The 144,179-nt window shown below is 42.4% G+C and overlaps 1 protein-coding gene across 4 annotated transcripts; it reads left to right on the top strand.

Annotated features, from left to right (window-relative positions):
- The first annotated feature begins 1,256 nt into the window (after positions 1-1,256).
- Positions 1,257-54,484, top strand: LOC140212125 (very long chain fatty acid elongase 5-like). 4 transcript variants are annotated; one of them, XM_072282709.1, is made up of 4 exons: positions 1,257-1,424; positions 22,968-23,018; positions 26,445-26,615; positions 53,573-54,484. In XM_072282709.1, the coding sequence occupies exons 3-4, from the start codon at positions 26,454-26,456 to the stop codon at positions 54,125-54,127; spliced, it is 717 nt and encodes a 238-aa protein (XP_072138810.1). In that variant the 5' UTR covers positions 1,257-1,424; positions 22,968-23,018; positions 26,445-26,453; the 3' UTR covers positions 54,128-54,484. The 4 variants fall into 4 exon arrangements, with proteins under 4 accessions (XP_072138810.1, XP_072138808.1, XP_072138807.1 ...); XM_072282707.1 differs by lacking the exon at positions 1,257-1,424 and adding an exon at positions 7,503-7,669; XM_072282706.1 differs by lacking the exon at positions 1,257-1,424 and adding an exon at positions 7,504-7,614.
- The last annotated feature ends 89,695 nt before the right edge of the window (positions 54,485-144,179 follow it).

The following is a 144,179-nucleotide window of genomic DNA, read 5'->3' on the forward strand; positions in this document are numbered from 1 at the left end:
TATAGAAAGCTGGGAAACAGTGACACACACTCCCTCTCCTCTCCCTGAAATATATTGAGGGATATATTCTCAAAGCCACATATTGAAGCCTCCCCACCACTGAGGACATCTTCAAAATGCAATGTCTTAAGATAGGATCCATCATTAAGGGCCTTATCATCCGAGACGTCCTCTCCTGTCATTACTGTTGTAGCGTGGATGAAGTTACCAGAGAGACAGAGTCACTGGTAGATACAAAGCAGCTTATGGAGACGCTTTCCGTAGAAAGGTCCGCTAGCTCAATGTGGGCTCGATATTTATATGCTAAACACAAAGGCAATCGCTACTTAAAAAGTTATAGACCATGCATAGACAATGCTTCCTATTGAAGCTACATACAAAATATCACACCATCCTTTCCTCCCAACGCCAACATGTCTGTGTTGGTATCCACAGCCTTTAGAAATGCAAGTTAAGTCTACGATACATTTATTTGGCATTTCCCATGCTAACATAGAAGACAATTAATATTTGTAATGTATAGGTGACACTGCCTTCGAAACTACAGCATCAGGTCAAACTATGGCACCGGGAACACCTGGTATTCACACCCTTTTAGGAAGCGCATTGTTGTGGACTCAATCCACAGTCCTTTGTCAAACAGTTAAAATAGAAGTCTGGTGGCCAAAGTCATTTAAGTGTAAACAAATCATCTACCCAAAAGAAATCCACTCCAACAATTACTACCATCAGGGAGGAGTTACAGGAACTCGAATACCCACGCTCATTATATTTTAGGCACAGCTTCTCTTCTGCCATCAGATTTCTGAATGGACAATGAACTGATGAATACTATCTCACTATCCCTCATTTGCGCTGTTTATTCTTCTCATTTGTTATGCCTATATTGTACTGATGCTGCAGAACAACAAACTTCATAACTTTTGTCAGGATGATAAACCTGGTTTTGATTCTCCATATGTCCCTCCAAAAGTTTAAGTTAAAATCCCTGACTGTGCCTGTACTGTTGTTCTGTGTTATTAGAAGCTGTGGTGAAGTGGTAGTGGTATCTTGCTCTAGATAAGGGGTTCCCAACCCTTTTAATACCTTAGACCAATAACATTAAGCATGGGGTTCTATGGACACCTGTTTGGGAACCCCCGGTATAGAATGAGCTGGAGAATCTGCAGCTGAGTTGTTAACTTGGTCCAAAATTTAATTTCTTCTCTTTTAGTGTCTCCTTTTTCCCTTTGCAAGGTGGCTGGGTCCTGTTGGAGTCCGTGATCTACAGCTGCACTCAAACTGCAGTTCTTCACAGTGGTGGGTTCTCGCTCTCAGAACTCACCATGCGGCCATGCGATTTCGATGTCTCCAGGCGTGGCCTGGAAGATGTGCATCTTTGGGTTGCGGCTCCGTGGATGACACAATTACTCACCAGTGTCAACGTAAGTGCCATGGGACATTGAAACATCATGACAGCAGTCTATGCCGCTGTCGAAAGAAAATCCTCGAGTGAGTGGTCTCTCTCTCTCTCTTTTGAATGAATGTTATGTTTGTACTGACCGAAATAAATCTCATTCATTCATTCATTCTCTCTCTCGTGATGGTAAGTAAGAGTCTGCTGGCCCTCGAGTTGGGGGGGACTTGAGTAAGCGATGTTGCAGGTCGTAACGTCGAAACAGCGAGCTGTTGGTCTCCCTCTCGTCTGTTGTACGAGCGCTATCTCTCTCTCCCTCACCAGTGAAAGAGAGAGACCTTGTCTGACAGTAGTTTTTGATGGACTCTAGATTATGGCCTCCAGGGTGGGGGGGCTTTGCTATTGCTGCTGCTTATGCATGGGAGGGGGTCTTTGGGGTGCTAACATTTTTCTGTCATTCATTCTTCGGGTTCTTTTCCGTTTCGTGGATGTCTAGGAAGAGTAAAGATTTCAGGTTGTATACTGTACACATTCGCTGATTGAACCACAGAAAAGAACAAACGGCTGGGGTAACTCAGTGGGTCAGGCAAAATCGACGGAAGGAAACAGACAGTCAATGTTTTGAGTCAAAAGCAATGAATCACAAGGAGGACCTGCCAGTCTGTTTACTTCCTCAGAAGATTGTAGGATCATCACCAAACACTCAACTTCAACAGATATACTGTTGAATGTATCCTGACTGGTTGCACCATGGTCTGGTACAACAATTCAAATACAGACAAATTTAAGAAGAGCAGCGGACTCAGTTCAATACATCATGGCCCCACATCTCTCCTTACCATTAAAAATGCATAGGACGCTGCCCCAAGATGGCAACACCTGTCATCATAAATCTCCACCATCCAGTCCATGACATCTTCTTGCAGTTACCATTAGGCTGGAGATACTGAAGCCAAAGTCCCACACCACCAGTTTCAAGCACAGCTCCTTCCCTTCAACCCTTTGGTTCGTGAAGCAATCTGCACAACCCTAACTGCTACCTCAGTACGGCAATACAATGCCCACTTAACATCACAGTGTGCATTTTTCTCATTCTAATTGTGTTCTTGGTTAATTTTAAGTTTTTTTTTCTTGTGAATGTCGTGTGTCTGATGCCATGTGTCTGTAATGTTGCTACAAGTAACCTTTTCATTGTACCTGTCCATATGTGTTCTTGCACATATTAGAAATATGGAAAACCTACAGCACAATACAGGCCCTTCAGCCCACAAAATTGTGCTGAACATGTCCCTACCTTAGAAATTACTAGGCTTACCTATAGCCCTCTATTTTTCTAAGCTCCATGTACCTATCCAAAAGTCTCTTAAAAGACCCTATCATATCCGCCTCCACCACCATTGCCGGCCGCCCATTCTACGTACTCAGCACTCTCTGAGTAAAAAACTTACCCCTGACATCTCCTCTGTACCTACTCCCCAGCACCTGGTAGCAGCACAGATACAGAGGAGCAGATTGGGAGGCAGATTTTGGAAAGGTGCAAAAATAACAGGGTTGTTATCATGGGTGACTTTAACTTCCCTAACATTGATTGGCACCTGATTAGTTCCAATGGTTTAGATGGGGCATAGTTTGTTAAGTGTGCCCAGGACAGATTCCTGTCACAGTACGTGGACAGGCCAACTAGGGGGAATGCCATACTAGATCTAGTACTAGGTAATAAACCGGGTCAGGTCACAGATCTCTCAGTGGGTGAGCATCTGGGGCACAGTGACCACCGCTCCCTGGTCTTTAGCATTATCATGGAAAAGGATAGAATCAGAGGGGGCAGGAAAATTTTTAATTGGGGAAGGGCAAATTATGAGGCTATAAGGCTAGAACTTGCAGGTGTGAATTGGGATGATGTTTTTGCAGGGAATGTACTATGGACATGAGGTCAATATTTAGAGATCTCTTGCAGGATGTTAGGGATAAATTTGTGCTGGTGAGGAAGATAAAGAATGGTAGGGTGAAGGAACCATGGGTGACAAGTGAGGTGGAAAATCTAGTCAGGTGGAAGAAGGCAGCATACATGAGGTTTAGGAAGCAAGGATCAGATGGGTCTATTGAGGAATATAGGGAAGCAAGAAAGGAGCTTAAGAAGGGGCTGAGAAGAGCAAGAAGGAGGCATAAGAAGGCCTTGGCAAGTAGGGTAAAAGGAAACCCCAAGGCATTCTTCAATTATGTGAAGAACAAAAGGATGACAGGAGTGAAGGTAGGACCAATTAGAGATAAAGGTGGGAAGATGTGCCTGGGGGCTGTGGAAGTGACCGAGGTCCTCAATGAATACTTTTCTCAGGTATTCACCAATGAGAGGGAACTTGATGACGGTGAGGACAATATGAGTGAGGTTGATGTTCTGGAGCATGTTGATATTAAGGGAGAGGAGGTGTTGGAGTTGTTAAAATACATTAGGACGGATAAGTCCCCGGGGCCTGACGGAATATTCCCCAGGCTGCTCCATGAGGCGAGGGAAGAGATTGCTGAGCCTCTGGCTAGGATCTTTATGTCCTCATTGTCCACGGGAATGGTACAGGATGATTGGAGGGAGGCGAATGTTGTCCCCTTGTTCAAAAAAGGTAGTAGGGATAGTCCGGATAATTATAGACCAGTGAGCCTTACGTCTGTGGTGGGAAAGCTGTTGGAAAAGATTCTTAGAGATAGGATCTATGGCCATTTAGAGAATCATGGTCTGATCAGGGACAGTCAGCATGGCTTTGTGAAGGGCAGATCATGTCTAACAAGCCTGATAGAGTTCTTTGAGGAGGCGACCAGGCATATAGATGAGGGTAGTGCAGTGGATGTGATCTATATGGATTTTAGTAAGGCATTTGACAAGGTTCCACACGGTAGGGTTATTCAGAAAGTCAGAAGGCATGGGATCCAAGGAAGTTTGGCCAGGTGGATTCAGAATTGGCTTGCCTGCAGAAGGCAGAGGGTCGTGGTGGAGGGAGTACATTCAGATTGGAGAATTGTGACTAGTGGTGTCCCACAAGGATCTGTTCTGGGACCTCTACTTTTCGTGATTTTTATTAACAACCTGGATGTGGGAGTAGAGGGGTGGGTTGGCAAGTTTGCAGATGACACAAGGGTTGGTGGTGTTGTAGGTAGTACAGAGGATTGTCGAAGATTGCAGAGAGACATTGATAGGATGCAGAAGTGGGCTGAGAAGTGGCAGATGGAGTTCAACCCAGAGAAGTGTGAGGTGGTACACTTTGGAAGAACAAACTCTAAGGCAGAGTACAAAGTAAATGGCAGGATACTTGGTAGTGTGGAGGGATCTGGGGGTACATGTCCACAGATCCCTGAAAGTTGCCTCACAGGTAGATAGGGTAGTTAAGAAAGCTTATGGGGTGCTAGCTTTCATTAGTCGAGAGTTAGAGTTTAAGAGTCGCGATGTAATGATGCAGCTCTATAAAACTCTGGTTAGGCCACAACTGGAGTAGTGTCCAGTTCCGGTCGCCTCACTATAGGAAGGATATGGAAGCATTGGAAAGGGTACAGAGGAGACTGACCAGGATGCTGCCTGGTTCAGAGAGTATGGATTATGATCAGAGATTAAGGGAGCTAGGGCTTTACTCTTTGGAGAGAAGGAGGATGAGAGGAGACATGATAGAGGTGTACAAGAGAATAAGAGGAATAGATCGAGTGGATAGCCAGCGCCTCTTCCTATTCTATGTTCTATGTTAAACCTATGTCCTCTTGTGGCAACCATTTCAGCCCTGGGAAAAAGCCTCTGACTTTCCACATGATCAATGCCTCTCATCATCTTATACACCTCTATCAGGTCACCTCTCATCCTCCGTCGCTCCAAGGATAAAAGGCCGAGTTCAGTCAACCTTTTCTCATAAGGCATGCTCCCCAATCCAGGCAACATCCTTGTAAATCTCCTCTGCACCCTTTCTATGGCTTCCACATCCTTCCTATAGTGAGGCGACCAGAACTGAGCACAGTATTCCAAGTGGGGCCTGACCAGGGTCCTATATAGCTGCAACATTACCTCCCGGCTCCTAAATTCAATTCCATGATTGATGAAGGCCAATACATCGTACGGCTTCTTAACCACAGAGTCAACCTGCGCAGCTGCTTTGAGCGTCCTATGGACTCGGTCCCCAAGATCCCTCGAATCCTCTACACTGCCAAGAGTCTTACCATTAATACTATATTCTGCCATCATATTTGACCTACCAAAATGAACCACTTCACACTTATCTGGGTTGAACTCCATCTGCCACTTCTCAGCCCAGTTTTGCATCCTATCAATGTCCCTCTGTAACCTCTGACAGCCCTCCACACTATCCACAACACCTCCAACCTTTGTTTTCATCAGCAAACTTATTATCCCATCCCTCCACTTCCTCATCCAGGTCATTTATAAAAATCACAAAGAGTAGGGGTCCCAGAACAGATCCCTGAGGCACTCCACTGGTGACAGACCTCCATGCAGAATATGACCCGTCTACAACCACTCTTTGCCTTCTGTGGGCAAGCCAGTTCTGGATCCACAAAGCAATGTCCCCTTGGATCCCATGCCTCCTTACTTTCTCAATAAGCCTTGCATGGGGTACCCTATCAAATGCCTTGCTGAAATCCATATGCACTACATCTACTGCTCTTCCTTAATCAATGTGTTTAGTCACATCCTCAAAACATTCAATCAGGCTCATAAGGCATGACCTGCCCTTGACAAAGCCATGCTGACTATTCCTAATCATATTATACCTCTCCAAATGTTCATAAATCCTACCTCTCAGGATCTTCTCCATCAACTTACCAACCACTGAGGTAAGAGTCACTGGTCTATAATTTCCTGGGCTATCTCTTCTCCCTTTCTTGAATAAAGGAACAAAATCCACAACTCTCCAATCCTCCGGAACCTCTCCCATCCCCAATGATGAGCAATCTCCTCCCTCGCCTCCCACAAGAAAAACCTGCACAAAACCGCTGTAGGTGTCAGCATCGACAGTCACCAGTTTTTACTGTTAAAATAGTCAGTGACTGTGAACAACAAAACCAGACACAACTTAATTGTAAACAGCACACACAAAATGGTGGTGGAACGCAGCAGGCCAGGCAGCACCTATAGGAAGAAGTACAGTCGATGTTTCCGGTTGAGGCCCTTCATCAGGACTAACAGAAAAAAGAGATAGTAAGAGATTTGAAAGTGGGAGGGGGAGGGGGAGACCGGAAATGAAGCCAAGAGCTGGGAAGTTGATTGGTAAAATGGATAAAAGGCTGGAGAAGGGGGAGTATCATGGGACGGAAGGCCTTGGAAGAAAGAAAGGGGTAGGAGGGCACCAGGGGAAGATGGGGAACAGGCAAGGAGTTATTGTGAGAGGGGAAGAGAGAAAATAAATAAATAAATAAATTGGGGATGGGGTAAGAAGGGGAGGAGGGGCATTAATGGAAGTTAGAGAAATCAATGTTTATGTCATTAGGTTGGAGGCTACCCAGACGGAATATAAGGTGTTGTTCCTCCAACCTGAGTGTGGCTTGATCTCGACAATAGAGGAGGCCATGGATTGATGTATCAGAATGGGATTGGGATTGGGATGTGGAATTAAAATGTGTGGCCACTGCGAGATCCTGCTTCCTCTGGTGGACAGAGCGTAGGTGTTCAGCAAAGCGGTCTCCCAGTCTGCGTCGGGTCTCGCCAATATATAGAAGGCCGCACCGGGAGCACCGGACGCAGTTTATCACCCCAGCCGACTCACAGGTGAAGTGTTGCCTCACCTGGAAGGACTGTTTGGGGCCCTGAATGGTGGTAAGGGAGGAAGTGTAAGGGCATGTGTAGCACTTGTTCCGCTTACAAGGATAAGTGCCAGGAGGGAGATCAGTGGGGAGGGATGGGGGGGTGGGGGGATGAATGAACAAGGGAGTCGCGTAGTACAACTTAATTGTAGTTCCCGGTTAAATGTTCTCCACTTTACCACCGCACCAGTCTCCTTCCCTATAAACACGAGAAATTCTGCAGATGCTCGAAATCCCCTGTCCTCATATTGTTCAGGAGATTCTGGCGCTCTTTTGTAAATTTAATTCCGTTTCACATCTGATTGGTTCATTTCTGGAAAAACGACTGAACGTCACGGATTGCCGGAGAGATTTGTTCCGGGAATCATCAACAGATACGTGGTTATAGGAGGCCGCGAGAGACAGTCTCGGGCACAAAATCGTTTCTTATCGTAAGTTTTGCTCCGTTGCTTTGTGACTTCAGGAATGTTATCTCTTTTACAACAGGCAAGTACGTTTACTTTCTGTTCTTGGGCGTCGCTAGTTCACGCCTGGATCGCTCCCACACAAAGATCGCAAAATGATCTCACTGGGAACGCTACGCCGGACAAGCTTGCAAAATAAAGTTTGGAACGAGCTGGGAAATTTGGCACCGTTCAAACGTTTGCATGTTTGTCGAAAGGATTGTTGTGTTCTGTGCTAAAAGAATCTGCGGTTAAGTGTGCCTCACCTTCTGTGATCTGGTCTGGTAGGTCCTGGGTTTTGTTTTGTACTGATGAATCTGGGGGCTGGGCCAAATGAGCTGAATGAGTGCTGAGAAGCTATTCTACCTGCAGAGAAGTTCTCGCCTCTTTCCCATCCTACAAGACATTTCTGTCAATACTGTACACTTCTAGTGTCTATAATTTACACTCCCAGTACGCTTTGCCTAATTGATTCAACGTAAACGGACACCAGCTGTTTTATTTAAAACAAAACAAGTGCTCTGCTGAGCGTAAAAGCTCACTCGGTCGATCACCTTGGACACCTTCTCAGTTGCTAGGTTCTGAACCTCATGATATCCAGAATTATTTGATATAGATAAAAGTGGCGGATTTATCTCAAGGTCACACTCAGTGTAAACACGTTTAGTGAAACGAGATTATAGTTGAAGCAATAAAGCCAAGGTGCTTCCAAATGGTTCAGCCAAATCTAGCAAAAACTAGTCATTGGTAGCATGATAGGGTTGGATTTAGCTTAGTCAGGTTCTAGCCATGTAGATGAACAGGACGTTAAAGAGCTGGTTTGCAACTTTCATGTTGATGCGGGCGTGATGAAGGAATCTGCAGTGGGTAATATAAGCACCAGAGATTCTGCAGATGCTGGAAAGCTGGAGTAACATGCTAGAGGAACTCAGCAAGTCGGGCAGCATCTATGGAAAAGGCCAAGACCCTTCATCGGGAGTGGAAAGGAGAGGGAGAGGATAGCCAGGATAGTGGAGTGTTTAATATAAATACAGTTATCAATTAAATCCAATTGCACCCTAAAGTATGCAGCATAATCTTCTTATGTATCTGTACACTGAAATGGGCAACACACCAATTTGTGTAACTATGCTGCCAAGTTATATACATATATGGAGATTGTAAATATAGCTCTTTATCATAATCACACCTGAACGTGATAACATCTGTTAAAAGAGCATAATTTTAGCAACTATGTTTAATATGAATTTCCTAACCTGTAGCCTTTTAGTGGTAATGTATTTCCTTGAAGTGTCTGGGCAAAGGTATTACAGTGGATTCCATTTATTTGGACAAATCCAGGCCAGTACATTTTGGCCCAATTAAGCAGGTGCCCCAATTAGCAGAAGTTTCATGGAAATAGTTTAAAAGGTATAAAAATGACAAATTATCATTTAACAGAGTAACAAATCAGCACAGATTATTACTCGCCAACTGCCTGTGACAAAATCACTACTTTTGGAATTCAAACACACAAGTGACTCTATTTAAGAACTGTTTGCTCTAAGCTCGGAGTAGTGTCTAACGGTCATATGACTGACACTAGTTAGAAAATGTTCGGCAACAGTCTTCTGCCCCAGTTAAGCAGCATAGTGTTCCAAATAAATGAAGGGAATCTTGGCAATTTCGCTGACTAATTTTCTTTAAGCATTGTCTCAAATAAGCGTCTGTTAACCAATGACCCAATTAACTGGAATCCATTGATTTTTCCTTGTGATGCTCCACACAGAGAATCCATGTCCCTGAGGTTTATGACAGAATTTCTATAACAGAAGGGCACCTTCTGTTCCCAGTGTTGCAATAATTAAATTTGTTGAAGTAATACAATACCCACGATAAAAATGTTGCCCAATAGATTAAAATTCTAAACTAAGTTGCTTTTCTGAAATGATATTTAATGTTCATAATTTTTCAAGCCATAACAGGCATTTAAATCTTTTTAAGGTTCTCTGTGACCTAATCCTGTGCATGTCATAGTGTTATCTCTTGTATCAACAGTGGGCACATTGATGTTATCCTTGGCCACACTGACTGCAGATTACATAATTTTAAAAGCACCTCTTTTGAGTAACTGGAGTTCGTATAAAAGTTGTGTTAAATTGTTTGTATATTGTGAGCAGTTCTGGTCGCCCAACTGAAGGAAGATGTCATTAAGTTGGAAAAGGTGCGGAAAAGAGGATGTGTGTTAGCCTGGCAGTTAGTGTAATACTGTTACAGTGCTGGAGACCTAGGTTCAATTCCCACCGTAATTGCAAAGAGTTTGTATGTTCTCCCCATAACCGTGTGGGTTTCCTCCCACAGTTTGTATGTTCTCCCCATAACCGTGTGGGTTTCCTCCCACAGTTTGTATGTTCTCCCCATAACCGTGTGGGTTTCCTCCCACAGTTTGTATGTTCTCCCCATAACCGTGTGGGTTTCCTCCCACAGTTGGTCTGTTCTCCCCATAACCGCATAGGTTTCTTCCCACAGTTTGTCTGTTCTCCCCAGAACCGCGTGGGTTTCCTCCAAGCTCTCTGATTTCCTCCTACAGTCCGGTGACGTACAGGTTGGTAGATTAATTGGTCACATGGGACCGTGTGGGCTCATTGGGCCAGAGGGTCCTGTTACTATGTCGTATCTCTAAATAAATAAATGTATTTAAAAGTTCATGAGGATGTTACCAGGACTGGAGGACCTGAGAGCTTGGAGCATTTTTCCCTGGAGCGTAGGAGGCCGAGGGGTGACCTTGTAAAATCATGAAGGATGTAGTTAAGGTGAATGGACACAGTCTTTTTCCCAGAGTAAGGGAGTCTACAGGACACAGATTTAAGGTGAGAGCTGAACCAATCACTTCTTTCACATCCGCTTCCATGTTCTCGGACTCTTACCTCTCCTGATTATTTTTGCTTTTGCATTTCTTTTTGCAGAGCCTCGCAGCTTCTCACTTCCTCCTCCCTCCCTATGCACCTACCTTCTCCTTCAACTGGTCTTACCTATCACCTACCACTTCCAGTGCTCCCATCTTCTCATTCTGGCTCTGCCCCCTTCCTTTCCAATCCCGATGTAGAGTCTCAGCCCAAAATGTTGGCCATTTATTCCTCTCCATAGATGCTGCCTGATGTGCTGACTTCCTCCAGCATTTTGTGCCTGGTACTCTTTTTACACTGCTGGAGATTGCACTATACCCTTTGCACCATTCTGTTCTTTTGCAGTCATCTCTGTATTTATTGTTATATTTATTACTATAGGTGCACTGTTTAGTTTGTGAGCTGCACACCAGTGAGGAATTTCATTGTCCCCTGGCATATTTGACAATAAGCTGCTCTGAATCTGAAAGGTTTAAAAGGAATTTGAGGGACAGGTACTTCCACATAGGAGTTTGTGGATATATCAGTGGAGCTGCTAGAGGACCCTTTGAAGATGGGCCCAATTAAAGTGTTTAAAAGCCTTTTAGACTGGTATATGGATAGAACAAGTTTAGGGAAGAGGTTGCCAACCCTCTTTACGCCATGGATCAATATACCATGAAGCAAGGGATACATGGTCCCCAGATTGGGAACCCCTGGTTTACAGGAATATGGGCAAAACTTGGGCTAACAATTTGGTTAGCATGGACCAGTTGGGCTGAAGGGCCTGATTCTGAGCTCTGCGACTCGGTATTTTGAAATGAATGTTGTATTTTTCCCTAATATCCAATTGGATGTCATTGAAAAATATAAATAAGTTACTTTAATGAAAAAATTATGATGTTTCCCTCTATTATTTTGGTGTGCTACAACGTGCCTAGTGCAATTCCCAACATCATTAGGATAGCAGAGATACTGTGCAGTCTTTGCCACCAGTGATTATGGGAGATGTGTAGGAAACCTACGGGACGCCCTCCATGCCAGCTTCAGCAACTGGCTGCCCCGAGGGAAGTGAAGAGAAGAGGCGTGTCATCACTGCATCTTACCACACCCTCTCCCCATCCCCACATGTCCACCATCCTCCAGCTGTGTCCCGAAACACTGAGATGAGGTCACAATGCAGCAGTAACTTCTGCAGGGAGAAGTAGCTCCAGGCACTGATTCCCTATACCTAATCAATAATCTGTCAGGCAGGCAGGCAGCCAAGTACGGAAGTGCCACTGGGGATACACTAATTCATGCATGGGTGATGCTTGATTACAAGGACTGCTCCCTGTTTGACAGTGACTGAAGAACATTGGTTTTAAATTGTACAGTACATTTTGGTGCTAATTTCAGTTAGAGGTGAAGAAATAATTGCCACACGTAGTGATGATGGGACTTTAAATGGCCACTGTTGAAAGTAATTCAGGTCAGGCAGCATTCATGGAAAGAGAGCCAGTCAACATTTTGGGTCTGAAGTCCTTTGTTGGATCTTTGTGGAAGAAGGATACAAGTGAACTTTCAATAAGAGAGGGATCTGGCATATCTCACAACCTTAGCATTTACAACACACCACACAGACTAAGAAGCTTAAAGTGCCAGTAATGACTGCATTAAGCCATTTTGATGCATCCTATCACAGACATTGCCTTTATTCTGCACATTCCTCCTTCATCTTCTCTCCTACCAAAAACTAACCTGTAACTCTCTCTTTCCCATTACAAGAGTTGCTGATTATTTCCTTTTCTACAGATGCTGCTTGATCAGTTTAGATTTTTAGAGCATTTTCTGCTGTTGTTTCAGATTCCAGGATCAGCATTTTTAATCTTTTTCTTGGTTTTTATTTACTGATAATGTACACCCATTCTAGAGGGACTCGTTTGTAATCCAGTTTTCCAAAGGATTGACATTTGGCAGAAATGGGTGCAATTAAATTAAAACAGATACAATCTTCTCCAAGCATACCTTACACTCAAGAATTGGTTCAGTCAGGTGCAGTTTCTAATCAATCACATCCATTGGAGTACAAAGGCAAAGCCAGTGGTTGTTGAGCATGCACAACAAAACAGGTCAGAAGTACTTAAAGAGAAAGAAATAGAGTTAATGTTTCAGATTCATAACCATTGAGTTCAGGGAGAATATTGAAATGTCAGTTTTGTTTTTTTTTCTCCCAAGAAGTACTGTCAGACTTAATCATTTCCAGAATTTTCACCATGTCTATTTCATAGTACAAACTCAAAATGGAAAATAACATCATCCTAAAAGATGTGATTATGTTTCGGATTTAATGACAGAGGAAAGTGATTCTTGGAATAAAATAGATTTTTGGTAAATTACAAATGACTTATGGACACCCCTACATACAATTGAATTCCTATAATATTATAAATTCAAAGGTCTGATGTTCGTACATGGAAAAAAACTCAATATTCTGTTGAAAGATCATCATCTGAAATATTATGTCTGCTTCTCTCTCCACAGCAGCCGCCTGACCTGCTGACTAATCCTAGCATTCTTTGTTTTTAATATTTGATATTTATTCAGTGTTAAGCAACTATTCAGACCATCCACCTAAGTATAACCATCTGGGAAAAGTGCCATGTAAATTCCTTTAAAACTTAGCCATCAGTTTGATTTTCGCACTGCCCCAGACCATCAGATTTTACATAAGATGTGTATTCAGACAGTGTGTGGAAACAGGAATTTGACCATTTCTAGAGGGCCCATTTAAACAGTTGCATTACTTATTGATCATTGAGGAATACCAGTGCATAAACTACCTCACCAGACTCAAGGGCAGCTTCTATGCCACTGTTATAAGACGATAGAACAGTCCCTAGTATGATTAGATGGATTCTTGAACTCAAAATCCATGGTCTGAACTTAAAATTATGGTCTAGCACCTTATTGTTTTCCTGCTGTGCACTTCCTCTTGAACTATTAGAGTCATAGAAAAGTACAGCAGAGAAACAGGCCCTTCAGCCCATCTAGTCCATGCCAAAGCCATTTAAACCGCCTACTTGTATTGACCTGCACCGGGACCATAGGCCTCCACACCCCTACCATCCCAGTACCTGTCAAACTTCGCTTAAACTTTGAAATCAAGCTTACTTGCACCACTTGTGCTGGCAGCTCGTTCCACACTCTCACAGCCCTCGGCGTGCAGAAGTTTCCCCTTGTGTTCTCCTTTCTGCATTCTGTTATTGCTTTTCCTTTTGTACTACCTCGATACACTTGTGTTTGGAATTATCTGTCTGGATGGCACACAAACCAAAGTTTTTCACTGCACCTCAGGCTATGTGGCAATAATAAAACAATTTACTAATGTAATTTAATTTACCATCCCTGTATTGGTTTATTCATTTTTATTTTAGTAACAGTACACTTTTATTGCATTTTCACTTCCGTAACACAAACTACTTGACTACAAGGTGCTCTTTTTTCTTCATGCAATATCCATTTTCCTTTGCAAAGCAAAGTCACCTGAAGCAGGGACGACACACAAAGCCCTGGAGGGACTCTGCAGGTCAGGCAGTAGCAGGCGTCTCCTGCAACTAATAAAATAGCCACTGAGTGTAAGTTTATGCTCTTCAGCTACAGCCCATCCACTTCCCAAGGTTCAACATCCTGTGCATTCAGAGCACTCCGGCATTGTTGTGTGTGGTTACCTGAGTTGCTGTGGCCATCCTGTGAGCTTGAACCAGTCTTGTCATTCTCCTCTGACCTCTCTCATCAACAAGGCAGTTTGCTCATCAGAACTGCCACTTGCTGGATTCATTTTTGTTCTTCACACCATCCCCTGTAAATTCTAGAGGCTCTTGTGTGTGAAAACCCCAGGAGATCTACAGTTTCTGAGATACTCAAACCACCCCATCTGGCACCAGCAATCATTTTTTAGTCTAAGTCACTTAAATCATACTTCTAACCCCAGTCTGATATTTGCTCTGAAGAGCAAATGAACCTCTTCACCATGTCTGCATGCTTTTATGCCCTGAGATGCTGATTAGGTATTTGCATTGACGAGTAGGCGTACAAGTGTAGCTAATAAAGTGACCACTGTGTGTACTGTATATCCAGATGAAGGGTCTCAACCGCAAATGACAATTGTCCATCTCTCTCCATAGATGCTTCTTGACCCACTGCGTTTATCCAGAGCTTTTGTATGTTGCTCTGGATTACACTGTCTGCAGTCTTTTGTGTAACCTAAGACAGGATTTCTGTGTACATGTATAGATTAGGGTGTTACAGGCTGCAGCCTTGAAGTAAAGTGAGTGCTTGGAAATAGGAAATGAAACCTAATATGTCAAACTTTGCTATTACAGTAAAGTTGTTTTGTTTCTTCCTCATTGGACATCCGCTCCAAGTGTCCCAGATACTGGAAATACAATGTGTGAGGGAACACCTAAAGGCAGCTGCCTTTGACCCCATTACCCAATCTACCAGTTATACAGTCCATCACAGAGCAATCCTATCCACCCACTCAGTATTATTTAAGCAGTAAAAAAAAACTTAATCAAAATAATCTTATTTAAGATTCTAAAGACATTCTGGCCTGCAGGCAGCAAGAATTAGAGTGGGGCCCACTTTTACATCTGCACTGACTTGATGCGCTGAATGGGCGGGAAACCACGTTCTTCCTGTGCCTGGGATGTGTGTGAGGAGCTAGTCTGAGTGCAGGTCACCGCTCCCCTTGGCTGTCCTTTTCCATAAAAGATAAAATCCTAAAAGTGAAGTCCAACACAGACTTTATTAAACTTTTATTTACTTTATTTCGAGATACAGGCCCTTCTGACCCAATGAGCCCACACTGCCTAATTACACTCATGTGACCAATTAACCTGCTAACTCCCAGCAAACCCACGTCCTGACAGATAGCAGCGGAATTAAACCCGGGTGGTTGGCGCTGTAATAGTGTTATGCTAACCACTGCATTACCGTGCCCCTTTTTCTGTACCCCTTTCTGCTTAATGACAACCTCTTATAACCAGGTGACCAGAACAATACACCAAGAATCTATGAGTGAACCGTGCTCCCATGCCATCTCGAACAACCTTATGCAAGAAAACTTTCTGCACTGGATACAAAATAAGTAGTAGTAGTCATACTCTATTGAGGCCAGGATTCTTTGAGTGTAGATGTTTCTAAGTCCTGGAGGGCTAGAGGAAGCTAATGGTTGGGAGAGTGGAGAAGTTTGAGAGGCTTGAAAATGATGAGAATTCCTATTGACATTTCTTTTTGTTTTTACTTCTTACCATTCGTGTTTCCTGTGGTTCCTACTTCATACCTAATGGAAGCCTGGTTGTTCAGTTGTCAATGTAATCCTCCTCTTCTGGAACAGGATGAAACTGCGGCGTGAAATGTACGCTTAAACGCTATAAATGATGGCAACCATCAACTGGTTTTAATGTCAAAATTTTCTCAGATGGAAAGAGAGCCTTTTCTTGATTTTTATTTCTATTTCTATATAATTGGTTTATTGGTGTACGGTAAAAAACTTTGTTTTGCATGGCGTCCATACAGATCATTTCATTGAGGTTTAGTACACTGAAGTTGTACAAAGGGGAAAGCAGTAACAGAATAGAAAATATAGTGTTATAGTTACAGAGAAAGTACAGTGTAGGCAGACAGTAAGTTACAAGGAGCAGGAAGAGGTTTATCAATATACAGTATGAGGTCCTGAAGAGGGGCCATGACCCGAAATTGTTGAGTGTTCAATCCTCTCCATAGATGCGACCTGACTTGCTGAGTTCCTTCTGCATTTTGTGTGTGTATTGCTCTGGATTTTCAGCATCTGCAGACTTTCCTGTATTTTTAATATGAGGTTTGTTCAAGTCTTACAACAGAGGGATAGAAGAGAGAATGTTTGGGGTGGGAAGGGATCTTGGTTACGTTGGTTGCTTTCTTGAGGCAATGAGAAGAGGAGTTGGAATCTTGTTCAGCATGGACCAGTTGGACCAAAAAGGCTGGTTTCTATGCTATATGACCCCATGATTAAACTTATTCTTACCGGTCATGAATGGCTGATCCCCTCTTTTGGACTGTGATCCCTGCAGCTATTTTCCCTGTTAAACCCTCAGAGAATTTTATAAGTTTCAGTTAAATCCCCTCTTGTTCATGGAAAGTCAAGAGCCTTCAGGACTATTGAATGATTTGTCTTAAATTATGTGCTGAGGCAGGTCCTTGTTGACTTTTTTTAATAAAGCCTGTGACAAGGTGGCCACAAGATGTCAGGTGTGAGCCTGGAAAGTCTTAAACAACATTAAGTGAGTTGGAACGTAGCTGCACTAACAGGGATAAGAACACTGATAGTGCACACCTCTCCATGAGTTCAAGCTCCTAGTCTGACATTCATTGGAAGATTGATTGAAATTTTATCTTCAATAATTCATAACTTTGCATTAAGGAAAGGAATAGAACCCCTCCATCTGGTAATACTGAAACCATGGTTGGGTTGAGTTGTTCTCCGATGTTGGCTATTTACTTACAAACATTCGGTCACCAATCAATGAAATGCCATCAGTGTGCTGTTAGTTGTGTGTCCTCCAAATGTTTGGCCTTTATATATTTATCAATCAGTTGATTCAATATCATTTTGGAAACTGCCCACATCACAACTGAGTTTCTGAAATGACATTGAATCAGCTCATTGAAAAGTATATAAAGGCCAAACATTCAGAAGGCACATCACAATCAACAGCACACTGACGATGTCTTCTCATACGATGACGAAGTGTTTGCAAGTCAATATCCAAGATCGCGGAACAACTCAACCACCTGAGCTGAATTATTTCCGACTGAAGCAGTGTCATCCAGTTCACTCAGTGATAGAAAGGGGCTGCAAATACAAATACAGTAACAACAGAAGAAGTACAATTTTACTTTTAGATTCCAGATATTCTTTAGTAAAGGCATAAATGATTTTGACTTACTTAGCTATGTTTTAACTAAAGAAAAGTTCAAAGTACAATTTATTATCAGAGTACATACATGTCACCATGTACAGCCCTGAGATTCTCTTTCATTCTTAGCAATCTATAGAATAGTAACTAACCGTCAGGAACTATAAACTGTAAGCAAACTGTGCAAATGCAGGTATAAATAAATAACGAGCATGAAATAACAATGTAACAGAGTTCTTAAATGAGTGTAGTTATCCCCTTTTGTTCAAGAGCCTGATGGTTGAGGGGTAGTAACTGTTCTTGAAGCTGGTGGTGCGAATCCTCAGGCACCTGTGTCTTCTACCTAATGGCAGCAGTGAGAAAAGAGCATGGCTTGGGTGGTGACGATCTTTGATGATGGAAGCTGCTTTTCTATGACAATGTTTTATGTAGATATGCTCAATGATTGGGAGGATTTTATCCGTGATATACTGGGCCGAATCCACTACCTTTTGTATTATTTTCCACTCAAAGCCATTACTGTTCCCATACCAGGCTGTAATGCAGCCAGTCAGCACACTTTCCACCACACATCTATAGAAGTTTGCCAAGAGTTTTGATGACATGCTGAATCTCCGCAGACTCCTGTGGAAGTAGAGGTGCTGTTGTGCTTTCTTTGCAATAATATTTATATGATGGGCACAGGACAGGTCCTCTGGTACAGTGACAGTCAGGAGTTTAAAGTTACTGACCCTCTCCACCTCTGATCTGATGATTACTGGCTCATGGACCTCTGGTTTCCCTCTGCTAAAGTTTACTATCAGCTCCTTAGTCTTATTGACATCGAGTGAGAGATTGTTGTTATTACACCACTGAGCCAAGTTTTCAATCTCCCTCCTGTATGCTGATTCATCACCACCTCTAATACAGCCCATAGCAGTGGTGTCATCAGCAAACTTGTATATGGTATTGGAACTGTACAGTCAAAGTGTACTTTGGAACGGTCAAAGCTTGTCGCAAGTAGAAAAATAAGCAAACCAGAAGACTATGACATAAACATTAATGGCAGAATCTCAGATGGTGACAAGGAGACGTACTGGAGTGAGATTGATTGGCTGGTTGAGTGGTGTTACAACAACAATCTTGTACTCAAAGTCAGTAAGACCAAGGACTGATTGTGGACTTGAGGAAGGGGAAGGGCAGTTCCCGTGGAAGGGGTCATCAGTGAAAAGAGTAAACAGTTTCATGTTCCTGGGTGTCATCCTCTCTGATGATCTATCCTGGGTCCACATATTGATGCAGTCATGAAGAAGGCATGCCTGCAGCCATATTTCATTAGGAGGTTGAGGAGATTTGGTACATGTATCACCAAAGACTCGTGCAGATATTTACAGATGTACCATGGAGGGCATTGTGACTGGTTGTACCAGCAGCTGCTGTGGAGGCTCTAAAACACAGGGCTGGAAAAAGCTGCAGGTGGTTTTAAATTCAGCCAGCTCCATACTGGGTACTAGCCTCGCCAGAATTGAAGGCATCTTCAAAAGGCGGTATCCATTATTATCCTCACCCCTCAGGACATGCCCTCTTTTCATTGCTACCGTTAGGGAGGAGGTGCAGGAGACTGAAGACACACACTCAGGGTTTTACGGTAGCTTCTTCCTCCCTGCCATCAGATTTCTGAACAATTCATGAGCCAGTGAACATTACCTCACTATTTTGCTCTATGTTTGAACTATTTATTTCTTATATATTCTTTGTGTAATTTACAGTAACTTTCATGTACTGCTGCCACAAATCAGCATATTTCACGACCTTATGTCAGCGATAACAAAGCTGATTAAAATTGTGAGACTGGTGTTCAGTGAGACATGGGTGTCCTTCACTCGTCACCCGAAGGTTCAGCAAGCAACTAGCAAGGCAAATGAGGTTTTGTTTTATTGCAAGAGGATTTGAGAACAAGAAGAGAGACGTCTTGTTCCAGCTACAGATAAGGCCCTGATGAGACCGACACTGAAATGTTGTGTACTGGTCTGGTCTCTCTACCTAAAGAATGATACTGAACAGTAGTGTAGTGGAGATTCACCAGGTTTATAGCTGGGGGATGGTGGGTCGGGTCAAGTTTACTGCTTCAGTACATGTATGCACAGGTGCAATGAAAAACATACTTGCAATAGCATCACAGGCATGTAGTGTTCGGGCATATTCTGGAGTTTGGGTATATAGTAAATATTTACTTCAGCAGCAATCAATTTTCAGACATAAACATGGATTGTAGATCGAATTTAAAATGCAGCCCTAACAATAGGTTTCCCAGAGCTGTTGGCAAACCAGACAATCCTGATTAACATTCATTAGGGTGTCGGGAGTGTGGGTGCAAAGACGGAGGTGTGTGAAAACTACATGTAATTCAAAGGAAGCATTGTAGATAGATTGTAACTGTAGAATTGTCCTGCCGTTACCTTTGATCCTTAGCATATAAAAATGTCATGTAATATTGAGTTGGGAGGCCTCTTCCTCCAAGAGTGTCTCATTTTGTTGAATAAAAGTATCCACTAGATTCAGTGTCTCCTTAGTGACTTTGTTCACATTACAACAAGAGCAAGAAAAGCATAAATGAAACATTGTACACAAAAGTACACAATTAGGACAAAAAAAAAGTTCATTGTAGTGCGGAGTGGTCATAGTGTTGCTATACTGTGGTGACGATTAGGATTGTACAGGTTGTTTCAAGAACTTTATAGTTGAAGGGAAACAAATGTTCTTGAACCGGGTGGTGTGAAACTTCAGGCCTCTGTGCCTCCTGTCCGATAATTGCTGTGAGAAAAGGGCAAGAATCTTTGGTGATACACGTGATACACGTTGTCTTGTTGAGGCAGTGTCTCATGTGGATACTCTTGATGCGGGAGGGATGTCCTCTGGGGAGAGAGGACACCTAGAGACCAGAGAATTGAAGGGAATTGATTGAAGTGTGCAAAATTATGAGGCTTGACAGGGTAGATTGAGGGATGATGATTTCCCTGGCAATGGTGTCTAGAACCAGGGGCATTTTCTGTCAAAATAAGGGATTAACTATTCAGGGCTGAGACGAGTGATACTTCAGCCAGAGGGCTGGTGGTTTCTGCTCTTCAATGCCCACCTGGTGACTCACTTAGTATATTTAAGACAGAGGTTGGGTTAGTAGAGGAAAGTGAAGCCGACGTAAAAGAAGAGCTTTATCTTATGAAATGGTGGAACAGGAGCAACGGGGCTGAGTAGCATGTCACAACTGCAATTCCTAAGTTTAAAAAAGTGATCATCTTATGTATTTCTTTACCTATAACTTATGTGATCCAGTGACTTTCACTGGCATCTTATTATCAGCCTCATCAAAATTGCACAGCCCATGACTGTAATAAAAGGCTATGCACGGAAGCCTCTGGGAAAATCTTTGAAGAGCCATTATAATGTGCCAGTCCAGTGAGCTTAATTATCTTCCAATAATTCTTACATCTGTGCATGTCTAAAACTGAAATTAAATCACACAACTACTGTGTATTTTACTGGTATTTTATGTACTTAGCCAACCAAGTATTATCCTCAAACAGAAAACTTGTTAGCTAAACCCAGTCCATTAGTAATGGCCCGGTAACTGGAAATGGATGTGTTGTTTCAAGAACACAATGATTCAATGCTGCTGTACTCTCACCTAATACTGAGAGTCTCAGGAATCTGCCCCAGTGAAAATCTTCAGGAAAGGCAAGAGGAGGTAATATGCAGAAAAACTAACCAGTGCTGTATTTTTTTAACTGGACGCTTTATCGTGCAATGAGCTGGGAGGAGCTGATGAGACAAAAATGGTTTATATAGAAGACACGTACCAACTTCAAACTAGTTTACTGTACTACACAAAATTCACTTTCAAGGAGTCTACAACTCATGCTCTCAGTATTTCTTTATTTTTTAATATTTTGCATTTTGTCTTTAACACATGGTTGCTTGTTTGTAGTTTTGTGTGTAGTTTGTATGTTTTTTTTTGATTCCATTGTACTTTTTTGTTCTACTGTGAATGCTTGCAAGAAAATGAGTCTCGTGGTTGTATATGAATACATAAAATTACTTTAATAATAAACTTTGAACTTTGAAATGCTTTTGTTACAGTAAATCTCCAATGACATCTGATTATTTGGAAATCCTGGTGTTAAGGCATTTAGCTCACTGGACGGTGTTTCCAGTGGTCACACGTAAATTGTCGATCTCCTATTTCCCACACTCCCTTAATATCCCCTTGGGCCCTTTTGCATTCACTCCCAAGAAACTTAACTGAGTTCACTAGGAAAATTATTATAATATAGAATGCATGAAGAAAGTGATTTTAAAAGTATTAAATAGCTTCCAGACTGGCATCACCAATGTTCCAAGTCCGAGAGCACTATGGCACAAAACAGGCCCTTTGGCCCATCTGGTCCATGCTGAATAATTATTCTGCCTAGTCCCAATGTTCTGCACCTGGACTACAGCCTTCCATAATACCTACGTAAACTTCTCCAAAATGTTGAAATCAAGTGTGCAATTGTATTTGAAGAAATGGAATCTGAAACTTTGTTGGTAAACCAGTGTCTGGAATAGTCAGCAGGTCAGGCTGTATCTGTGGGAAGAGTAACAGTGTTATTATTTCTGATTGATGACCCTTCATCAAAATGGTTTAAATTGGACTTTAATAGGGCAGGGTTTAAATAAAGCTAATCATATCTAATAAACCAGATCACTGGCCAAAACATGAAAGGAATACGGGGATATTTCCAATTTCTTTTGAAATTCTGTTTATATATCATGCAGTTTGCTTTTCAATTATAAATCTTTATCAGTAATTATTTATTTATTGAGATGCGGCGCAGAACAGGCCCTTTCGGTCCTTCGAACTGCGCTGCCCAGCAATCCCCGATTTAATCCTAGCCTGATCAGGGGACAATTTACAATAACCAATTAACCTACCAACCCGAATGTCCTTGGACTATAAGAGGAAACCAGAACACCTGGAGGAAACCCACACGGTTATGGAGAGAACATACAAACTCCTTACAGGCAGCAGCGGAAATTAAAATCGAGTTGCCTGTATTGTAAGGCATTGTGCTAACCACTATACTATCATGCCAAACTGTAATTGTCCTTGGCCTGTAACCAATCCTCCTTGTTGGATGCCTTTTAACATTCAGGACTGAATATGATGAAATGTCCTAATGAGAAATCTCAGGCTGAAATGTTGACTGTTTAATCCTCTCCATAGATGTTGCCTGACCTGCTGTATACCTCTAGCATTTTTTGTGTGTTGCTCTGGATTTCCAGCATCTGCAGAATCACTTTGGAGTTTTTGTTTCTGTTGCACTCCTTACCTTATGCCTATATTCTTCTATAGATCTGACTAAAAGGCTTAGGGAGGAATTTTCAGATATTGGGGCTTATCAACATTATTAATTAAACCACAAGGATGGATTGAAGTAATAAAGTATGAAGAATGAAGAGTCTCTGTTGAGACAGATCTGGTGACTTTGTGAATTCTGATTAAACTTTTTTCTTACAGGCCCTTTCAAGAACTGGCAATTGAATGCAGTGAATATACAAGGATTACAAGGTAAATGCCATAATCCCATTTGATACTATCTTGATGTGTTATTAGAGGATACAATGAATGTTCAAACTCTGACCCAATCTTTTGTGTGAGTTCAGACAAGGCTGTGGGGAAGATTGGGATTTAGGCTGGAGGGTCTGAATTTAATCATTATTTCTTCCCGGGGAGATCAACCCAAAACTGCCATATCAACATTATTTATGAGAATTGTAATTGGTTTATTATTGTCACATGTATCAAGATACAGTGAAAAACTTTGTTCTGCATGCTATTCAGACAGCGCACTCTACACACAAATACATTGAGGTAGCGCAAAGGAAATTACCAGAATGCAGGACATACACTCAGTGGCCGGTTTATTAGGTACCACTGTATATCTGCTCATTAATACAAGTATTTAATCAGCCAATCATATGGCAGCTACTCAATGCATAACAGCATGCAGATATGGTTAAGAGGTTCAGTTGTTGTTCAGACCAAACATCAGAATGAGGAAGAAATGTGATCTAAGTGACTTTGACCATGGAATGATTGTTGGCGCCAGACGGGGTGGTTTGAGTATCTTCAAAACTGTTGATCTCCTGGGATTTTCAAACACAACAGAATCCAGAGTTTACAGAGAATGGTGTGAGAAACAAAAAAAAACATACAGTGAGTAGCAATTCTGTGGGTGAAAATACCTTGATAACGAGGGAGGTCAAAGGAGAATGACCAGACTGGTTGAAGCTGACAGGAAGGTGACAGTAACTCAAACTACCATGCGTTACAACATTGGTGTGCAGAAGAGCATCTCTGAATGCACAACACATCGAACCTTGAAGTGGATGGGCTATAGCAACAGCTACAAACATATACTCAGTGACCACTTTATGAGGTACAGTAGGTACCAAATAAAGGAGCCACTGAGAGTAGTGATACAGTTAGAGAGGAACTGCGGTGCAGGAGGACAAATAAGGTGCAAGGGCCATAATGAGATAGATTGGAAAATTAAGGGTTCAGCTTTATTGTGCAAGAGGCCTATACAAGACTCTTGTAAAAGCTGTCCTTGAGCCTGGTAGTACGTGTTTTCAATCTTTTGTATCTTCTGCCTGATGGGAAGGGGGGGGGGGAGAGAATGACAGGGTGGATTACAATCGCTGCTTTCCTGAGGCGTTTGGAAGTGTAGCGAAAGTCAGTGGCGGGGAGTCTGGTTTTCATGATAGACTGGGCTGTCTTCAATTGCTGTGAAATTTCTTGGGGTCTTGAGCAGGGTAGTTGCCGTAGCAATTTGTGATGCATTTGAATAAGAGGTTTTCGATGGTTCTCAGGAGGTGTCAGTGCATTGGGAACCATACATCAAAAATTATAAAGGGTTGCAGCAGGGACCATATTCAAGAGGAACCACTTAAATTTACAGTTAGACTTACACTGCAGGATTTATCTTCTAACCCTTGACGACGTGGCCAGGGGTCCTGAGACTAGCTGTGAAATGGAACTAATTGACAAGATGAATTTCCCCTGTCCGAAAGCTACTGTTAGTGTCGAATGATGAACGGTTGTCTTGCTGTCATGGTGACCTTGTAGCCAGACCACTTTCACATTTGATTCTCATGCTGTTGAACCCAATGCTGTTTTACACAGTAGCGGATAACAGATCATTATGGACTGTCTTCAGAAGAATAAACAACCAGGTGAATTTCTGGCAATTCTGTTGAACCGTATTGCAGAATGAGCCACCATATTTAGTAGAAACTGGGGGAGAAAAATTGGCCAAAACTTACCTTGTGTTTTCTTTTACATTAAATCACAGAACTGAGCTGTGATTGATTTGCCTCATTCTCATAGGAGCACAAGTTTGCTTATTTATTGATATACAGTGTGGAATGGGCCCTTCTGGCCCAGCAACCCACCTGTTTAACACTAGCCTAATCACAGGACAGTTTACAATGAACAACAAACCTGCCAACCACTACGTCTTTGGACTTTGGGAGGAAACCAGAGCAGCCGGAGGAAATCCATGTGATCGTGGGAGAACGTAGAAACTCCTTACAGACATTGGCGGGAATTGAACCTGGGTCACTAATACTGTAAAGCATTGTGCTGACCACTAAGCTACCGTGCAGTTTCTCTCCGCCCCCCCCCCCCCACCCCCCGAAGCCATTTGGCCATTGAATAGGCACCTCTGGCATTCACTTTAATTTAACAGGCCTCCAGATACAAGTCTAGAACAGGACACACACACACACACACACACACACACACACACACACACACAGTTGGAGGAGCACAGCAGGTCAGGCAGCATCTACGGAGGGAAATGAACAGTTTATTTTGCTTATTTATTTAGAGAGACAGAGACAGCTCGGTAAGAGGCCCTTCCAGCCCAGTGAGCCCTTGCCACCCAACTACACCCATTGGGTTCAACTCTGCTCAGTTCTGGTCACCTCTTTACTGGAAGCATATGGATACTAGACAGTGCAGAGGAGATTTACAAGGGTGTTGCCTGGATTGGAGAGCATGCCTTATGAGAATAGGTTGAGTGAACTTGGCCTTTTTCTCCTGATGAGAGGTGACCTGATAGAAGTGTACAAGAAGACGAGAGTCATTGATTGTGTGGATAGCCAGGGGCTTTTTCCCAAGGGCTGAAATGGTTAACATGAGGGGGCATTGTTTTAAGGTGCTTGGAAGTAGGTACAAGGGGGGTGTCAGAGATTTCACACAGAGTGGTGGGTGTGTGGAATGCATGGTGGTGGAAGCAGATACAACAGGGTCTTTTAAGAGCCTCGGATAGGTACATGGAGCTTAGAAAAATAGAGGGCTATGCTGTAAGGAAATTCTAGGCAGCCTGTAGGTAGGTTACATGGTCGGCACAACATTGTGGGCCGAAAGGCCTGTAATGTGCTGTAGATTTTCTATGGTCTATGTGCACCCATGTGACCAATTAACCTACTAACATAGATGTCCTTGGAATGTGAGGGGACTCGGAGGAAACCTACACAGTCACAGGGAGAACATACAAACTCCTTACAGACTGCGGCTGAATCGAACCTCCACAGTTGCAGAGAGAACATATAAACTCCTTACAGACTGCGGCTGAATCGAACCTGGTTTACCGGCGATGCTTTCTTCTACATCCTGAAGACATGGGTGGGTCGGTAGGCTGATTGACCACTGTAAATTGCTCCAAATGTATAGGTGGGTGGGAGAATATGGAGTGAGCTGATGGGAACTGGGGAGAATGGATTGAGTGCAAAACAAAGCCAGAGAATGCTGGAAATATTCAGCGCGTCAGGTCGTATCGATGAAACGAAATGCAGAGTCAAACTTTCAGTTGGAAAGTGGAATGATGGTAAATGACTGCTTGATGGTGGGTGGAGATGGTGTGCTGCCTGTTTCTGTACTGTGTTGTGTTATGACTCTGTAACTCAAACTTGGTGTGTTCATTTTCAGCATCTTGCCATGGAGAATGTGCAGCCTGTCAGTCCAAAGCCGACCAGCAGAGGGATCTTTTTAATTCGGCTCCTGAATCTGAAATCATTGCCACTGGCTTGCCTTTACTTGGCCATGATCTTCTTCTCTTCAACGTGGCAGAAGTACACCAAACCCCTGGAACTGCGGAAGGTGAGATTGCTGCTCGTTCGTTACCTGGCTTCCAGCAGTCATGTTTGGTTCACGGTGAACTGCGGTCACAGAGCTGGGAAGCAAGATAATGTAAACGGATTGATAGGCAGCATCGTATCTTGTAGTCTGGCATTTTGACAGAATAACTCAGGAATATGATATTCAAAAACAACTCTTTTTTCGTCAGTCACAGAAAACACTGACGAAATACAATTGCAGCTTGCAGCACTCTTCTTGATTGATACATAAACAGTACCCACACATGACACAAACTGTCTTTTCCAAAAGCTCCCTTCTGAAAAGCACTATTGGGCTATTAAAACAAAAACTTCACGCCTTCTTAAAAGTTTCTTCCCCAGGCAGCTAATCTGATCAATCACCCTAATTAGTTCCCCCACCACCCCCTCCCCGACTATGCATTAACCCCTCCCATCACTGCATTGCACTATAAATATTTTAAACTACTTTTTATGAGGCTGTTTATTGTAAATACATACTGGTATGCATAATTTATGCTAATTTTATTCCATATTGGTACTATAACTAACTTTAATTTTATATAATTCTTTATACTTTATAATTGTTGGATTTTTTTTTTGTATGTCACGCCCTGACCAACACATCACAGCAAATTCCAAACACATATAAATGTACATGGCAAATAAAGATGATAAAGTGAACATTGTTTTTGATTTTGGACTTCCCACTTTGCCTTTGTTCAGTCATCTTTTCATAGCGGTTTCAGAGTGCGATATACGGTACCCCCGAGGGGTGTGGTCTTGCTGGCGGACTCGTTCAATCTCCGGTATTGATCAAAAATATGAAGGTAGCCACAGTTCTGTGTCTATGCCGCAATGGTTTTCCTGCCACAGTTGTTTTAGAGTGGAGTAGATCAGTTCTCTAGTGATTCATTATGTCAGCAAGAAACAAACTGCTGGAGGATATCACTGAGTTACTCTGTATCTGCAGAGGCAACGGGATTATCGGTGTTTCGGGTCGAGACCCTGCATTGTTGACTATCATTTTTCCTCCACAGATGCTGATTGGCCCTAATCTCATTTCTCTTCCCATTACTATGGGTGGAGGTACAGGAGCCTGAAACATATGCTCAATATTGTAGCTACAGCTTCTTCCCCTCCACCAGCGGATTTATGAATGGACGATGAACCCATGAAGGCTGGCCAGTGGTGTAGTGGCATCTGCACCGGACTTCGAGGCGAGTGATCCTGGGTTTGAATCCCGCCAGCTTCTTGCATGCTTTCCATTTGTGCTGACTTGAGTGTTGAACTAGCAACTGGGCCTCGTTTAAAAAAAAACAGACAAAATGCTAAGGAAACAGCAAAGTTGCCGCCTGAGCCGCAGAGAGGAATGACAATGAACCACAACCGTTAGCTCACTATTTTTTGCTCTCTTTTTGCACTATTTAAATTTTATATACATATATATTTCTTAATAGAATTGACATCTTCATCATCAGGGCAGCATGGTAGCGTAAAGGTTAGCACAACACTGCAAGCAGCCGCTACTGCCTCTAAGGAGTTTGTATGTTCTCCCTGAGACCATGTAGGTTTCCTCCGGGTGCTCAGGTTTCCTCCCAAGTGTCCAAAGACATACCGGTTAGTAGGTTAATTGGTCATTTTTTACTGTCCTGTGATTAGGCTAGGGTTAAATCAGGGGTTGCTGATCAGCTGAAACTCAGTAACTACAGTAATTAGATAAAATCATCATGTGGTGTGTCATGTGACGTGGGCGATCATGGTCTTTCTATGACTATGATTGTTCTTCGCAAGTTTTTCAACAGAAGTGCTTTGCCATTGCCGCCTTCTGGGCAGTGTCTTTACAAACGAGAGAATCTGCAGATGCTGGAAATCCAAGCAACACAGACAGAATTTTGGAGGAACTCAGCAGGCCAGGTAGCATCATCAATAGAAAAGAGTGCAGTTGACTTTTTTCGGGCTGAGACCCTTCATCAGGACTGATGAAAGGTCTCGGCCCGAAAAGTTGACTGTACTCTTTTTCCATAGATGCTGCCTGCCCTGCTGAGTTCCTCCAAAATTCTGTCTGTGTTGCAGTGTCTTTAGAAGATGGGTGACCCCAGCCATTATCAATACACTTCAACTATTGTCTGCCTGGTGTCAGTGGTCGCATATCCAGGGATTGCGATATGCACCAGCTGTTCGTACAACCATCCATCACCTGCTCCCAGGGTTTCATGTGACCCTGATCGGGGGGGGGGTGGCGGGGGGCTAAGCAGGTGCTACACCTCATCCAAGGATGTTCTGTGGGCTAGCAGAGGGAAGGAGTGCCTTACGCCTCCTTTGGTAGAGATGTATCTCTACCCCACCACCCAATAGAGGTTGTGATGATAAACCCAATTCTAATTCTGATTCTCCCGCTGACGTCCTACAGAACTTTGTTAGCTTTTTGTTCCTTTCTGCAGTATCTGCCATCCCCCTTGTGATTCCAATCATTTCGCTAATCGGTTTCTGCCTTTGGGTACTGTCTTCAGCAATGGAAACCAAGTGTGTGGTTGGGGGTGAAATATGACCATGGATGAATATCACAGTGAAGCAATTGTTTTTGTTTAAAAAATGCCCAACCTAGCTACTGCCAAATCCACTGTAGCACCGGAACTGCAGTTATACTGTCTGCATGACCAACTGCACTGAGTAGATACTCAGCTGATACTCTCCACTACAGTAATGCAATATACTCTCCACTACACATCACATTACACATTAATGGGCGACACAGTAGTGTAGCAGTTAATGTAACGCTATTACATGCCAACAGCAGGAGTGTAGTAGTTAGTGTAACACTATTACATGCCAACAGCAGGAGTGTAGTGGTTAATGTAATGCTATTGCATGCCAACAGCAGTAGTGTAGTGGTTAATGTAACGCTATTACATGCCATCAGCAGTAGTGTAGTGGTTAATAGACAATAGGTATAGGAGTAGGCCATTTGGCCCTTCGAGCCAGCACCGCCATTCACTATGATCATGGCTGATCATCCACAATCAGTATCCAGTTCCTGCCTTATCCCCATAACCTTTGATTCCACTATCCTAAAGAGCTCTATCCATCTCTTTCTTGAAAGCATCCAGAGGCTTGGCCTCCACAGCCTTCTGGGGCAGAGCATTCTATATATCCACCACTCTCTGGGTGAAAAAGTTTTTCCTCAACTCCGTTCTAAATGGCCTACCCCTTATTCTTAAACTGTGGCCTCTGGTTCTGGACTCATCCGTCAGCGGGAACATGCTTCCTGCCTCCAGTGTGTCCAATCCCTTAATAATCTTATATGTTTCAATAAGATCCCCTCTCAGCTTTCTAAATTCCAGAGTATGCAAGCCCAGTCGCTCCAATCTTTCGACATATGACAGTCCCGCCATCTCGGGAATTAACCTTGTGAACCTTTGCTGCACTCCCTCAATAGCAAGAATGTCCTAATGCGTTAATGTAACACTATTACATGCCAACAGCAGTAGAGTAGTGGTTAATGTTACGCTATTACATGCCAACAGCAGTAGAGTAGTGGTTAATGTTACGCTATTACATGCCAACAGCAACACAGTTCTTCTGCACATCACTGTAGTAATACGTGGTTTACATGAGTTACTGTTGTCTTCCTGTCAGCTTGAACCAGTCTGGCTATTCTTCTCTGACCTCTCTCATTAACAAGGCATTTTCACCCACAGAACTGCCGCTGAATTGAAGTTTTTTTTTTGTTTAGCACATCATTCTCTGAAAACTAGAGACTGTTGTGTGTGAAAATCCCAGGAGATGAGCATTTCTGAGATGCTCAATCCAAACTACCCGGTACCAACAATCATTCCACCGTCAAAGTCACTTGTATCACATTCCTTCTCCATTCTGATGCTTGGTCTGAAAAACAACTGAATGAATCTCTTGGCCATATCTGCATGCTTTTATAGATTGAGTTGCTGCCATATGATTGGCCGATGAGTTATTTACATTAATGACCAGATGTGCAAATGTACCTAATAAAGTGGCCACTGAATGTAATTGTCACCATATACAACCTTGAGGTTTATTTTCTTTCAGTCATTTACAGAAAAATAAAAAATACAATAAAATTTACGAATATCTATACATGAAGAACAGCTGATAGACAGCCAGATCGAGTCAGTCAGTCACTGCCTTTTCCACTGGCTGTTTGTCAGTCTATAGATTCTGATGAAAATTGAATTTGGAAGATCAGTAGGTGATCTCTCTCCGTAACAGAACAGGGCTGAGAAAACCGGAATAGTTGCATTCTGGCCTGGTGATCTGTGCCGGCACAGAGGTTACTGTACAATAACTTGCTCAGATATCCTGGCTGCAGATGTATAGTTACCACCTATTGCTGTCCAAGTCCTTCCCACATACAAATAGTTGTGTGTGTGTGTGTGTATGTATGTGTGTCCGCGTGTCTGTCTGTTGTATAATTGTCTATCACTGTAACTGGATCACACTCAGCTGTGATGCATCCTCAAGCTGCATGTCTTCCAGAAAAATCCACCAGTAAAGGATTATGACTTGAGCGTCATACCCGGTGGTACCAGCTGTAGGTACAAACCCAAGGGAATCAGCACCATCATCAAAGGCAGAGGAGAGGGAGGCAAGGGCAGAAAGCAAGTGCTGTGAATGTATTTGTGGCTCGTTTATCTCTGGTATCTCATTATTCTCAGAGACTATTCTCTTCACCTTCTCATAGTGGAGAGGCTTGTGTGTTCCTGAGACCCTGTGAGCGATGTTGCCTGGACTTTAGCCACCCGGCTTTTCACTCAAGGTAGGGTCACCCTTGCCGGTGGGGTCAAGGGAGAGGTTCCAGACGGAAAGCGAACCAACGAAGACCTCAGAAGTGGAGTTGGCGGAAGATGATGACACGTCACAATGGCAGTGAAGACGGAGGAAGGCTAAAGCAGTGAGGGGTCCCCAGCCGTCTTGCATTCCATCCCACTAGACCCTGACCCCCATCTGTCAGGGACCATGTGATGCATCGGTCTCAGCACATTAAACAAAGTCACGCACAGCCGTTCTCCATTTATGGAATCCACCCTTACATCCCAGTTGTGTAGATCCCGGATTGGCCTCTACGGCCATTTAGCTCCTCGGAACCCACCAATAGACAACTCCTTATGATACTCGACTCGAATGGTGACACTGCTACTATTGTCAAAGACATTGAAGCAGGGATCTCAAGATCTGGTATTTTATTGACTACTGATTTTTTGAAAAAGAACTTATTTACCACACTTTTATTTATGATATTTTAAGGAAAAACATAGTCCTTTAAACAGAAATATCATCACTGTTTCTATTTTTTTCCTCTCTGAGCTCTTAAATCTACATAGTGTGGCTTCATGGGAAGCCACTGCTCTAGTTAACGAGAGTAGATACATTTTGAACTAATTCAATTATGATTTAAAATTTCTTCTCCCCCCCCCCCCCATGATTTGTTGAATTGTAGTTGAGACATCTAATTAGCAATGCTTTAACATGGGATACATCTGGTATTTTCAGGGGGTCTTCATTAAGGGTTTATAAACCACAGCCCATTTCACTTTTCACTCTGGCGGAAGATTGTCTGGCACTGTTATAATAAAAAAAAAAATCACAATTCTGGCTTGTATCTCTCAATTCACATACTTCATAAAATAAAATTATCTGGTCATTATCACATGACTGTTTGTAAGAACTTGCTGTGCGCAATTTGGTAGCAATGTTTCCTAATAACGTCGGTAACTGCACTTTAGAAGAATGTTATGGGCTGAGGGATTTCCTGAGAGTGTGTTTAATGTGCCATTTAGTGTGAAATCTTTTATCCTACATGGTAGGTGTTAGCTGTTTGCTTCCCTGTGTAAATACCGCTAATCTTCAGAGTTATTCATATCAAACTCTTAGCAAGTCTACTTTTTTTTTTGATATATTTAGCAGCGCTAAGTAAGATTTGTTACCACTGCATTATTTATCACAGCTGTGCCAGTGATTACTTTCAAACTTGACCTGTTCCTTATTAAACTTTATTTAAAAGTGTATTAAGATCAGCATTAGTTTTCGTGACTGAGTGTTTTTCTTTTAATTATTATTCCTGCTGTTATATTTGACAAAAAGCACTCCTGTATACTGTTTATATGCCTATTTGCTATTTTCCCACTTGGATAATAATGTACATGAATGATTCATGCCGAACATACATAATGCATAATTAAATCACAGTTTGATGGAGTGGAATTTATTAATTGTGAAGACACATGTGTTTCTGTAATACACTAATTTATTTCGATAGTTTTTATTGCTACGTTGCTCACTCAGCTGTAATCAGCTACTCTGAGTTACTAAGTAGCAGTTGCACATTGTTGTAACAAATTATCTACAGGAACATGCTAAACACAGACAGGGACTGTTAAAGATACAGATTGGAATAATACGTTTCTTAAGAAAACTTATCAAATTAATTACAGTAATGGTGGCAACTTGATCATTTATCCTTGGCTGTCAAAAGTAAATTTTGATGGATTAACGAGGCTGATAGATTGCAGATTGTGTATGGAATTCGTGTCAATTATAAATAATGGGTTGTGTTAACAATGCAAGCAGAACTGGAAACATTTATATCAATTAGCAACCTTCTTTTGCTTTTAGCCAGCTGATGAACAAGAAATGTATTTTAAATTTGGATTCTTCCACACTAAATGATGTGGCCACTGTTGGGATGCTTGAATGCGAGTGTGTGGCGTTTTTGTCAGATGTGGTTTCCTTTTGAGGTATCAAGTACTGAGGTGGAAATGTTCTGTATATCGTGTGTCTAAGATAATATTACTGGAAAGAAATGCTTGGAAGGGTGACGGCTTTAAAACAGTGCCCCCCAGTGGCTGTGTATAAAATTACCATCCATCGTACTCCAGACCAGAATGGTTGATGCTGAAGGTAGCTGGCCCCCACTGTGGTAACAGTAAGTGTGCTGCAATATTCCTCAAGAAAATTAAATAAATAGATATATGTGACTGGTACTTCCTGTACTTAATATAGTGGTCACTGAGTGTATGTCCACGGTCTTTTGCTGCTGTAGTCTATTCACTTCAAGGTTCAACATGCTGTGTGTTTGAAGATGCTGTTCTGCATGCTGCTGTTGCATTGTGTGGTTATATGAGACACTGTCACCTTTCTGTCAGTTTGAACCAGTCTGGCCATTCTCCTCTGACCTCTCTCATTAACAAGGCCATTTTCAGCCACAGAACTGCGGCTCACTGGATGCTTTTTGTTTTTCACACCATTCTCTGTAAACTCTAGAAACTGTTATGCATAAAAAAACACCCAGGAGATCAGCAGTTTCTGGCCTCAACAATCATTGCACAGTCAAATTCACTTAGATCACATTTCTTCCTAATTCTGGCATTTCAGGTGAACAACCACTAAACCTCTTGATTATGTCTGCATGCTTTTATGCATTGAGTTGCAGCCACACGATTGGCTGATTAATATTATTTCATTTGATTATATATATGTGCAGACAAATTTGACGACGATTGGATACGGTATTTGCATTAACGGGCAGGTGTGCCTAAAGAAGTGGCCACTCAGTGTATCTATATTCTGTTCTGGAATTTTATTAATGTTTCTTGAAAGTGACGCGAGGGTTAGAGATGACCACAATGCCCAACGATAGACCTGCTGACTTGAATGTAATGAACAGCAACCTGAGTGAGTTACCAAAGGAAGACTGGTGCCTGTGAACCGTTCCAGCAGAAGACTGCAAAGTCAGCAGCGGTAAAGCAGCAGCACCAACAAAAATCCCAGTTAAAGATCACAGTCCCATAAATTCTGAAATAAAGAATTTAGAGGTGAACTCTTCCAAGAACTGCTGCCCATGTCAGCTGGTAGAATATCCCTTAATACATTTTGAGTGCACATTCAGTTGAAAGTAAATAAATTTTACCTCAGAATTCAAAGTTCGAAGTAAATTTATTATCTGGTATGTACTGTATATGTCACCTGAGATTAATTTACTTGCAGGCATTCACAATAGAACTAAGAAATACAATAGGATCAATGAAAAACTACACACAAATGGACTGACAAAGAATTATACTAAAAGTAACCTGAACTATTATAAAACTACTCATAAAGCTTTCAAAGAATAGAATATGATATTTTATCCCATATGTTAGATTTGTATGGCAGATAAATTCAGCCACAGTACTTATTGATGGGTGTGCAATATTTAACAGCACTGCCTTCTTACATTGGAGCATTAAGCAATCAGATTCTGACAGTGGTATTAATGCCTCCAGTGATGGAGAGTTGGCCATTTCGAGGACTAGGTTCGTTATCAAATATTCAATCAGTAATTTGGTTTTTAATATTATAAAACTTTTCAATTCAGGTATTTTTATATGGAAGAAATATATTTGTTAGATGGAAACTTTGAATTGGACAAAGGTGAAAATTAATGCTTGATGTTGATTTGTTGTATTTTCTTTCTGTTAAGACTTTGGCATATATTTTAGTTTTTAACTAACCATGAGGGACCCAGATGCATCGTAAAGAAAAACGGAAATGCATTGTTCATAAAAAAAAAACTTTTAGCTTCATTTCACTCCCTACTATTTCATTCACTGTGTCAATTTCCCTCTCACCCTCTTTTCCCTCTCTCTTTTCTTTATATTTATATGGTTTTAGATGCTGAGTAATAATGCAGTAAATCTGGTGTCATTTCCTAGGCACAGACACTCCATGTTTATGAATGGCTGGCAGACACTCGTAAACCACACGTAGAGTGTTACACAGTCCGATAGAGAGATATAAACATTTGACATTGGCCATCTTGTCTAAATCTGTTTGATAAATTCAACCTTCTCCAGAAATCTTTTTCCTGAGGCTATTGATTTCAGAAGGATACCAGAATATGATACATTTACTGAGTTAGTATTGGACACACTGTTACATAGTTATATTGCTAACGGCTCCCTTGTTCCTCATACACTTAAAAAATAGTTTAATTTTAGACTTTAGTAATGTTGTGGCAATGTGTTTCTTTTGTTCCCTTTCTAAACAACAGTCACATTTGATTTATTCCTAATGTACTCTTTAGAATAATACCATCCATTTTATAGGCTTGAACTGCTGCTTGCATTGTGAGCATATTTTCCACTGTAATAAATGTTGTTTGAGAAAATTATAATGTTGAATATTACATGTGTAAAATAAGTAGATTTGAATAAAACACATGGATTTGATGTTTTTGGATTGCTTTTGAATAATTTGAAATTCAAATGCAGCCACAATATCCTAAAGTGCCATTGGACGTGTAATGAAGGTGAACGCCTCCAGGCCTCCAGCTGAATACTTACACTGAGATGAAGTAATTTTTCTCCCCTTGTACTGGGCTGCTGTTCTGAATCTTGCTGGACGGACAATCTGCTCCTAAAGGAGAGGGTCCGGAGGAGCTTTGTGAGAAAGATCCCAGGAATGAAAGGGTTAAGGTATGGGAGTGCTTGATGGCTCTGGGCCTGTACTCACTGGAGTTTAGAAGAATGGTGTGGGGGGGGGGGAATCTCATTGAAACCTATTGAATATTGAACAAGACAATGAATTTTCCATAGATTCAGCACCCTTTGGCTAAAGAAATTCCTCCTCCTCCTCCATTCTAAAGGAATGTCCTTCTATTCTGAGACTGTGTCCTCTGGTCCTAGACTGCCCCACTATAGGAAACATCCTCTCCACATCCACTCTATTAAGGCCTTTCAATAAAACAGAGAGCCCCTCATTTTGGGTAACTGTTTCATATTCCTTCCCACATCTCTGCATCCCTCTCTTGTTGTGTTTATCTTCTGCACTTGTCTCTTTGTGGCATCTGCCTTCTGTTTGACACGGATTTTGTTTTTTTTTAAAAAACCTTGGATGTAGAGTGGGGTGGTGGAGAGATATCTCTACCAAAGGAGATGTAAGGCACTCCTTCCCTCCGCTAGCCTGCAGGTCACCATTGGACAAGGCCCCACCCCCCCCAGTCAGGGTCATGTAAAGCCATGGGAGCAGATGATGCGTATCACAAGTCTTGTTTATGCGACCACTGACGCCAAGCCGACAATCTCTGAAGAGTGTTGATAATGCCAGGGGTCACCTGTCTTGTAAAGACACTGCCCAGAAGAAGGCAATGGCAAACCACTTCTGTAGAAAAATTTGCCAAGAACATTCATGGTCTTTGTACCATGATCACCCACGTCATAACGTTGATGGTGAAAGGGAAGGTTGGGCAGGCTGGGATGTTTTCCTTGGAGTGTAGGAGACTGAGAGGTGTAATCTTACAGAGGTGTATAAAATCATGAGGGGCACAGACAGGGTGAATGCACTTGGTCTTTTTCTCAAGGTTAGGGAATGAAGAACTAGAAGGCAGAGGTTAAAGGTGAGATGGGAAAGATTTTATAGGAATCCGAGGGGCAACTTTTTTTTTTACACAGTGCTTGGTATGTACGTGGAATGAGTTGCCAGAGGAAGTGGTTGGGGCAGGTTCAATTTCTGATGGATTCTGGTGTTAAAATCCACGGTTCTTTTAGAAGTCAGGAATGAGGCATAAAACATGTTGCTTCATGATGGTTTTATTAAAAATTGATAGAACAAAGGAAACAGGAGCAGAAGGCTTAAAGACAAGAGACTAAAAAGAGTAAAACAGCACTGTTTTGTGCTCAGCTATTTTATACCCAAAGGTAAGAAAAAATTCCATTCAAATTTAGATAAGTATTAGCCAGTTAGAAAGCACTTACTCAATACTGCAGTGCCAAGTTAACCAATGAGAAAACATTTAATCACTTAATGCAGAACAAAGAAGCTTCCTGAGTTTTCCAGAATTGTGCTTTGTATAAAAGTTAGAAGCACATTAAACTGTTATGTGCATGCTTTAGTCACTATAGTAAGCAGTTAATTGTATATAAATATTTATATAAAATACAAACATAATTATTTGTTAAGCTGCAATGACAAAAGCAATTAAACAATTTAATCTAAGATTTAAACAATCAGCTCCTGAATTCCTTGATGATTTCATCAGTGTATGTCTTGTTGATGTGGATGAGAGAGGAGGTGCAGGCAAGGAGAGTGCAATATGATGCAGCCTGTGAAGGGTGATTGAGGATAATGGTGTTGGGTAGATAGAGGCTTCCTCTGGAGTGCATAGTTAAAACCAAGGAACAAAGCCTGGAATATGGTGTGTTGTGGTGGGTGAGTGGCTGAGCTGGAGGGAAATGGGATTAGTGAAGAATTAGTGTAGATGGCTGTTTAATGGTTCACATGTGATTCATAGTTCATTGGGAAGACCAATGGCGGGGGAGCTGCATTGCTTCAGTTGTGGCCAGGACTAGGCCAAGGCTGAAGCTACAGGGTCAGCTGTGGCAGTCACATGGGGGAGGAGACGCTACTGTCTGGAGCTCATTTGGTGCTGCCCTCCAGTGTTCACTCAGTGGAAGAACAAGCTGGACCAGGACCGTTTACCAATCAATCTCGCCATGCCACACGGGGACTTGGGCAATATTATTATTATTTTTTCCTTTCTGTGACTGATTTTCTCTGAAATTATAACCATATGGGCTATTTGTGCAACGTGCATTGTGCTGTTGGTAATGTGTTTTGCACCTTGGCCCTGGAACACTTTCATTTCGCTATACATATATGGTGGAATGATAATTAAGCTTGAACATAAAGTTCATTATTCTTAGATTAAACTGTTTAATTGCTATTTTATTTGCAGTTTTAACAATTAATTATCTGTTTGTATGTTATAAAGGCATCCGTTAGTCTTGCGAGACCATGTATCTGCGCCTGGAAAGTCTTCACTCTCCAGGCCTGGGCAAGGTTGTATGGAAGACCAGCAGTTGCTCATGCTGCAAGTCTCCCCTCTCCACAACACCAATGTTGTCCAAGGGAAGGGCAATAGGACCCATACAGCTTGGCACCAGTGTCGTTGCAGAGCACTGTGTGATTAAGTGCCTACAACACGTTGCCTCCGCTGGGGCTCGAACTCACGACCTTCAGGTCGCTAGTCCAATGCCTTAACCACTTGTCCACGTGCCCACACATTGTATGTTATATAATTATTTATATACAAGTAACCAAAGATTCATTGATGATTCCTGATGAAGGGTCTCGGCTTGAAATGTCGACTATTTATTCCTTTCAGTAGATGCTGCTTGACCTGCTGAGTTCCTTCAGCTTTTTGTATGTGTTACAGTGAACCGACAGTTCTGTTTTCATGTTGCATGACGATGATGTACTGATAGGTGACATCATTTTGGTCTTCTGAGTGATTGCAGACCGAACTTAGAGAATACTGAGCAGTATCAGGTTTCACGTTGGAAAAATGGAGCCTGTTTCTTTCAAGAGGTCGGGGGCAAAGAGTGGTAAAAGTCATAGATCAACACATAAAGGCCATTCGGCCCACCACACCCATGCTCACCGTTTTGCCCAACTGCATCAATCCTGTTTGGCTGCATTATGACTGTATCCTTTCATACATTGCCTATTTAGATATCTATATAAATGCCTTGTAAACCGGGCAAATTGATCAGATTACACCATCTGCTCTGGCTTTGCTACTGGTATTGTTCTATTATTGTCACATGTACTGAGGTTCAGTGAAATTCTTAATTTTGCATCTATCCATACTGATCATTCCAACACATAACTACTTTGAGGTATTCCAAGGGAAAAACCAAAAAAATGCAGAATATGATGTTACTGTTACAGAGAAAATGTAGACCATAATAAGACAAAGGAGTAGAATTAGGCCATTTAGCCCATCGTGTCTGCTCCGCCATTTGATCATGGCCAAGTTATTTTTCCTTACAACCCCATTCTCCTGAGGTTATGTGAAGAAGGCAGGTGCCCTTACTAATCAAAAACCAGTCAACCTCTGCGTTAAATATACCCAATGAATTGGCCTTCACAGCCGTCTGTGAATTCCACAGATCCACCACCCTCTGGGCAAAGAAATTCCTTCTCATCCATTGTGAAGTGTAGACTGTAATGACAAGACTTCACTTTTAACATAGAGAGATCTGCTTAAGGATCTTATAACAGTAGGATGGAAGCTGTCCTTGGGGCCCCCGGTGTGTGTTTTTCTCTGATTTGTGTAAAGAAAACCTTACCCCTCAGATCCCCTTTAAAACTCCTTTCTCTCACCTTAAACCTACGCCCTCCTAATTTTGCAATAATCTCATTGGAAAGAGATGCTAATTAGAATACGATTAATTTTTATTGGCTGTTTCCATGATATGTTTCAGTTCATTCTCTCTCTCTCTGTCTCTGTCTCTGTCTCATTCACTCACTCACACCTCCTCCCTCCCCCCCCACCCCAAACCCGGAGAAGTATATCATGATATCATAGACAGGTGTGTGGATAGGAAAGGTTTAGAGGGATATGGCCCAAATGCAGGCAAAATGGGGCCAGCTCAGCTAAGCACCTTGGATCAGCAGGGATGAGTTGGGCCAAAGGGCCTGGTTCATTGCTTTATGACTCTGTAACTTTAACTGGCAACTGAGATGCATAGAGGCTTCATTGTCCAATTATTGTCTATCCTCTAATCCCACCTCATCGGAGGACTTTTGGCCATTAGCTGGTCTTAATGACTAAAGACAGGGACGGAAGTGTTGCTATTATTGATTTGGGATATACAGTACAGTTAGTGGCCATTTTATTAGCTAGCTCCTGTACCTGATAAAGTATATGTTTGTGGTCTTCTGCTGCTGTTGCCCATTCACTTCAAGGTTCGATGTGCTGTGTATTTAAAGATGCTCTTCTGCACGCGTGGTTATTTCAGTTACTGTCAACTTGAATCAGTCTGGCCATTCTCCTCTGACCTCTCTCATTAACAAGGCATTTTCGCCGGCGGAACTGATGCTCACTGGGTCTTTTTTTGTTTTTCGCACTGTTCTCTGTAAACTCTAGAGACTGTTGTGCATAAAAATCCCAGAAGATCAGCAGTTTCTGAGATACTCAAACTATTCCATCTGACACCCACAATCATTCCACTGTCAAAGTCACTAGGATCCATTTGTTCCCCCCTTGTGATATTTGCACTGATCAACCAAAACTCTTGACAATGTCTGCATGCTTTTATGTGCTTAGTTACTGCCACATGATCGGCTGATTAGATATTTGCATTAACAATCAGGTATACCTAATAAAGTGCCCACTGAGTGTATGTACTTTGCTCAAACAGGCTCCTAAGTGCACATACAAAGAAGGTGATGCCAGAGAGTACAAATGAAGAACATACAATTCCAGGCAATTACAGCTCCTCAGTTAAAAGCATAGCCAATATATTAGCCATTGAGGGATTAATAATTAATATCAAACCATTAATAATTTAATGTCAATTTCAAACATTAATTGCAGCTAAATTAGATACTATTAGCTTTAACAGCTTTGACTTGAATATATATTCCCACAAATTTTAATGTCCTCTGAACTCTGATTTTGAAGACAAATATCGGATTTTGGATTTTTAGTCTAAAAACAGATTGAATGTGCTGTTGTTTTTATCTATTTTAAGGTTTCAAGCAAATAGGTTAATGCCTCTGTTAAATGTTATGGAAGAGAGCGCTGCTCAAAAGTGTCAGGAATGTGTCAGCTGTGGCACCTCTGATTCCTGGAGAAATCTGGAGAATTGCATGTGATCTTACTTTCATCTAATTGCAATCTAGATTATGCCTCTACCCTCTGCTGTTAGATGGACACATGACTATACAGGGAGAGGAGGGATACAGATCACGTACAGCCAGAAGTGATTTGGTTTAGACCATAAGACACAGGAGCAAAATTAGGCCATTTGGCCCATGGAGTCTGCTCCACCATTCCAACATAATCCCTCTCAGCTCCATTCTCCTGCCTTCACCCTGTAACCTTTGACACCTTCACAACACGCTGGAGGAACTCAGCAGGTCGGGTGGCATCCGTGGAAAAAATTGGTCGATGTTCCGGCCCGAAACGTCGACTGATCTTTTCCATGGATGCTGCCTGACCTGCTGAGTTCCTCCAGCGTGTTGTGAGTGTTGCTTTGATCCCAGCATCTGCAGATTATTTTGTGTTAACCTTTGACACCTTTACTGATCAAGAACTTATCAACCTCTGCTTTAAATATATACTGTACAAAGATCTGACCTCCAGAGCAGTCTGTGGCAATGAATTCCACAGATTCACCACCCTCTGGCTGAAGAAGTTCTTCCTCATCTCCATTCTAAAGGGACATCCTCATTTTCTGAGACTGTGCCCTCTGGTCCTAGACTCCTGCACTGTAGGAAACAGCCTCTCCATGTTCACATTATCTAGGCCTTTCATTATTCAACAGGTTTCAATAAGATCCTCATTCTTCTAAACTTCAGCGAGTGCAAGACCAGAGTCATCAACCTGGCATCATGTTCAGCACCGACAGTGTGGGCGAGGAGCTTGTTCCTCTGCTGTAAAGCTCCATGTTCTGTGGTATGCAGGGAGGTATTACTAAATAGTTGACCCATAATTGCGCTATTTTTTCTCTGATTTTTGGAAGCTAGTAGTGGTTACAGTAACCTGAAGTACCCAGTCTTACTACTACTACTACGTTGACTCAGGCCTAGGGGGCTGGCGTCGGGCATGATGACGGACTCTCTGCTTCTCTCTCTCCCTCATCAGTGTGTTCAGTTCATCTACATTAGTCGTGCCGCTGTCTTCAAGGAGCATGTTGACCATAGTCTTGCGAGGGCGCCCAGGGTTCATCCTCCCTTGCTTGGGCTCCCATATGATGACTAGGCTGGCAGGTAGCTCAAGGTGGCGTAGACAGTGCCCCGCTAGTTGCAGTCTTCTCACCTCGATTTTAGTGGTGAGTGGTAGGTTGTTACAGAGCTCGACGTTCGTCATGAGCTGTTGTCAACACACGTCAAGAGCCACCCGGTCCTACCCAGTCTTAGTTGTTCCAAACTAGCATCATATTCGGATTTACTAATCACACATACATGGGAACATATAGAGAAATACATTTTTTTTTCCATTAACATTCAACACACCTACGGGCATGCTGAGGGTGACCTGCAAGTGTCGCCACCCATTCCCGCGCCAACATGGCTCAGCAGAACCACACAGAGCACAACAAGCAGCGAAACAAGGCCCTTTCCTCCCTCCCACCCCCACCCACACGCATGGACAGCCCTCCAACTCCAGGAGAGACGTGGATCGAACTTGTAAAAAGGCTGAATTTCAGTAGTGATTACAATAGCCTCCTTGCCTCCATTGGCACCCACGCACTACCTGGGGCAGAAGTAGCAAGGATCTGTGCACTACTGTAGCTGACAGTTTTAATTTGGAGGTGGGTGTTTTTGAACAAGGAGAGGTGCTGTGAGTCATGGTGGAAGCTTGTTTGATGGGACCTGATTATGACTTTGCAGATGAGTGCCCGGGAACTGTATTAATTTTGCATGCGAATTCTGTTCGTGCCAGGAAGAGTCCACGTAAATCCTTTCTGAGCTCGCGTCACAGGTTACAATATGTTAAAGTGTCCGGTACTGCTGTATATCTGCTGCCTTCTAGATTTTGCTTCCTGACAGTTGCTGCAACCTCCAGAGAGCCCTAATTTATTACCCCAATGCTTTCCTCCCCTGTAATGGATATGATATTACAGGAGATTACATTATTGTTATCTGGAGGTCACTGTGACTTTGTCCCATGGCAAGAAAATAATACAGTGATGCCTTCTCCACACTGAGTTCCCTGTAAGACCTGGGAAGGATGATACAAGCACAATTAATTGACTGGACTGACGTGTGCTCTTCTGTAACAATCTGTGGGGCAGAACAGTGCTGAAAAAACGGGCTGTGAGTTCATGTGTCCTGATGAAGGGTCTCGACCCGAAATGTCGACTGTTCGTCCCTTTCCTTAGACGCTGCCTGACCTGCAGAATTCCTGCAGCATTTTGTATGTGTTACCAGAGAGGTCATGTGGTGGCTAGTGCTGACGCCACACAGCTCCGGCGATCCAAGTTCGATCCTGACCTCGGGTACTGTTTAGCTGGAGTAACGCACACACAATGCTGCAGGAATTCAGCAGACCAGGCGGCATCTGTGGAGAGGAATAGACAGTCAACACGTTGGGCCGAGACCTTTCATCAGGACTCGGCCCGAAATATCAATTCTCTATTCCTCTACATAAATGCTGTCTCATCTGCTGAGTTCTTCCAGCATTTTGTGTGTGTTACTCTGGATTTCCAGCTTCTGCAGAATCTCTTGTGCTTATATTAGTAGGTTAATTGACCAGTGCAGATGTCGCTAAGTGCAGGTGAATTGAGGGTGATATTAAGGAGATACAGCGTAACAACAGGGCCCTCTGCCTATGACAACCATCATCCTCCCTTTTACACTAGTCTTCCATTTATGCATTATTGATTGTCCCTACATTTTCAACATCTGGTCTCAAACTCTACCACTCACCTGCACGTTTGGGCCACATTACAGTGGCCGGTTAACTACCAAACTGTACTTCCTTTGGGAGGATCCGTGGAGGGTTCAAATGACATTTTATTGTTGCAGTTTTTCTCGGAATCAGTCATGACATGCCACCGGATCAACAAACCTATTTCCTAAACAGGGAGAAATCCAAAAATCTGGAATGCAAAGGGACTAGGGAGTCCTTGTGCAGAACACCCTGAAGGTTAACTTGCAGGTCGAGTCTGTGGTGAGGAAGGCAAATGGCATGTTAGCATTGATTTCAAGATGTCTAGAATACAAGAGCAAGGATGTGATGCTGAGGCTTTATAAAGTGCTGGTGAGGCCTCACTTTGAGTATTGTGTACAGCTTTGGGCCCCTCATCTTAGAAAAGTTGTGCTGGCATTGGAGAAGGTCCAGAGTAGATTCACAAGTATGATTCCAGGATGAAAGGGTTATCAAACAAGGAACGTCTGATGGCTCTTGGTCTGTACTTGCTGGAATTCAGGAGGATGAAAGGGGATCTCATTGAATCCTTTTGAATATTGAAAGGCCTAGACAGGGTAGATGTGGAAAGGATGGTTCCCATGGTGGGAGAGTCAAGGACAAGAGGGCACAGCCTCAGGATAGAGGGGCACTCTTTCAAAACAGAGATGCGGAGAAATTTCTTTAGCCAAAGGGTGGTGAACTTGTGGAATTTGTTGCCATGTGCAGCTGTGAAGGCCAGGTCATTGGGTGTATTTAAGGCAGAGTTTGATAGGTTCTTGATTGGACATGGCATCAATAGTCATAGTCATAGTCATACTTTATTGATCCCAGGGAGAAATTGATTAAAGGTTACAAGGAGAAGGCCGGGAACTGGGGTTGAGGAGGAGATAGGAAAAAAAAGGATCAGCCATGATTGAATGACGGAGCAGACTCGATGGGCCAGATGCCCTAATTCTGCTCCCATGTCTATGGTCTTATGGACTATAAGACATAAGAGCAGAATTGGGCCATTCAGTGCATCGAGTCTGCTCTGCCATTCCATCATGGCTAATTTATTATCCCTCTCAACCCCATTCTCCTGCCTTCTCCCTGGAACTTTTGACACCCTTACTAATAAAGAACCTATCAACCTCTGTTTTAAATATAGCCAATGACTTGGCCTCCACAGCCGTCTGTAGCAATGAATTGCACAGATTCACCACCCTCTGGTTAAAGTAATTCCTCCTCATCTCTGTTCTAAAGGGAGGCCCTTGTATTCTAAGACCGTGCCCTCTAGTCTTAGACTCCCCCACTAGAGGATACGTACTCTCCTCGTACACTTTCCAGGTCTTTCAATATTTGATAAGTTTCAATAAGATCCTCGCTCATTCTACTAAACTCCAGCAAGTATAGATGATTAATTCAGTAACCTTGCTAATGTTCAGATGTCCCCTAAACCTTCCACGGGCTGACGAGCAGGGTCTAGAATCTGCTGAGTGTGAACTGCTGAGAGAGCTATCTCCATGAGCTCTGTCCTCCATGTGTGACCTGCTCTCCAGATCACCTCTATTATGTTTTATATCAATGCAGTGAATAAGACATTTGAAATTTCTGAATTTAACTAAAATAAAGAAATATGTGGATTGATAGATACTTTATTGATCTGAAGGAAAATTACAGTGTCACAGTAGCATATGATTGTGTGGCACAGTAGCGTAATGTTATTACAGTGCCAATGACCTTCAATTTCTGCCACTGTCTATAAGCACATGGGTTTTCTCCAAGTACGCCGATTTCCTCCTATATTCTAAAGATATACAGATTAGTAGATTAATTGGGTTAATTGGTCACATTGGTTGTAATTGCATGATGTGGGCTCTTTGGATCAGAAGAGACTTACTGCACCGTATCTCTAAAATAAAATGAATAAATAAATGACTGGGGCAACTTTTTAGAAAGCTTGCTAGTGCCTGTTACATCACTGGCATTTAGGACAGCAGTGAAGACACGCCATCTCTGGCATTGTTCAGGGCTTCTTTCATCACATCTGTAGCTCCGTTTTCACTACTGTCAGTCATGCAAGTCCCGGGTGGAGACTCAGGAATACCATTGTACAGATGTAGATTCTTCATTGCTGTTTCCATAACACATTTGCTTTACCTTTCAGGGTTGTTAGCCCTAAGCTGAACCCCCAAATTTGGAAGACCAGAGGATTACTCTCAGTCTGGCCTCTACCCTTTGACCTGTTTGGCATGGGTGACCCCACCAAGAGCCAAAGCATAAAGCCCGGACTCCATCCAATGGCTCTCTGGGTCATTGAGGCATGCAAGCCTCCAAACCCACGACAAGGTTGTGGTCCTTTTGGAGGTTTTTAGAATGCCAGTAGGGGTAAATATCTATAGCCAATGACAATGATGGTACATGTTGTTTTAGATTCATTCATAATGGTCTGAGTTCGCACTTGCTCATAGCTGCTTAGTCAGCTCTGCCCTACTTCCTGCTAGAAAGCTATTGCACTCCAATATATTGCTTATAGTTGGCAGAGTTCCCAGCCACCTCTTCCCCCCACTCTCACCCACTTTGGATTCTGCTTGTGCTTATTTTTCCATGGTTCGGCCCAACAGGTCTGTGCCATCAATCCCACCAGCCCCATTTCCCCACCGATTTCTCTGCAGCCCATTTGATCACTCATGACCCCATCACCACTAATTCTCCTACCTACCTACACCAGCTCACATGGCTTTAGATTGTGGGAGAAAACAGGGACGCTCACGAAGTTGCAAGATGGAACATGCAAACTCCGCCCAGACAGCACTGAAGGTGAGAATTGCATCTGAGTGGCTGGTGCTGCGAGGCTTCAGTTCTACTTGTGTGCCCCATAGTTTAATGTGAGACCATGATGAAGTATCTCTTGCTCTCCCCTCCCCTTTCAGCATTCCGAAGGGACCATTCCCTCCCTGATTCCCTTGTTTACTCTTCCACCTCCACCAGCACACTTTCTCCGACCACTCACTCTGCACTCACAGGAGATTCAATACCTGAGTATCTTACCTCTTCCCTTCCCACCATCCAGTGTCTGAAAGTTGCTTTCCAGGTGAAGTAGTGAATTGTTTGTACTGTTCAATCCAGTGCACTGCATTTAGTGCCCACAATGCGGTCTTTCTATATTGGGGAAATTAAATGCAGACTGTTTGATCGTTTTATGAAACTTTCCCCTTCAAGAGGGCATAACTTTAAGTTGATGGGAGGGAAGTACAGGAGGGGATCTCAGGGGTAGGTTTTTTACACTGAGAGTGGTGAGTTCATGGAATACCTTGCCAGGGGTGATGGTAGAGGCAGATACAACAGGAACATTTAAGAAACGCCTATGGATGATAGAAAAATGGAGGGCTATGAAGGAGGGAAAGGTTTGATCTTAGAGTAGGTTTAAAGGTTGGCACGACATTGTGTGCCAAAGGGCCTGTACTGTGACATATTGATCTACCTTCTATTAAACTAAACAGAGACTGGTTGAACGTTTGATGAAATCTTCTTCAATCAGCAAGGTTGACTCTGAACTTCCTGATGCCTATCCCTATGATTCTCCATCCCCTTCCACTGTGACCACATTACCTCCAAGCCCCTACACTGTCTCAGCAAAGGCCAACATTATCTCGAAGAACTTCCTTCACAGTTCTCAACCTGAATTCAGCAGCTTTGGTTACAACATTCCATCAGGTTTTGGCCAGTTCGAGCGAAAGGTTCTCAGCAGCGATGCTACCTCGTTTTTCTCTTTCCACAGAAGCTGTCTGACTTGCAGAGAATTTGCAACATTCAGTTTTATTTCAGATTTCCAGCAGCTGCAGCCTTTTATTTCTCACAGTTCCAGCATTTTCGTCTCTCTTCTGCTTTCATTCATTGACTATTTACAATGCCCCTAGGTAGATCAGCTCTGATTAGCAAGCCTTCACCTCTGTCTCTCAACCAGCCAACAACACTGCATCTTCTGTTGTAGAGAATCACATCCCATCTCTCTCTTCTCCTCAACTTAAAACGTGATTTCTGGTATTCCCCTCTGATGAAAGCTCACGAGCCTGAAATGTTAGCAGAAGAGACTCCGCAGATCTGGAGCAACAAATGGAGAAATTGGAGGGACTCAGCAGGTCGAGCAGCACCTGTGGAGGTAAATGAACAGTCAGCGTTTCATGTCATGACCCATGAAGAGTTTCAACCTGTTCTTTTCATCTCACAGATGCTGTCTGACCTACTGATTCCCTCCAACATCTTTTTTGTCACGTTAAAATGTTAACTGTTTCTCTCTCCAGTGGTGCTGTCTGACCTACTGGTTATTTCAAGCATTTTCTGTTCTTACATCAAATTTATGGCATGATATGGTAACATGATAGCGTAGCGCTTTATAGTGCCAGCAATCGTGGTTCAGTTCCCGCTGCTGTCTGTAAGGAGTTTACATGACCGGGTGAGGTCCTGCAGTTATCTCCCACAAAAAATAGGTCCTCAGGGGTTGGTAAGGGTTTGTAAAGTGTGGGCGTGCCGTGTTGCCACCTGGAGCATGGCGACACCTGTGGACTGCCCCCTAGCAAAAACCTCAGACTCTGTTGGTCGTTGACGCAAATGACTCACTTCACTGTATGTTCTGATGAACATGTGACAAATAAAGCTAATCTAATCTTTCCATCATGAAGTGATTTTTATTAGCACACATCAAAGTTGCTGGTGAACGCAGCAGGCCAGGCAGCATCTCTAGGAAGAGGTACAGTCGACGTTTCAGGCCGAGACCCTTCGTCAGGACTAACTGAAAGAAGAGTTAGTAAGAGATTTGAAAGGGGGAGGGGGAGATCCAAAATGATAGGAGAAGACAGGAGGGGGAGGGATGGAGCCAAGAGCTGGACAGGTGATTGGCAAAGGGGATATGAGAGGATCATGGGACAGGAGGCCCGGGGAGAAAGACGGGGGGGGGGAACCCAGAGGATGGGCAAGGGGTATAGTCAGAGGGACAGAGGGAGAAAAAGGAGAGTGAGAGAAAGAATGTGTGTATAAAAATAAATAACTGATGGGGTATGAGGGGGAGGTGGGGCATTAGTGGAAGTTAGAGAAGTCAATGTTCATGCCATCAGGTTGGAGGCTACCCAGACGGAATATAAGGTGTTGTTCCTCCAACCTGAGTGTGGCTTCATCTTTACAGTAGAGGAGGCCGTGGATAGACATGTCAGAATGGGAATGGGTTGTGGAATTAAAATGTGTGGCCACTGGGAGATCCTGCTTTCTCTGGCAGACAGAGCGTAGGTGTTCAGCAAAGCGGTCTCCCAGTCTGCGTTGGGTCTCGCCAATATATAAAAGGCCACATCGGGAGCACTGGACACAGTATATCACACCAGCCAACTCACAGGTGAAGTGTCGCCTCACCTGGAAGGACTGTTTGGGGCCCTGAATTGTTCTGTTTTGAATGCTGTCCACTTAGTTCTTTTCTCTTGCTCTTGGGTATTTAACTCATCTTTGAAAGCTTCCATTGAATATCTCTTCCATAACATAGGCTAGTGGTTGCCAAACTTTATAAGCCCAAGATCCCCTATCTCGGCAAGACTGACCTACTAAATTGTTTAGAGAAAAAACAGCTCAGATGGTACTTCCAACTTGAGGCCTTTTATTCGGGCTAATTGCATTTGAATTACATAAAATGCTTTTGTCAAACTTTCAAATTAATTCAACTAAGAAAACACTGTAACTAGCATATCAAACAGGCCATAGCTGTCTTTCTTTAAGAATATTACAATACTTCACACTTTTAATTCTAAGTTTCATTATTTAATTTTATTTCAACACAAAAAATAAATGAATAAAAATTGACTGTTGCACTCAGTGTGATGACTGGGGCTGAATACTTTCTGCTGGTTCCCTGAAATTTGGCTCATCACTACAGACAGCCAGTCTGAGACAGTCTGTGAGGTGTCTGTCAGTAAGACAGCTCCTATACTTAGATTTAATAATTTTCATCTGTGAAAATGCAGTTTCACACAGATAAGTTGACCCAAAGTAGGCAGTGACTTTTAGTTCACATGGGGTGAGATGAGGAAACTTCTCCCTGCTGACAAGCCCTCAAAAGTCACTGTCCTTTGATCTTGCTTTAAGCTCAATGTCATTTTGCAAATCAATTATTTCCATTTCAATATCACTTGGCACACCAAATACTTGCTGGAATTTGGCTGCTATCTGTTCTATATCGATCGGCAGAAATGGGTTTGAAATAAATGCAGCAGTACCTTTCATGATGTTTAACTCCCCAAAATGCTGATCGAACTCTTGCTGGTTTGTCTAGGTAAGCACAGTACTACTCGATGAAAAGCATTCTTTTCCTTGATGGCCTGTAACATTTTCTCCAAGTTGGGAAAGAGTGTCAGCCTCCCGTTCTTTAAATTTGAAATCCAAATGCCAAGCTTGGCCTTAAACACATTTACTGCACTTATCATGTGGGGCAGGTGTTGGTCTTTTCCCACGAGCTCGTTGTTAAGTACGTTTAATTTAGCCATTAGGTCTGCCAAGAACCCTAAATCCAGTAGCTGCGCATCATCTGACAGTTCCTCGTGCTCCTCGTTTCTTGTCGACAAAAAAGTCTTTACCTCAGGCAGCAAGTCAGCAAATGGTTGCAGCACTTTGCCGCGACTCAGCCACCGAACATCAGCATGAAGAGTTATATCTCCGTAAGCGGCATTGAGCTCATCCAATAACGCCTTGAATAAGCGGTGCTGGAGCGCTTTTGCTCGAATCAAATTTATCAGTTTGACCACCAGTGCCATTACATGAGAAAAGTCCACGACCTTCCCAGCCAAAGCCTGCTGATGAATCACACAGTGATAATTCAGGAAGTTGGGAAAATCAGGGTCATTACGGCACAGTGCTATAAAACCAACGCACACACTGCACATTGCTGGGGCCCCATCAGTAGTAATTGCCACCAGTTTATGAATGGGGATGTCATTTTCACGGACATATTTTTTAAACTCGTTATAAATATCCTCACCTCTCATTCTCGCCTTTAATTGCAAAAGAGTGAGGGAGACCTCCTTTGTTGTAAAATCCTGGAAAGCCATTCTGACAAATCCAACAAGCTGAGCTGTTTGCACTACATCCAAGGATTCATCAAACTGTAGTGAAAAATATTCACAGAGTGACAAGTCCTTTAACACTTGTCGATCCACGTCCTCTGACAGTGGCCCCACCCTCCTTGTCACTGTTGCAGGGCCAAGCTCTATATTGCGTATTGCGGTTTTGATGTCGTTTTTGTTTTTAAAGTCATTAAAAACAGTCTCTGCAGTAATGGCAATTGCTTTGTTGAATAAATCGGCATCTGTAAAAGGCTTCTTGTATTTAGCCGAAAGGTGACTTACGCGAAACGATGCTTCAATAGCAGCCTTATTTTGAGCAGCATGATTTGTGAAAAACGATAGCAATTTCTCTTCCCATTCTGGATGGAATTTGTACGTTTTTGCCTTCTTTTGTGGAGCCTCCGCCATGCTGGCGAGCTACCTTGTAGGATATCACCAGCGAGTGCCGTATATTGATGTTTGCGACAGTCTGTACTCTTTCTAATCTAATTGGTCACTTTGATGCAGCACAAGCTACGCTGAAAAAAATACAACAGCTAAATCAAAGGAGAGAGAGAGAGGCGCTAACTTTTCAGTAAAAGCTAAAATTCATGCTAATTACTAGCACACTATCCGAAATGCTAAACATGAATTCACGCTATCAAAGGCACAAAATTTCGAAAGAAAGAGCAGTATAACTGATCAAACTTTGGCATAACTGACGTAATATAAATAGCAGCATAATAGAGTCAAAACCGATTAAAGTTGACCAAAGTTTAGTTAAGTCATGGATGCATAAATGAGTTATTTTTACCCACACGTGCTGTTTTCTTTCGCCATTGGACAGTTTGCCCATTTGCTCGTTTATGTTTTAGATAATCAAAGCTCTCCTATGCTCCATGGAAATTTGACAGTGGCAATAGTCACATGATGCCAGCACACATGTGACGCACGACGCTGGGCAGTGGGAAAAGAGAAACACAATAACCAGGGAAAATAACTAAGTGTCGGTTAAAAACGACTCACATATGCGCTCTAGGGGTAAAATTTGCTCTTGCATCAAAAGGTTTATCAGGCATAATGTATTTGTGTATTTATTGGAAGAGGTACAGTCGACGTTTCGGGCTGAGACCCTTTGTCAGGACTAACTGACGAAGGGTCTCGGCCCGAAACGTCGACTGTACCTCTTCCTAGAGATGCTGCCTGACCTGCTGCGTTCACCAACAACTTTGATGTGTGTTGCTTGAATTTCCAGCATCTGTAGAATTCCTCGTGTTTACGTTGTGTATTTATTTTTCTTTTTTTTTCGGGATCTACTGGGGAAAGTCTCAAAGATCGACTGGTGGCGTCCACTAACATAAACAATATTCCTTTTTTCCATCCAAACATTGCCAATGTATCTTTGATATATCTTTTAATGCTTGTATTGAAATCCTCTAAAATGGTGAGTACCACACACAAAATACTAGAGGAGCTCAGTAGGTCAGGCAACATCTAAGGAAAGGAATAAACAGTCAATGTTTCAGACTGTGACCCTTCATCAGGACATTCAAAATGTGGAATGGCTCCATGAAATCCCTCCAAACCTTTTGCATTCTAGAGAGAAACTCCAAGGTTTTGCAATGCCATTTATTGTTTATTTTTAACCAAGTATAATCCAACTATTGAGTATTTACATTTTGCATGAGATATTGAAGTTGTGCAGAAACTTTAAAAACAGCCATCACAGGAAGAGAGAAATAAATGATTAAGTAAGCTTTTAGTCCACAGCCATTTTTTTGCCTGGATAATGCTGATTCTGTATGTAGCGTAACCCAGACACACATCTTTTTGATCACATCCCTGCCTTTTTATCCTGTTAAGTTAAAACTGTACCGAAGGTAAGTGAGCTGAGCCATGAAAGATATTTAATATTAAATATTTGCTTTATTTACCACATGTACATTGGAACATACAGTGAAGTGCCTCATTTGCATCAAACCTAATCAGAGAGGGTTGTGTTGGTCAGCCCACAGGTATCAGCTATGCTTCCAGCACCAACATAGCATGCCCCACAACTCACTGACCCTAACTGTACGTCTTCCGAAAAGTGGGAAGGAACTGAAACAGCCAGAAGAAATCCGTGTGGTCACAGGGAGAACATACAAACTCTTTACAGGCAGCGGACCAGCAGGAATTGAACCCTGGCTGGCAATGTAAAGCAAGGTATTGGCCACTGTGCTACCACGTCACCTTTTACTATGTTGGTGAAGTAACAGATTAAAAAATGTCTCTGGTTAAATAGTTTATAACTTTAAATCCAAAAGTCAACTTTGTCTTCAATCTTAAATGTTTTTTTTTCTAATTACGCTGCTGAGAGCGAAATGAATTCAGTTCTCTTGTCATTTTTTATGCTGCACAGAATGTGATTTGAATAGTTGCTGCTCACCAGTTCTTGTAACGGTCTATGTTTCTTAAATTCTACAGATCCTATTATTGTATAACATGGGCTGTAGCTTCATGAGCCTGTACACCTCCCTTCAGCTCCTGTACGGCCTCAGCGTCGCAACTTCCATCTTTCAGAAGGAGTTCTTCTCAGATCTGCAGCACGCTTACTTCATGTACTGGTTTGTTAAAAACGTGGAGCTGCTTGACACGGTCTTCATGATCTTGAGGCATCGAAGCCGTCAGATCTCCTTTCTTCATGTCTATCATCACTGCAGCATGTTGCTTCTGAGCGAGCTGACCTATCATTACTACCCATGGCCCGCCATTGCCCCGTTCATACTCGTCAATTCATTTATTCACATCATCTTGTATTTTTACTATGGTCAGAGTGCGATGAACCCAGCACAGCGACCCACGTGGAAAAAAAGAATGACGCAATTACAAATCGCTCAGTTTCTTATGGACTTGGTTCTTGCAACGTGGGGCTATCTGTTTCACGGATTCTGTATTTACGCGATTCTGTATGGTGTTACAATGCTTTGTCTTTTCTTAAATTTCTATTTCAAAGCTTTCAATTCCAAGAAAGCTACATAATTATGTATCTAAATCAGAAAATCTGAACTAAATATTTTCTTTTTGGTGAGCTGGTTTAATTGTTTAACACACTGGATTTTCAGTGTTCTCTATTAAGCAAGTCAACTTCAAATAGATTGCACCTTAATATTGTAACTACAGGTCAACCTTCACTAATCCGGCACCACTGGGAACTGAGGAGTGCCGGATTAGTGAAAACGCCGAATTACAGAAGGATCACATTAAGCAGAATCAGTGCCGGATTATCGAAGGAGCCGGATTACAGGTAGTCGGATTAGTAAAGGTCGACCTGTATTTAGAATAAATATATAATTTTAAAATGTAACATATATCTTAATAAAGATTTTACAATTCTTTCAAACGTAAATCTTCAGTGATGATGGATATTATTTTTTCATTTCAGAACCAAATTTAAAATTATCAATCAAGATTTTTAAAAATTTGTCCCTCCCCAGTAACCTGGCACTTATCCCTGAAAGCAGCACAAGTGTTAAACTTTCCCATTCACCTCCTCCCTCACCTCCATTCAGGGCCCCAAACAGTCCTTCCAGGCGAGGTAACGCCTCACCTGCTGGGGTTGTCTGTAGAGTTTGGCATTCCCAATGCAGCCTCATTGGTGAGACCTGTTGTAAATTGGGGGGGCTGCTTTGTCGAGCACCTCCACTTCACCTGAATTTCCCGGTGGCCAAACATTGTAATTCCCATTCCCATTCCGACATGTCGGTCCATAGCCTCCTGTTGTGCCGTTGTGCCAAGATGAGGTCACCTTCAGGGTGGAGGAGCAACACCTTATATTCCGTCTGGGTAACCTCCAACATGATGGCATGAACATCGATTTCTCCTTCCCGTAAAAAGTTTTTTCCCTCCCACTCCTGTCTTCTGTTCCCCACTGTGGCATTTTACCTCCCCTCTCTTGCCTATCACATCCCCCTGGATCCCCTCCTCCTTCTCTTTCTCCTATGCTTCTCCTCTCCTTTCTGAATCCTTCTCCAGCCCTTTCCCTTTCCGTCCCACCTGGCTTCACCTAACATTTTCTAGCTATCCTCTTTCCCCTCCTGCCACCTTTTTATTCTGGCATCTTCCCTCTCCCATTCAGTCCAGAAGAAGGGCCTCGGCCTGAGACGTTGACTGTTTATTCGTTTCTCTAGATGCTGCCTGACATGCTGATTTCCTCCAGCATTTTGTGTGTGTTGCTTTGGATTTTCAGCATCTGCAGACCTTCTTGTGTTTATATTTTTAAAAATTAGCCATATCCATCCCTAACACACTTAATGTACATAGAAAGAGCCAATCCTACTTTCCATTCAGTATAGAAGGCATGCAATGTAGTTTCATTTAAAATTATATATACTGTAATTGCATCTTACAAGTTTGAATAACACACACAAAATGCTAGATGAACTCAGCAGGTCAGGCAGCATCAACAGAAAGGAATAACAAGGTTGAGGGAAGGTTTCATGGAGGTATACATGATCACTGTGGGTTTAGAGGAGGTAAAATGAAGACTAAATTCTCATTATTTGAAGACAAGCCAACATAAAGTGTTGATTCAGGGGGATAGGAGCTGTAGCAAACTATCTGCTGGAGGAACTCAGTGAGTCAAACAGTTTCTGTGGAGTGCAAAAGAACTGTCGATGCTTCAAGTCAAAACCCTGCATCTGAACTGAGAAGGGAGAATGAAGAGGTCCAGTGTATAGAAGAGATGGAGAGTGGTGAGACAAGACTGTAAGGTGATTGGTGGACTGAGGAGGGGTGAAAGGTGAGAAGGAAGTTGCACCAGGTAAGGGAGAGGAGGGGGTGGAGCTTGTGAAACAATCCAAGCTTTCAGAAGAGAAATGGATAGGAAGTTAAGAACAAAGAACATTACAGCACAATGTAGGCCCTTTAGCCCACAACTTTGTGGCAGCCTTTTAACCTACTCTTAAGATCAATCTAACCCTTCCCTCCTATATAGCCCTCACTTTTGCTATCGTCCACGCGCCTATCTAAGAGACTCTCAAATCTTTCCAGTGTATCTGCCTCTGTCACCACCCCTAGCAGGCCGTTCCACACACTTACCATTCTGTGTAAAAGAACTTACCTCTGACATCCCCTTTATACTTCCCTCTAATCACCTTAAAATTATGCCCCCTTGTATTAACCAGTACCACCCTGGGTAAAAGTCTCTGGTTATCCACTCAATCTATGCCTCTTAACATCTTGAGGACAATAGATAAAGAACAGGGAATGGGATTTATGGGACTGCACGAGCTGGCTTTTTGGCAGTCTCCTTTGGTGTAATGTTTACTTAATGATAATTCATTTGATTCCTTAAGGGTAAAAGTGAGGATAAGCTCCAGCTATCTATTAAATTCTCCCAATAGTGTGCATCTCAATCAGCCTCTGACAACCAGTTCCAACTCCTGGCCTTCACATGTGGCCTAGCTACCAGGTCTGGCAGAACCATTTCTACGGACGGGAGGATGGGCAAAGGTGGTTTACTGGCGCCTTAAAACCAGTCATTTCAGGCAGATGGGGCTCGTCAGCAGTGGTTGGCAGCTCCTCCAGGAGATGTGAAACCTCCGCTGCCTTGCAGCTACACCCACTCAAGGAGAAGGCTTTGGGAATAAACCCCAAGGGAAAAATCCGGAGCTGGAGTCCCGAAGTTGAGTTCGATGCTGACTGGCAACTCCTGTGACACTGCTGACTCCAAACTGTATTCATTTCAACAATTCCTTCAGATTCGTCAGCTGCATGGTGAGGGACAGCCTGCTTCATGGGCAGTAGCTTGCCCTCTATTTTCGTACTGCCCTGGTTTGCCTATCACATAGAGAGCTGAGACACAACATCCATGGTCGACCTCGATGAACAGAGGGCCTCAATTCATTTGGTCTAATGCAGAAAAATACTAATTTGGCACAGTGGTTAAAAAAATGTCTTATTTTGGGTCTTCTCCCTGCACGTTGCTCCACCCATTTCCGATACCCCAGATCTGCCCATCTGTGCTCACTCTTGGAGGGCAAACAACTCCGGTATAGAGGAGCAGCTGGTCAATGGTAGTCAGAGATTACCCCTGAGGCTTGTAGCACTTTCACCTAGCAAACCACAATTTAAGAATCACTGCTCTAATATATTGTTAATGCTATTCATGCAATTCAGCAATTTATTTCAGAAATATACGTAGTTACAGTTATGATTTGGTGTAATTTCAACAAATAATATATGGATTTATGAAATATATAGTTTTAAATCTTGGTGTGAAGGTCCTGTTGCTAATTCGGGTCATTTGATTTGTCCGATTGCAATTACAATAAAACAAAGACATTATCACAACATCGATAAAATGATCAAACACAGCCAGCGGTGTTTCTTGAATGAGTGAGTTTGATGGCATCAGTGAGAACTGTGGCTCAGTGAGGGCTTTCCCCAAAGGTGCAGGAGGAACTTCTTATGCCTCTAAGCAACTGGTTCAGAGCCACAATAATCGGGAAGGACATAGACAGGAGCATGTGCACTGCCTCATTCTCTGAAGTCAATGACAAGCTGTTCTGTTTGGTTGATCTTTGAAGGTTTAATGATGCAGCGAATGGTCTCCGTCATTGACCATGGTCTGAAACTTGACCGAGTTCAGCAAGATTGGATGTAGCTGTTCTTGGGCAGTTGTCAGACCCCCAAATGACCAGCTCACTAGAGATGACATCACCGATTCATATAATAACATGTCACTGGATTCATCCTGATTCATAACAGGCTTTTTAGACCATCAAGTCCACACCAACCATCACACACCCAATTATGCTAACACTATTTTGTTCTATCCCTTTCCCATCAACTCCCCAATTCTACCACTCACCTGCACACTGGGGGTAATCTGCAACAGCCAATTAAGCTACCGACCCGCACTTTTTGAGGATGTAGGAAGAATCGCATGCAGTTTTAGGGAGAATGTGCAACCTTCACACAAGCAGGACCAGAGGTCAGGACTGAACCCAGGCTCCTGGAGCTGTGAGACAGTGGCTCTACCAGCTTAACACTGTGACATCCAAGGTGATGAGTCCAGAGATAGAAAGCCCGAAAAGTCAAAGAATGAAGTCAGGGAGTTTAGAGGTGGAGGCCCAGAGACAGAATCTGAGAGTCCTGGGCCAGGAACTAGATGTTGGAGGCCCAATATCCGAGAGTCTGGGGCCAAGGATTGGAGGCCTGACCTGGGGTTGGAGGCCTTTCTCTGTGTGTGAGTGGGAGGGTGGGAAAGGGGCTTGATTTGTTGTCTCATTTAGCTCTGCCTATGTTGTTCTGCTGAACACTGGGGGCATGCTATGTTGACGCTGGAATATGTGGCGACACTTGTGGGCTGCCCCCAGCGCATACTTGGGTGTGTTGATTTTTAACAGAAACAACACATTTCACGACGCAGATGTGCAGGTCTTGCAGAAAGAATCTGAGGTGCAAAAGTTGTCAGGTTAAGCTCTGGTTTCATTGGCTGCACAGGAAGAGGGTTATTAAGGTGAACTTGAGAAAGGAAGTTTAGATCTCAGGACAACGAGAAAGTCAGAGCTGGTGCTGTTCACATGAATGGTGGTGATCCCAGATTCCTTGTAGACAGGGCTGGGAACACTATGGGATGAATATAACACATTGAATGGAGGAAGAAGGAACAGAAAGAAAATGGATATATAAAAGATATACAGATTAAACTAGGGCAGAATCAGCTTAATTTGGCAGAGTTAGGGAAGAAATTATGTTTTTGATATATCCATGAGACTTCTTAACACAGGTTACAACATAGTGTTCAACTGGCATTAGTTATATTTTGGTCTTGTTCCTTAAAGTAAAGTGTACAACCTTTCTGTGATTTTAGCCTTGTAAGGTACTATAAAATATAGGAGTAAAATTGATCATGGTTGACTTATTTTCCCACTCAACCACATTCTCCTGCCTTCTTCCCATAGCCTTTGATACCCTGACTAATCATGAACCTATCAACCTGCGTGTTGTGTATTTAACATTTCAATAATATTTGAGCAATCGTGTATATATTGATTGATTGATTAAGCATTCTTTTTTGTTTAAAGAATTAATTATAGGTTATATGTAAAAATACCTTAATTGCATATGTCATTACACTACCATGTGATACGTGCGCACCTCACTTAAAGTAAATTAGAAGTTACACCTGTGTTTTCAAACTCCTGTATCTTCATTTGAATTAGTTGAATGTTTTGAAGTTACAAAATGTAAAATTGGCAATGAGGCTTTTTTAAAAATCAAACCCGAGACGGCTACAGACGTTCAAAATTTTTTAAAAATGCAGCGAGGAATGGCAGGTGATTATGCAGTCCACATGTTCAGCAAGATGGTCGAGTTTGAGAAAAGCAGTGCAGCACATATTCTTCAGAAGGGAAAACACAAACGGGTTTTAAAAAGAAAGTAAGAAAATGGAAGAATTCATTGTTTCATAAAGAGTGAGTATTGGATTATAATGTACGGCGCGTGGCCAAGTGGTTAGGGCATTGGACTAATGATCTGAAGGTTGTGGGTTCAAGTCTTAGCCGGGGCAGCGTGTGTGTCCTTGAGCAAGGCACTTAACCACATAATGCTCCAGTCTACCCAGCTGAGAATGGGTACCGTCAAAAATGCTGGAGGTGAACCTCGCGATAGGCTGGCGTCCTATCCAGGGTGAGGGGGAGTCTCGTGCTCTCAGTCGCTTCACACCACTGAAACCGGCATAAGCACTGGCCTGATGGGTCACAAAGGCTCGTGACAGACTTTAATTGGGTTATAATAATCATTAAAAAAAAAGCAGAAATTGCTGGAAACATTGGAAAGTTTGATGAGTTTGATTACACAATAGAAAATTGGCTCATGTATACTGAGCTAATTCAATAGTATTTTGAAGCAAATTAAATATCCAATGAGAAGTGAGTACCAATTAAGTATATTAGGTTTAAAGGCAAACAAGAGAATATCTGTACATGCTGGAAATCTAAACAGCGCATACAAAGTGCTTGAGGAACTCAGTAGGCCAGGTGGCATCTATGGAAAAATGTACAGTTGACATTTCGGGACGAGACCCTTCGGCAGGACTGGAGAAAAAAGCATACAATTTGCTTCGAAGTATGATTGCTCCAACCAAACCAGCAGAAATAAGCTTTGATGGTATTGTCAAAGTAATGCAGGAACATTTTGAACCAAAGCTATTGTTGAACACAATGCTTTAGGCTTCCTAAGTGGAATCAAAAGGAGAGTCCATGTCAGCATACGTGGCTGAATTTAAGAGATTGTCTGAGCACTGTCTGTTCGGTAATGGGCTGAATGGTACACTAAGTGTTCATTTAGTTTGTGGAATCTTGAAAAAAAGTATTCAAAAATGGCTGAAGCACAACCTACATTCAAAAGAGCAATTGAAATTGTTATTTTAATGGAAAGCGCAGACAGAGGTGCAATTGAATCAGGAATGAAAATGAGCATGAACATAACTTCAGCATCTAAACAGAAGCCAGCCTGGCCGAACAAGTTGTGTTACCATTGTGGCAGGGACTCACAAATGCGGATTTAAAGATGAAACTTGCAGAAAATGCTACAAAGTTGAACACATACAAAGAGTATATCAGGCAAACAAAAAGGACTGTACAGGGAAGAGAAAATGATAAAACATCAAGTTGCAGTTTCAAAAAGAGCATAAATCTGCAGGCTGTTAATGAAAAATCTGATAATGATAAGAGTGACACAGGACTGTGTAGCCTTGAGATTTAAAGTGTGAAATTTAATAATAAACAAGCAACATAGCTTACGCTAGAAGTGAACAGCAAGTTTTTAAAAATGGAATTAGGCACTGGTTCAGCTGCTTTAGTCATTCCACAAAATAAGTTTGAACAGTATTTCAAAGATACGAAACTGAAGCCTGCAGATATCCAACTAAGAACTTATACTGGAGAAAAGATCACTCCCGCGGGAATGACATCTATAACAGTGAAATTGAACAACCAACAAGCCACATTGAGCTTGTATGTGGTTAAAACAGGAAGACCAGCATTGGTGGGGCATCATTAGCTGAGACAACTACAATTTGATAGGAGATTCATCCACAATTTCAATGTAACGTCCCCTGCATTGAAGCCATATGAAAGCAAATTAAGAAATGTACTGGATGATGGCACAACTGCCTCCATGTTGAACACCATGAACCATTACACAAGCATGTGTTGGTGCCAACCTCTGTGCCTCTGGTTGGAAAGTATACAGACTAGGGAAGGACCATGCTGCTCAGAGGAATTGTGAAAGTGACAAAAGCAGAGTCCCACTACAACAGTTTTTGTAGCAACATATCTGTGAAAGCTTCTCATATGTCAATCAGGCAGGTGCTTGCGAAATGTGGCATGGTTTTAAGCTGGAAGAGAGTTCAACAAGCTTCAGGAAAGTTGCAAGGATTCAGCTTTTGTGAGTATAAAGAACCAGAATATACCCTGAGTACATTAAGGTTATTGTGTGAACTTCAAGTGGGAGACAAAAAGCTTCTTGTAAAATTACATGTTATAACGAAATCCCAGCTGGACCAATCAAAGGCCAAAAAGGAAGGAGTCAATGGAGATACAAAAACAGAGGATTAATCAGATGGTGTTGTGGATGAGGAAACCAAGAGGAGAGATCAGATCATAAAGGGAACAATAAAAAATTAATAAAAGAATGTGTCAGTGAACTAAATGCACCTTCCCAAGATCAAGATGCACAAACTAGAAGACAAAAAAGGAAGAAGAAAGATGGCTACCACTATCAGAACCATTTCCTACAGTCTCAGAGTCTACTCCTACAATCACCACACAGGAGACCCCAAAACCTGAGATTGTTTCAAGTCTCTCCTGTCAAGCAGAGTGATCCCTCTTGTCAGGAAAGATATTATACCATAAGAGTGAGAAATCCTGCACAGTGATTAAATCTTTAAATCTGAATGGGACAATTTGAAAACTTACTATGCTGTGGATGTCTTTATATAGTAGTTGTATATATACATAGTATTCGGTGTATATTCTTGATGCATTCTCTATTGAGTTGAATTTTATAGCTAAGCAAGGAGTGTTGTCTAGTTAATATTTCAATAATATTTGAGTAATCTTGTTTATATATCATTTGATTAAGTATTCTTGTTCATTTAAAGAATTGATTATGGTCATCTGTAAAAATACATTAATTGCTACCAAGTGATACATGCACTCCTCACTTAAACCTCATCCCTGTTCTAAGGGGATGTCCTTCTATTGTGAGGCTGTGCCCTCTGGTCCTAGACCCTGAACTACCTGAAACATCCTCTCCACATCTACTCTATCTAGGCCTTTAAATATTTGATAGGTTTCAATGAGAATGCTCTCTGATTCTTCTAAACTCCAGTGCGTACTGGCCCAGAGCCGTCCAATGCCCCATATACCTCTGGACCCTCTCCAATGCCAGCACATCCTTTCTTAAAGGTTCCAAAACTACTAACAATACTCAAAGTGTGGTCTGGCCAGTGACTTCTAAAGCCTTGGCATTCCATTGTTGCTTTTATATTCTAGTCCTCTCAAAATGAATGCTAACATTGCATTTGACTTCATGTACATTTTCTGTGCAAATGAAATTTCCTCAGAAACACCAAATTATTCATTTTTAAATTTCCTGTTTTGGAAATGGTTGATCAAAACAGACACAAGCCAGCATAAATGATATACTTCTAACTTCAGTTAAAATTGTATTGATTTAAGCACAAGAGAAGTTGGTCTGGAAACACGAGAATGCAGATGTTGGAATCCTGAGCAACAAACAAATGACTGGAGGAAATCAGTGGGTCAAACAGATTCTGTGGAAGGAAGGGAATTGTCGACATTTTGAGTTGAAACCTTGCATCAGGAATAGATGAACTGAAGTCTAGGACAGATGAGTAATGTTAGTTTGTTATCTAGGAACTATATTAATTAGGTGATAGCAGATATGGATTTTGCAGTCGATGACTGACATAATTACACTTTCCACTTTCATTATTAATAGACTTACTAAGCTCCAGGTTAATAAAAATCTGGTCCAATATCTAATTACTTTCACTGCCTGAATGTTCTGATCTGAGCATACGTTTAGGGATATTTACATCTCAACTCACATTCTGTGGGGAATAGAAGAGACAGACCAAAGAAGAAATATCTACAAAACCCATCACCTTTCCCTGGAGCCCCTTCTTCCCTTTCTCTCACGGTCTACTCTCATCTCCTATTAGATTCCTTCTCTTCAGCCCTTGACCTTGTCCACTATCACTTCCCAGCTGCTTATTTCATCCACCCTCCCCCAAACACCCACCTATCACCTGCCAACTTTTTCTCTACCCCTCCCTACCTTCTTCTTCTAGCCGTTGCCCCCTTCCTTCCCAATCCTGATGAAGGATTTTGGCTCGAAACATCGACTCTTTATTCTCCTCCGTAGATGCTGACTGACCTGCTGAGCTCCTCCAGCATTTTGTGTGTGTTGCTCTGGATTTCCAGTACCTGCAGAAACACTTATGTATAAGCAAAGATTAAGATGTTTAGCGATGAATTTAGTTTAATAACCCAAAGAATTCATTAGTTTTTACACTGAAATCAAAAAGCACAATTTATTGCACTTATATCAGAATGATGCAAACATTTTCACCAGTGGCAACTTTCATTAGGCACCTTGTGTAGCTAATAAATTGGCCACTGAATGTATGTCAGACTCAAAATCAAGTTTAATTTCACTGGCGTATATCATGCAATATGTTGCTTTGCTGCAGCAGTACAGTGCAATACACAATGATAAAAAAACTATAAATTATAGTAAGTATACATATATTAAAAGAATTAAATGAAATAAAAAGTGCAAAAAGAGAGGAAAATATGTAGTGAGATAGTGTTCCTGGATTCATGGTCCATTTAGAAATCTGATGGTGGGAGAGGAAGAAGTTGTTCCTGAAAAGTTAAATGCTCTTGTACCTCCTTGATGGCAGTAAAAAGAAGAGGGTATGTGCTGCTGATGGGGTCCTATGTTCTCGGTGCTGGGGAGGCTGGTGCCCATGATGGAGCTGACTGAGTTGGCAACGTTCTGCAGCTTTTTCTGACCTTGTGCAGTTCTCCCTCTGTACCAGACAGCGATGAAACCAGTTAGAATATTTCCACGGTACATCTGTAAAAAATTTGCGAGTGTCTTTGGTGACATAGCAAATCTCCTCGAGCTGCTAATGAAATATAACCTCTGTTGTACTTTCTTTGAAGTTGCATCAATATGTTGGGCCCTGGATAGATCTTCAGAGATGTTGACACCCAGAAACTTGAAACTGCTCACCTTTTCCACTGCTACTCCCTCAATCAGGACTGGTGTGTGTTCCCTTGACTTTCCCTTTCTGAAGTCCACATTCAATTCCTTGGTCTTACTGATGGTTGTTGCCGTGACACCACTCAACCAACTGATCTATCTCACTCCTGTACGCCTCCTCATCACCATCAGAAATTCTGCCGACAATAGTTGTGTCATCAGCAAATTTATAGTCGGTGTTTAAGCTGTGCCTAGCCACACAGACATGGGTGTAGAGAGAGTAGAGCAGTGGGCTAAGCACACATCCTTGACGTACTTGATGTCAGCAAGGAGGAGATGTTAATTTTGATCCACACAGATTGTGGTCTCCCAGTGAGGTAGTCAATGCAGAGGGAGTCACAAAGCCCAGGTTCTGGAGCTTGTTGATTAGCACTGATGGTATAATTGTGTTGCAAGATGAGCTGTAATCAATAAACAGAAGTCCGACATAGGTAAGAATATTGTCCAGGTGGCCTTGGAGAGTCAGTGAAATCGCATCCTCCATAGACCTATTGCAGTCAAGGGCAAATTGCAGTGGGTCCAGGTAAGTACTTAGGCAGGAGTTGATTCTAGCCATAACCAATCTCTCAAAGTACTTCATCACAGTAAATGTGAGTGCCATTGGGTGATAGTCATTGGACACTGGTATGGTTGTCACCCTTTTGAAGCAGGTGGGAAACTGACTACTGCAGTGAGACTTTAAAGATATCCCTGAACACTGCTGCCAGTTGGTTAGCACAAATTTTCAGAGCCCCACCAGGTACCAAATGTGGGCCTGACAGCTTGTGAGGGTACACCGTTTTGAAAGCTGTTCTGACGTCGGCCTTGTTCTGATGTTCTGACATTCCTGGTCTCCTGCTGCTGTAGCCCATCCACTTCAAGGTTCGATGTGATGTGCATTCAGAGATGCTCTTCTGCACACCATTGTTGTAATGCGTGGTTAATTGAGTTACTGTCGCCTTCCCGTCAGCTTGAGCCAGTCTGACTATTCTTCTCTGACCTCTCTCATGAAGAGGGCATTTTCATCCAAAGAACTGCTGCTCAATGGTTGTTCTTTGTTTTTCACACCATTCCCTGTAAACTCTAAAGACTGTTATGCATGAAAGTCCAAGGAGATCAGTGGTTTTAGAGATATTCATACCACCTTGTCTAGCACCAAAAATCTTCCACATTCGAAGTCATTTAGATCACATTTAGATTATTAGATTAGATTATGAGGACACGCAGTCCTCTTTTATTGTCATTTAGTAATGCATGCACTAAGAAATGATACAATGTTCTTCCAGTATGATATCACAGAAACACAAGACAAACCAAGACTAAAAAAACTGACAAAAACTACATAATTATAACATATAGTTACAACAGTGCGAAGCAATACCGTAATTTGATAAAGAACAGACTATGGGCATGGTAAAAAAAAGAAGTCTCAAAGTCTCTCGAAAGTCCCATCATCTCATACAGACAGTAGAAGGGAGAAACTCTCTTCCTGCCATGAACCTCCAGCACCGCAAACTTGCCGATGCAGCACCCTGGAAGCACCCGACCACAGCCGACTCTTGAGTCTGTCCGAAAACTTTGAGCCTCCGACCAGCCCTCTGACACCGAGCACCCAGCACCATCTCTGCCGAACGCTTCGACCCCGGCCCCGGCAGCAGGCAATAGGCAAAGCCGAGGATTTGGGGCCTTCCCCTCCAGAGATTCTCGATCGCGCAGTATCAATGGCAGTGAAGCAGGCATTTCAGAAGTTTCTCCAGATGTTCCTCCGTGCTTCTCACGTCTGTCTCCGTCAAATCAGGATTGTGCACGGTACCTACTTAACAAATACTGATATCATTTCGGAACGGCCACGTGTGCTGCGTCGCGCTGCCATCTTCCCCTCCCCTCCTTATTTCTTCCCCATTATGATGTTTGTTCTGAATAACAACTGAACCTCTTGACCTTGTATGCATGCTTTAATTCATTGAGTTTCTGCCATGTGATTGGCTGATTAGGTACAGTGCCTGTAAAGAGTATTCACCCCTCTATAAGACCATAAGACCAGAAGGCATAGGAGGAAAATTAGGCTATTCAGCCCATCAAGTCCTCTCCGCCATTCCATCATGGCTGATCCTGGATCCCACTCAACCCCATACATCTGTCTTCTTGCCATATCCTTTGATGCCCTGACCAATCTGGAAACGATCAAATTCCACCTTAAATGTACACATGGACTTGGCCTCCATCGCAGACTGTGGCAGAGAATTCCACATTTACTACCCTCTGGCTAAAAAATTTCTCCTTACCTCTGTTCTAAAGGGTTGCCCATTAGTTTTGAGGCTGTGCTGTCTAGTTCTGGATACCTCCACTACAGGAAACATCCTCTCCGCACCCACCCGATCTAGTCCGTTCAACATTCGGTAGGTCTCAATGAGATCCTCCCCACCATATTCATCTAAATTCCAGTAAGTAGAGGCCCAAAGCTGCCAAATGCTCCTCATATGTTAACTCCTTCATTCCTAGAAGCATCCTTGTGAGCCTCCTCTGGACCATCTCCAATGGTAATAAATCCTTTTTGAGATAAAGGCCCTTGGAAGTTTTATGCTTGGGGTTTATGCTTGTGGTCATTGTCTTGCTGGAAAACAAACCTTCTCCCAAATCGCAGTTCTCTTGCAGACTGCATCAGGTTTTCCTCCAGGATTTTACTGTATTTTGCTGCATTCATTTTACCCTCTACCTTCACAAACCTTCCAGGGCCTGCTGCAATGAAGTATCCCCACAGCATGATGCAACCCCTACCATGAAGGTAGTGTGTTTTTCATGATGTGTGGTTTAGTCTGATGGCCAAAAAGCTCAATTTTGGTTTCATCAGACCATAGAAGCTTCTTTCAGCTGAATTCAGAGTCTCTCACGTGCCTTCTGGCAAACTCTTGCTGAGATTTTATGTGAGTTTCTTTCAACAATGGCTTTCTCTTTGCCACTCTCCCATAAAGCTGTGACTGGTGAAGCACCCAGGCAACAGTTGTTGTATGCACAGTCTCTCCCAGCTCAGCCACTGAAGCTTGTAACTCTTCCAGAGCTGTCTGTCATAGGTCTCTTGGTGGCCTCCTTCACTAGTCCCCTTCTTGCACGGTCACTCAGTTTTTGAGGACAGCTGTTCTAGGCAGATTTACAGCTATGCCATATTTGTTATTAATTTAGATCACTTTGTAGAGAGCTGTTTTCACTTAGACAGAAAGAGTCTTTTTCTGGTGATCAGTGTCAAAAAATGCCAAATTAAATCCACTGTGAATCAATGTTGTAAAACAATAAAACATGAAATCTTCTGATGCAGGGGGGAGAGTGGAGTTGAATAATTTTTATAGGCATGGTGTTTGCATTAAGGAGCAGGTGTACAGGTGTACTGAATAAGATGACCTATTAAGGCATTTTTGCTCACAGAACTGCTGCTCTCTGGATGTGTTTTTTTTGTCTCTTGCACCATTCTCTGTAAACTCTAGAGACTGTTTTGTGTGAAAACTCCCGGGAGATCAGCAGTTTCTGAGATACTCAAGCCACCCCGTATGACACCAACAATGATTCCATGATGAAAGTCACTTAGATCACATTTCTTCCCCATTCTGATGTTTGGTCTGAACAACAACTGAACCTCTTGACCGTGTCTTCATGCTTTAATGCTTTGAGCAGCTGTCACATGATTGACTGCTTAGATATTTGCATTAATGAGCAGGTGTACAGGTGTACCTAATAAAGATGCCACTGAGTGTATAGAGTTGCTGGTGAACGCAGCAGGCCAGGCTGCATCTCTAGGAAGAGGTACAGTCGACATTTTGGGCCGAGACCCTTCGTCAGGACTCAAAGAGCCGAAGAAATTACAGATGGGGAGCAGTGAGAGATGGTTCACCGAACTCCCGTCGAAGAGAAGATTTAAACTTCTTCAGTGTAGGCATCACCGGAAGAGGCTTCGCAGTAGAGAATTTAAAAACGCAACCACCAGGAAATCTGCAGATGCTGGAATAAATCTTGAGTCCTGATGAAGGGTCTCGGCCCGAAACGTCGACTGTACCTCTTCCTAGAGATGCTGCCTGGCCTGCTGCGTTCACCAGCAACTTTTATGTGTGTTGCTTGAAATTCCAGCATCTGCAGATTTCCTCGTGTTTTAGTGTATAGAGTTGCATCATTACGTCATGGCTCTTGAACTTAATTCCCTACAGCAGAGGTTCCCAGCCTGGTGTTCACAAACCCCTCTGTTAATGGTAGGAGTCCATGGCATAGAAAGGTTAGAACCCCTGGCCTAGAGCATCCATAGCTAGTTTCAAATTGCTCTTAATAGACAACGTTTCATTGCTGGCACTCACTGTTTCTGGGTGCTAGATGTAATATTTGTCAAGGGTGATCCTGCTGCTTGAATTGAATGATCTTTATTGTCATTATACATAGGTACAATGAAACTATGTTTGGCTTCCTCTCAGGCAATTAAATAAAAACTTATTGACAAGAAAGAAGCCCTTCGAATGCCACAGTGTGCCCATCTGAGCAATTCCTGAAACAACATAAAATTTGGAAATTATGATTGGCAAAATTGCTGTAGAAAATTAATTTGTGGAAGTCATTTTAGAGCAAGAGCTCACAATACGATTTATTATCACTGACTCATATGACGCAAAATTTGTTTTCTTGCCCCACCAGTACAGTGCAAAGACATAAAAATGAGTATAAACGACAAAAAAATAATTAAAGAGCAGAGAAGAAAGAGGAATAATCAGGTAATGTTCATGGGTTCATAGACTGTTCAGAAACCTGATAGCAGCGGGGAGGAAGTTGTTCCTAAAACTCTTTGAGTGTGGAGCTGCAGTGTTTGGAAGACAAAAAGATGGGAAGTGACAGTTTGAGTGTATAATTAGTATTTTGATGTGGATCAAAACATAGTCATTTTAGTTGTTGCAACAAAAAATCTGCTGGAGGAATTCAGTGGGTTGAGAAGCGTCTGTAGATAATTGCCAATAATTCATGGATTATTGCCAATGTGGACATTCTCTGGTAATCCGTTTGTCAGTGTATCAGAGGCACCCAGAAGAGTCTTGGCACGATCAATCCCAATAAAATTAACCAGACTAACATCACTTTTCATCTAATGGTTATGTGTTATTTTTATTATTGTGATACTATGATCCACTGAGATGTGGAGAGCTCCCAACAACTGGCAAGTGATCTCAACACATCCATAAATATCAAACTGTGTCTGAAAAGCTGAGACAAAGCTTGAATCAGTTTTATAAATGATCAAGGAAAGTGTGGGAAGTTTAGTATTGTTTAATCCAGGGCATGCTCTCTACTTGCTGCTGCCATAGGGAAGGAGGTACAGGAGCCTTAATTCTCTCAATATCAGGTCGGCTCCTCAACCAGCATGGATAACTTCACTCACCTCAACTATGAACTGATCCAACAACCTGTGGACTCACTTTCAAGGACTCTACAATTCACGTTCTCGGTATTGTTGATGTATATATTTAATAATTTTTCTATTAACTAATTTAGTACTTTTTATTCACGCAAATTTTCTTTTGCACATTGGTTGTTCGTTAGCTTTTGTGTGTAGTTTTTCATTGATTCTTTTGTTTTCCTTTGTTCTACTGTGAATGCCTGCAAGAAAATGAATCTCAGGGTAGTATATGTTGACAAACACGTACCTTGATAATATATTTGCTTTGAACTTAATCTCAAGCTGCCCGAGGAGGGCCATCCAACATCAGTACCGGGGAAATGAGACTGACAGGTCAGTGGAAGTCAGGCAGTCAATGGTGCAGGTTCAAAGTTCGGGCATCAGACCTTCCACAGGTGTCACAAGCAATCTTCCCAGAGGGAGGCTGGAACCCATTTTGTTTTCTACCTCATCGGGGCTCCCTAGAGACCCTGCTGACCTGGAACCCAATAGCTCAATCATTCCATTTAATATCAGAGAAATGTAGACAATATACATCCTGAAATTCTTGTTCTTTGCAGAGAACCATGAAGACAGAAGACTGCTCCAAAGAACGAGTGACAATAAAAATGTTCGAACCCCAAAGCCCCCACTCATCCTTCCCCACTTACTTCTGCAAAAAAAGCATCAGCACCCTCCACCTTCCAAGCAAGCAACAGCAAAGCCACCAAGAAAGACCATGATCTGCAGTACACAAAAAATAATCGTTCACCCCGACAATTCGACATACCACAAGCTCTCTCTCTCTCTCTCTCCCCAATAAATGGACAGAGGTGTTACTGTTTCACAGCAACAGGGGCGACATAACAAAACAACTTGCTGATTTGTGACGTTAAAGTCTGCTGCATCGGCAGCAAACTCTCCCCCACCAATGAGAGAGGGAGTGAGAGAGAGCACGCAGTTTACTGAGTACAGAGCCCCCGACAGCCAACCCACCGTTTCGATGTTCCATTTTCTCCACAGTGATAAACTTCACACTGAGAAGTTAGCCACACTAATTCAGGAGCCTAATAACTACCTGATGGTGAGGCTCCTGTACCTCCTTCCCTATGGCTTCAGTCGGCAACACCTGCATAGAGTTAGTTTGCCCACAGGACCACAAAGCCTCAGAACCCCGAAGGCTCGCTTCCTCGGCCGCAGTCTTGTGATTTTGAAAAGTGGCCGATCGTGAGCCCCCGGGAGCAGGTCCCACCAGCACAAAGAACTGAGGTCTGAGTGTAACTCCAGGTCAGGGTCTTCGACAGAGGTAGAAATTAAGCTGTTTCTGCAGATGAGCTCAAAGGAGTCGCCCCCAAGTGCTGTTGTTGCTCTGCACTGGACGCATTTCTGTAGGTCGAGTGTGTCCAGGCTATTCCATCTGGTTGTCAGTGGGGAAGATTAGTGGTGAACTTCTCCGGGTGTACAGAGCTGATGTGAACAATAAAAGGTTATGGAGATACAAGAGGCTGCAGATGCAAGTGCCTGGAGCAACAAACAGACAAACAGGAGGCTGGGGGAGTTCCACCACCTGTGGAGGGAAATAGACAGTCAGCATTTCATGAGTGATAGGTGGATCAGGGTGAGGAGGAGTGATAGGGAGATGAAGGAGGGAAATGGACAATGTGGTTCATTTTATCCCTACTGACCATGGTGCCTGCCAGTGCTATTCTCATCTGCCTGCTTTAGACTTGTGTCCCTCTACTTCTTTCCCATACATGTATTTGTTCCAATACCTTTTAAAAGTTGTGATTTTATCTCATTCCCAATATTTACCCCCCTTTTTGTAAAAAATCTGCCCTTCAGACTCCTTTAAATTTCCCCCCTCTCACCTTGAATTTGTGCCCTCTCTTTCCGGAGTTCTCTTTCCCAATAAAAAGATTCGCATCAATCGTATTGATGCCCTTCATAATTTTATAAACCTCCATAAGGTCATCCCTCAGCTTCTCAGGGTCCAGTGGGGAAAACACAGGCTATCCAATCTTTACTTGTAAGTGAAGCTGGTGAATCTTTTCTGCACTCTCTCCATTACTACCTCATCCAGAGTGGTGTCCTGAGAGCTACACAGTACTCTAAGTGTGGTCTGTTCAATGTCTAATCACAACGTGACACTCCAAATCTTAAACTTAATGCCTTAGCTCTAAAGGCAAGCAAAACAAATGCCTTTTTCACTGGCCTGGTCAGTTCTGTACCTTATGAACTTGCACTCCCAGGTCTCCCTGCACTTCAATGCCTCTGGGGTCTTTTCCACTTATCCTATATATCCTACCAGAATTTGAGTTCCCAAAGTACATTACCTCATATTTGTCCAACGCAAGATCCATCTGTCACTGCACCACCCAACCTCCCATCTGATACTTTATTTTATTGTCGCCAAACAATTGATGCTAGAGCGTACAATCATCACAGCAATATTTGATTCTGCGCTCCGCGCTCCCTGGAGTACAAATCGATAGTAAATATTAAAAATTTAAATTATAAGTCATAAATAGAAAATAGAAAAGGGAAAGTAAGGTAGTGCAAAAAAAAACGAGAGGCAGGTCCGGATATTTGGAGGTCTGGGTCAGGATCTGTTCAGCAGTCTTATCACAGTTGGAAAGAAGCTGTTCCCAAATCTGGTCATCAAGTCTTCAAGCTCCTGAGCCTTCTCCCGGAGGGAAGAGGGATGAAAAGAGTGTTGGCTGGGTGGGTCGTGTCCTTGATTATCCTGGCAGCACTGCTCCGACAGAGTGTGGTGTAAAGTGAGTCCAAGGACGGAAGATTGGTTTGTGTGATGTGCTGGGCTGTGTTCACAATCTTCTGCAGCTTCTTCCGGTCTTGGACAGGACAACTTCTATACCAGGTTGTGATGCACCTTAGAAGAGTGCTTTCTACAGTGCATCTATAAAAATTAGTGAGGGTTTTAGGGGACAGGCCAAATTTCTTTAGCTTTCTCAGGAAGTAAAGGCACTAGTGGGCCTTCTTGGCAGTGGACTCTGCTTGGATGTCCAAGGATACGTGTCCCACTCTATCCTTGGACATCTTGAAACCAACTGAACTTGCCACCTGCATTCTTATCCATCAGTTATATATATTACAAGCACTTACACAGGATGGAACACTGGTGCAGCAGGTAGTTCTGATGTTGCACAGCTTCATTACTAGTGGGGTAATGAGAGTGATGGGATTGCTATGAGAGTAGGCATAGACTCGATGGGCAAAATGAGAAAGGATAAGAATATTTAAGTTATTTAATTGGCCTTGTGATTCAATAAAGCAACATTCACCATGTGCAGCCAACAACAATTTATTTTTGCCCAGGAGGAAGCTAAGATTCATAACATCAATATGATACAGAGATAAGATTGCATCATAAGAATATATAATTATTGCTTTTTACAAACGGATCTACATCTCTATTACAGCTGTAAATGTAACATAAACAGTTCTAAATTGGTTCACCTTTAGACTACACTATTGGTGTTAAATTGTGATTTTAAGTAAAAATGCTTCCCTTGCTATCTAACATCAGAATAATGAAACATTTTGAATTTTAGCATGAACTAGATTTTAAATTTAATACAGGTCATTGTTTTTGACATTTGTTGGAAGAGCAATTCTTCTTGTCATTGTGTCCCTAACACTAACATATACATTCAGTGGCCACTTTATTAGGTACATCTGCTCATTAATGCAAATAACTAATCAGCCAATCATGTGGCAACTCAATGAATAAAAGCATACAGACATGGTCAAAGTTAGATCAAACATCAGAATGGGGAAGAAATGGGACCTAAGTGACTTTGATCATGGAATCATTGTTGGTGTCAGATGGGGTGGTTTAAGTATCTCCGAAACTGCTCATCTCCTGGAAGAATGGTGTGAAAAACAAAAAAAGAACCATCCAGTGAGTAGCGGTTCTATGAGCGAAAATGCCTTGTTAATGGGAAGGTCCTGAGGAGAGTGGCAAAACTGGTTCAAGCTGACTGGAAGGCATTAATAACTCAAATAACCACACGTTACAACAGTGGTGTGCAGAAGAATATCTCTGATTGCACACGTCGAACTTAAAGTGGATGGGCTGCAGCAGCAGAAGATCACAAACATACACTCAGTGGCCTCTTTATTAGGAACAGTATAGCATAGGAACAGATATTTTGGCCCATGGTGTCTGTCAAATACTATCTCTAACTTCCATTATTTCCCAAGTACATTGAAGATGTAATTTTAGTTTGAAGATCAATTTCAAGTGGATTAACTCTTACTTTGGGTCCAACACTGAATGTGGAGCCACTCACTCTGTGGGTGTGAGGTCAAAGTCCCTTTCCAAAATGATTGTGGTATGTTCATGTTTGATTGTCAGACAGAAGCACAGCACAGTAGGAAAGGAAGCCACTGCTGGAATAAAATAACATTTGCTGGAAGTACACAACCGGCCAGGAGGCAGTTATGAAAACCTTGGTAGTGTAATTATTAACATCTGGGGGCATTCTGGAATGTGGAGTTCATTGCTGGTGCTATCCGGGAGGAGTTTGCCTGTTCTCCCAATGAACCACATGCGTTTCCTCAGGGTGCTCTAGTTTCCTCCCACAGGACAAAGGTGTACCGGTTAGTATGCTAATTGGTCATAGTAAATTCTCTCGTGATTAGGCTGATGTTAAATGAGTGGGTTGCTGGGCGGTGCGGTTCATTGGGCCAGAAGCGCTTATTCCGTGTTCTGTCTCTAAATAAATACAAATAAAAATATAAAAGATAAACAGTTACTTTCAGGTAGCTCCAGGACCAAACTCTGTAGCATCCAATTAATTATAGCCTCCCAACCTACTGAATAACCCATTGATTCCTACTGATCACTTACTCTTTGATGTTCTTCTATTGGGAAGTCACTGGGAATGCATTCAACATTAGGTCAATCAGACTAGCTGCAGTGATTAATTTTGTCTTTGTGACTTCCTCTTGCTTTCTTGATCTCCTGACGCCTCACAGATTTGCAGGTACTCGGGCTGATTTTCATTGCTGGCTACAGAGAACTATCATTGATTCATTGACTACCAATGACAGATAATTTGTACACTAGTGACCAGCTCATCAGAGATAATAGACAATGCTTCCAGGTACCCTGACCTCACATAATCAGCTCAGGAACCAGAGTTGCTCCAACTCAAAGTTTTCAACTTGGTCATTGCTTTGGGTGGATGTGTGATCGATGAAGCACTAATTTGTCTGAAACAGCTACATCGAATTTGGAGTGCATCTTTTACGTCACATTTGTACAACGACAGCAGCATGGGCAAGACTAAAGAGATGATCATGACTTCAGGAAGGTGCAGGCTGACCACTCCCTATTAGACGTCAATGACTTCTCCTTGGAGACGGTGCCCGCTCCGTGGTTGTGAGACTTCTGAACACCCTGCTACCACCCAGTACACATTATTTATGACAGTGCCAGTAGCAAGTTCAAGTTCAATTGTCATTCAGCCAATCACATGTATGCAGCTGAAGGTAACAGTGGTCCTCCAAGGCGAAGAGGAAAAACACAGTACATACAGTCAGACATAGCATACAGCACATAGCACACAGCACATAGCACATACATAACACATGCAGTCAGACTGTATGTCCTGCATTAACTACATGTCCTATGTGCACTTTATGTCAACTTGTACATCTACAGAATATTTTTTATTATCTGTTAATATTATTCTGTTAGTTTTATTCTGTGTGCTGTACTGAATATGTGTACTGTGTTTTTCACCTTGGTCCCAAAAGAACATTATTTCCTTTACCTGTATACATGTGTAACGCTCAGTTATATTGGCTCGTATATGTCTAGGGGAAATCCCACCCAGCCCCTGCCTGAACGCTTCCCACGGAGTTGGTGGCTGCACCACTGCTGCCTGAATCAGTCCCAAACATCAATCATCAGCCAGCACACCCAGTACGTTTTACCAAGTACACTTTATAGATATTACTGTCTATGAAATTAATACAAATTTGATACAGAAAAGGAAATAATGGGAAAAAAAGAGGCGCCAGACTTATCAAAGTCCAAGATCTTCGTGCACAACCATTGGAGCTCAATCGATTCCTGACGACCACCCGGATCCTGTCGACTCACGGCTCGGGACCACCCGGAGTGATCGACCGGAGCCTTTCTGCATGTCCATCGTCCTCTCTGTCTCTCCTCCGACCCCCCGCCAAAAACCCCGTTCCCAGTCGTATGATACAGCATGGTATCCGAAAACAAAACGAAACATGAATACCCATTGGCTAATAGCACTCTGCTATCTGTATTAACCCAAGCAACCGTCTAGCGAGAGACTTCCTCAGCATTTAACATAACAAAGAAGCATTCCCAAGTATAACATAACAAAGAAGCCATTTTAAATTTAACATACAAAGAAGAAAGACCCCATACACATGTGTAATACTAATGACTATAAACTTGAGCTTGAACCTTACTATAGATGAATTTCACAAGCAATGGATAATTTTTGAGTCCAGTGATAGTTTTATGTAGGCTAAACGTAGGTGCTAACTTGGACACAGCAAGTCCAATGAACAGCAATAAAATAGATGATCAACGAACCCCAGTTTGTTTTGATCATGTTGTTTGATAGATGAACCCTGATCAAAGAACAGGACAATGAGGTGCCAGGGGTCTTTAACATCCATTGCATCTAAAAGAAAGAGATTTAAAAGATTTAAATGTTCGCTTTATTTGTCACATGTACATTGAAGCATGTAGTGAAATGTGTCGTTAGTATCTAATTAATTCAGCGAGGATAGTGCTGGACAGCCCACAAGTATTGCCACACTTCCGGCATCAACATAACATTCCCACAATTTACCAATTCTAACTTGTACATCTTTGGAATGTGGGAGGAAAGTGCAGCACTTATGTAGTGGATGGAAGACATTGTCCAAGATGGCATGCAACTTGGACAGCATCCTCTTTTCAGACAGCACCGTGAGAGAGCCCAGTTCCATCCCCACAACATCACTGGCCTTACGAATGAGTTTGTTGATTCTGTTGGTGTCTGCTACCCTCAGCCTGCTGCCCCAGCACACAACAGCAAACATGATAGCACTGGCCACCACAGACTCGTAGAACATCCTCAGCATCGTCCGGCAGGTGTTAAAGGACCTCAGTCTCCTCAGGAAATAGAGATGGCTCTGTCCCTTCTTGTAGACAGCCTCAGTGTTCTTTGACCAGTCCAGTTTATTGTCAATTCGTATCCCCAGGTATTTGTAATCCTTCACCTTGTCCACACTGACCCCCTGGATGGAAACAGGGGTCACTGGTACCTTAGCTCTCCTCAGGTCTACCACCAGCTCCTTAGTCTTTTTCACATTAAGCTGCAGATAATTCTGCTCACACCATGTGACAACGTTTCCTACCGTAGCCCCGTACTCAGCCTCATCTCCCTTGCTGATGCACCCAACTATGACAGAGTCATTCGAAAACTTCTGGAGATGACAAGACTCTGTGCAGTAGTTGAAGTCTGAGGTGTAAATGGTGAAGAGAAAGGGAGACAAGACAGTCCCCTGTGGAGCCCCAGTGCTGCTGATCACTCTGTCAGACACACAATGTTGCAAGCACATGTACTGTGGTCTGCCAGTCAGGTAATCAAGAATCCATGACACCAGGAAAGCATCCACCTGCATCGCTGTCAGCTTCTCCCCCAGCAGAACGGGGCAGATGGTGTTGAACGCACTGGAGAAGTCGAAAAACATGACCCTCACAATGCTCGCTGGCTTGTCCAGGTGGGCGTAGACACGGTTCAGCAGGTAGATGATGGCATCCTTGACTCCTAGTCAGGGCTGGGGCTAGTATATTTACAAGTATAGACAACGCTTTCTTTTGAAGCCACATACAAACTTCATACCTTCTGATTCGCATCCATCCCACAGGCGCCAGCAGAGTCTAGAATGGGCTTTTAGGAATCCATTGTTCCAAACTGAATCCACAGTACATTTATTTGGTATTTTATGTGCTAAACATAAAGGACAATTCCATATTTACAAAGTACAGATAGTGTTTTCTTTGAAACTACATGCAAACTTCACACCTTCTGGTTCACATCCATCCCACAGACATCAGCATCGTCTGTGGACTGGGATTCACAGCTTTTAGGAAATGCATTGTTCCAAATTAAATCCACAAATCCTTGTCAAGGAACAGAAGACTGGTAGCCAAAGCCATTTGCTAAATGTAAATGACCTAAACCCAAAAATCACTCTAACAATCTTAAGCTTCATCAGGCTGAGAACTGGTGCCCCTCAAGGTTGTGTGCTCAGCCCACTGCTGGTCAAAGTTCAAAGTTCAAAGTAAACTTATTATCAAAGTACAAACGTTTGTACATTTTTGTCATCACATACAACCCTAAGATTCATTTTCTTATGGGAATTCACAATAAATCCATAGAATCAATGAAAGACCAGATCAACTTAGGTTGGGGTGGTATTTCATTGACCATTGCTGACTGATGACTACGCTGCCAGACCCAGCTCAAACCGCATCATCAAGTTCGCTGAAGTTAGAACCATGTTTGGCCTCATCAGCAACAATGTTGAGTTGTCATACAGAGAGAAGGTGGAGAGGCTTGCCAAATGATGTGAGAAAAACAACCGGAGTCTCAATATGGACAAAATAAAAGAGATGATTATGGACTTCAGGAAGGCGCAGGTCAGCAGCTCTCAATTGCACATAAAGAGACTGTCATGAAGAGACTGAAGAGCACTAAGTCCCATGGTGTGTACAAAATGGATGATTTAACCTGGACCCACAATACCTTCTCATTGGCCAAGAAAGTACAGCAGTGTCTATACTTTTCAAGGAGAATGAGGAGTGCAAGGCTCCCCGGCTCCATTCTAACAAATTTCTACTGGAGCACCAGTGAGAACATCCTGTCTGGCTGCATCATTGTGTGGTACAGAAACTGCAAGGCATCTACTAAAGACAGTAAAGGGAAAGGTAAAAGGCTGCAGAAGGAGGAATCTGATAGGAGGGGAGAGTGGACCATGGGAGAAAGGAAAGAAGGAGGGACACAAGGGTGGGGGATGTTAAGCAGGTGAGGAGAAGAGGTAAGAGGTCAGAGTGAGGAATAGAAGAAGAAAGAAAAGGAGGAGGAAAATTTAATAGAAGGAGAATTCAATGCTCATGCCATCAGGTTGAGGCCACCTAGATGGAATGTGAGGTGTTGCTCCTCCACCCTGAAAATGGTCTCATCAAGGCAAAAGAGGAGCCAATGGATCAACATGTCCGAATGGGAATAGGGATAGGATTTAAAATGGTTGGTCACCAGGAAGTTCTGCTTTGGCTCGACAAAGCAGTCCCCCATTTTACTTCGGGTCTCTCCAATGTAGAGGAGGTCACATCTGGAGCACTAGGTACAATACACAATCCCAACGGATTTGCAGGTGAAGTATTGTGTGACATGGGTGGACTGGGGCCCTGAATGGAGGTGAGGGAGGAGGTAAATGGACAAGTGTAGCATTTCTGTCACTTGCAGGGAGGGAGATTAGTGAGGAGGCACAAGAGAATCATGGAGTGAGTCATCCCTAGGGAAATCGGAGAGTGGGGAGGGGGAGGTAAAGATGTGTTTGGTAGTGAGATCCTATCGAAGATGGAAGAAGTTGTGCAGAATGATGTGTTGGATTTGGAGACTATGTATCATGTGCTTTGTGACTAATGTTTAATGGGTGCACTGTGGTCCAAAGAAAAGTTGTTTCCTTTGGTTGTACTGCTTGTATGTACAGTCAGATGACAATAAATTTTAACGTGAACTTGAATAAACTCCTTACAGACAGCAGTGGGAATTGAACCCTGATCTTGTAGCTGATGTTGTAATAGTGTTATGTTAAACACTACATTACTATGCCACCCCTTATAAATGAGACACCTCTAACAATGCAGCGCCTCTCAAAGTCCAACCCAATGTCCCCATCATGAGAGGTGGAAATGGATAAGGCTGGCCAACAAGGCTCTGGTGAAGCTCTATAGGCCATTCCTCTGTATAGTGGACGCAATGGATTGCAGAAGCATTGATGGACTCCGGCCATACCATTGACTTTGGATGATGGAGACAAGAGGTCATCAATGGCCTATGCTCCACTTAGAGCTAAAGGTCCAAGTAAGTAAGTAACAATGCAGCACTCCGTCTTTAATGCCATGAAAAAGATGATGCAATCTAAAGCCTTTTCAGAGGTGGGGGGGGGTTGCCACTGAACCAAATTATACATCCATTGTCAGCATAATTCAAATCTATCATTAGCAAAGACAGTTATTAAAATCATTGTTCAGTAGAATAAGTGGTGTGTTGTATTAATTACTTTTTAATACTGACAATGATATAAAAGCATTAGCTAATATACAAAAAAAGATTATTTTAGACATTAATGAAGAGAATATTATCAGGATAGTGGATACTTTTTTCAGCACAATTTAACCCAAGTAATTAATACACAAACAATTTTTCTTGGCAAAGTGCTCACTTAGAAGATGAAGGTAGTGTGTAACATCCAGTTGTGGAGGGAATAAAACCATAAGGCAATAAGACATAGGAGCAGAATTAGGCCATTTGGTCTATTGAGTTTTCTTCACCATTCGATCATGGTTGATTTATAATCCCCCTCAATCCCATTCTCCTGCCTTCTCACCGTAACCTTTGACGCCCTTCCTAACCAAGAGCCTATCAACATTCACTTTAAACATACCCAATGGTTTGGCCTCCATAGTCATCTGTATCAGTGAATTCAATGGGCAACATTGCAGTGTAGTGGTTAGAACAATGCTTTCTTTAACTAAGTGCGATCGTGAACAATAGCCAGATCAGAAATGCTGATCAAGTCAACTAGTTCCCAAAGAGAACTCTGATAGGCCAATCAGATGGTTCACTGCTGCTCAACAATAGAATACAAAAAAATCATATGTACAATTAAGAAACATTTAAACATAGTAGAAATACTGGAGTCATGATGAAGTCTGCTGGAAAGAGACATTTATACACATGCTGTCCTCTATAATTCAAAGAGATTGAAGGATAAGGTTGCAGGGTGACAAAACGTGGCAGGAGCACTTGGAACTAAAAACTAATCCCTACCGGGAGAAAACAGCACCTGTTCTTTCCGCACTGTTCTCCAGCAGTTTAAGAGCTAAGTCCAGCCGGAACATAACTCACAAGTGCTCTTGAAAGTCAGGTGTTAATCCTACCTACCAACAACCAAGCATTGCCATCCTGGTCCCCTTCATGATAGCTTATAAAGGAGCATGTGACTTCCCTCCCAGAGATGATAGGTGTTTGTGCACTCGACCCTTGAAGGCTTGGATCCCATCGTCGCAGATGTTTCCAACCACAGCATCTGGAAGGCTGTTCTAAATTCTGATAGCACAGTGAAGGAAGCTTCTATCAGTGTGTAGGTTCTTGCATCAGGCATAGAAACAGCATGAGCAGGCATAGATAAACTTGATCGTGTGGTGCGCCGTCTCTTATAAGGTGAAGGCAGCATGGTGCGAAGGTCTGTGGGTCTGTGGCTGGTCTGCATTTTGTATAGCACAGTAGCTGCAGCAACCTGTCGTCTGTGGTGTAAGCTACTGATGGCCAGCTTCTCACGAGCCGTGGCTTCATCTACACCTATAATCCTGAGAGCCTTTCTTTGAATGGAATCAAGCTGACTGAGGACACTCTGTGAGGCATCCATCCATGATAAGCAGGCATGCTCCATCATAATTCGTACTTGGGATTTGTAAACCGTGGCTCTGCCCTCTTTGTCTAGTTTGGAAGCTATTTTCCACAGAGTTCCAAGCCTTTGTCCAGCCTTATTTGAAATAGTGGAAAGGTGTTTATCCCACACCAACTTGCTGTCAATATTAACACCAAGGATTACTAGCTCCTTCTTTAAATCCAGCTTGCAGTTCCCAAAATACGGGTCGTGGTTAGATGGATCCCTCTTCCTAGACATCACCATCGCCTGGCACTTAGTAGGCTCAAAGGTGACATTCCAGTCGTCTGCCCAGGCTTTCATCCTGTCAAGATCTCTATTCAGGCCTGCTGCCACCATATTACTCTCTCCTGCTCTAATTGGTACAAATAGTGTGGAGTCGTCAGCGTACAGGTATAGCTCGTTACTGCATGCATCAACCAAGTCATCAATAAAGATGGAAAACAGAAGTGGCCCAAGTATTGAACCCTGTGGTACAGACGCACTGATGGTCGAAGAATCAGAATTCTGACCAGAGATAACAACTTTGATGGTCTGCCCATGAAGGTAGCTAGGGAGCCATCTAAGCAGCTTTCCAGATATTGCTTTGGATCTCATCTTAACACAGAGTCCATTATGCCAGACCTTGTCAAATGCTCCTTTGATATCCAGGGCTATGACACACACTTCTCCACCTTTGTCTAAGAAGGTGTTCCACGTTTGAGATAAGGTGGTGATGAGATCGGCTGTACTGTGATCAGGTCTAAATTCATACTGCCTACTTGAAATTAAGTTGTTACGGAGTAGGTAATTCTGAACTTGTTTGTGGACTGCTGCTTCCATTACCTTGCTGATGACACTGAGTAAGGATATGGGGCGGTAATTTGTAGGATCAGCTTTGGAATCCCGCTTGTGTACTGGTGTTACTGATGCTATTTTCCATTGTTCTGGGAATATGCCACTCGAGAAGCATAGCTGGAAGAGGCGGCAGAGAGGACTTGCAAGTTCTGCACTGCATTCCTTTAAGACCCTGGTTGGAATCTGGTCAGGGCCAGCTGCTTTATCAGGCTGAAGCTGTTGCATAATTTTCCTGATGTCTTTAGGTTTGAAGATGATTTTGTTCAGCGAGGTGGTAGTAAGCTGCTTGACATCCTTAACAGTATCCTTACAGTATGAACGATCCAGTGTCAATTCCTGCCGCTATCCATAAGGAATTTGTACATTCTCCTCATAACTGTATAGGTTTCCTCTGGGTGCTCCAGTTTCCTCTCACAGTCCAAAGACATACCAGTTGGTAGGTTAATTTGCCTGTCATAAGGGGGCGTTGGGAGCAGACCCAAATGCAAGACACAGACACTGAGGTACTAGGAACTGGACTAAGATGATCAAAAATGCAAGGGAAGTCGGGAAGAAACGATGCTGGACATAGACACAGGCCCTGGACGAGACATGGACACCAGGCCTGGGCTAGGACTAAGACTAGGAAAGCGGGACCTGGATGAGGAACTTGGAACTAGGAGCCTGGACTAGAACTCCGAGCCAGAGACTGGACAAGGACCCGGAACATGGGTCCTGACTCAGGCTCGGAACCTGGATCCAGGCGAGGACTCGGGACTAGGAACAGACTAGACACTTAATAGTACTGGGAATACAAAGCCTGGACTGGGACTGGATGAGGTTCTTGGACGTGGCTTGGACTAGACGTGGTTCTTGGACGTGACTTGGAATAGACAAGGGAACTCCAGCACCGGGCTGGGTGAGGAACTCCAGGGCTGGGCGAGGAACTCCAGCACAGGACGTAATTCTTGGACTCGGTTTGGCTTGGTTCTTGGACTCGGTTTGATTAGGCTCTGGGGTTCGGAGCTGGGACTCCTCCTTGGAGCGCAGGGCCGGGACCCTTTCTGGGATGCAGGGCCGGGATGACTGCCGAGGATACTTGCCGAGGGAACTGCTGAGGTAAGCTGCCGAGGTAACTGTCGGGGATTCAGATGGGGACGATCCAGCACAGGATGAGAAACTCCAACACAGGACGAGAACACGAAGGCTTGACTTGGACAGGACTGGAACACAGAACCTGGAACTTGGAACACAGGAATGCAGAACACAGAGCCAGAACCCCCTCCTTGGGAACAGGACATAGGGCTGGGTCTAGTACATGGAACACCAAGCCAAGACCCCTCCTTGGGTACAGGACTTAGGGCCGGGGCTCTTCTAGACACGGAACACTAAACACAAGGACACAAAGAGACAGTTCCGACGTCAACGATAGATTGTTCCTTATCTTGGTTCGACAAGGCTCCAGAATCTCTCCAGCAGGTTAACTTGACAGGGAATTCTGACAAGGTGGCAGACGAAGGTAGCAAGGATTCAGAAGGAAGGGGAAAGGAACAGTCCAGCAGCAAATCCTTGGTTTGAGAGGTATTTATGTGCCAGCCCAAAACGAGAATCAGGTGCCTCAATGAAGGCACCCAATGGAACAAGGGAAAACAGGAAAACCCGAAATAAGGATCGATGAACCGGACTGTGAACTGGAATGCGGATTTCACGGACCAGACCATGACATTGCCACTGTAAATTGCTCCGTGATTAGGCTTGGGTTAAATCGGGGGTTGTTGGGTGTCATGCTGGCAGAATGCTTTCTGTGCTGTATCGCTAAATAAAATACAATTCCACAGATTCACCATGACCTGATTAAAGAAATTCTTCCTCATCTCTGTTCTAAAGGGACTCCCTTGTATTCTGAGGCTGTGTCCTCTGGTACTCGTCTCTCCCACTATTAGAATCATCCCCTCCATGTCTACTCTATCTTGGCCTTTCAATATTCAATGGGAATGATTAGATGCAAGTGCCAAGTACAAATGCAGAGGAGCAAACTTCTTCCTCCAGTCTAAATAGCATCTTTTCTATTATAAAATATGACTTGCATTTCACATACCATTTGATATTCAGCATTTACTGTCTCTACCTTACGGAGGTTTAGAGTGCTTTAAAGGGCATATGTTCCCCTGTCTTGGCGGAGGCATGATCAGAGCAGCACATCCAAGAGTAGTTTTTCAATTAAGTGCATAGTTCAACCCACCAGTCTGACTTCTGTAAATGCTACCCTGTCAGTTATTCGACTAATTAGGTCAGTATGGCGTCTCATTATTTGCCATCTGCAGAAGCACAGTCAGGGTAAGGGGCAACGTAAGACTTTCAAGTTATCTGATTCTCAAAGATTAAAGATTTCTGATACACATTAACTGCTCTAATGTAACATATTTTTGCTCACATTCCAGTCTACTGATGCATATTCATGGAGCTTTGGAAGTGTGAGCAATATAGTAAATTGGTTTCCTCTAAAATATACGCCAATACAACTTCATAATATTTAACATCACACTTCAAAAGGTTAGATGTAAGAACTTGCACATTATTCTGTTTTATCTCCTTTTATCCCTGAGGCTTGACTTTTCTCCTGTTTAACATTGAAACTGGTGACACAAACAGTGGGTTAGCTGTCCCAGTACCAATAAGCAACAAAGCATCACTTCCACTATGGTAAGTTTTTCATCTGAGAAGATGGACTTCGTCAGATTCTTCAGTGTAAGTGTGGGGATGTAGAGATGGATATCATTCCAGAGTCCACGTCTATGAGGGGAGTGGGAATGTCAACTGGAGTTCCCATCAGGCCATGTAGACCTCCGTACTGTGGCCCCATCTGTACTGCCTCTCACCTCTGATTGAGAAAGCGGTGGCTCACAGACTAAGTCATATCATAGAGTCATACAATCATACAGCACAGAAACAGGACCTTCGGCCCATCTAGTCTGTACTGAAATATTATTCTGCTTCGTCCCACCGATCCCCACCTGGACCATAGCCCTCTGTACCCCATGTCAAAATTTCTCTTAAATGTTGAAATTCAACCCACATTCACTTCTTCTGGTAGCTCGCTTCACACTCTCAGCATCCTCTGTGTGAAGTATCTCATCAGGTTCCCTTTAATTATTTCGCCATTCACTTTAACGTATGACCTTTAGTTCTAGTCTCACCTAACCTCATTTACCCTATCTTCAAGTCCAAGTTTATTGACATTCATCCAATACATGTATACCACCAGACAAAACAATGTTCTTCCTGACCAAGGTACACAACACAGTATATAAAACTCACAAAGGACACAAAAAGTAATATTACCACAGATAAATTAACAACACAAGTTAAAAAGTGATAAGTGTTACACTTCATACGTGATGAGACCTGGTTGATGATAGGGAGTTTAGTAGTCTCATGGCCTGGGAGAAGAAGCTGTTTCCTGTCCTAATAGTTCTTGTTCTAATGCTATGGTACCTCCTAACTGATATAGGGGGTGAAAGAGATTGTTGGATGGATGGGATATTAATTGACAATGCTAAAGTCCCTATATATGCGAATCCCTGGTAAATATTCCAGGGGGGTGGAAGAGATGCTGATGATCCTCTCAGTAGTCCTCACTTTGTGGGAACTTGCGGTCGGATGTCTTGCAATTCCCATACCAGCATGATCTACTTCACTGCATTAAAAAGGGAATGTTGTATTGTGGGAAGTACATTATTCCAGATGTGATAGATGCTCAGTGCTATATAGAAACATAGAAACATAGAAAATAAGTGCAGGAGTAGGCCTTTCGGCCGTTTAAGCCTGCACCGCCATTCATTACGATCATGGCTGATCATCCAACCCAGAACCCTATACCTGCCTTCTCTCCATACCCCTTGATCCCTTTAGCCACAGGGGCCTTATCTAACTCCCTCTTAAATATAGCCAATGAATGGCCTCAACTGTTTCCTGTGGCAGAGAATTCCACAGATTCACCACTCTCTGTGTGAAGAAGCTTCCCCTTTATCCTCAAACTGTAACCCCTCATTCTGGACTTCCCCAACATCAGGAACAACCTTCCTGCATCTAACCTGTCCAATCCCTTTAGAATTTTATATGTTTTATACATGTGAAGAAACAAAACTCTCCTAGTCCTTTATTAAAAGCTCAAAGTAAATTTATTATCAAAGTACATATATATCTCCAGATACAACCCTGAAATTAATTTTCTCATGGACATAATCAATAAATCCATAATAGAAAAATAACCATAATTGAATCACTGGAGGACTGCACCAACTTGGGCACTCAACCAGTGTGCGAAAGACGGCAAAGTGTGCAAATACAAAAAAAAGAAATAATAATAGTAAATAAATAGCCAATAAATATCAAGAACATGGAATGCAGAGTTCTCGGTTGTGGGAACATTTCAGTGATGGGGCAAGTGAAGTCATCCCCTTTAGTTCAATAGCCTGAAGGTAGAGGGTTAATAACTGTTACCCCTCTATCCCTGAACCTGGTGGTGTGAGTCCTGAGGCTCCTGCACCTTCTTTCTGATGGCAGCAGTGAGAAGGGTGCATGAACGGGATGATGGGGTCCTCGATGATGGATGCTCCTTTCCTGTGACAATACTTCATAAAGGTGTGCTCACAGGTGGGGAGGGCTTTACCTATGATAGAGAGGTCTGTTTTCATTATTTTTTTCCTTTCAAGGGCATTGATATTTTCATACTAGGCTGTGATGTAGCCAGACAATAGACTATTCACCACACATCTAGGGAAGTTTGTTAAAGTTTTAGATGTGATAAGGACATCTCCTAAAGAAGTAGAGGCACTGCGTGCTTTCTTGTTAATTGCACTTAAGTGCTGGGCACAGGACAGGCCCTCCAAAATGATACCAGCAAGGAGGTTAAATTTGCTGACCCTCTCCACCTCTGATCCCCTGATGAGGACTGGCTCATGACCTCTGGTGTCCTCCTCCTGAAGTCAATAATCGGCTCTTTGGTCTGGCTGACGTTGAGTGTTGTTGTGGCACCACTCAGCCAGATTTTCAATCTCCCTCCTATATGCTGATTCACCATCCATCCCTTAAACAACAACAGCAAAACAAATTGCTGCTCTTCTGGTGATTTATTAAGGATCAAGGGGTACCCAGTGCTGAGGTTATAGATGAACCTATTTAATGGAACTTTGAACCAAATCACAAATACAAATATAAGTCATAGAAAATGCCATATCTTCACCAGAATAAATAATAATGACATCATGTATTCTTGAGGAATAGAAGCTTGAGTAGGCCATATGATCACTCATACTTGCTCTGAAATTCAATAAAATTAGGGCAATCTTTTAACTCAGTGTCATGTTCCTGCTCTAAACTTATAGTTCTTGATTCCCATAATTCACCAAAAATTTATTAACCTGTCTTAAATTTACTCAGTGGATGAGCCTCCATAGGTTCTGTGGGCAATGAATTCCAGACATTCGCTCCGCACTGATTGAGGACATCTCTACTCATCCCCATCATAAGTGACTGAGCCTTTGTTCTTGAGACCATAACCCATAGTTCTACACAATCCAGCTATGTGAAACATCAAAGTTGCATTTTCTAGGTGAGAACTTTTTTATGTGAAATAAAGCAACCTCTCACTTTCCCAAGGTTTGGAGAGAATAGTCCCTGTCTGCTCATAAGGAAATTTCCTCCCTAAGATTAAAATCCTGGGGGGAGAAGATGGCGGCGCAACGGGAGCCCGCGTGGCCACTTCGGTGGTGATGTCTGTTATCTATCGAGTAGGGGACTGTGCACAATTCTGATTTGATGGAGACAGACATGAGAGTGTGGGGGAACATCTGGAAAACTTCTGAAATGTCTGCTTTGCTACCGCTGCTACTATGTGGTAACCAGAATCTCTGCAGCTGAAGGCCCCGAAATCCTCGGCTTTGCGTGTTTCAGCGGCCGGGGCATGGTTGAAGGCACTCGGCAGAGGATGGCGCTCGGGAGGCCGTATCGAAGAGGCTGGTCGGAAGCTCGAAGTTTATGGACGGATGGACTCAGTGTCGGCTGTGGTCGGCTGCTTCCAAGGCATCAGCAAGTTGACGGTGCCTGGAGGTTTATGGCAGGGAGTTTCTTCCTTTTGCCGCCTGCTATTGGGGACTCGGGAGTCGATTGACTCGGGGACTTTTGAGACTTTTTTTTACTGTGCCCATGGTCTGTTCTTCATCAAATTATGGTATTGCTTTGCACTGCTGTAACTATATGTTATAATTATGTGGTTCTGTCAGTGTTAGTCTTTGGTCTGTCTTGTCTTCTGTGATATCACTCTGGAGAAACATTGTATCATTTCTTAATGCATGTATGCATTTCTAAATGTCAATAAAAGAGGATTGAATGTTCTCATAATCTAATCCTCTCTATGCATTACTCTCCCTGAAGTGGGGAGATCAGATCTGCATACAATATCCCAGATGTTGTCACACTAGGTCCTTTTATACTTCCTTATAGACGGTGGCAGAGAGTCACAGATGGTATTACTGGTGCATCAATGACTCAGGTTCAGCCCTGCTCTCGGGTGCTGTCTGTGTAGGTTTTCTCAGAGTGCTCTGGTTTCCTCCCACATCCCAGAAGCCTAGGTTATTTGTCCACTCGTATCGATGGGTGACAGGAGAATTGGGGGAAGTTGAGAGCATGTGGAGTTAGAAAAGATTATCAGAAAGTAAGTGAAGTAATGGGATTGCTTGAAGGGTTGCTGATAGACTTGATGGGCCAAACAGCCTTCAAACATGACATTACCACCGGCTCTTATATAAGAGACTCAATGATAAACAGAAGTCATAAACATTTATATAAACCTTATTTTGTCATCAATAAGGTGAGGTTCTAGTTAGTATGGATAATACTCTGACCTTTTTCCTCTCCTCTTACCCCATAAGCAGTGCCTGGGCTCACTGGCTGTTCTTCATTTTCACCTTGGCCGAGTCAGCACAAAACACAGATGCATAATAGCATCTCCTTACCTCTTGTGAGTTAAAACCATCTTACTTGGCACATGAACCCTTTGTGTCTTTGACAGGTTCTCTGCCAAACTAGTGAATGATGTACAGCTACACCGTCTGGATATGATTTTACAGGCAAAAAATGTGATATTGTTGCACTGAGTTGGACTAACAGTTTATTTCCTGAATATTCTACTGTTATGTTTATATTTATCAAATGTCATATTTAGCATGGAAATAATATGGACAAAAGAGACTCTGCAGATGCTGGAAATCCAAAGTAACACACACACACACACAAATGCTGGAGGAACTCAGCAGGTCAGTCAGCCTATATGGAAAAGAGCAAACAGTCAATGTCTTGGGCTGAGACCCTTCATCAAGACAGGAAAGGAAGAGAGAAGAAGCCAGAATAAGAAAGTGGGGCCAGAGGAAGGAGAACAAGCTAGAAGGTGATAGGTGAAGCCAGGTGAGGCGAAAGTAAGTGGGTAGGGGGTTAAAGTGTGGAGTTGGGAGTTGTGATAGGTGGAAAAGGTACAGCTTTTCATTTCATCCCTCCTTCCCCATCCTTTTACTTTTTTTCCCCTCACTTGGCTTCACCTCCTTCTAGCTTGTACTTACTTCAGTGGCTGTAATGCTGCCAATATGAAGGCAAATCTTTGCTATTATTTTGAGTTTAAATCAAGATCAATAGCATCAACTGCATGATATATCTGTACTCAGTTGCCACTTTATTAGGTACACCTGTACATCTGTTCATTAATGTAAATATCTAATTAGCCAATCATATGGCAGCAATTCGATGCATAGAAACGTGCAGACATGGTCAAGAGGTTCGGTTGCTGTTCAATCCAAACATCAGAATGGGGAAGATGTATAATCTATTACTTTGACTGTGGAATGATTGTTGGTGCCAGATGGGGTAGTATGAGTATCTCAGAAACTCTTGACCTCCTGAGATCAGACTCTAGAGTTTATAGTGAAAAACAAAAAACATCCAGTGAGAGGCAGTTCTGTGGCAAAAACACCTTGTTAGTGAGAGAGGTCAGTGGACAATGGCCAGACTGTTTCAAACTGACAGGAATGCGACTGTAACTCGTACAACAGCATTCCAACAGTGGTGTGGAGAGGAAGAGCTCTGAATGCATAACACATCAAACCTTGAAGTGGATAAGCTACAGCAGCAAAAGACCACAAACATACTGTCCATTCAGTGGCCTCCTTATTAGGTGCAGGAGGGACATAATAAAGTGGATGTGGTGTACATTTGAAGTAGTGGTGATTTATGAGTTTACTGCTTGGTACATTAACAATGTTAACATAGAAATATGAACTCCTGTGGATGGCAGATGAATGGGTCATATGTAATTGTGGAATCCTTGTTAAAGGATCCATCAGGATCATGTGAATGAGGACTGAGATCTGTTGATTTTATTAAGTCTGACATTGCAAGAATAAAAGCCGAAGTTCCCTGGAAGAAGTGAACTGACAACAATATTCAGTGCTGCCCTCAAGTGGATAAATGTGTTTCAGGAGGGACACATAATGGTTTAAAGTTTTTGAACAACATTTTCTCAGTGCTGCCTCTGTGTGGTCCTAATGGAAGCTGAGCAACTTCGTGGAACCAAATTATCAAGGTATTAAAATGAGGACTGCAATCGTGCATAGGAACAAAGCATCAGGTTATTGTATTGAGCATTAGGAGGAATTATTGATCATCAGAATAAATGGATCCAATACAGAATGGGTTGATTTACCAGAGGGTTGTTTCTCTAGGTCAGCATGAGAACCAGCCATTTGGCCCAGGATATCTCTCCCCTGCACAAACCCCACCCATTGTTTCCACCATTCTGTCTGTACAGCTCTGAAAGTGAAAATGTTAGAAACACTCAACTGATTGGGCAGCATCTTCAGAGAGAAAACAGAGTTAACATTTCAGGTTGCAATGCACTGCTGTTCATAACAACAAATTTCGTGACAAATGTCAGTGATATTAAACCAGATTCCGAATCTGAAAATCTGATGAGTATTTCCAAGAATTTCTGGTTTTGCTTTGGGTTTCCAGTGTCTGCAGCTTTCTTTTTTTTTTTGATTTGCGAAACTCTCTATTTCTTTTTATTTATCTCCTTATCCCTTAATGCATCTATATTGTTCATCTAAGGCATTCTTACATTCCACATTCACATTATTCTCTGGAAAGCCAAGTTTCTTTTGACTTCCCCTTTTTGCAGATGACTGTCACTCTGTGGAAACTTTTGTGTGGTTATTTGAGTAACTGTCACCTTTCTGTCAATTTGAACCAGTCGGGCCATTCTTCTCTGACCTCTCTCATTAACAAGGTACAATCACTAGATATTTTTAGTTCCTTGAACCATTCTCTGTAAACTTTGTTGTGTGCGAAAAACCCAAAAGATCAGCAGTTTCTGAGATACTCAAACCACCCCATCTAGCACCAACAATCATTCCATGGTCAAAGTCACTTAGATCACATTTCTTCCCCCATTCTGATTTTGGTCTGAACAACAACTGAACCTCTTAACCATGTCTGCAAGCTTTTATGCACTGCGCTGCTGCCACATGATGGGCTGATTAGATATTTGCATTAACGAGCAAGTGTATTAAATAAGTGGCCAGTGAGTGTAAACCTGTGTTGTCTTTACATTTGTTCCTCTGCAAATGCTTTCTCTCTGTCACAACTCTTTATAATTATAAAGAGCTCCAGTTGGTCACTTCCCAAACCATTTCTACAAGGTGGATCGTCACCATCCAGGACATGCCCTCTTCTTGTTACTACTATGGGGAGGGAGTACAGGAACCCAAAGAGCCACACTCAACAATTGAGAAACCAGATTACTGCCATAGGATTTTTGAACATCTCATGAACCCAGGGTTGCTATCTCGTTATTCCTTTCTGCACTATTTCCTTAGTTTTGTAATTTATCATACTTTTTTTGTTTTTTCACTCTATTGCTGCCACAAAACAACAGATTTCACATCATGTAAGTCAGTGATGATAAATCTGATTCTAATTCTGCAGAGGGAAGTCACTATGTTAGTTCATCCTTTCCTGATGGATAAAATCAGATACTACCCAAGCAAATTTATTTTGCCCACAGAGCTTTGTATAACGTACGAAAGTAGAACTCCCTAACTCCATCTGTGGTCATGGAAGGTTCGATTGACTTGCCATAACCTCTTCACTTTTTTAGATATTTTCTTCTTGGAATAAACTTTAGTTGGTTTGCTATTATGGCTATTTTGACCAGTCTTAGTTACTTACCCCCATAATCCATTAAGATCTTATTTTCCAATCAATATATGACCTTACTGTTCTTAGCGAAATGAAATACCTCAATAGTGAAATTAATTTGTTAGTTATATGCCTATTTTGTAAATTGTCCAAAGTTCAGTTAATAGTATTAATTGCTAATAAAAGGAATATTTTGATCCACAAATGTACAATCGTTTAGAAAGATACTTCAGCCCATTGAATCCATGCTATCAACCACCCATACATTAATCCTATTTTTTATTCTTTCCACATTCTCATCAGCCTGTCAAGGTCCAACCCTATGCCCCTGTCCTGAGAGATGGAAATGGGTACCGCCAGCCAATAGGGTACTGGTGAAGCTATATAGACCATTCCCCTGTACAGTGGATGCAATGGAATGCAGAAGCATTGATGAACTCCAACCATACCAGTGAATTCACAGGACAATGGAGACAGGAGGTCATCGATGGTCTATGCTCCACTTAGGAGCTAAAGGTCCAAGTAAGTAAGTAAGTACATTCTCATCGGCTAGGTGCAACTTACGGTGTGACCCAGCAACGTTCACACCTATAGGATGTGGAAGGATCTGGAACACCTGGAAAAAAAACCATATGACCACAGGAAGAAAGTGGAAACTTCACGCAGACAGCACCCAAAGACCGGTTTGAACCTGGGTCTCTAGCACTGCAGAACAACTACTCTGTGAGCTGTGCCATTATGATGCCCTACACTTACTTAATTCTGGAGTCACAACAACCTTGTAAATTCTGGCACAAAGCTAAATGCAAGGACTGTCCAAAGTAATTTTTTCCCCTTTTCTTAATGTGGTAAATTCAGAGGCTGATCCCTCAGCCATTGCGGTATCCAAACCACAGACTTAGTTTCTTAGGTTCAATGATGCCATTAAGAATCCTTCATCTAGCTTTGATGTTCCAAGTCAATTCTTTCAAGGCAGTCATTGAGTAAGTTAAAGCTGTTTTGGGTTAAAAGGCGGCTTGTTCTTTTGTACTGAAATAAACCAAAATGAAACATACAATCAATGGGCAATTTCACAAAATTGGATTCTTCGTCTTTCTTTATTGGCTTTTACAAAATCTAACTGCAGCACATCATGGAGACTTTATCTACGATGTAATAATGAAATACTAAGCCAAGAGGACAAGATCTTCTAATTCTTGGTGATGTTGGAGCCCTCAGTTTCCTACTTATAATGCCAGGAAAAACATTACTTGTATATATGTTGAAAATAATTCTATTAATTCACAAACTGTATGTCATTTACCGTCTGATCAATTGGCTGTGTTATACTAAATGTGACTGCCAGTAAAGTCTCTGGCTTACTGGAATAAATGTAAAGTAGTCTAAATTCTTCAAAATAAAAAAAAGGTGAAATCCTTCAAATACAGTCCTGTCAGTTGACAGAAAAGCATTTACACAGTAAAACTTACATTCTTCATTCAACATTAGGAATATTAGGACCTGAGTTATAGGGAAATGTTCAATAGGTTAGGACTTTATTCCTTAGAGCATAGGAGAATGAGGGAAGATTTAATAGAAGTGTAAAAAATTATGAGGGGTATAGACAGGCTAAATGCTGGAAGGCTTTTTTCACTGAGTGAGACTAGAACTAGATGTTATGGGTTAAGGGTGAAAGGTGACATATTTAAGGGGAACATGAGAGGGGTCTTCACTCAGAATGGTGCATGCAAGCTCAATTTCAATATTTAAGAGAAGTTTGGATAGGTACATGGATGGTAGGTATATGGAGGGCTATGGTCCTGGTGCAGGTCGATGGGAGTAGGCACTTAAATGGTTTGGCATAGACTAGATGGAGCAAGGGCCCCTGACTATGCTGTACTTTTCTATGGTTCTATGACAGAGAGTGGTGAGAGTGTGGAATATGCTGCCAGCATAAGTGGTGGGTGTAGGTTCTACTTCAACATTTAAGCGTAATTTGGAAAGATTCATGGATGGGAGGATTATGGTCAGGTGTAACTTGATGGGACTAGGCTGAATAATGGTTTGGAATAGAGTAGATAGGCTGAAGGGCCTGGTTCTGTGCTGAAGTGTTCTATGACTTTATAACTCTATAACACCATCAGCAACAGCAATATGTCTCTCTATCCTGTTCAAAACATCGTGTTAATAGTTGTAGAAGAGCAGTCAGAACCTAATTAAAAATCTCATCTTTCAAGTGGCAAAGTTGCACTTTAATGATACTCCTGTCTCTGCTCCAGTTTAAAACCTTTCTCTGGATCATTCACTGGAGCCACGTAGCTGCAATCTGGAGAAATTTTATACCACAGCCTCACGCTACCTATTGAGCACTGCACTAAGTGATGCTGTGTTCCAATTGCACTGTCACTCATGAAAAAAATCCTTCATAACTCACTTACGCTTACAGTTCTTATGAGTTATGGGCCTTTTACTCTCACAAAATGGCAGTGGGAATCAATGTTTACATCATCACTATAATATCCTATACTTCTCCTTGTCCTCTAAACAGCAGGAAAGTAAATAGACTTTCTGCGATTCACTGAGTTTGCTCAGTAAAAAAAAAAATGATTAAGACAGTCTTCTCTCCAAACTGAACATGGCAAATAACTTGCTTTCCATTGTGCTGGGCACACACAATAAACTGATCAAATGGAACGTTGTCAACAGAATTGTTTTTGGCTCGCAAGCCAAATTTATGATGTAGACAAACTGCTGACGGTGCCAGTAACCAGAGAGATGGTAGAGGGAACCTGTAAGTCATTTCACTAATGCTACTTTTGACAATTTTAAACAATAAAATCTTTATGTACGAATATAAAATATTCGAATGTTTGAGGCAGCAGATCTTATAATTCAGCAATTCCCGAAGCCAAGGATTTGAAACTGCCAGTCCATGAATTTTATAAATAATAAGGTATCACAGATGCATCACCTACTAAGGTTTTAAGGAAAACAGGAATCAAATGCAGAGACCTCCTTTGTGTTATTAAGTTTTCCAGTGCTGCTTGCTTAAGGAAAATAGACATTATTGCTATTAGATTACCAAGTGCAATGCGATTTTCAAAAACACGTTCCAGCTGACAATTACATTGTCAAGTTTGCCGATGACAAGACAGTGGTGGGGCTCATCATCAACAATGATGAGACAAGCCGACAGAGAGGAGATAAAAAAAGTTCAAGGCCTGGTGCCAGGCAAATAACTGCTTCCTCATTGTCAAAAGAGATGGCTATCGACTTCAGGAAAACCATACCACTCACACCCCTCTTCACATCGGCGGAACAGCAGTTCCAAAGTCGTGGGAGTGCACATCTCATACAACCTCTCATGGTCCCAGAACACATCCTACACGGTCAAGAAGCTCACCAATGCCTCTGCTTTCTGAGGAGGTTGAAGAGAGCTGATCGAGACACACCAGTACTCATGACCTTCTACAGATGTGTAGGGAGCATCCTAACATACTGCATCACTGTGTGGTACAGAACCTGTACTGCAGCAGATAGGAGGGTTCTACAATGGATAGTTAAAACTGCCCAATGCATCACCAGCATCGGCCTACCTTCCATCTGGGACGTACAGTACTGTGCAAAATTTGTAGGCACGTATATATAGCTAGGGTGCCTAAGAGTTTTGCATAGTACTGTACTTGTCAACAAAGACTAAAGGGATGTTGGGAATGGTGAGGGTAGAGCACCATAGGAGGGTTGTGGGACAGGTGGCAGGGAAGGAGTGCAGGGGCGCGGGGTGCCGCGGGCACAGACACACCCAACGCAGAGACACCGGACAGGTTATTTGATTCCAAACAATTGGTTTATTGATCATTACAAAATGTCGATCTGGTGCCTCCCCTTCCCCTTCCCCTTTTCCCATCTATGATTCCCCTCTACCTGTCCCCTTCTCACTCTCAGTTCACAACAGAGACCCATATCAGAATAAGGTCTATCATCTCTTACGTATGCCATGAAATTTGCTATTTTTGCAGCAGCATTACAGTGCAATACGTAAAATTACTACAGTACTGTGCAAAAGTCTTTGGCACCCTAGCTACATACATGTGCCTAAGACTTTTTCACAGTACTGTATATACAGTAAAAAGTGCCAGTAAAAGGCCAGCAATATCATGAAGTATTTCATCCATCCTGCTTATGGATTGCTTGTCCCACTTCCAAGGAAGAGGCTATGTAGCATCCATGATAGGACCACTAAACTTAAAAAACAGTTACTTCCCCCAAGCCAACAGGCTGATCAACACCTACACCCATTAACCCATCCTACCACCACCACCACACACACATTACTGAGCATCACGCTATGTACATAACAATTACCTGTGCATTGTATTTAGAGGATTGTTTTATGGTTATATGTATTGTGTTATTATTTTGTTTCTTTATTGTACTCTTTATGCTTATTGTTTTTTTTATATGGTGCATCGCATCCGGAGTAACAATCGTTTCATTCTTCTTTACACTCTCCTACTGAAGAATGACAATAAAAATTCTTGAATCTTAAGTGAGTGGTTCTGTTTACAGCAAACAGCCCCGGTGACTGATCAGTCTACCAAACAATGCCAGCTTTGGGATCCTAATGTTAGATCCCACACCACCAGGTTCAGGAACAGTTATTACCCTACAATCATCGGGCTCCTGAATCTATATAGATAACTTCACTCACTTCAATGCTGACTCCACAATCTATAGGCTCACTTTTAAAGACTCTACAGCTCCTGTTCTCAGTATTGTTTATTACTTGTTTTATTTATTATTGGCACAATTTGTCCTCTTTAGCACATCAGAATCAAAATCAGGTTTAATATTACCAGCATATGTCATGAAATTTGTTGTTATGCGGTAGCAGTACATTGCAATACATAATAGTAAAAACTGTGTAAATGACAGTAAGAAGCATATCTATATTTTAAAAGGATAAATTAAATAAGTAGTGCAAAAATAGAGATAAAAAGAAAAAGTAGTGAGGTAGTGTCCATGGGTTCAATGTCCATTCAGAAATCAGATGGAAGAGGGGAAGAAGTTGTTCCTGAGTCATTGAGTGTGTGCCTTCAGGCTCCTGTACCTCCTCCCTGATGGTAGCAATGGAAAGAGGTCATGTCCTGTGTGATGGGGGTCCTTAATGATGGATGCTGCCTTTTGGGGGCATCGCTCCTTGAAGGTACCCTGGATGCTGGAGAGGCTGGTGCCCATGATGGAGCTGAGTTCACAACTTACTGCAGCTTATTTCATGTAGTGAGCCCCCACCCCATCTTTGTTATGCATCATTTTTCATAAACTCTGTTGCATGTCTTTATTCTCCTGTAAATACCTGCAAGAAAATGAATCTTAGGATAGTATATGGTGACATATATGCACTTGGATGATAAATTTACTTTGAACTTTGAATAGAGTATGCTCACAGCTATTAATTTGGAATGCATTTCTAGCCAACTGATCTATGATAAGGTTAGTTTCATGATTTATTCGTGAAGAAATGTCTTCAAACATGAAGGAAAGTAATTGTACAAGATCTTACTTTCCTCATGTGACCTTGGAACGAGGAGAGGCCGGTGCAACAGTATTTATTACCCATCTCTAATTGCCCCAAGATGATGGTAAAAAGCCGCCTTACTACATGGGACCCACTTGTTAAGGGTCAGTCTCATAAGATGGTCAGAATGATGTGTAGCCCAGGGCAGGGAGAGGTGACTGATTCTCTTACCTGAAGCAGATTAGTAAACCATTTGTGTTTTTACAACAATTCAAGATGGTCATTTTCCCCTGATGTCAACCCATAAATAATCAGAATTATTGAATTGGATTTCACAACTTGTCAGGGAGGGCTTTGTAATTTTGACCTTTGGGGTTTTGATTCATAACCATAACTTTGTTGTATTCAGGAGTGAAGCAGAGCACAGGATGCATCTCCAGAACTTCTAACTTACATTACACACTCAGTGGCTGCTTTATTTGGTACACCTGTACACCTGCTTGTCAAATCAGTGCAGGACTTACACTATGAATGGTCGGACACTAGGGAGTGTAATGGAACAGAAGGACATAGGAGTATAAATGCATAGATCATTGAAGCAGTGCCACAGGTGGACAGAATGGTGACAAGGACAATGTCTCATTGGCCTTGATCAGTCAGGACATTGAGAGTAGGAGTTGGGGTATTATGTTGCAGTTGTATAAGTCATTGGTGAGGCCACACTTGGAGTACTGTGTGGACTATGAACTATAGACTCTTTTCAGTCTTATAGTTTTTATATTCTGTTTTTTTTTCACAGTTATTTTAAAGTGTGGGGTAGGGGGATTTGGGGGTTGGTGTGCCTGTTCCATTTTTGTTCATTTTTTCTATACAGGGAGAGGGGATTTTTGGGGTTGGTGATTGTGCTGCCATTCTTTTATTTCTTGGTTTTGTGGCTGTCTGGAGAAGGAGAATGGCAGAGTTGTATAACTTTGATATTAAATGGACCTCTGAGTTTTGATCATCGCATAGTAAGAAAGACATGGTTAAACTGGAAAGAGTACAGAAAAAGATTGTAAGAGGGCAGGCAGAACTAGAGGACCTGATTTATAGGGAGAGGTTTTCCAGGTTCTTTATTCCTTGGAGCATTGGAGAATGAGGGGTGATCTTATAAGAGATTTATAAAATTATGAGGACCATAGATATGTTAGCAATATTTTCCACCGGTTGCAGTAAATGGGTCTTCCCCACAGATAGGCAAATCTTCCCCTTAAACTATTTATTCAATTCCCTTTTCAAAGTTTTTATTGAATCTGTCTCTATTTTCCTTTCAAGTGTTATAATCTATACCTCAGCTGGCCTGTAATATATTAGCTTTTTTTTAATTCAGTCTCTGTCCCTTGATTAGTGACGCTTCCATTATTGGAAATACCTTTTACTACTCTATCAAAACCCTTGATGATTTTGGACTCTTCCTGCAAATTTTATTGAAGTTGTCAAAGGACATCCAGAGTCCAAGCCTCTGATCAGTACTGAAAAGCCAGTGGTGTGGACGGGTGACAAAGAACCTCCGTGGATGTTGGGGCTCTCCTAGGTTGGTGGGTCCCAGGATTGGATGAGAAGGCACAAGGGCCAGTGAGTTTGAGCCTGGAGTTCAGGGTCCAGGCATTGACTAGTCCAGGGGTCAATACCAAAGGTTGGAACTTGAAGTCTGGTGAATGAAGCCTGGAGACTGGGGGCTGGAGGTCTGCCTTGGAGTTGGAGGACTGTCTGTGTGGGTGGGTGGGAAGGGGCTTGTTTCGTGGTTTTTGTTTTATTGCTTGCTGTGTTCACCTGCCAAGCACCGTGGGCATGCTATGTTGGTGTCACAATATGTGGTGTTACTTGCGGGCTGACCCCAGCATACTCTTGAGTGTGTCAGTGTTAACGCAAACAGTGCATTTCACTGTATGTTTCGATGTACATATGATAAATAAATGAACCTCAATCTGAATCTGAATGTAAGGAAACTCAGTTTCTCTCAACTCTTTCTAGTACTCTTTTTTAGACTGAATCTCTTCGGAACTTTCTCTGACATGCTTCTTAAAATATGATGCCCAGAATTGACCACAATACTCCAGCTGGGGCTTGTAAGGCTTATGAAAGCTTGCTAGATTTTATAACCTCTGCCTTACTTTGTAGCCAGGAATACTGCATACCTTTTAGCTTTCTTCAAAGATTTACACATAGATTTGCAGGTCATTCTGTTCCTGTACTCTTGCTGAAACTATACTCTTTGCCAAAAAAGCCTGCAAATGTTAAACATATTCATGGTTGAATATCTGGACTCTGGACCACCTACGTAGCTTAGATCAGGAAAGAATTTCATTATACCTGGGTGGCAAGAGAGCAAAATGGAAGCAGTTGTTCCTAGAATCTTTACAAATCTTCATTTTGGGCAATATATATATTTCTTTCCATGCCTTGTGGAGCATTGGGCAGTACGTTGCCATTTCCTTAGCATTTATCTGCTTTTCATGAGGCCAAGTTGCTAGCTCAACACTTGGCTTAGCATAGGTAGAAAGCGTGCAAGAAGCTGGCCAGATTTGAACCTGTGACCATTTGCCTCAAAGTCTGGTGCTGATGCCACTACACCACAGTCAGCTAATTTTTGGGCAATTCTCATGATTAACTTCACATGGAAAAATAGCATACTTAGCAGAACTAACAAGTTAAGTCACTTGAGCAGAGAAATAGTTTCCGTTCTACAGTCTGGGAGGCAAGGGTCTGATTTCACCATAGTTCAGAAGTCACATCTCAGTGCTTTTGCTTTGCCTGATTGTTGGCAGTCTTTATCTTTATGTCAACTCTGCACTTTCATAGAGTTCATAGTTCATAGATCAACTTTAAACTACTCAGCCCATGTTAGTTTGACAGTTAGACAATTCTAGAAGATGATCTGTTTTCATCCAACTTCCCCGATGATAATTCAGATTCACATTTATTTATTTATTACAGGTGTATTGAAACATACAATAAAATATGTCACTTATGAACAACTAATACAACCTAATGATATGCTGGGACAGTCTGCAAGTGTTGTCACACGTTCTGGTGCCAGCATAGCTTCTACAACGCTTGGCAGAGCAACACAGAACACAACCAAACAGAATTAATATCACCGGCACATGCTGTGAAATTTGTTAACTTTGTGGCAGCAGTACATTGCAATACATATTAATATAGAGAAAAAAAACCTGTGAATTACAGGAAGTATGTATCTAAGTAGTGCAAACACAGAAATAAAAATAAGTAGAGGTAGTGTTCATGGGATCAATGTCCATTTAGGAATCGGATGGCATAAGGGGTTCCTGAATCGCTGAGTGTGTGCCGTCAGGCTTCTGTATCGCCTTCAACAATGAGACTGTTAAGGATCTGGCCTGAACACTGGGTCGAAGGGCCTCTGCTGGTAGCTCTGGGTCACGACAGTCTTTTAATTTCTGTCTTCTTTCACCTGGCCATGTGGGTTCTGGCCCAGCCCCTTTCCTTTTTGGACTTCCTCCAATTACCTGCTTGTCTCCTCATTTGCACCCAGCTGTTTCTAATCTTCACTCATTACCCTGTCCATTTAAACCCTGCCTTGACGAGCATTGTCCCAGTTCTGACCTGTGTCGTTCTAGCCTGTCATTGCGACTTCTGCCAACTGATTTTGCCTGATTCTGTGTTTTGGATTTTGCCCGTTCTTGGACCTGATTTTTGCCTGTGTGTTCTGGATTGTCTGCCCTTGCCTGACTGCCTTTTCTGGTAAGACCTCTGCCTGCCATTTTGGATTTGTGCTTGCCTTGTGTTTTTGAAAGACTGTTGCCTTTGTGCTCCCTCATAAATCCTGGTGAAAAAGTATTCATTGGTCTGCACTTGAGTCCCACTGTAACCTGACAGAACCCAACAGAGACAATGTACCTCCTGTAACAATGAGAAAATGGCTTGTCTTGGGTGGTGGATGTCCTTGATGATGGATGGTACCTTTTCAGGCATCGGTCCTTGAAGATGTCCTGGATGCTACAGAGGTTAGTGTCCATGATGGAACTGACTAAGTTTACAACTCTTGGATACTAGAGGCTAATGGCCACGATGGAACTCTTGGATACTAGAAGCTAGTGCCCAAGATGGAATTGACTAAGTTTATAACACTCTGCAACTTACTTCAATCCTGTGCAGAAGCTTCCTGCCCCTCATACTGGATGGTGATGCAGCTAGCTGGAATGCTTTCCACAGTACGTCTGTTCACCCTCTTAAAAGACAGCCTGCCATCTGCTTCTGAGACCGAGATCACAGAGTCACTGGGTGCTGCAGTGATGCTCATAGCTGTAGTTTTACCCTCCCTTTCAAAGCAAGCATAAAAGGCATTGGGCTCATCTGGGAGAGAAGCATCACTGCCATTCATAAGGTTGGGTTTTGCTTTGTAGGAGGTAATGGCCTGCAAACCCTGCCAGAGTTGAAGTGCATCTGATGTCGCCTCCAATCAAGCTCAGAGTTGCTTTTAGCTCTTGAAATAGCCCTCTGCAAGTTACATTTGGTTTTCTTGTATAGAGCTGGGTCAAAAACAAAACTGAGCATACAAAGTGACAAACTAACATCAGCAAAAGAAAGCCTGTACTTCCCTCCCACCCCTCCTGCACATGCTCAGTCCTTTCACCTCAGGACCGGTTTCTTCAGCCTCCAGCCTCCACTGGACTTGGGGATTCACAGACCCTGGGCCTTCGACCTCCCCAGTGGACTCGCAGAGATTTGCAACCTTGGAGCTCTGACCATTGGGCTCGACTTCTGGACTTCTAATCGACCTTCAGGCTTCAATCTTCAATGCTGACCTAGGCCTCACCATTGACGAGGAATGAGGACCCAAGATAAGGACCTGAACTCTGGGCCTTGAACTCTGGTGTCACGATGACAGGATCCCAGACACTAGGCCTTGAACACCCATCCTGTCATCTCACATACCTGTGGGGGGGGGGGGGGTGGTTGTGGTCACCTGCCATTGTGCCTCCTTTTACTGTTACTGTTCATGCAAAAAAAACGAAGCACTGGTTAGAAAGGAAGTCCCTACTTTATGTAGAATGTGTGTCCTGATATGTGGGAAGACAGTGTGCATCTTCTGGCAAGATGGTGCCAGTGACCAATGGTGACATTTTGCAGACAGTTTACAAAACTACTAGCTACCCTTCTAAATATATTGTACTACTTCTGAACTGTGATCATTTGCAGCCTGTAATTTCTTTTAAGAATCTATTTTTGGTCTAAATGACAGCATGCATGAGATTGTGTTGATTTCCTAATGGCTGAACACATACCCGAGGCCAGTTCCTTTACTCCATACTGATTAGAGCATTGAGGAAGACGAAAATGGATGCGAATGGAAATTGAGCAGGTGGCCATTAGATTGGGGGTGGAAACCTGATGAGAGGCTGGCTGTGGCTCCCAAAAGAGAACGGAAAGCCTACCAAAAATGGGATGTGAACTGTGGTCCTCGATCTTACACTGAGGGAAGCTGTGCAACCTGAACACATGCTGAACCATGAGTGTAACAGTTTTATGAGCCCATGAGAACCTGCAGAGAGCAATGAAGTGGGCAGTCACAGCTATCAGAATCGTAGTGTTTTCATCTGACAGGAGCAGATCAGCAGGGCCCTAACATGATGTCTAGTTCTGGGCACAAGTGGAATAGGAAGATACAAAGTTGCGAACATCCTGGGACATAGACAACCACCAAAATCATCTCTTTATAAACTCCAGGGTCCACTGAATCCCCAGATGGCTAATCACATGGGAAAAGTGACCTCCACTCCAATACTCTGGGGCACACAGTGGTAGGGACAAACAGCCAGTTGGGCCACCCCCACCTCAGCCTAGATCCAACTGTTGTCTGCATGTGCTTCTATTCCTCAAATCATTGGAGAAGCTATGGACAACCAAGAAAGGATGGCCTCTGGATAAGTGTTGTCCTCAGCAATGTCATACTGTTGGGAGAGAGAATCAGCCTTGGAATCCTTACTGCTGGGACGGTTGGTGAAGATGGAATTAAACCAGGTGGAAAAGAGCTCAACAGGCTTGATGGGAGTTGAATCTCTTGGCATCACTGATGTAAGAGATGTCGTGTTCTGTCCATACCCGAAAAGTGTGCTCTGCCCCCTCCAGCCAGTGTCACTATGCCTCCAGGGCTTCATTGACAGCCAGCAGTTCTCGGTTCCTGACATCATCATTACACTCTGCAAGAGTCAAGCGATGGGAAGGAAATTATCTACAGCTGATTATCTACAGAAGAGTGCTGGGAGAGTACAGCTCCAATGCCAACATCTGATGTGTCAGCCTCGATGATGAATAGATGGGATGGGTTTGGGCGTTGCAGCACTGGGGCAGTGGTGAAATGTCAGCAGTTCTCTCTATGCTGGGTCCATTTTGGTGGTCAAGTCTTGCTGACAGAAATGTATAATAACGGCCTAAGTTTAGGGAGAGAAACATTGAGTGGTTTGAACAGTTCCCTGAATTCTAAGAAGAACTGTGCAGAACAAAAGGAAAAAAATAAACATTAGGCCAATAGGGCTATTAACTAAAACTCTCAAACTAAAGATAACCCCAACACTGCAGCACAGAAGCAGTAACTTAATACTAAATTAATTCTGCTCCTTTACAGTACCAATCTAAGCTGTAGTCTTTCCTGGAATGAGGACTAAGGTAAGCAGGGAGCATAGTCATCACTGTGCTTTGGTCAAGATTCGACGAGACTGAAATGAAAGGAAGTGAGTTAACTACAGTACAACCACAATAAAACACTAATTGGCTGGAATGTGCAAGTGTGATTACTGACGCCATTCAGCTGCCCGCCTGCGAAGCCGCCCAAACTCCATGGCAGAGTCCATAGTTGTGACAACTGGTTGACTGTTTTAGCAAGGGACAATTACGAATGACACACAAGGGACTGCAGATGCTAGAATCTGAAGCAACACACAATCCACCCAGCAGCATCTGCAGGAGGAAAGGAATTGTTCATGAGTCAGGTCGAAACCCTGCATCAGGACTGGTTGCCACAAGCTGAATCTCGTCTATATTTCTTAGAATTGGTCTTGCGCATCTTAAATAGGGAGATACCAAAATTGACCATTGGAGACTCTTGGAGAACAGGACAAAGGGTCAGTGAGAGGCTCCATGGTTTCTGGATGCTGCAATACAGAACTTGCTGGAGGAGGTGGAATGCAGGGGTGTTGTCCTGTATATGCAGTGTAGATATCTCCAAGCAGCACAAGTCCACACCAGGAGTCAAGCCTTGAGGATCTGGATGCAGCATCATAAAGTATTCAATGATCTCACACGAGTGGTCAAAGTCAGTGAATTCATCATCAAACGCCACATCCTGTCTCCTCCAAAAGTAGCCCCAGGCCTTTGTCAGTCCACTGCATGCTAACCACTTACTACCAGCAATCGCTAACAATCAGGATTCAAGTCCATATGCTTCATTGCACCTGCATACACTTACCGTAGCTGCAAGCCTAACTCCAAATCTCATGGCCTACACACACTGCCAGCTACTCGGCTACAAGAGCTACATTGCCCTAACAGATTGCATGGTGCTCTATCTTCAGATAGTGCACCTTAGGACAATGCAGCAAGCAGCCAGGTCCATGCCCTGAGGGAGAATCTACAGGCTACCATGGGGGCTACAAACATCAAAGGTGTCAGCGTCTTCACATCTCATGTTCACCTCAGTGCCCACTCCCTTTTGATTCATTACCTGCAGATAGAATAGTGTATATGATACCAACCCCATACCTACCTACTTAAAGATAAACATTAGCTTTGTCACACGGACAATGAAACATCAAAACAAACAGTGAAATGCTTCATTTGCATCAATGACCAATGCAGTCTGAAGATGTACTGGGGTCAGTCTGCATGTGTCGCCATGCTTCCAATGCAAACATAGCATGCCCACTACTTACTCACGTGAACTTGTGCCTTTTGGCATATGGGACAAAACTGGAGCACCTATGTGGCCATGAGAATGTACAGACTCCATACAGACAGAGGCAGGAATTGAACCCTGATCTTCCAATAACTAATAGACAACAGGTGCTGGAGTAGGCCATTCAGCCCTTCGAGCCAGCACTGCCATTCACTGTGATCATGGCAGATCATCCACAATCAGTACCCCGTTCCTGCCTTCTCCCCATATCCCTTGACTCCACTATCTTTAAGAGCTCTATCTAATTCTTTCTTGAAAGCATCCAGAGAATTGGTCTCCACTGCCTTCTGAGGCAGAACATTCCACAGATCCACAGCTCTCTGGGTGAAAAAGTTTTTCTTCAACTCCATTCTAAATGGCCTACTCCTTATTCTTAAACTGTGGCCCCTGGTTCTGGACTCCCTGAACATTGGGAACATGTTTCCTTGTCTAGCGTGTCCAATCCCTTAATAATCTTACATGTTTCAATCAGATCCCCTCTCATCCTTCTAAATTCCAGTGTATACAAGCCCAGTTGTTCCAATCTTTCAACATATGACAGTCCTGCCATCCCAGGAATTAATCTCATGAACCGATGCTGCACTCCCTCAATAGCAAGAATGTCCTTCCTCAAATTTGGAGACCAAAACTGCACACAATACTCCAGATATGGTCTCACCGGGGCCCTGTACAACTGCAGAAGGACCTCTTTGCTCCTATACTCAACTCCCCTTGTTATGAAGGCCAACATGCCATCAGCTTTCTTCACTGCCTGCTGTACCTGCATGCTTACTTTCAGTGACTGATGAACAAGGACACTTAGATCTTGTTGTACTTCCCCTTTTCCTAACTTGACACCATTCAGATAGTAAAGAAATGAAGTGTGTAAAGAGTGTGTAAAGAAATGGAAGTAGCTGTGTAAAGCATTATGTTAACAGCTACATTATCTTGTCACTTCCATCAATATTACCTTGCACTCCTACAATTGCAGAGTCTCAAGAACTAGAAGCTAGCTATTTGGTGCTGTAAGGGGAAGACAACAGAGATAGTTTGTCCAGACCCCCCACACACAATACACTGGCACTGCTTGTGCTCTACATTGCATCACTCTGCAGGTGAAGAGACAATGAAGATGGGCAGTTGTGCCTGCTGTCAGGGGATAGGGAAGGAACTGGGCCAGCTCGCAATCCCCAAGGGCTACGGTCGCAGTGGAGCTCTGATGCAAAATGTCCAAGTGATGACTGTAATGGGGAGTCCCACTGAAGACAATAAGAGCGTTGACTCAGTAAACTTCCTGCGAGCGAGGAATCCCAATGCACAATAAATAACAGTAATCCAATCTGACTCTCAACCTGAGCCCAATGAAATTCTTGCTGCACTAGTTAAATGTCTGTTTAAATATCCAGTGCAAGACACCGACTTGACCGAGTGTTTTGGGCACAGCTGAATGTCTGTACCCCTCTGCATGAAGCTAGTGGCTGCCTATGATGTGACACCTGGTGTCTGAGGCAGCAAGGAACTTGAGTGGAAGAAGACCTAACTGCTAACCCTGTTTTTCTCTCTCCATAGATGCTGCCTGTCTTGGAAAGTGCTTCCAGCATTTCTCCTTTTGCAGTATTTAAATCTGAAATTCTAACCCTAAATACAAGAGATTTTGCAGATGCTGGAAATCCAGAGCAAATCCTCTCGCATTCTGAGAGGATTCTACTGCCTGATCTGCTGAGTTCCTCCAGCATTTTGTGTGTTGCTCTCGCTTTCCAGCATCTGCAGAATTTATTGGGTTTATGATCTCCTGTTTTGAACTCTTTGCAGGTGGGTGCAGATTGCACAGTGCAGTCCAGCAGCTGCTCAGTAGGACTGGTGACCGGGCGAGCAAGTGGCCCAAAAGAACATGAACCTGACACATTCTCCCAGAACCACAGAGACAAGAAAATCTGCAGATGCTGGAAATCCAAGCAACACAAACAAAATGCTGAAGGAACTCAGCAGACCAGGCAAGTCTATGGAAAAAAGTGCAGTCAGCGTTTTGGGCAGAGGCCCTTCATCAGGACTGGGGAAAAAAGATGAAGTCAGAGCAAGAAGGTGGGGGGAGGGGAGGAAGAAGTACAAGAGAGGAGGAGGGGTGAAGTAAAGAGCTGGGAAGTTCATTGGTGAAGAGATAAAGGGCTGGAGAAGGGGGAGTCTGATCGGAGAGAGTAGACAACCATGGAAGAAGTGGAAGGGGGAGGAGTACCAGAGGGAGGTGATGGGTAGGTAAGGAGATAAGGTGAAAGAGGGAACCAGAAATGGGGCAATGGTGAATGTGGGGAGGTGCAATCATCAGAAGTTTGAGAAATTGATGTTCATGCCATCAGGTTGGAGGCTACCCAGACAGAAGTTGAGGTGTTGCTCCTCCAATTTGAGTGTGGCTTCAGTGTGGCAGTAGAGGAGGCCATGGACTGACAAGTTGGAATGGAAATGGGAAGAAGAATTGAAATGGATGGGTACCAGAAGATCCCACTTTTTCTGGCGGACAAAGCATAGGTGCTTGGCGAAGCAGCCTCCCAGTCTAGGTCTGGTCTCATCGATATCCAGGAGGCCATACCGGGAGCATCAGATACAGTAGGCAATCCCAACAGACTCAGAAGTGAAGTGTCACCTCACCTGGCAAGACTGTCTGGGGCCCTGAATGGTAGTGAGGGAGGTGGTGTTGGGGCAGATATGGCACTTGTTCCGCTTGCAAGGATAAGTGCCAGGAGGGAGATCAGCGGGGAGGGACGAATGGACAAGGGAGTCGCATGGGGAGTGACCCCTGCAGAAAGTGAGGGCGGAGGGTGGGAGAGATGTGCTTGGTGGTGGGATCCTATTAGAGATGGCACAAGTTACGGAGAATTAGGTGCTGGACTGAGCGATAGAAGGGAAGCGTCAGTATGAGGGGGTGAGGGCAAGGAGTGGAGCAAGAGCTGGCAAGCAGTAGGTGGATCCAGGTGAAGAGTGAAGATAAACAAATGGAGAGGAGACAAGTGATGATAGTGACAAGAGGCTGGGAGGTGATAGGTGGAGCCAACAAAGGGCTGTAGACAGTAGAAGCTAACAGGAAAGGGAGATGGAACCAAATGAAGGAAGTGCGAATTGGCAGATGGGAATGGAGGGGGAGAGGGACAAAGTGGGAGGAGTGTGTCGAAGGAAGTGAAAGAAGTGGAATCAAAGTGGTTGATGGAGGCTGGTGTGGGCGAGACTGTACGAGGGGTGATTGATAAGTTCATGGCCTAAGGTAGAAGCAGCCTATTTTAAAAAACCAAGCACATTTATTTTTCAACATAGTCCCCTCCTACATTTACACACTTAGTCCAGCAGTCGTGGGGCATACGGATCTTGGACCTCCAGAAAGTGTCCACAGATGGGCGATTGATAAGTTTGTGGCCTAAGGTAGAAGGAGATAAGTTATACAGCTCTCTTTACATGCACGTGCAGTTCAATTCTTTGAATGATTATGCAGAAAGTTTGAAGTTAATAACATCTCCTTCTACCTTAGGCCACGAACTTATCAATCACCCCTGATGGGTTATTCACTTCAAACTTTCTGCATAATCACTCAGAGTTGAACTGCATGTGCATGTAATTCATTTAACTCATCTCCTTCTACCCTAGGCCACGAACTTATCAACCATCCCTGCTGTGGACACTTTCTGGAGGTCCAAGATCCGTATGCTCCACGAAAAATAAATGTGCTAGGTTTTCTAAAATTGACTCCTTCTACCTTAGGCCTCGAACTTATCAATCATCCCTTGTATATCAGGAAGAGAGAGAATAGGGACAGAAAGAGAGAACAGGTTACTGAAATTGGAGAATTTAACTCCAGGATCTGTACTCTCTTGTGTTTCCAGCAAAGTCTCTGCCATCATGTTTTAAGTTGTTGAGTGTCTTTCAGTGTACTGGAAGAAGTCGTGTGCAGTGGGGCGTGCAGTCATGTATTCAGTGATCAGCTCTTGTTCTGTCATTGCCCTTCAGTTTACCCTGGAGGGTGAAGTTCAGCAGAAACAGCAGCCTGGAGACACCGTAGCTGGGACAGCAGGCATTGACCTGCTTTTTCACTGCCTCAGGACATACCAGCTGGATGAGTAAAACTCCATTGATCTGGAGTGCTGAGGATGTTGCACTGCTAGACTCAAGATTTTCCAGAATATTGGGACATAATGTTGAAGTTATATAAAATGCAGTAAGCCCTAATTTGGAGTATTATTTGGAGTAGTATTTGCAGTTCTGGTCACCACCTACAGGAAAGATTACAATAAGACTGAAAGAGAAAATTTGTAAGTATCTTACCAGGACTTGAGGATCTGAGTGATAGGGAAAGGTTGAGTAGTTTAGGATTGTATTCCCTGGAGCATAGGAGAATGAAGGGAGATTTGATAGAATATACAAAATTATGAGGGGTTTCAATAGGATAAATGCAAGCAGTCTTTTTCCACAGAGGTTGTAAGAGACTAGAACTAGAGGTCATAGGTTAAGGGTGAAAGGTGAAATGTTTAAGGGGACCATGAGGGTTAACTACTTCACTCAGAGGGTGCTGAGAGTGTGGAATGAGCTGCCAGCAGAAGTGCTGGATGTGGGTTTTGATTCCAGCACAAGAGAAATTTGATTAATTGCATTCATGGGATGGGTATGGAGGGCTCTAGTTCAGTTGGGTCTAGGCAGAGTAATAGTTTGGCATGGACTAGATGGCCTGAAGGGTCTGCTTCTGTGCTGTAGTGCTCTCTGTTGGATGATATTCCCTGATAATATTCCAAGATACTTTTAATTCACTATTTTAAGATGTTACCCAGTAGAATAATAAATTTTCCAGAGACCCTGTTAAGGCTCAAGGAAGCTTGTGAAAAGGAATCATTTGAGCTCAAAGGGAGCATGGGAAACAGAACCAGTGAGTATTGAGAGAAAACAGGATTCTGTATGAGTTTAACCAGCATAGGAACTGAGGCTCCATGATTGTAAGGAAGCACGGGAAATGGGGTCTACGTGAGCTAATGGGGGTGTGGGATCTGAGGCCCAAGTGGGATAAAGGGAGTGTAAGAATTTAGGCCCCAGTGAGTTTAAAGGAAATGTGGGAACTGGGGCCCTGGTGTGCTAAAGAGAGCATGTGAACCAGATTCAGATACAGATTTATTATCACATGTGACCTTGGAGCATATAGCAAAATGCGTCATTTGTGTTAACAACCAACACACTCAGGGATAGGCTGGGGTATCCTGCAAGTGTCACCACACATGTCAGTGCCAACATGACATGCCCTCCATGCTCAACAGTCCTCCAAGAGGACCACGACTTGTCACGGTCTGGAGGCTTGCCTGCCTCAATAACCTGGAGAGCTATCTTGGCTGGAGTTAGGCTCTTGGTAGGGTCAACCATGTCAAACAGGTCAAAGGGTAGAGGCCAGACAAAGAGTGGTCCACCATCCCTCCAGGTTCAGGGCTAACAACCCTAACTGGTAAAACAAAATTGTTATGGAAACAGTAATGAGGAATCCTCCTGCATCTGAGTTGCAAAGGACAGACGAAGATGGAGGACCTTCATTGCTGCCCCAAGCACCAACGGCATAATGGGCAGTATGTAAGTATGCTCGGCAGAACTATACAGAACACAGCAAACAACAAAGCAACAACAGCAAAACAAGCCCTGGTCCTCCCTCCTCCTACGCATTACTGTATGTGTGTTAAAGAGAGCAAGGCAATTGGCTCCAGTGAGACAGATGCTGAACGTTCAGGATTTCCAAGCAGTTGGAGTTTTACAGAACTGAGGTTGCTAATTCCCCCTCAGTGACTGTATAAAGCAGGACTGACATGAGTCGATTGCACTTGAAACTGACTGCTCTTCTACCTATATGCAACACAATGGAGTCAATTCTGTTTGAATAGATCATCACTCTGGCCTCAGAACAGTGGATGGCAAATAGTCCAGTTCTACTCTGGGTGCAATCAGGTGCACTGAATTTCACTGATGGACACAAGAGGATCTGCAGATGCTGGTAATCTTAAGCAACACACACAATGCTGGAGAATCTCAGCAAGTCAGGCAGCATCTATAGAGGGAAATGAATACTCGGGCCAAGAGCCTTCACCATGGTGGATGCAGGGTCTCCCTGACTGCTTATTCCCCTCCATAGATGCTGCCCGACTTACTGAGTACCTCCAGCATTTTGTGTGTGTATTTCGCCGATGGAATTAGTCGGAAGACCCACACCTCAAGGTTCAACAACTTCTCCCCCGCCATCAGGTTGTTGAACTGACAGAAGAAAACTTTAATTCTACCTTAAATGTCAAATAGCAGAGGGTGTGCATTGGAGATGAAAGGCACTAGGTTCAAGGGGGATGTGAGGGGTAAGTTTTCTACTCAGAGTTGTGGATGCCTGGAATGCACTGCCTGGTATGATGGTAGAGGCAAATATATTAGAGGCTTTTAAGAGACTTTGGGATAGGCATATGGATGTAAGGAAAATGAAGAGATATAGACATGGTATAGGTAGGAGAGATTAGAGTTTGGGAGTTTTAATTGACTTTTTGGATAGATAGAAATAGAGAGATAGATACTTTATTGATCCCAATGGAAGTTAGTGTCACAGTAGCATTACAAGTGCACAGATACAGAAATATTAGAAGAGAATTTTTGAAAGAATAAAAATACCTCAAACAGTCTAACAGGAGGGGGTAATCACTTCCCCGGCTATAGGAGAAGCTGATGCATTATAGAGTTTAATGATCGAGGGTAAGAATGACCTCATACAGCATTCTTTGGAACAGTGCAGTTGTCTTAGTGTATTAATAAAAATGTTGTTCTGTTCAGCCAAGGTGGCATGCAGAGAGTGAGAAACATTGTCCAAAATTGCCAGGATTTTCTGTAGTGTCCTTTATTTTACCACAGCCTGCCCATTTTGACTCCTATACGGAGCCAGCCTTTCTAATCAGTTTATTGAGTGTGTTGGCATCACCAGTGTTTATGCCATTGCCCCAGCACACCACTGCATAGAAGATTGTACAGACTGGTAGAACATGTGAAAGAGAGGCCTGTATACTCCAAAGCACCTCAGCCTCAAGAGACAACCCTGGCCCTGCTGGTATTCTGCCTCTGTATTGGTGCTTTAGTCTGTCATCCAGATGCACCCCCAGGTACTTGTAGGTCCTCACCACAACCATGTCCTCACCATCAATAGTAGCAGAGAGTAGTGTAGGCTTAGTCTTCCTAAAGTCCATTTCCATCTCCCTCGTCTTACTGATGTTGAGCTGCAGATGATTCAGTTTGTACCATTTGACAAAGTCCTCCACCAGGGCCCTGTATTCATCCTCCTGTCCTCCCTTTATACACCCAGCTATTGCTGAGTCACCAGAGAATTTCTGCAGATGACATGACTCAGTGTTTGGCAGAACATTGTGGGCTGAATGGCCTGTTCCTGTGCTGTAGTGTATATTCTATATATCTCAGACTATATTTTCCTCAACTTACACTGTTATGTTCATTTTTGTCTATTTGTCTTCCAATTTTATAATCTATATTAATATAAGTTTCTGCAGTTGATGTTAGTCATTTTTATAATCTACTGTGCTTCTGCTGCCAAAAGCTCACTTTCATGGCATTTATACCCTTAGTATGTATGCTTATGACAATAAACTTGACCTTCACAGAAACGTCCTTATTCCATACTAAGGTTACGGATTTGGAGTATGCTTTCCTGATTTCTATTCCTCTAAGTGCAATAAAATCCCACTTAATATTCGTTCAGATGGGAGATTTGTGATCTTGCTGCCCTTTGGGGAGATGGCGCTGCGGGGAGGGTGTAGGGTGGTGAAGCAGGAATACCAGAGATCTGACTTTCTGCCATGTCTATTTTCACCCTACCTCCTTCTCCTCCTCCTCCTCTGTGAATGAAGCTGCTCTGTGGGTCTCCTGCTCCTTTGCCACGCTGGGGAGGATTGCATCGTGTGTGTCCAGTAATGAGCCTGTGCCAAGGACAAACTAATACATGCAGAAGTCTGAACAGAACAGAAAGTTGTGCAAGTCCTGTTACTAGGCACTCCTTAGCATCTGCAGTTTGAACAAACCAAGCTCCTGAAAGAAACAACTACCTTCGGAATCATTGTTCCAAGCAGTGAGTATAGGGCCATAAGGCACAGGAGAAAAATTAGTCCATTCAGCCCATCAAGTCTACTCTGCCATTCCATCATGGCTGATTTAATATGTCTCTCAACTCTACTCTCCTGCCTTCTCCCTGTAACCCTTGACACCCTTACTAATCAAGAATCTATCACCCTCTGCTTTAAATATACCCAATGACTTGCCCTCCATAGCCATCTGTGGCAATGAATTCCACTGATTCACCAACATCTGACTGCAGAAACATCCTTTAAATGACAGTGATGTGTTAGATAAAGGAACTTTTCGGACTAGCAGATGTGTTAGATAAAGGAACTTTCGGATTAGCATCGCTATCTGCCCACTCTGCACATATTCAGCTAGGATTTGGTGAGCCCTCTCAAATAAGGTACAGAAGAAATTCTGCAGATGTTGGAAATCTTGAGCAACACACTGCTGGAGGAGATCAGCAGGTCAAGCAGCATCTATGGAGGGAAGTGTGTGTGAGTGTGTCCCCTGCCCTCCTCTATGGGTTTGGAAGGGGTTCCAAATACCCACCTGGAGTTTGAGTGTCACTGATCAGAACTTTGTGCAGATTGTGTTGAACCTGTTAGAAAGGAACATTGGACAAATGGTGAAAGGTCTTATCAGTATATTCAAGTTAGATTAAAAAAACTAATTTGAAAAGATTAATATATTCCCTTCCTGTTAGCTGGAATCAGATAGTGCTGGAGTTGAAGCTGTGCAGACTTCTGATTATTGAATTTTTATGGGCTTGTAATTAATTGCAGATTCCCTGTTTTGTTCTATTTCTTTTTCTTTGACATTTTAATTTCAACAAAAAGCAGCAATCCCCAAGCAGCCCTTCTCTGGAGATCCTAATGGCCTATAAAACAAAATGAGTTATAGATATGTGGTAGACTTCAGTTGGTTAGTGATAGTTGAAACCTTGCTGATCATGCTGTATTAAATTTTTTTTTGCTCATATTCCTACTTCTTGTCTATTAAATTGTACCTACAGTGCTCTATCTAAAGAACAAAAATATATCAAACCTACACCGAGTGGTAATATATTATACTCAGTTCCATATGACATTCTGAAAGATGCTACACTTCCCATTAAATTCATCTCATTGGCATTTAGGAAGTTGCCCTTGGTTTTCTCTGTATGTGGATCACATCGCTTCAGTATCCTATCCTAGTCTGAGTGCAAAACAATGTAAATCAAACTGACCCTCTACTTAAAGATGTGCTTTCCTTCATCATTTTGTTAATAGGGTGCTAAATGCACTCTAATCAACTGCTTGGCCTTGACAAATACATTTCGCTGCCAAAGGTTCTTAAAATGCTATAGCTGCATCTTCTCTTTTGCCGCAGTTTCATGATCCAAGGGAACAAGATAACATACTGTCAGTGGTCACTTTATTAGGTATATAGTACCTCCTGTGCCTAATAAAGTGGTCACTGAGTGCTTGTTCATGGTATTCTGCTGCTGTAGACCATACTCTTTAAGGTTTGATGTGTTGTGCATTCAGAGATGCTCTTCTGCCCACCATTGTTGGAACGCATGGTTGCTGTCACCTTCCTGTCAGCTTGAACCAGTCTGGCCATTCTCCTCTGACCTTGCTCATTAATAAGGCATTTTCACCCACAGAACTGCCACTCACTGAATGATTTTAGTGTTTAGGACCATTCTCTGTAAATTCTAGAAACAGTTGTAGGTGAAAATCAACATTTTCTGAGATACTCAAAACACCCCATCTGGTACCAATAATCATTCCACAGCCAATGTCTTTTTCTTCCCCATTCTGATGTTTGGCCTGAACAACAACTGAACCTCTTGACCGTGTCTATATGCTTTAATGCATTGAGTTACTGCCTCATGATGGTCTGATTAGATATTTACATTAACGAGCAGGTGTGCAGATGTACATAATAAAGTGGCCTCTGAGTGTGTTTTGTAAGATTAAATGCATCAATAAAACTGCAGATGTTAGAGAAAGTGCTGGAAGTACTCAACAAGTCAAACTGTTTTGGAAGAGAAACGAGGTCAATGTTTCAGGTTGAAGATCTGCCATCTTTAGGCTATCATTTTACTCCATTTTCTCCTCTAGGCATCTCTGAAAAAAACTCTGCTTTCCTATCTGACAGGATTTCCTTCCATCTTTCATCAATGGTTTCAGTTTCACTTCTTGTGTTTCATAAGGTGTTGTCCAAAACCTGTTTCCACTGACATGGTAATGTAGTGGTTAGTACGAAACTTTTAAAGCTCTGGAGGTTAGAATTCTGTTCAAACTAGAATCCCACAATATAGTGGAAAGGACTTTAACTTCCACAAAACAGTTGGTGCAAATGGGCTGTAAAATGGGTAAAACACAGAAACACGAGTGAATCTGCAGATGCTGGAAATCTCAGGTAACATACAAAATGCTGGAGGAACTCAGCAGGTCGGGATCTGTGGACAAGAATAAAGAGTCAGTGTTTAGGTCTGGATCTCTTCTGCAGGACTGGAAAAGAAGGGGAAGGAAGCCAGAATAAAAAGGTGTGGCGAATGATAGGAGTACAAACTGGAAGATGATAGGTGAAGCTGAAGTAGCATTTCTGGGTGAGCACATTGTCAAAAAGTTGGAAAGTAACAGAGATTACAAAGAGAGAGCAATGAAAGAGGGTCCCACTGAGCTCTCCTTGAAGAGATTTGAATTTCTTCAAAGCATACCTCAAGGTGACTTTGCAGCGGAGCAGCAAATCATAAACTGAGATTCTGCAGTCGCTGGAAATCCTGAGTAACACAAAATGCCTGAGGAACTCAGCAGGTCAGACACCATCTATGGAGAGGAATAAAGAATCGATGTTTTGGGCTGAGACTCTTGATCAGGACTGGAAAGGAAGGCCATCTCTTTCCATGTCTTTAGCTAGCACGTAAAATATTTACGGCATATCCCCATCATCACCCCAGTTTTATCCTATCTGACACCTCCCCCCTCCCTTCATCAGCTTCCATTCTCTCTTTGTGATAAATGGGATGCTGAAGGAATTCAATGCGCCAGGCAGCGTCTGTGGAGGGAAATGGGCAGTCAATGATTTGGGTTGAGATCCTTCACCTGGAGCGAAAGATGTAGGGCAGATAGCTGGTATAAAGAAGTGAGAGGCAGGGAAGGAGCAAGAACTAGCATGAGAAAGGTGGATCAGGCGAGGAGGAGTGATAGACCAGCTTCTTTTTCATTGCTTTAGATTCAAGCAACTTATGTGTCCATTCTCTCCTTTCCAGTTCTTACAAAGTGCCTTCCCGGAAATATATTTCCTCCCACAGATGCTGCCTGGCCTGCGGAGTATTTCTAAGAGTTTTGCGTTTTAATGCATTTTTTTAAATTGTAGAATTCGGAATGGAGTTGGTCTGTGACCATCCATCTGGGGGACTGAACATTATGACGATGAGGAATCAGAAGCAGAAATGAGGAGATTATGAAACCAGTTGGACAGGGTTGATAATTAAAGGTGATATCTTTTAAAACATGAGTAAACATATCAGCAGCCACTTTTATGCAGAAAATACAGTCAAAGTAAATTTTTAAAGAAAGACACTACTGATATATGATGTTTACAGCCATGAAATAGCTCATTTAATAATAGAATTTTGAATTTAGTTTGGTTCTGTAATTTGAATTTAATTATTTTTGAATTTCTACTCTGCCCATTTCAACCACCAACTCCAATGTGCAGCATCAAATTACTCTCCTGATGGATGTGTTCTGAGATTAGAAAAGCTAAATTAAATTCAAATTTGATTAGTTTCGCTATTGAAAACAGATGAATTTGTTTCCCAGGTATTTTTAATTAGGTCCCCAGAAAATACGAGCATGAGAAGCACATTATCTAACTGAGGACGGCTATTTTGATTGAATTTGAACGTCACTATTTGAATTTAAATTGGGAAATATATTTGCAAACTGAAGATTTTCCCCTTTTGTATGGCTAATCCTGCTTCAAACAAAAATGCAAATAATAAGGGAATTTTTGATTAGAGCTTCTGTGTGCAGGTGGCTGAAACCTAGAGCTGATTTATTTATTTAGAGTTAAGATACAGCATGGTAAAAGACACTTCTGGCCCACAAACCTGTAATCACCAATTATAGCCATGTGTGACCGAATAACCTACTAAACTGGTACGTACGTCATTGGAATGTGGGGAGGAAACCGGAGCATCCGGATGAAACAGGGAGAATTCGAACGGACAGACAGTGAGCGGTGGAAATTGAACCTATAATATCGCTACACTAACCTCTACACTACTGGGCCACCCACATATAAAGTTGTATAAAGGAGTCAGAATTCAACAGTTTTCGCTGCATAGTTTTACTTGAAAAAGGTTCAAAGTGAGGTCAAAATCCAAAGTTACAGCTAGAGCTTAACTTGAAAAAATTAAATGAGTGTTGTATTTATGAAGAATACACATGACTTTCCATGCAAGGCCCCAAGGTCTTTGTTGATAGAGGAAACATAATTCACTAATACTGGATGGTGGGAGAAAAAAACGCTGACAATGAGAAACAGCTTGAAAGACAATCATTAGAATAGAACTCTGATGATGACAAGCTAGTGAAGGTCTAAGGTTAATACGTTATTAGATTAAATGTCCTTCACCTCTTTTGGACATTTTCCAAGTACTGTATTTCAAACAATGCTATATTCCAACTAACAAAATAATGCTTTTAATTAAAGCAAATACGACACTCAAGATAAAGCTTCGATATATTTTCTTTTTGCATCCGATTTCCCAAAGACTTCACCAGAATCAATTCCCGAGAAACTATAGAAGGACAAACTTTGCAAGATGCAGTGGGAGTTTGCTTGCAAAACACTCTTAAATGTTGTCACTTTCAAAATAAAATATTGCTTTTCATCCTTAGTTCAATTAATCCACCATACAGGATAAAATAATTGACAATGAAGTTTAAGCCCATTAGAAATATACATTGTGTCACTATTTGATATAACTTATTGATTTAAGATGTCATTATCAAAGTTATAATGAATCAGAAATACTTTTCTAACTCAATCACTTGTCACATTCCTTTTTATTATCTTAACTTTTAGTCACAGAAGTGTAGTCATTTACAAACTTATAAATTTCCCTTTGGTCTTTACAACTAAAAAGGCGGGGCACACTGATTTTGTGACACCATGGACATTTATTCTTCATGCCATCTACTTTTTTGTAGCTTATCAATTAGGCATTTCCTTTCAATCTATCTCGTTCTCACTTTGTTGCTAAAATGTATCATGCAACAAGTATCATGATTTTCACTCATCAAATAGAACCTTCAGATCTAGAATCATCTCTTCCAGGGTAGTTGTCTAAACATCTTTATAACTTTTTAAAGAATGCCATTAGCCAGCCAGTGGTGTAGTGGCTTCTGCACCAGACTTAAAGGTGAGTGGTCCTGGGTTCAAATCTAGCCAGCTCCCTGCATGCTTTCCATCCATGCTGGGTCAAGCTAGCAACTCGGCCTTGTAAAAAACAGACAAAAATACTAAAAAAATGGCAAGGTTGCCACCTGATGCGCCACAAGGCGCGGAAGGGAACAACAACAATGAACATCATTCTTAGAGTCAGAGTACTGCACAGAAAATGTTCCTTGGGCCCTTCTAGTCTGTGTCAAAATACACTCAGTGGCCACTTTATTCGGTACCACATATATCTAGTAAAGTGGGCACTGAGTATATGTTTGTGGTCTTCTGCTGCTGCAGCCCATCCACTTCAAAGTTTGATGTGTTGCACATTCAGAGATGCTCTGAGCACACCACTGTTATAACACGTGGTTATTTGAGTCACCGTCGCCTTCCTGTCAGATTGAACCAGTCTGGCCATTCTCCTCTGACCTCTCTCATTAGCAAGTGATTTTCATCCTCAGAACTGTCACTCACTAGATGTTTTTTTTGTTTCTCATACCATTCCCTGTAAACTTTAGAGATGGTTGTGCATTTAAAAAAACACCCAGGAGGTCGGCAATTTCTAATATACTCAAACCACCCCGTCTAGCACCAATAATCATTCCACAGTCAAAGTTACTTAGATCCCATTACTTCCCCATTCTGGTCCTTGGTCTGAACAACAACTGAACCTCTTGACCATGTCTGCATGCTTTTTATACATTGAGTTGCTACTGTACATGATCAGCTGATTAGATATTTGCATTACGAGCAGGAGCACAAGTGTACCTAACAAAGTGGCCACTGAGTATTTTATTCTGCCTCGTCCCATCAACCTGCAGCTGGACCATAACCATCCATCCCCCAGCATTTGGAGGAAATCCACAGTCAAGAAGAATGTGCAACCTCTATGTGGAGAGGTCTGCAGGTCAGGGTTGAGCCTGGGTCCTTGGCACTATGAAACTCCACCAGCTGCACCATGGTACCTTGTGCCTTCTCGAATTAGTTCCAAAGTTCAAGTTCAAAGTAAATTTATCATCAAAGTAAGTATGTCACCATATACTACCCTGAGATTCATTTTCTCGCAGGAACTAAATAATTCTTACACAATTAGATGCTGAATGAAAAGAATTTCTTTTAGCAAGCAACAAAGATCTTCATAAATATCAGAACATTTGGAACCTGATTGAGTAATGCTGATTTTTCTGCTGAATGGTTTAAACTTACCTGTTCGGTTTTTGGCTGCTTGAGTGTTCGTTTAAAATTACTTTGCTAAACAAAATAATGAAAATAGTTTCCCCTCTCTGCTGAGTATATCAATTTAATTTTTTTTCTTTATTCCTGGTTATTCCTTTAGGTAAAAACTGAACCAGATAGGGTTCTCAGACATTAAAATTTATGTAACATTTGAGTCATTACTTTTCTCCCAACTCATTTATTAAACTTCACAACGTCACATGCCCCAAAGAAGAAAGAAAAGAGCTTGTGGCTGTAAGTATAGATATCAACACCTCAAGTGATTGAAAGGCAATAGCAACATATTATAAATAACTACTTAATTTATGTTGCTTTTATACAAAAATTGATTTAGTGTGTTGGAAATGAGTTAAGGGGTAAGCTACTTTTGTATCTAAATCATTAAATCTTAATGATTTTAAATTTGGCAGTTACAGTGACAATAAATTAGTCAGCAACGAGAGAACAGCCAGCATACATCCCACACAATTAATGTAGCTTGTTGACCATATTTCCCGTTCTTATTGGCTTTTTCTGTAAGATGTATAGGACGCAATAGTACTAATTCTAAACCTTCACTGCCTTATTTAAATTTGTTAAGGTTTTATTAGATTCACTTTACAGCATATTTTATCAACTAAAATATTTGTTGAATTGCATTATAATGTAGAGTATCACATCTCCATATAGAATTAGAGGAATATGATGGTGCCTTCAATGAAGTCCAGTCATGAGTTGGCCTAAAAAATGGTGGATGCGCCCCTTCATATGAACAACTCATAACATCACAGAGTTAACAAGTTAGTCTCTTGAGCAGAGAAATAATTGCTGTTCTACAGTTTGGGAGACACCATAGTTCAGAAGTGCTTTTGATTTGTCTGAATTTTGGCAGTTTTATCCTCATGTCAACTCTGCACGTTCATGAAGTTCTCATAGAACCTGACTGGTTGCATTATGATCTCGTATGGAAATATCAATGCCCAAGAATGGAAATGCCTATGAAAAGTAGTGGATAAAGTCCAACCTCTCACAGGAAATGCCCTCCCCTCCACTGAGCATAGTCAGTACCAGAGCACTGTGACTAGCGATTTTCCCCAGGGGTTGGTATTGCAACCGCCTCTTTTCACAACATATATCAATGATTTGGATGGTGGATTTGATGGCTTTAGAAACATAGAAACATAGAAAACCTGCGGCACAATGCAGGCCCTTCGGCCCACAAAGCTGTGCCAAACATGTCCTTACCTTAAAGTTACCTAGGGTTACCCATAGCCCTCTATTTTTCTGAGCTCCATGTACCTATCCAGGAGTCTCTTAAAAGACCCATTGTATCCACCACCACCACCATCGCTGGCAGCCCATTCCACGCATTCACCACCTCTGTGTAAAAAACTTACCCCTGACATATCCTCTGTGCCTACTTCCAAGCACCTTAAAACTGTGCCCTCTCATGCTAGCCATGTCAGCCCTGGGAAAAAGCCTCTGACTATCCACACAATCCATGTCTCTCATCATCTTATACACCTCTATCAGGTCACCTCTCATCCTCCGTCGCTCCAAGGAGAACCTATTCTCATAAGGCATGCTCCCCAATCCAGGCAACATCCTTGTAAATCTCCTCTGCACCCTTTCTATGGTTTCCACGTCCTTCCTGTAGTGAGGCAACCAGAACTGAGCACAGTACTCCAAGTGGGGTCTGACCAAGGTCCTATATAGCTGCAACATTACCTCTCGGCTCCTAAACTCAATCCCATGATTGATGAAGGCCAATGCACCGTATGCCTTCTTAACCACAGAGTCAACCTGCACAGCAGCTTTGAGTGTCCTATGAACTTGGACCCCAAGATCCCTCTGATCCTCCACACTGCCAAGAGTCTTACCATTAATACTATATTCTGCCATCGTATTTGACCTACCAAAATGAACCACATCACACTTATCTGGGTTGAACTCCATCTGCCACTTCTCAGCCCAGTTTTGCATCCTATCAATGTCCTGCTGAAACCTCTGACAGCCCTCCACACTATCCACATGTGGCCAGGTTTACGGATGGCACAAAGATAGGTGGAAGGGAAGGTAGTGCTGAGGAAGCAGGGAGTCTGTAGAAGAACTTGGACAAATTGGGCAAAGAAGTTGCAGATGGAATATAGTGAAGGGAAGTGTATGGTCATGCACTTTGGTAGAAGAAATAGACTATTTTCTAAAGGAGGAAAAAATGTATCAGAGGTACAAAGGGACTTGAGAATCCTTGTGCAAGATTCCCTAAAAGTTAACTTGCAAACTGAGTCAGTGGCAAGGGAGGCAAATGCAATGGTCGTATTCATTGAGAGACGACTAGAATATAGTATAAGAAAAAGGATGTAATGCTGAGCCCGATAAGACCACACTTGCAGTATTGGGCCCCTTAGCTAAGAAAAGATATACTGGCATTTGAGAAGGTCTAAAGGAGGTTCATGAGAATAAGTCCTGGAATGGAAGTGTTAACATGAGAAGCATTTGACCACCCTGGGCCCATAATTGTGGGAGTTTAGAAGAATGAGGGGTGATTTCATTGAAAACTACAGAACATTGAAAGGCCTAGACAGAGTGGATGTGAAGAATATGTTTATAGTGGGTGAGTCTAGGAACAGAGATGTCCATCTAGCCTCCTAATAGGGAGATGTCCATTTGGAACAGAGATGAGGAGGAATTTCTTCAGCCAGATGGTAATGAATCTATGGAATTCATTGCAACAGATGGCTGTCGAGGCAAAGTCATTGAGTATACTGTACTTAAAGTGGAGTTTCATAGACAAGTCAGGGTGTCAAAGGTTACAGGGAGAAAGCAGGAAAATATGGTTGAGAGGGATAATAAATGTGCATAATGTTATGGAGGAGAGATTCGATGGGTCGAATGGCCTAATTCTGCTCCTATGTCTTATGGTCTTTTGGTCTTATTTACAAGGAGCACCGCCACAAGAAAACTGCATCCGTCTCTAGGGACCCCCATCATCCAGACTATCACTACTAGCATCAGGCAGGAGTTACAGAGGCCTTCAGTCCCCCACCACCAAGTTCAGGAAGTTATTATCCTACAGCCATCAGGTCCTGAACTGGCATGGGTAACTTCACTCACCTTAACTCTGAACTGATTCCATAGCCGATAGACTCACTTTCAAGGACTCTACAACTCATGTTCTCAGTGTTATTTACCTATATCTTTATTTGTTATGTGCATAATCTGTCTTCTTTTGTACACTGGTTGTTTGTCAGCCTTTATTTATGTAAAGTTTATCATAAATTCTTGGAGTTCATCTTCCTGTAAACTCCTGCAAGAAAATGAATCTCAAGGTAGTAATATGGAGACATATACATGTATACTTTGATAATAAATTTACTTTGAACTAAGTTCCTAAGATGGTACAGGTTAGAAGGTTAATTGATCACATAGGTATAATTGGGTAGTTTGGGCTTGTTGAGCCAGAAGGACCTGTTACAATGGTGTATCTCTAACTAACAAATAATTAAGTACTTTTTTGACCATCTAAAGCTACTGCTTTCAACTTTAATTTACTTTATAAATTAAAATACATAAGTTGGATTTTCCAAGACATTCCAAGAGACTTTACACCAATAAATAATCTCCTGAAGGAAATCAATGGGCCCAGACATATGAGGGGGAGGAAAGGAATTGACAACACTGTGGGTTAAAGCCCTGCATCAGGATTGAGTGTGAAGGAGGGAGACGGTGAGATCCCAGACGCATGCAAGTTCCCTTTCCCATTCTCATTTTGACTTGTCCATCTCTGGGCCTTCTCTAAAGCCAGGGTGAGGCTCAAAGCAAATTGGAGGATCAACACCTTATATTCCACTCGGGCAATTTACAAGCCAATAAGTTGATGGTTGAGCGTTCCAATTTTGGGAAACCCTCCCTTCTGGTCAGGATTTATTCTCCTTCCTCCCCACCTTCGCACTCACCTTCTGATCTTCCTCCAGTCCTTCCATTCTTTCTCCCCTTTCCTACACCCTACTCCAAACTCCCATTTCCTATCTTTATCCTCCTCCTGCTTCCACCCCTCCATTCCACACATGGTTCACCCACAGGCTTCCCTCCGTCCTCACAACTCTTCCCCTCCCCTATCTGCTTGTGGTTCCACCTGCCATGCACTTCTTCCCTAATGGCTCTGATTATCGCCTCCTTTACCAATCAGAGTCCAGCAATGGTGGTCCTTTGTGTTGCAGTGTATCTCCCTCCAGCAACTGCCTCCAGTGTTTATCCCCTCCCACATCTGGTTCCACATATTGCCTTCTAGCCTCTGTCTCTATATTCCCCCTCCTCTCCTCTCAACTGGTTCCACCTGCCCATATTCTTTTTCTCCTTATTTGTTTCCAACCATCTCCCACCAGCCTCTCCATTTGAAACTTGCTCCTTGTCCCCCACCACATCACTTGGTTCCATCTTTCAGCTACTAGCCCCTATCTCACCCCTCTTTCTGTCCTCTTTATACCAGCTATCTTCCTTCTGCACTCTCAGTCCTGATGTGGCGTCTCAAACTGAACTGTTGACCATACTTATCCCTCACAAGCACAAGGAAGCCTGCAGATGCTGGAAATCCAAGCAACCCACACAAAATGCTAGAGGAACTCAGCAGGCCAGGCAGCATCTATGGATGCTGAAGAAGGATCTCAACCTGAAACATCAACTGTTTACCTCTTCCATGGATGCTTCCTGGCCTACTGAGTTCATCCAGCATTTTGCAGTGATACTTTTGCTTCCACTCAATTCTAATTAAGGCACCACCATTAGTTCTCCAAGTACACTCCTTTTGAGAGTAAGCAAGGGAGAAACAGTTCTTATTTCATTCCATTGACTGTATTGGTTTTAGTCCATATTATGACTTCCATACAAATCAAACCATGGTTTGTTAGATCATAACTTGGCAACCGGGAGAGAAACTGACAATTGTCGACTCACAACTCATCTGATCTGATAATAAATACATTTGCTGCTAATGAATAATGGTGTTGAAGCAGTGATGTTATAAATTCAAAGCCCAATTCACCTTTCCTCCCATATAATAAATGTAATGAAGTCTTTAATTAAAGCAACAATTATTTAGCTAATAGCCACCTGAAGTGATGTGTCCACATGGGCTAATTGATGTTAATTACTCTGGATCTAAGAATTAAACTCCACAACTGTGTCAGTTCTCTTTCTATCTCTTTTATGAGCTGCAGCAATTCAATATCAAATTTAGTGAGATATAAAGAACAAGCTATAAGTTTAAGAGCATAATTTATGCTGGGATAGATCATAGAGACTACTGATCTGAATGGAAACTGAACATCAAGACTAAATGAAGAAGTTAATATGAAATTACTTAAACAAGTAAAAGCACATCAGAGAAAGGGTTGGTAATTATAGCTAATTTAAATTACTTATAAATTATAGTCAATGGCAGCAGAGAATTTTCAAATAGGAGAATTTTCAAATTTTCAATCTTGAGTTTGGGCAACATTTGATTTTGTGTGTATGTGTGTTTGTTTCTTTGTTTGTTTGTCTTGTACTTGAAGGAAGGAGGCATTGGATCTCTGTTTAATTTTTGATCTTTAGGGTTCTTCCAGGAGTCAAGAATGATGAGCAGACTCAATTCCAAGATTTCGGTTTAGTTTAGAGTACAAACAGACATACAAATGTTAAGTAAACTGAATAAAGAACTGAGAAAAGATGCTAACAGGGGAATTAGTGCTAAGGGGTGTAAAACAAAGGAATAAACAATAGTGCATTGGCAAAATCTATCACTGTTGTAGATAAGTTATCACATAGATAGTGATGAATTAATTAATAGGTTACATAATTAAAATAATTACATCACATAGGTAATGTGCTAATACTGAGCCAATGAAAAATGAGAAAGATGATAAGCTGCTATACCAATAGTAGTGGGAAGGGTTTGTTTTCTCCGAATTTTCTACACCACACTCCAGCCCAGTTGGTGGCGGTAATGCACCTCAAAGTTGGTCTGCCAACCGCCATTAAAAGTCTAAAGAAGAATTAGAAGTACTGCTTTCTGCCAATGTGTGTGAAAAATACATGACTTTGTTAAAAAGTACAAATCCTATGAAAAGTATTATTAAAAAACAGTGCTTTCCGACAGAGAGATTAGTCTCATTTCTTAAATAAACTGCTTCTGCGCACTGGTGTTTATAGGGCACAAAATAAGAGAAAGAATATTATTAAAATAAAAATATAGGATTGCAACTCGTCCATTCCCTCTAAATCAGGGGTTCCCAACTTCTTTAATGCCATGGCCCCCTATCATTAACCGAGGGGTCCATGCACCCCAGGTTGGGAGCCCCTGCTCTAAAGGTATCATACTACTGTGTCATCACCCTTGCAAGCTAAAATGCATTTCCTCTGTGCTGTGCTGCATGTGGTATATGGCAAGGAAACTGGTTAAGTTCAGGCCCAGGTACTGGGCATTGTGGATCAGGAAGAGAGTGGGATAAAAGATTTTGGATTGGGCTTGTAATTGAAGAGCTGGGAGTTGGCTTCTGGTAAGTAGTAGGGTGGGAATAATCACCTCAGCAGGGTAGTGCTTTAAGGGAGTGTCATTTGGGGTTGTAACTTAATAGCCTGGAATGGGTGCTGACTATGGATCAAGTTGGGAGTACAGTGGGCTCGTAACTGTGGTGATGTCGTTTGGAAGCAAGTGAACAACTTAAAAGGGAGTTCATTCAAAGAGATATAATTTAAAGAGTATTACTTTCAATTCTGGTGGCTCCCAACACCCTTTTCTCACTTTTACCATCAGGCAGGAGGCACAGAAACCTGAAGGCACACACTCAGCAATTCAGGAATAGCTTCTTCCCCTCTGCCATCCGATTCCTGAATGGACATTGAACCCTTGGACACTACCTCACTTTTTTTTTATTATACAGTATTTCTGTTTTTGCATGTTTTAAAAAATCTATACAATATACATAATTGATTTACTTGTTTTATTTATTATTATTTTTATTTTTTTTCTGTCTGCTAGATTATGTATTGCATTGAACTGCTGCTGCTAAGTTAACAAATTTCATGTCACATGCCGGTGATAATAAACTTGATTCTGATTCTGATTCATTACAGGGAAGATGTGGAGGCTTTGGAGAGGGCACAGAAAGATTTGCCAGGATGCTGCCTGGATTAGATGGCATTGTCATAAGGAGAGGTTGGACTAACGTGAGTTGTTTGAAAACTTCTTGACATCTACCCCATCACACTCCTTAGGAATGAATGTGTTTGAAGAAGTTTATCCCTCATTCTTCTAACTCCAAGGAACATAGACCTAAACTGTAAGTGTTGTCAGACTTTTTCATCCCAGGAAACAGCGTGGTGAATCTCCTTTGAACTTTCTCCAATATTACTTTCTCCTTTTTCTAGATAAGGGAACTATAGAACAGCCTTACCAAACCTTTATGCAATTGCAAAAGAAAGTCCCTAGTTTTAAACTCCAACCCCTCTGCAATGGAAGTCAAATGGCTGTTTACTGGCCTGTTGTTACGCATGCACTGAAATACCTAGATCCCTCCGTACGTCACTCCTTTGCAGTCTCTCCCCATTTAGATTATAAACTGCAATTCAACTTCTTTTACTGAAGTGCATGATCTCCCATGACTTGAGGACTTGTCTGCCTTAACTCCCTGAGTTTTTCCACGTTATTGGCATGATAGCATAGTGGTTAGCGCAACACTTTACAGTACATGCGACCCTGGTTCAATTCCTGCCACTGCTTGTACATGCTGTCTGTGACAGTGTGTGTTTCCTCTGGGTGCTGTGGTGCCCCCCCCCCCCCACACAGTTAATTGGTCATTTTAATTTGCCCTGTGATTAGGCTAGGATTAAAATTGGGGGTTGCTGGTTTGAAGGGCCGGGAGGGCCTATTCTGCATGTAATCTCAATAAGTGAATTAAAGCAAAAATACCTCTCATAGCTTTTTTTTAAAAAAAAATCATTTTACTATGTTATTTGAAACTAACCCAAAAGAGATCTTGGAGTTATTAGCAATATCTTTGGTAGTGAAGACAGGTACACTAAATTTATTCAACATACCTGCCATTTCATTGTCTGCTGTTATTAATTCACCTGCCTCAGTCTTTTGAAGCCCCACATTTACCTTAATCGAGTCACAGGGCACTACAGCATTGAAACAGGCCCTTCAGCCCATCTAGACTGTGCCAACCAGCTTTTCTGCCTTGTCCCATCAACCTGCTCCATGGTCGTATCCCTCTGTACTCCTCCCATCACGTACTTAACCAAACTTCTCTTAAATGCTGTAATCGGACCTGCATCCACCTCTTCCCCTGGCAGCTCATTCCACACTCACCACACCCTCTGAGTGAAGAAATTCCCTGTCAGGCTCCTTTTAAATCTTCAGTTTTTCACCCTTAATCTATGACCTCTAGTTTTGCACTACCCTCTCAGTGAAGAAGTTCCCCCTCAGGTTGCCCTTAAATATTTCACCTTTCACCCTTAATCTATGACCTCTAGTTTTGCACTACCCTCTGTGTGAAGAGGTTCCCCTTAAATATTTCACCTTAGCCTATCACCTCTAGTTCTAGACCTGCCCAATCTCATCTATACCCCTCATAATTTAGTATGCCTCAATCAGAACTCCACTCATTCTGCTGCACCCCAGGGAATAAAGACCCAGCCGCTTCAAACTTTCCCGACGACTCAGGCCCTTAAATCCCAGCAGCATCTTTGTAAATATTTCTCTGTACCTTTTCAATCTAATTAGCTGCTTCTTCTCCCTAACCTTTTCCTATTTACTGTATAAATCTATAGGAATTTATATACTGCATGGATGTTTTCCCTAAAATTCATTTTCTTCCTTTTAATGATCTATTTACTACTGTGCTGCTGAATTCTAAAAAATTCCCTGTCTTGTCTGCCACTTTGTTTTCAGTACTCTTCAAATTAACACTATCCTTTAACTTTTTATTCCTCTTTCATATTGAAATCTATTTAGAATTGGAATAATCTTGTGCTGTGTGTTATAGACCAGCTGTTTGTTCATCGACTAACCTGTCTCTCAGTTTGTTTACCCAGTGCACCTTGGAAAATTCCTCCTTTGTACCATCATAATTACCCCTATTGTCTGTTTTTTGTGTTATGGCAATTCAGATTGTGCAAACTTGCCCTTTGGAAATTCACAAATCACTATCCAAAAATTTGAGAAATGCCCTAAAAAATTTGCTCTTACTGAATTTGGGCAAGATGACCAAATAAGCACAGAATACAGAAGAAAACAACAAATTTCTTTAACCTTTGTTGAGGATTTGTGTTGCAGACACTTCAACATAGTTTTCTTGGAAAGAAACACCTTTGTAATGAGAAGGTGCATTTAAATTGAGAAAAAATACCATTCCTTCCACTAATCCTCTAGCACTTCTTGTAAAACACATTTTGTGTGCTGAAGGCTGTGTGGTGTGGAGAGCGGCTGGCTTGTGATCCAGCTGGAAGACCTCAGCTAGTCAGCCAGCATCAATGGAGGTGAATGAACAGTCAATGTTTCAGGCCGATGCTCCCTGTTTATTACCTTCCATAGGTCTGCAGCATCCTGATGAAAGGTCTCAGCCCGCATGCCTTCTATCTGCACAGAACTCCAGTCCCAGAGCCTGGAACGTGCTTGAAGTTGCAGAAAAGTGGAGAGAATAATGGGATGTCTGTGATGGATGGGTTATGTAAAGAGGCTGAGTGACACAGGAGGTGGGGGTGCTAACTGCGAGAGGCTGATGGGTCCTTATAAGTCACAGCTGATTGTTGAATATTATGAAATAGAGGGAGATGAAAGAGACAAGGGGAAAGAGAAAAGACTGCAGGAACCATTACACAAATGATGGAAATCTAAAATAAAGCAGTATGCTGTATTACACAATAGGTCAGGCAGCATATGTGGAGAGATAAACAGAAGCAAGATTTCAGGCTTATGTTCTTTCACCATAATTCTGTGCTCTGATCAAAAACCTTTGACTCAGAATGTTGCCTATTTCTCTCCACAGCTGCTTCCTGGCGTGCAAAGTATTAGCAGCGTTTTTCGGGCAGTTCACCTCTGTGTGAGTTATTTACCCAGCTCTCCTTCACAGTCCATACCACATGTCTACGGTAGCACCAAGCTAGTGTGGCGATGCTATTACAGCTCAGGGTGTTGGAGTTCAGAGTTCACTTCCGAAAGAAGTTTGTACTTCCTTCCCATGACCGCTTGGGCTTCCTCCAGATGCTCTGGTCTCCTCCCACAGTCCAAAGACATACCAGTTAGTAGGTTAATTGGTCTTTGTAAATTGTCCTGGGATTAGGCTAGGGTTAAATAGGTGCAGGGCGGTGTGGCTCGTTGGGCTGGAAGGGCCTGTTCCATTTTTATCTCCAATCACTCTACCCATGGATGCTGTTCCACACTGACCTTGACCTTACTACCACACATTGCACTCTGCTTCCAACCTCTGAGCCAGTTCCTACCCCCACACAATTCCCAGCAAACAGACCATTGACCTGGCCCTGCCGACTTCAGTTCAGCCTCCAATCCCAGGTCCCATCAACCTGGGAAGGTGCACCAGAATTCTTAGTGAATCCAATTCAATGCGTAAGACAGGAGCTTCTCTCGTCAATTCATGTCCTATTGTTACAGGGAATCAAGGTCAAGAGTCATAGGAGAAAAGCACTTTCAGAAAGTGACTTCCTTCAGCTGGCTTTAGGCTGACATTTTCCTGTTTGATCCTTGCAAAAAACATTAACAAACTGCATACAAGGGCAGCACAGTAGTGCAGTGGTTAGTGCAGCATTTTACAACACCAGTGACCGGCATTCAGAGCACCCAGAGAAAACTAATGTAGTCACGGGGAGAATGTACAAACTCCTTACAGACAGTGGCAGAATTGATTCCGGGTGCCTAGCACTTCAAAAGTGTTGCAGTAACTGTAACAATACTGTCTTGCCCACATTTGCTCAGATCCCTCTAAACCTTTATGTGTACCAACCTCAACCATTTCCTCTGGCAGCTCATTCCATATGCACACCTGTCTGCATGGCGAGTTTGCTCTTCAGGTCCCTTTTAGATGCTGTGATAGATATCCACTGTCCAGGGCTGGGCATCCCTTTTGCCAAGCTCAGCACTTTGCACTTGTTGAGATCAAAGAGCTGTTTTTGAATAAGTTAAACATCCAACTAATGTTCTTTATTCAACCTGGTGTCATAAATGGGAGCCAGTTTTCAGATCTTAATGTAAAAAGCAAGCAATAATCAGTTTGAAGTTAAAAGGACAGCGTTGCAGACCAACAGCTCTGCCGCTAGAGCACAGACTACTAGCCCCCAGCATGAGACTGATTGCTTAAAAAGTACAGTATAAGACAATAGTATTGTGCTAATTGGCCTGTATCAAACCAGAAAACACTGACTAAGTTATACTGTTCAATGACTTTGAAGACCAAGTTGATACTATCACTTATATAGCTGATCTACCAACAGTTGGGAATATATATGTAGTCAGAAGGCTAGCATTCACAGCATTAATTTTAGATATTTGGGATCTCTGTCACCACAAGCTTTTAGACAAACTGTATGAAAAGTTATCTGAAAAAATATCATATGTGTATGAATTCACTCAAGTGACAAAAAAAACCCAGTATAAATGTTATAGAGCAATCAGGTTTGTTAGGAATGGTCAATGAACAACAAGAAGAATTACAGAAAGACCGAGTGAACTAGAATCCATTCTTCATTTGAATCCTGCGGCAAGTGACTCATTTGTCTGCAACTCATTAGCATGTCCTTTTAACTTACAGGAATTGTACCTGTGCTTTGGAAATCCTTTGTGTTTTAGAAATCATTTGTAATTTGGAAATCTTTTATTAGATAGAAAATCTCTGTGAGTTTTAAATGTGGTTTAAAAAGTTTGTCTGGATTTAAACATATCGCTAAAGATAAATGAACTGTGTTTAAACTATTTTTTTAGCTGGAAGTATTTCCTCCTTGGTAGGAAGGGGGAACCCACTGCTCAAATAGTGGGTATTGGCAGCTAAACTCACAGTGGAGTATAAGCAGGGAAGTGAAGTCTGAAAGTAGGTAGCTTCGGTATAACCTCCCTTTAGTGAGGGTACCCGTAGCTATCTATATCGGATAGGGCTTAAGATCTTCATTTGAATTTAGAACCTCTTGGACAGCTAACCCAATGCCATCACAATCTTTCCCCTTTCATCTTAAACCCATGCCTTCTCATTCTTGACTCATCAAATCCTGAGAAAAAGACACCCTTTCTGTACCCCTCATGTTATATACACCTCTACAAGGCCCTGGTTTAAAGTTTTCCCTGAAAAGCAGTGCAGCACTCCCTCAGTGCGACATTGGATTGACATTCAAGTGTTTTTTCATCAGGAATTCAAGCCCCTAATTCTGAGACTTGGGTAGTAGCACTGCTAAGTAAACCAAGCTTGACAGTGCTGCTTTCTCAAGGGAAACATATTCAACCATATCCGTGCAACACTCCATTTTCTCCAGTAACACCAATTTCAGTGGAAACATTTATCGTTTCACCTGTTTCCATTCAGGATAGCCCTCTAAAAGCTGAAGCTGAAATCCCAAAGCCCAAATTCTCTGATTCATACTGGCAAATAAAATTATTTTTATATTTTAAGAGGGGAAATGAATGTTTAATGGTAAAGGAAACATGTCATACAGTGAAATGTTTAAGAAACTTAGAGGAGCTGGTTTATCCACATGGATTTTTTAAAAAGAGATTAAGGTTAGATTATTAATTTTCCTTGGTGACTACAGATCCCCAATAGTGTAGATACATTTCCTCATCTCAACTGTACCCCATTATCCTCTCACAGAATCCCATATTAAGTCTGGGAACCAGGCTATTATCGGTGCTGCCCTCATAGGGTGGTAAGTGGGACTGCAACAGCATTTCTACACCGCAATGAAGTTGGGCTCCTAGCTAAAGCTAATTTACAGAGTAATCCTTTCATGCTTTTGACTTGACGGTTGAAAATGTGCATTACTCAAAACAGCAACTTAAATATTAATCCCTCAACTAGTGGTCTGAATGTTGAGCTTCAGAGATGTATTACTGCCAATAAATCTCCGATGTTCAATAGAAATGTATCTTAGAAAATGCATAATAAGATCACAACCTATCAATTATCCTGCCTTTATTTTTGAAATTATTTCCAGCAGGAATCCCCGGAAGCAGTTTCAGGTAGCAGGGAACTAGCTGCACATTTTACTGCACCTCATCTGTTTAAGTTGATCCCATTGGATTGTCCACATGAACCAGGCAGATTAATATGATGGTGTTATCCAAAAGTTCATGGACAATAACCAGAGTATGAAACAAAGTTAGCAAATGTTTTTAAAAACTTCTTTGATCTGTGGAAAGGACAAGATTAGCAAAAGCGGATGGATACCTTCCAAGCAGAAATAGAAGTAATTTTAATGAGGAAATGGAAGAGAGGTTTGCTCCTTGTTGCATGCGTTACATGCAGAAGTGTGATCACTCAAGTCGAGTATGATGTTCTCCTAAGGGGTTGTCTATTGGTGGGTCCTCAGGTGGTTGTCGAATTGGATCTGGAATCCACATATTCTGGTTCAGTGTAGACACAGGTAAGTGGTAGCTGTGGTAAGACTTCCCTGGTAATACTCGCAAATTCTTCCTCTGCTACCCTGCATTGGAGCTGCTTCATGCACCCATGCTGAGCTCATCAATTTCATTAACTTTGCCTTTAACTTCCACCCTGCCCTTAAATTCAGTTAGTCCATCTCTGGCACCTCCCTCCCCATTCTTGATCTCTCTGTCTCCACCTTCGGAAACAAACTGTTGGCCGAGATCTTTTATAAACCTACTGATTCCTCGTCTGTTATCTTGACCATACCTCTTCCCACCCTATGCCCTGTAAAAATTCTATTCCCTTTTTTCCAGTTCCTGTTCCCAAGCCATGGCTTTCCATTCCAGGACACCAGAGATGTTCTCTTTCTTCAAAGAATGGGGTTTCCCTCCCTCCACTATTAATGCTGCCGTCACCTTCATCTCCTTGATTTCCCAAATATCTACGCTCACCCTATCTTCCCTCCACCTTAACAGTGATAGAGCTCTTCTTGTCCTCACCTACCACCCCATGAGCATCCGCATCCAACACATCATCCTCTGCAACTTGCGCCATTTCCAAGGGGATCCCACCACTAAACATATTGTGGCCAGCATTTGGTCCATATTACAGACGGGGAAGGAAGCTCGTTAACTCAATAACCATTTTATTGTGATAAACACAAGACAAACTGGGCACCATGACCTGGAGACTGAACCCAACCAGTCTCATACAGACTGGGGGAGGTGACCATCACACACCCCGGTTACAGTTAGGGCGACTCACAAATACACAAGCAAATAACTGTATAACCCAAGATAAAATGTAACAATAAATGAACTGGAACTTCCCACCATAATCCCACAAAAGCATTTTAACACAAGAACAATAAACAGTACTGGTCATTAGAAATGCAGGTGTTGGCGGTTGACTATGCCCTCCCCAGAGCGTCACAATATCTTTACCTACCCCTCCCACCCCGCTTTTCACAAGGATCACTCCCTCTGCAATTTCCTAGTTCATTTGTCCCTCTCCACTAATCACCCTCCCGGCACTTACCCCTACAAGCAGCATAAGTGCTACACCTGCCTGCACATCTCCTCCCTCACCTACTTTCAGGGCCCCAAATAGTCCTTACAGGTGAGGCAACACTTCACCTGCAAATCTGCTGTGTTGGGGGTTTGTCTATTGTGTCCGGTGCTCACGATGCGGCCTCCTCTATGTCCGTGAGACCGGTCGTAAATTGGGGGATTGCTTTCATCGAGCACCTCCCGTCCAACCACTACAAGTAGAAATTCTTAGAGACCAAATGTTTTAATTCAAATTCTCATTCCCATTTCGACATCTCAGTCCATGGCCTCGTCTTGTGCCACGATGAAGCCACCCTCACAGTGGGGGAGCAGCACCTTATATTCTGTCTGAGTAGCCTCCAACCTGCTGGCATGAATATCGATATCTCTTTCTGGTACAAAAAATTTCCCCCACCTCTCCCTTATTTCCCACTCAGGCCTTTTACCTCTTCTCACCTGCCTCTTAGTTCCCCTCCCCCTTCCCTTTCTTCTATGGTCTACTCTCCTCTCCTTTTAGATTCCTTCTTCTCCAGCCCTTTTCCTTTCCCTGCCACCTGGTTTCACCTATCACCTCCAGCTGGCCTCCTTCCCTTCCCCCATCTTTTTATTCTAGTGGTCTTTCCCCTTGTTTCCAGTCCTGAAGAAGGGTCTCAGCCAGAGACGTCAACTGTTTATTCATTTCCATAGATGCTGCATGACTTGCTGAGTTCTTCCAGCATTTTGTGTGTGTCACTCTGGTTAGTGGTTGGGTTTTCTGGTTGTTCACTCTCTCCTTTCGCAGCTGTGGCCTGTTTTCTATGGCACGGTGGTGGTAGCTCTCATGTAGCACAGCTGAAGTTCAAGTTCAAAGTTATTGTTATCTGACTGTATAACCAAAGAGAACAATATTCCTTCAGACCACGGTTCACCCACAAACAGTCCATACACCAAAATATTATACTATAAATAAGTTAATAAAACATAATTCAAATGCATGCAGTGAAGCACAGCACAGGCACACAGTGAACAACTCGCTGTCCTAGTGACGAAACCGCAGTGGTGGCAGAGTATTTGTTAATCTCACATCCTGAAGGTAGAATCTGTTACTCAGTCTGGCAGTCCTTGTCCTGATGCTCCTGTACCTCCTTCCTGATGATAGTGAGTCAAAGAGATTGTGGGATGGGTGGTAGGGGTCCTCAACAATGCTTTGGGTCCTTCGTTTGCAATGCTCCCGGTAAACATCACAGGTAAGGTGGACGGTGGCCCCAATGATCCTTTCACAGTCTTTACTGTTCTCTGTAGGATTTTGTGGGCCGATGCCTTACAGCTTCCATACCACACAATGATGCAGCCAGACAGGACACTCTGAATTGTGCTCCTGTAGGAAGTTGTTAGAATGGGGGCGGGGAGCCTTGCATGCCTCAATCTTCTCAGAAAGTGTAAGTGCTGCTGTGCTTTCTTGACTAGTGAGGAGGTGTTGTGGTCCATCTGTTACCTGACCAGAGGTATATCCTCTGGCCCTGCAACTTTGAGTGGGTTTACCCTGGCAAGTTTACTCAAGTTCCCTTTTTAAAAAGTCAGGTTTTCAGCATCTGCAGTTTCTTTTGCTTTATAGTGTCAAGTTCCTGATGCCCCTATTAAGCCATGTTGATGCAAGTAGTATTAGTAGTCTGTGGAAAGTCTGTAGTAGTAACCTGTGGAGAGATCGAGTCACAGAACAGATGTGAGATACATTTAGGGATGGTGTGCCATTGGCATCTTTTGCATACGTTTGGGAATGTCAGTTCATTGGATTGCTCAACAAATATAGAAAGTTATGGATCTCACATTGCACTTGGTAAGGCCTTGATTTTCATTAATGTTTATCTTGCACGGGACAGAAAAATATAACGGCATGCTGTGCAGATGGATTGTGGATTCCACGTCCATATCTCCCTGAAAGGGGAACGGAAGTAGATAGGATGGTTAAAAAGCATATAGCATGTCACCTTCATTGAATAGAGTATGAGAATCAGAAAGACATTACACAGTTGCATAAAACTTTGTTTAGTGTAGGTCTGGTAGTCCCATTACAGGAAGGATATGGAGGCTCTGGGAAGATGTAGAAGAGATTTACTAGGATGCTGTCTGGAATAGAGAGGCTGGGCAAACTTGGGTTGTTTTCTTCTAGAGTATCAGAGGCTGAGGAGGGACTGGATAGAAATCTTTATAATTACTGTATGTGAGGAATAAATAGTGTAGAAAGCCCACCATGGGTAGAAATGTTGAATACTATAAGGCATAGCTCTAAGGTGAGAGGGGGAAGTCGAAGGGGATGTGCAGGGCAAATTCTTCACACAGAGAATGGTAAGTTCCTGAAACTCGCTGCCAGGGGTGGTGGTGAAACAAATACAAGAGACATTCAAATGAAGTTTAGATGAAAATTTGCAGAGAGGACCATTTACAGGCAGAATTAATTAGCTTAGTTTGTCATCATGTTTGCCTCCTCATTGTGGGCTGAAGAGCCTGTTCCTGTGCTATATTGTTCTACGTGCTCTGCAAACCAACTTCCAGGCAATAATCTTCATGGATAAGTAACCAGAGACAGCCTAAACAATCTTCTATATCTCTACTTATCTTTTAACCTTGAAGCTGATTTGATATTTTGCCCCAACACAAGAAGTGGTCAAAAGGAGATATCTTTATCTGGCTCATTTACAACTAAATGCCAGCGTGAAGAGTGTCTTTTAAAAAATTTTTGTTGGTGGCTATTTCTGAGTTCAGGCTACCTGGAGCCAGACTGGTAAAGAGTAGCTGAATATAGCAGGGCTGTCAAACAAAGAAATTGATTTTTTGTGAAGCTACATTTTCTAGACTAAATAAGCAATTGTTATAATCCTGCTGAAATCCGTTCGAAGCCCATATACAGAAAACAAACTGGGCTCAGCAGTAAGTTAGACAAATGTGGATTTTACTGGCAATCCAAAGAACTGCAAGCATTAGAATTGGTTTATTCTTGAATATTGAAGGAATTTGAAAATATGATAATTGGAATGCCAGATTGAAGCATTTCTTTTTTTTTTGGTGTAGTGTTCATAGATATACTCCCAATGTCAGTTTAAAAAATAAGTATAATGAAGTTAAAAATCTTTTTATGAAAGTGGCATTCAGTATTTTTTGCACAGAATTTAGTATTTCTTTCCCACTCTGGTGATGTATTTGAGGATTACTGCCTCTATTTGTCTAAAGCGTTTAATTTTAAAACCAAGAACAAACTCAACAAATCTTGAAATTTATGGAAGTTAATTATCGGATTTTTTTAGTGTTTATCTTGTGATACTTCAACATTTTTCCCTTCAGAACAGAATGTGCTTTATGTTAATAAACAGTATTGACTCTATGCTCAGATGTATTGATATTCCAGAGACGGATGATCACCATCCTTCATCTGTGGTTGAGTAAGTGGTTAGTTCAGCTGAATCTGATGAAGACAACATTATAACAAATGTGACAGGGAAAGAACTTCCTGTAAATGCAGCTCAGAAAAATGTTGAGGGTGAAGAATGTGTATGGTTGGATTCAGGCCAAAATGGACTCGTACCTGCTTAAAGCTGAAGTCACTTTGGACTAAAATACTGGCGAATTTCGTTTTTCTTTTTGGATAAATGGGATGGGAATAGTGAACTAATCTAAACTCAATGTCTGAACGTTGGCAGAAGAACAGAAGAGAAAGGAGCAGGAGGAGGCCATATGGTCCTTTGTGTCTCCTTCGCTATTCAGTCGGATCAATGGTGATCTGATCTACTCCTTTCACTTTCCAGTCTGTTCTCTGCATACCTTGATTCCATGTAGTCCAAGAATCTATCTATCGCAGATGTAAATACACACTCAGTGGCCACTTTATTAGGCACAGGAGGTACCTTATAAAGTGCCTGCTGAGTGTAAGTCTGTAGCTCTCTGCTGTTGTAGCCCATCCACTTCAAAATTCGATATGTTAGCATTCAGGTATGCTCTTCTGCACACCACCGCATGGCTATTTGAGATACTATCATCTTCCTGGACAGTCTGACCATTCTCCTCAGATCTCTCTCATTAACAAGGCATCTTTGTCCACAGACTATCACACACTGGATTTTCTTTTTGTTGTTTTAAGCACCATTCTCTGTAAACTCCAGAAACTGTTGTCCCATGAACTCATTTGTTTTTGAGATGCTGAAACAACCCCGTATGGCACCAACAATCATTCCATGGTCAAAGTTACTTCAATCACATTTCTTCCCCATTCTGATTTTGATCTGAAGAACAACAAAACCTCTTGATCATGTCTACATGTTTTTATGGATTGAGTTACTGTCACATGATTGGCTAATCATATATATATATATATATATATATATATATATATATATATCCCCACATCATCAATATATTTGGCACCAGCTTATTGAAACAGGTGCTCCGTTCTGTCATTGCAAGAGACCTCCATGAAGAATTGGGCGGGGGGGGTGAGGAAGAGCTTCAAGAGCTGTGATTGACTCTAAGGACAACAAATCTGTAAGGGCATGCATAAGTAGGGTAGATAGTGCCTCAAACCAGACCCCCAACCAGCCTATCAAACACCATCTGCCCGACTGAACTCGCATAGGGCACCTTAGCCCCCTTAGAATCGATAGTCTTGGAGAGGTTCTAAGTCATCCTGGTTGCCGTGCGACACTGTTATGAATTAGGCCGAAGAACCACATGGGAGAGTTGCAGATAATCTGTATTACAAACTGAATAATTTATGATAGGGCTCAGGATGAAAATCCAGAGATACCACAAAAAGGTAAAATTTTAAATAAAATTGAAAATATCGCTTTCATGAATTTATGGGCTGAGTGCAGGTTGGTGGGACTAGGTGCGAGTAAGAGTTCGGCACGGACTAGAAGGGCCGAGATGGCCTGTTTCCAGACTGTAATTGTTATATGGTTATATACATTAACAAGCAGATGTAGAGGTGCACCTATTAAAGAAACCAATGAGCATATTCAGTGATTCACCTCTAATACTACCTTTGAGGTAGAGAATTACGAAGACATAAGAAGAAATTCCTTCACATCACTTGATGATTCTTTATTCTGAAACTAGATTCCCCCACCAGGAGAAGGGGCTTCCTGTCAATTACCCATTTCAATAAGATTGGCTGTTCTAAACTCCAGTGAATGTGAACTCAAACTGATCTACTTCTCCATTATACAACCACTTCCATTAAACAATGAGACATACGAGCTGAATTTGAGTCAGCTTTGACCAAGGCTATTCCTCTGCCTTCTCCCATATCCTTTAATGCCCTCACTAATCAATAAGCTATCAACCTTTGCTTTAAATATAACTAATGACCTGGCCTCCACAGCTGTCTGTGGCAATGAATAGGTTAAGGAATCATCTTGATGAACTTTCTTGGAACTGCTCCAATGCAAGTTAGGAATTAGAAGACTTTAAACAAGGAGCCTGAAAAAGTACATAAAAACTCTGAAGATGCCAGGATATCTTAACTCTGTTGGACTATTGCATTCCCTTTGAGAGATTATTTTGAATTTGAAACTAATGTTCGGGTGCTAAATGAGCAGAGGGGACAAGCCCAGCATCAACTCTCAAAACCCAGAAGTGTGTCCCACATTGTGTTCTTGGCAGTTGCTGTGACGCCACAGGAAGCTTGTCCTACTGGAGAAGTGAACTTTCAAAAGTCTGCCTGTTAGGTGGTGTGTCTCAGATAAATCGCAGCAGATTTAAGGCAGCAATGAAGAAGAATTTCTTCTTACAAGTCTTTGGAATTCTCTACCCAAAGGGAGCCATGGAGCTGTTTGGTAAGATGCTACAGAATGACTATTTAGTCCATTATAGGTTCACCAGATTGATTCCTGGGATGGCAGGACTTTCATATGATGAAAGACTGGATCGACTAGGCTTATACTTGTTGGAATTTAGAAGATTGAGGGGGGGGGATCTTATTGGACAGGCTAGATGCAGGAAGATTGTTCCCGATGTTGGGGAAGTCCAGAACGAGGGGTCACAGTTTGAGGATAAAGGGGAAGCCTTTTAGGACCGAGATTAGGAAAAACTTCTTCACACAGAGAGTGGTGAATCTGTGGAATTCTCTGCCACAGGATACAGTTGAGGCCAGTTCGCTGGCTATATTTAAGAGGGAGTTAGATATGGCCCCTGTGGCTAAAGGGATCGGGGGTATGGAGAGAAGGCAGGTACAGGGTTCTGAGTTGGATGATCAGCTATGATAATACTGAATGGCAGTGCAGGCTCAAAGGGCCGAATGGCCTACTCCTGCACCTATTTTCTATGTTTTTATGTTTCTATTATCTAAGAGGGTAGCTTAAGGAGAGCAAGGAGCAACCTGTACAATAAGTGCAGCAAGGCAAATGATTGGAATGACAGGGGGAGTTTATTTTGCACCAGTTCTTGCCCTGATGGATGTTGCCTCAAAAGCAAGAACCACAGGAGAAAAGAGTCAACTGACTTGAACCATCACCCTGGTGAGAGTTGCTGTGAGCGGAGGTTTTATTGCAATACAGTCAACAGTTCTGGGACTGTAATTCTCTCACACTTGTAACACACATGGTTCAAGTTCAAAAGTAAATCTTATTGTCAAAGTACATATATGTCACCATATAGAATCCTGAGACTCATTTTCTTATGGACATACTCAACAAATCTATAGAATTGTAACTAGAACAGGATCAATGAAAGATCAACCACAGTACAGAAGGCAAATGCAAATATAAATAAATGGGAATAAATAATGAGAACACGAGATGAGGAGTGCTTGAAAGTGAGTTCATTGGTTGTGGAAACTTTCCAATGATTGGCCAACTGAAGTTAAGTGCAGGGCAGGGAGCTCTATCCAATAAAGGGACCAGATATTTGGTGATGGCAATGCATTAGTTAATTACAGAGCGCAAGGTAGTATGTACAGTATTTGCCCATTATTGCCAACCTCAAGGACAGTAGCCTCAAACATCTGTTGCCTGGACTACCTGTTTCCCAGTATTCATTTCCTGAAGTTCATAAAGGTCTTCTGGCATCCAGTATCACTGATATTACCAAAACAACTGAGAGAACAATTACATTGAAAAGTTCTCACATACTGTTCGGTATATCAGGAAGTGAAGAGCACAAATTATAATTAAAACTTTGACAGGGAATGAAATGAAGATTGGGTCATTAATAATAATTTTAACGTAATTGCTGAAATATTAGAAATGAAAAAGAACACCATTTCCAAGCAAATGTGGTAAAGATTCGCTTTACTTGTCACCTGCTCATCGAAGCATATGCATTGGTTACACCAATGACCAACAGAGTCCAAAGACGTGCTAGAGGGTGCCTGCAAGGGTCGCCATGCTTCTGGCGCCAACCCGAACCTGTACATCTTTGGAATATGGGTGGAAACCAGATCACCCAGAAGAAACCCATGAGGTCCTGGGGAGAATGTACAAACTCCTTACAGACAGCAGTGGGGATTGAACCCTGATCTTACAGCAGTAACTACACTACTGTGCCACCCCAAACTTTCAGTAGTTTTGGATAGATCCATGTTCTGATGCACAGTACCAGCTCTCTCGTCCTGTTCGTACATTGTAGAAGTCCTCTGAAATTCTTTCTAGTACAGTCAATAGAATGAATTTCAGAGGCAGGATTACCATACTGACAATACTGTACAACAAAGGCAAGAGAGGGTAGATTCCATTGTCCATAAATAAATTAGTAGTTTTCATGAAAGAATTTCCTTAGCATTAGTAGTGACTCAGGATATGCTTAAAACCTTATTCACAGTTGATGCAACAAATTATAGTATCTTCAGGGTATTTTATAATAGGATAATATTGGATAATGAGTTTTCCTTATGCTGACTGGAACATGTTGTAGAACAGTGAAGTTTGTGCAGGAATCTACAAAAATGTCTCTGGGATTTCTGCATTTAATAGCACCTATCAAAAAAGCTGCAATCACTTACATAGTGTAGTGGTGATGAACATGCCATTACTATTATTATTTCTGCAGAAAAATCTGGACTAAAGAAAATATTTACAAGCATTTGGTTTCATGCATATACATCAAGGAATATAAGAATATATTCAAGAATACACCCAGTGACCACTTTATTAGGTATACCTGTTTGTTAATGCAAATATCTAATCAGCCAATCACGTGGCAGTAACTCAATATATAAAAGCATGCAGACACGGTCAAGAGGTTCTTTTGTTGTCCAGACCAAATAGCAGAATGGAGAAGAAATGTGATTGAAGTGACTTTGACAGTGGAATAGTTGTTGGTATCAAACGGGATGGTTTGAGTATCTCGGAAACTGCTGATAAGAGCAGAAGACATAAGGTCAGAATTAGGCCATTCAGCCCCCCTGAGTTGGCTCCGCCATGTCATCATGGTTGATCCCGGATCCCATTCAACCCCATACACCAGCCCTCTCACCGTATTCCTTGATGCCCCGACCAATCAAGAATCTATCAGCTTCTGCATTAAATATACCCACGGACTTGGCCTCCACCGCAGTCTGTGGCAGAGCATTCCACAGATTCGCCACTCTTTGGCTAAAAAAAATTCTCCTTACTTCTATTCTAAAAGATTGCCCCTCAATTTTGAGGCTGTGCCCTTTAGTCCTGGATACCCCCACCAGAGGAAACATTCTCT

This window comes from Mobula birostris, chromosome 18 (assembly GCF_030028105.1).
Source record: "Mobula birostris isolate sMobBir1 chromosome 18, sMobBir1.hap1, whole genome shotgun sequence".
Lineage (NCBI taxonomy): Eukaryota > Metazoa > Chordata > Chondrichthyes > Myliobatiformes > Myliobatidae > Mobula > Mobula birostris.

What these genes read in the sequence shown, in the direction of transcription:
- LOC140212125 (XM_072282709.1), top strand. Translation starts at nt 26,454, where the DNA reads ATGGAGAATGTGCAGCCTGTCAGTCCAAAGCCGACCAGCAGAGGGATC. An exon ending in AACCCCTGGAACTGCGGAAG is followed by an intron (nt 26,616 to 53,572) that starts GTGAGATTGCTG and finishes TAAATTCTACAG; the next exon opens with ATCCTATTATTGTATAACAT.